General features: G+C 38.7%; 3 protein-coding genes across 11 annotated transcripts; 2 read left to right on the top strand and 1 right to left on the bottom strand.

Moving 5' to 3' along the window:
* Nucleotides 1-42,033: 42,033 nt before the first annotated feature.
* LOC109420874 (peroxisomal targeting signal 2 receptor) lies at nucleotides 42,034-141,052 on the top strand. 8 transcript variants are annotated; one of them, XM_062852273.1, is made up of 6 exons: nucleotides 127,546-127,828; nucleotides 128,294-128,374; nucleotides 138,599-138,804; nucleotides 139,171-139,563; nucleotides 139,628-139,830; nucleotides 140,217-141,052. In XM_062852273.1, exons 3-6 carry the CDS (start codon nucleotides 138,604-138,606, stop codon nucleotides 140,383-140,385), a joined length of 966 nt encoding a protein of 321 aa, XP_062708257.1. In that variant the 5' UTR covers nucleotides 127,546-127,828; nucleotides 128,294-128,374; nucleotides 138,599-138,603; the 3' UTR covers nucleotides 140,386-141,052. The 8 variants fall into 8 exon arrangements, with proteins under 8 accessions (XP_019550917.1, XP_062708258.1, XP_062708259.1 ...); XM_019695372.3 differs by lacking the exons at nucleotides 127,546-127,828; nucleotides 128,294-128,374 and adding an exon at nucleotides 42,034-42,658; XM_062852274.1 differs by lacking the exons at nucleotides 127,546-127,828; nucleotides 128,294-128,374 and adding an exon at nucleotides 76,030-76,183.
* On the bottom strand, nucleotides 48,652-51,664 carry LOC115270414 (arrestin homolog). The gene is made up of 4 exons (XM_029880094.2): nucleotides 51,304-51,664; nucleotides 50,615-51,166; nucleotides 50,202-50,535; nucleotides 48,652-50,133 (listed from the first exon to the last, which is right to left on the bottom strand). The coding sequence occupies exons 1-4, from the start codon at nucleotides 51,466-51,468 to the stop codon at nucleotides 49,988-49,990; spliced, it is 1,197 nt and encodes a 398-aa protein (XP_029735954.1). The 5' UTR covers nucleotides 51,469-51,664; the 3' UTR covers nucleotides 48,652-49,987.
* Nucleotides 107,673-114,352, top strand: LOC134288204 (uncharacterized protein K02A2.6-like). Of its 2 annotated transcripts, none has more exons than XM_062852261.1 (2): nucleotides 107,673-108,229; nucleotides 108,976-114,352. In XM_062852261.1, exon 2 carries the CDS (start codon nucleotides 110,453-110,455, stop codon nucleotides 113,801-113,803), a length of 3,351 nt encoding a protein of 1,116 aa, XP_062708245.1. In that variant the 5' UTR covers nucleotides 107,673-108,229; nucleotides 108,976-110,452; the 3' UTR covers nucleotides 113,804-114,352. The 2 variants fall into 2 exon arrangements, with proteins under 2 accessions (XP_062708245.1, XP_062708246.1); XM_062852262.1 differs by having other exon boundaries at nucleotides 108,976-111,003.
* Nucleotides 141,053-144,179: the final 3,127 nt, after the last annotated feature.

The raw sequence follows: 144,179 nt of genomic DNA, 5'->3' as shown, positions 1-144,179 counted from the left end.
AACAAAACTCTCAAGTTCCAGCTGCAGCACCAAACAAGATTTCCTCTTGCAAAAAAAGTCAAGTTTAACCAAAAGTTTCCACGAAACCCCATTGATTTCGGGAGCGTATGTTATCTACATGATGTTGGCATTGAAAGTGCCACGCGGGAAGTGGGTTTCCCTAGAGAAGGAAATGACTTTGTAAATTTGATTGGAAAACAAATATTTCCGTAGGGCCGACCTGCCACAAAAAACAACAATTTTTACATTTGTTTCTAACATAACCTGTCAGAAGATGCATGTTTGTTTCAAAAATAAAATGAATTTGCTTCAAATGTGACGTTCGATTTGCTCTAAACAGTATTATTTTTGTTGCCAGAACAAATTGACAATTTATTTGAGTTTACCTGAAATTGTAACGGGACTGGGAAAAGCGGAAGATAAGGTTCGGAGAAAAACAACCTTCACTTAAGCGCCAGGTGGCTATCAACCACCGCGAAGGAGCGTGTCCACAACTCTATCGGAAAGTCCCGTACCCGGCCAGGAATCCTCAGGGCGAGTCCTTTCTTCAGTCCTTAACCCAACAATCGAAACTTCAGCGCAACCGAAACCGAACCGAAGGAATAGATTAACTCAAAATATGTACAACTTACAGGGTGGTCCGGTTACCAATAAGGAGTCCCTTTCCAGAGCCTATTCTAATCCAACGAGAAAAAAAACGAACTGTGTTGAAACTTCTCAGACACTAAAACTGCAACAACTAAGAATTGCTTAAACAATGCGTTTGCAGAGCTCTTCGTTTATTTCCCTAATAACTTGTGGAACTAAAATGGCAATTTACGATATTTGTCTTAGCGCTTGCTTATAATATGAACATTGGTATAGGGGGGTTAGTATTTACAAAATTAGGTCGACCTTACTTGGTTTACAGCTACCAGGAACGATGGCGTGGTCCCACGGAGTCCAGCGGAGGATGGTAAGTGCACTTACTGGTCATCAACGTGGTCAAACTTACGCCTTTGACCGGTCACGTGGCGTATACGCAGGTGATGGCGAGGCGTGCAATCTTTCATGCAACAAACCGCCGGGCTTGCATGCGACAGATCGTGTTGGATGGTGACGAGTCGCCCTCTATCGGTTGCCCGTGGAAAACGCTTGCGGTTGGTGGCTTGGACAGACCGCGTGGTGAGTTGAACTGACACACCAGCGAGTGACGTCACGATTTATGCTGCGCGATGTATGCTTCGTCACAGCCTTATCGGTCCAACAGAATGACGCAAACGATCAGTTCTGTGATGTCACGCCGTCCGGGCCCTAGGGGTGCACCCTCGTTTGAAGGGATCTTCAAACGATTTTCAAATTATTTAATTTGCCACAAACAAAACTACTTTTGTGAATTTACCTGTACAATTTCAATCGATTGGTTCGAAAATTCGTTTTTGTTACAGATTATCGCTTGCACACGAGGGTTGCAGCGTTACGGCTTCAGCCTGAATATTAAAAACTCACTTTGTAAGGAGAACAATACATTCTATTGTGACACAAACCTTCCTAGATACACGTGTTTGCTTAATTGCACTTTCTTTGATAGAAACTTTTAGCATAAAAAAGGAAATCTGCAATTGTTGTATAATTTCATAGAATTAATCACAATTTAATTAGATATTCGATTAAACAATACTTTTTGCTTTTAAAAACTCGATTTCCTTCTAACTATTCACAATTTTTCCTATATGTCACTGTATGCCACTATATGTCTTTAACTGTAGACAGTCGGAATGAGAGAGAATCTTCAACCCAGATTTTGATTTCAACAAACCTACGCGCGACCCGATTCTATTCATTCGGCTATTTTCGGGGCCTAATTTGAAAGTGAGCTAATTTTTAAAGACCGAACTCATTTATCAGATTCTCTATGTACGTTCGTTAAGTCAGAGACACGGAACGCCAACTTCGCTTCTGACAGTAAAGGCTCTATTCCAAATACTTTTTAAGGTCAAATATTTTTATAACTTTTATTTCATTGGACTTTGTTTTTTTCGGGTGATGGGATTGCAAAGTAAAATTTAGTTTAAGTTTTTTTTTAATTACTGTAACCATGTTACATTACCCCCTACCAACGGTTAAAAAAATAAATGAAGATTTCTGAATTTATTTTTTTTGTGTTTAAAAAATAAAACAGTTTTTCTTTAATGCTTCTATTAATGTTAGTTGATTTGGTTTTACTCAACTGACCGAAATAGTACTTAAATTATAAAAAAAGAGGAAAAACAAATGAACTCATTTAATTCGACGTATCATCTAATTACTAATATATTTTTTTAATTTTAACTGTAGAAACAAATAAGAAAAAAAAATGAACTACATAAATCTAATTCCGGGATACCACTACAGTTACCAAAATTACACCTCTATAACCCAAAGTCTCATAAGACACGTCCTAGTATTCTAGAACATAAATCTGGCCGCTTCCGCGACCAACATATCTCCACCAGGGAGCCGTCAAGAACCTTCTCGACAAAAACCAAACTAAAACATTTTATGTACTTTCAGACTTATCCGAACAAAATTCTATCGAAATTCTCATTCATAAACATGACATTTTACTCGAGCGCAACCGCGCTCTAAATGACCTTAACTTTCATGGTATCCCTACTTCGACAGCCTCTACTGTAACTGGCCGACGACTACAAACGATAAATTGCGTTTGACGTTTCTCTGAATTATCGGATTTGTTTTGGTTTGATTTTCTTATCTGACAGTGGTGAAATGAAAGTGAAAGCGAACGAAAAGTGAATTTACTGATAGAAGTGCCAAAAAATTGAAGAAGAACCAGGAACTATTGCATGTATGATGGAAATTACTACGGAGAATTGAAAGCTGCTATGTGTGATCTTGTAAGTGTGCAAAACTGATACCCAAAACTGTTTTAATGATGTGTTTAGTGGACTCAAATCTCATTCAACTATTGTAAACATTGTGTGTTCTGATGGGGCTACTGAATGGACTAAATTTGACGAGTATAAAGTGCTAGTTCTAGACTATTTACAACCGATATATACAGTGTTTACTCTTATTATCCTGCGGCAAACTCACAGTGTTTTCTTTTCTTTGTGTACCTACATAGCTTAATATTGTGAACATTGACCCTGTTCGTAGTGTTTTGGTGTTCTTCAACGTTGTGTTATGATGTGTACAAGTATATTTTGAGTTCGAATCTCAGCCTGGTCATCATCTGGCCCTGCAGACTCGCACTTCCTTCCATAGTACTCTCCCTTCACAGTTCACCTCGGTGAACTCCGGGCTTGGGTGGGTAAGCTGGCTGATGATTCTAGGGCGACAAACTATACTTGTACTCCATCCTATACATAGCTGTATCTACATTCTCAGGACTAACGCTTGTTTTTCTTTTAGGTTTCAACCAGCCCTGAGAATGGATCATCGAGAGGCGAAGAGGGAACTGCTTGTAGTATAGAATCGTTTTTGAAGCCAGCCCCTCCCGCTCTGCTCGGAGTAACCAAACCGTAAGTTTGTGTTTTATTGGAACAAAATCTCATAGTAACTGTGCACTTGGCCTCAGACATAGCTTTAAAATACGATTGTTTTTCTAATCTATTTCCAGGTACTCTACCCCGGACTCGACCGTTTGATCGGCGTATTAAGAAGTATGATAGTAATCCTAACTCGAACGAATAACAAAATCAATAAATGTCTCACAAATCTAAACCTATTATAACCAAACCAATTTCAAATCAAATCCGAAAATTCACTTTAACCTACACTTTGAGTTCATAAATATTTCATCAACTAAGCACTAAACCAATTCAACCAATATTCAATTACTAAGTACACTAATTCTAATATTTACAAATTTTACAAACCAAACCGTTGGTTGGGCGCCAAATGTAACGGGACTGGGAAAAGCGGAAGATAAGGTTCGGAGAAAAACAACCTTCACTTAAGCGCCAGGTGGCTATCAACCACCGCGAAGGAGCGTGTCCACAACTCTATCGGAAAGTCCCGTACCCGGCCAGGAATCCTCAGGGCGAGTCCTTTCTTCAGTCCTTAACCCAACAATCGAAACTTCAGCGCAACCGAAACCGAACCGAAGGAATAGATTAACTCAAAATATGTACAACTTACAGGGTGGTCCGGTTACCAATAAGGAGTCCCTTTCCAGAGCCTATTCTAATCCAACGAGAAAAAAAACGAACTGTGTTGAAACTTCTCAGACACTAAAACTGCAACAACTAAGAATTGCTTAAACAATGCGTTTGCAGAGCTCTTCGTTTATTTCCCTAATAACTTGTGGAACTAAAATGGCAATTTACGATATTTGTCTTAGCGCTTGCTTATAATATGAACATTGGTATAGGGGGGTTAGTATTTACAAAATTAGGTCGACCTTACTTGGTTTACAGCTACCAGGAACGATGGCGTGGTCCCACGGAGTCCAGCGGAGGATGGTAAGTGCACTTACTGGTCATCAACGTGGTCAAACTTACGCCTTTGACCGGTCACGTGGCGTATACGCAGGTGATGGCGAGGCGTGCAATCTTTCATGCAACAAACCGCCGGGCTTGCATGCGACAGATCGTGTTGGATGGTGACGAGTCGCCCTCTATCGGTTGCCCGTGGAAAACGCTTGCGGTTGGTGGCTTGGACAGACCGCGTGGTGAGTTGAACTGACACACCAGCGAGTGACGTCACGATTTATGCTGCGCGATGTATGCTTCGTCACAGCCTTATCGGTCCAACAGAATGACGCAAACGATCAGTTCTGTGATGTCACGCCGTCCGGGCCCTAGGGGTGCACCCTCGTTTGAAGGGATCTTCAAACGATTTTCAAATTATTTAATTTGCCACAAACAAAACTACTTTTGTGAATTTACCTGTACAATTTCAATCGATTGGTTCGAAAATTCGTTTTTGTTACAGATTATCGCTTGCACACGAGGGTTGCAGCGTTACGGCTTCAGCCTGAATATTAAAAACTCACTTTGTAAGGAGAACAATACATTCTATTGTGACACAAACCTTCCTAGATACACGTGTTTGCTTAATTGCACTTTCTTTGATAGAAACTTTTAGCATAAAAAAGGAAATCTGCAATTGTTGTATAATTTCATAGAATTAATCACAATTTAATTAGATATTCGATTAAACAATACTTTTTGCTTTTAAAAACTCGATTTCCTTCTAACTATTCACAATTTTTCCTATATGTCACTGTATGCCACTATATGTCTTTAACTGTAGACAGTCGGAATGAGAGAGAATCTTCAACCCAGATTTTGATTTCAACAAACCTACGCGCGACCCGATTCTATTCATTCGGCTATTTTCGGGGCCTAATTTGAAAGTGAGCTAATTTTTAAAGACCGAACTCATTTATCAGATTCTCTATGTACGTTCGTTAAGTCAGAGACACGGAACGCCAACTTCGCTTCTGACAGTAAAGGCTCTATTCCAAATACTTTTTAAGGTCAAATATTTTTATAACTTTTATTTCATTGGACTTTGTTTTTTTCGGGTGATGGGATTGCAAAGTAAAATTTAGTTTAAGTTTTTTTTTAATTACTGTAACCATGTTACAAAATATTTTTGATTTTATCATGCTTTTTTCTGCGTGTACTATCGAATATTTGAATCAACCGTTAAAAAGGTGATCGATGGGAAGCGAGCAGTGTGTGACGTCTGTTTCTCTATGGGGAGCTCATTGCAACGTATATGGACTGGACAGGCTCTTTTGAGAAGGTATGCCTTAAAAAGCAGTTTCACCCTTTTTAAATATTGATGCCAAATCAAGCCTAACTTTACAAAACACCGTATGTAACAATCGCATTGATCAGAGAAAATCGCCTCCAAAACTTTGAATTTTTCAATGAAATTCATCCCTAGATAGTTTGAGACCGATAAAACTCAAATGAGGGATCTTATGTTAATTTTCGGATGATTTTCGTTTCAATAAGTTAAAATGTTAGATAGGGTATTTTCTCTTTCGTTTGGTACATACGGTATTTGTGGATACAGTGTTGACTCTTAAGATGATATTGAAATCTGCATCAGCGTTGTGCTGTCAGCTATTGAATTATACTCACATGCATCCTACATTAGGTAGGAATACTCAGTGGCGGTAAAGCGGTACTTACTGTGGTTCCTTCAAGCTCCAGAAAACGTGGCACCAAAAGACCGTATATCACAGTTTGTTATGATACCATCAAAATGGTAGATAGGGTGTTGTGGTATTACTACCCTATGTAACAAAAATATTGCTCATAGTAATACTGTTACATAAGGTGTTTTTAAGTTTAATTGTTCTGAGCTTTTGGAGTGCTAATTGACGAAAAGAAGAAACTCTACACATAGAATCTGTATCACTGAACGCATACACATCAAAACCTCGATTTGTTTACATTTGCGACATACGGTGTTTTGTAAAGTTAAGCTTGAAATTATGTTTACGCCATATTTTTGATATTATTGTGTTGCTCATCTTTACCCTGTTAAGATTGACCTCCGGATTCGGCTCAAGGTGTTATGTAATCAATTAATTCCACATCAATGGGAACAATCACATTTCATGTTCACCGTCAACCCATAAAACTGCAATCCGCCAAATCAGCTCTTATAAGATTCAAACAGTCGTGACTGTTTGCTTTGAAAGTCAGATTAAAAAAGAAACGTTCACTCCGTTGGGAAGGGGTCAAGTTCATTAAAAAGGCTGCAAATACTCACCTCGCATGCTTGCATTCCCACATCGGTCGTCGTTCATCGGGCAGAAATTCCGTTACGCAAGGACAAAACTAGCCGCACCCGCCCGAGCAGAAGAGAATAACAACAGCATAACAAAATGCGTTATTTTGGCAAAATAACTGCATAATGGAATTAGTAATTTTCATGTTATTAACATAACATATTGAGTTATAAACTTGGCTGTCATAAGCGGCAAAATAACAAGTCACATAACAAAAATTTGTTCCTGAAAAATCAATTTAATAACATGTTTTGTTAGTGGCAATAACAACTTAATAACAGTGAATTTGGGAAATATTTCAATAACAAATTTTGATATTAAAGAGTTATTGATTGAAAGAAAAATTAGGGTAAAAACTAACTTTTTTTACTCATTTTTGGGTAATTATTTTAAGTGTGTTATTCTATTTTTAGAAAATAATAGGTCACATAAAAAAAATTTCGAATTCATTATAAAACTTACAAACATCGACGGGATTTGAACCTCCAATCCTGCTATCGTAAATTTCCAGTCGGCTTTACCAATGAGGCTATCACAGCACTTGCAGTGAGGGACGATAGAAGATTTACTGGTTCTACGTATTGCCAGTTTCCCTATTCCCCCATTTCATGTTTGCCAGTCGCAGGACAAAAATAGACAGAGATTTGAATGCAAGATCAAACAACGAACCTCTCTCTCTTACCAACAGCGCTATCGCGGTGCGCAGACATGTGCACTGTAACACTAATAACAGTGGTGGCGTTCGCAGGGCCCGTCGTCGGCTGTTTCGGAACAAAGAGAACGACGAAAAAGTTGCTAGTCGACTATTTATGATTGAGATTCGTCATGGGGTGCATTTTGGCGGCGACAAAGATCCTTTCCAGACGGAGATGATTTTATTTAATTTTTTGTTTTGTTCGCGTTGTGAGAACGGCGATTATACACGTACCTACGTGAGCGAAGGTAAAAGCTAATTATATCATATGCCGATATGATTACTTCTGCAGATGCTGTTTAGTTTTATTCTGTTTTAGACTATTTTTAGTAATGAAAAAAGATATTTATGACATAATGTCAAACAATATTATGATCGAATAATAATAGACCGAAAGAAAAAAGTTATAATAGACAAATGCAATCATCAATTGAGCAGAATTGTCTGTATAGTTGACATTTTTATTGATTAGAATTATTTAGTAGGTACCATATTTGCTATCTCTACTCTCACTAACATTCATTGCTTCGTAATACATAGTATGTTCGATACTTTTTGACGTTATAATTAGAGGTTAGAATAGCAGTACTGTTAAAATGACATATAAATTCAACTAAGTTTACTCAATTTTGAGATAAAAAAAACTCATTTGCAGATGTATCATTTTTTGAAGCTAAAATTTTACTTAACCTATAAGAATTGGGAATCGTAGAAAAGTGATAGGAATTTGGCACCGTAACGGGACTGGGATATTGAAAGAAGGAAATTAATACAAAGATAAACATATCAATAGCTATGATGCTATATTTACCCAAAACTCAACTTATAGCAATGAGTGTGGTGGTGTTGCTGCCGTATATGACATCAATTTTATAAAAGCTCGTTAAAATTCGCATGTGTTGGCTGATGAAAATCGAAAAAATGCTTCTGGAGTTGTGAATTATTGAGAAAATCAAATGGTGGAACGCGGAATAAACATATAATGGAAGAAAAATGTGTCAGTGATAAGGCATTCTTTTCCTCTTCCATTCGCCTCTGCGGCCCGCCGCGGCGGTGGTGTGGTAGCAAAAATGAGTGTGTTAGAGTATGTGTGTGAAGAACAAACAAGTGTCGACATCGTTGGAAAATGCCGATCGGCAGCCGATTGAGTGGCCAACATGATTCGAACACGTCGGCTTCTACAAATACTAACTGGGTGAGAGAATTCCAATCATTTTTAAAAAATGCAATTAATATGTTATGGGCTTCATTGTAATGGTTGCTATGCGCTGCTAACGTTGAATGATTTTTCAAGCATCGGAAACGGGCACTCTTGCTTAGGTCCATAGTGCGCTCTTGTGTTCGGTGTCATTTTGGACGAACGTGGACGAATCCGAAAACAGTATATGTGAAGGTTCGTCTTCGTGCACTCAGATTGCTGCGGTTATGTATGTGTTAGGCGTGTTTACATCTCGCTTCGTTAGCGGTTTTCAAATTGTCTCTAGTCTTGGCTGAACTGAATAGGTCCGCGGACGGAGGGGCTGGTGGAGGGTACGTTGTGTAGTAGTAGTTTGTGGTGCATTGATTGTAGTAGTTTCAGAACTGTTTTCAGTTTGGGAGATGAAATGGATGAAGCTAGCGGTGAGCGTGGAGATACTTGGAAGTCCTATATTTGCCACCCTTTTTTGATTTATTTATTTATTTATTGATAATTTTATCAGATGAAAAAAAAATGTTCTTTAAAAAAAAATGCGTGCATCTCTTCCAGATTTACTGCGAATTTTTAGGTTCCGGGAATGCATCCACGTTCGATCAATGACTTGTGCATACATTTTATACTGTTCTTTATAACGCATAATGACTCCACAGACAAATAGAAGTAACACATAAAACATTTATATAGCAGTTGAGAGCAAATGACATCGTAATAAATTAAAAAAAAAAATAAGTGTTACTTTAGTTTGTTTGTGATTAAATTTTATTTCCTTGTACTTTCATTTAAACCAGTAGAATAATCTAAATTATTTGAATTCTTTTTTATTTACAAATATATTTTTAACAGTGTACATGGTGATTGGAGAAATGAAGCTACTGCGTCCATTGAGCTGAAATTGAATGACATACGCTTATTTATTCCTAATTATATTTTTCGTCACCTTTTATATTATATATTTTTTTATTTAATTTTTATTGCATTGTTATTAAAAAATTACCTATATAACATATTCATTATTTTTAAAGGTGATTATATAACATATTGATAGTTGGCTGATAGTTGTGAGAAGAGGTTGAATTTTTGTTTCCTCTGGTGCTGTGTTTTGCTAATCAATCTACAAACTATTAGTGTTTTGCGAGAATTATGCCTGTTTGTCTGTGATCTTATACGTTCACTTGTAAAAGACATTATCTTATATTTAATGATATTCATTTTACATAACACATATAATATGTTATTCCATTATTTAATTTTATATCAGCCACCACGTTGACATTCTTCTACTATAAATAGCATTCTACACCACCATCTAGGCCGCGAAATAACGCATCAGCGAAAAAAAAAAACAGTCAGTCAAATTATGTACAAATTGGTACCTTATTTCACTTCGTTAATTTACATTTCATAGGTGTCTAGAATGGTGGCGATCTACATGCATGCATGCATACAATACATTTAATAACATTATCAACCCCGGAGACACTGCATGGAGAATTTTCGTACACTTCATTCAACTAATACTTCTTATTTTTATGTTTTGCTTCTGTGTAGTAACGTTTATTTATTTTTACATTCACTATTATATGTTGTTGCTTATTTATCTAAGTATATATTATTTGAACATTCAAATTATTAACACATTGAGATCTTATTTCATTACGCTACTTGTATATTTGATTACTAATTATACCATATTTAATTGGTTTCACCACATTTCATTGATAATACTATATTTCAATATTACATTTCATCATTATACATTGTAATACAAATTACATAACTATATAGGATTAGGGGTGTATGTCAGATGATTATTGGAATTATTTCCGGACGATGGAGGGGATTTCCAGCCAAAGTAAGGAAAGACATTATTACATCTTTACAGATATATTCTTCAACTCAAACAGCTGTATGAATTTGACGCATTCTAATTATGGCAAAGCATCCCGGAATTTATTTTTTTAAGAGTGCTGTAGATTTCATTATTCGCTCTGCTGGATCATAAATCTGGAAGGAGATTTTATATATTCTGCAGATGTCTCTTTATGGCCTCCATTCAGCAATATGCTGAACATAGAAAGCTAATTGTATTATGTGTATTTTATTACCTGTTATTTTCATATTCCATTGAATTATGTTCCATTATTATTTATTGTATATCAGCTACCGCATTGACATATTATTACTATAATAATTCTCTACCCTACCATCTAGATCTTGAAAGGATTCGCCAGCGAATGATACTTTTTAAAACTTTCTATAAATTGATTACTTATTTCGTTTCACTACATGACATTTCATTACATTATATTTCAAAATTATATTTCATTGCTTATACTATATTTCAATATTTTTATGATTGACTGTATAACTATTTATATTATTGACTATATAACTATTTGGGGTTGGGAGGGTGCATCAGGGCATCATTGAAGTTGTAACTGTACTACGGAGTGGATTGCCAGCCGGAGTGAGGTGAGAAGTAACTATAACATCCTTGTAGATGGGTTCTTCTATCCCAACAGTTGCAATGGATTTGACGCGCCCTTCTTGTAACAAACCATCCCGTAGAAAGCTTAACAAGTGATGTGAATTTCATTATTCACCTTGTTGGATCATACTGTTGGAAGGAGATTCTCTTAAGCCCGCGGATTTCGCGTAAGTGTCTACTTACGGGTCCGCCACACCCCCTTTTGGCCCTTCATACAGCGGTATGTTGAATTCAAAGTGGTAATGAAATTTAATCTTTGCTGTTAGGTGGAACTGCATGCAGAGCAAGACTCAAGCTAGGATGGTGGCTACTTACATACATACATACAAAACTCAACTTATAGCAATGAATAAAATAAAAAAATACGGAAGAGTCTGATGAAATTTCTAGAAGTTACAATGCCTTTATTTTTTACTTCATAATATGAAACAGCAGACAATAAAATAAAGAAGGTAAACTATGTAATGGTTATATCTGCGATAAATTTTCTCCGATTTTGACAATATTGATATCATTTGATCCAGATTTATTTTTTCCATCAAAAACAAATCCGACTGAACCGATCTGGTCATCGTGAGTTAAGAAAAAACCCGAATTGCCATACACGTGGAATTTTCCATAGACCAGCTGCAATTGGCTTCTTTAGTGGTGTTGAGATAATTCCATATTCACAATCTACATGCCAAACTGAGCCGAAATCCAAATTTTCATGAACTTTGGTGCCCGGGAACCTATTTAAAAATCGATTTAAAGTTTGTATGGGATCGATTTGTCGAATCACCCCTCGTCGCATTTCGTACTGGGCGGAGCTGTCAAGCAATTGCCCAGCTGTCAAAAGGTGATTTCAAAAAATCTTTTTGTAATTGAAGCTTAAGGTATCAAAATAAAGTTTAAAAAATCTGAAAAAAATCATACTGGCTTAAAAAAAAGTGCTCTTTCGAATAAAATAAAAAAATCAATATATTATTCTTAATTTAAAAAACCCAATTGGTGATTGGTACAAATTAAGTACCTTACCAAGAAAAAAAATGTTAAATTTAATTTTATTATACGTTCAATATGTAGTCCGTCCAAAGTCTTACACCGTACATCAAACCGTTTTTAATTAGATTTTGTTTTAGATTTTATAGAGATATTTTAAAATCTTCTCCTGTGTGGTAGGGATAGGATTTTTCAAAACACCATCGTTCTTCTTCTTCTTCATGCACCATCAAATCACCAATAGCATATCTGCCCAGCCTAGGCCCAAAGTATTGACTTCAAAGTAATCATTACGAAGCAGAAATGTCAATTTCTTGATTTTGCTTTGGCTGACCAAGCCAAGGTTGACCGTAGCATTTTCATAATTCAAATCTCAATTTGTTCATCGAGCACATGTTCTGTTGTGCTGCACGTAGATGTCAAAGCGTTTTCAACAGTGTAATTACGAAGCATGTTTCACGAGGAACCATATTTTTTTCAATACGCTAACTCCAACAACGCCGATATTAGAATATAGGAGCTTAGGAGCAAAGGGGTGTAAGTTACAAAAACCCACTTTCGAGTAAATGAGCTTTGAAGTTTTTCACCAGTTTTTCATCCCATTCAAAATATATGGAGTTTCAATATCAACCCAATTTTCTCTGATTTACTGTATTTTTTCTAATCATCATAAAAATAATCTTTAAAAAGTTCCTGTGAGCTTGAAATTTGAAGATTTTTTGATATGTTCAGCTCAAACTCGACAAAACGGTCACTTACACCTCTTTGCATCTGGGCCCCTCAATAGCATAAGGATATGTTCCAGAAAATTTGGACTTTTGGGAATACCGCGTAACCCAATCGTTCTATTCGCATAACCAATCAATAACAAAAAAGATTTCTTATTCAAACGAGTCGAAGTTCACTTAAATCAGTTCAAAGTTGAAAAAATATGAGTACTTTTCAGTTTTGAGGGTAGCCGGATACGCTTCCGGCATTCTACGCAATGAAAAACAAGCAAAACTGCAGCCCCACAACAGCAATTGAATGTTTTTTTTTAATTTTTCAATTACATAGAATAAAGCTGTTTCCTTATAAACATTTTCTGATCTTTTACCTGCTATCCATCTACCTTTTGCTCTACAAGCAATGAAAAAAAAAAAAACGAATACTTAATCAAATTTCTCATTTTTTGTAATATAGCTAAAAATTAAAATTATTTCATATTCTGATATAATTATGTTATTTTGCAACTGATTATTTTGTTCAGTTGCAAAAATAACAAAGTTATAACAGAGTTTGTTCTGATTTATTTGTAACAAAACTAGTTACAAAAGATTATAATATATTTTGTTATAATTTAGTTTGAAAAAGTTTGAAACAGTCAATGTCATAACAAAATTATAACATAATTTGTTAGTTATATCACATTGAGATATAATTATGATATATTATTGTTATGTTCATCTAGTCAGGTATGGCCTCCACTTTAGCATCCTATTCTACATCATATATGACTTCGTGATGGCTGAGAATTCTATATATTTAGACCAACATGTGAGAATGCGAACTTCAGTTTCTCTCTTCCCTAATAGGTGTATTTTCAACTATTCATGTACCTATCTTTCAAATAGGTAGATCCGATTTCATCCTCTGGAACGACAGGGAAAACATGTGAAATACAAAATATTTCTGAAAAATCCCATTCAAAACCATCTACAATTTTGGATTCAGCTGTCTGTATTAGCTTCGTTCAAACAAGTTTATTCGATAAGTTTGACATTTTTATCATTGAAATTCACATGTCAAAGGCGGAATCTGGAACGTCCCTTTGAAAACCTTAAAAACCTTCAATATCGTCTGCTATGTTCTCGTTTAGATGTATGCAGGGTACTGCGCCACTTGGGCAGTGGCTGGTATTTTGGGTACTTTTCAGCTACAACTCAGTCAATTTCAGAAATTTAGCAAAACCTCGCGCCGCCCAGCAGGGACTTTGTTTTGTACACATTACAGCACCTCCATGTCACGTAATATACCACACCTCTTATCAAATGTGATACCGTAAGCGTACCATACTTTGCGCACCTAGGGCCTAACTTTGCGCACTTTTCAAAAAATCGTTAAACAGTTTTTCTGGTGCATTATGCAAACTTTTTCCCACGGAATACTAGCTAGTGATATGGGGCATGCACTTTGTCTCAGTTTGGATGTAATGATAAATGGAAGAGGAAGACAAATTGATGAGTGAATATGCAGTTGCTTTCCCTCAAATGCTGTAAATAACGTTGTAGAATGACGTAGGTTTTGTTTCAAAATTTGTTTTAGTTTAGATAGCAATACCATAAAGTATTTGTGCACTCTCAATAATACAATAATAACCAAACTTGTTCCACAACAGAATGTAATATTGAGATGTTATTTAAGGGCTGCATACCAATTGCTTGGTCATAACAAAATAAGATTGTCCAACAAAACATGTTATGGAAACGTAATGCCTTGATAATTCAATAATAACAAAACAAGATATAAAAACAGGTTTTGTGATTTCGTAGTTATTAATTTGATATTCCCCTCTGCTCGGGGCGGTCACGTCACAATCCAGGCAATCGTTAGTCAGTGGGATTTTAAATTCGATATGCAAATAAGCTATCCGGCAATAAAGCACATTACCACGTTCAAGTCGACGATTCCCACGGTTCCGAAATCAGTGTCCTTCCAACGAAGACTTGTCCCGAATGAGAATGAAGCAGCCTTATCCTTCCAGCAAGGAAAAAACTTCTTCGGTCCAAAACTGGCCAGTACGTTGTGTAGTAGTAGTTTGTGGTGCATTGATTGTAGTAGTTTCAGAACTGTTTTCAGTTTGGGAGATGAAATGGATGAAGCTAGCGGTGAGCGTGGAGATACTTGGAAGTCCTATATTTGCCACCCTTTTTTGATTTATTTATTTATTTATTGATAATTTTATCAGATGAAAAAAAAATGTTCTTTAAAAAAAAATGCGTGCATCTCTTCCAGATTTACTGCGAATTTTTAGGTTCCGGGAATGCATCCACGTTCGATCAATGACTTGTGCATACATTTTATACTGTTCTTTATAACGCATAATGACTCCACAGACAAATAGAAGTAACACATAAAACCTAGGGCCTAACTTTGCGCACTTTTCAAAAAATCGTTAAACAGTTTTTCTGGTGCATTATGCAAACTTTTTCCCACGGAATACTAGCTAGTGATATGGGGCATGCACTTTGTCTCAGTTTGGATGTAATGATAAATGGAAGAGGAAGACAAATTGATGAGTGAATATGCAGTTGCTTTCCCTCAAATGCTGTAAATAACGTTGTAGAATGACGTAGGTTTTGTTTCAAAATTTGTTTTAGTTTAGATAGCAATACCATAAAGTATTTGTGCACTCTCAATAATACAATAATAACCAAACTTGTTCCACAACAGAATGTAATATTGAGATGTTATTTAAGGGCTGCATACCAATTGCTTGGTCATAACAAAATAAGATTGTCCAACAAAACATGTTATGGAAACGTAATGCCTTGATAATTCAATAATAACAAAACAAGATATAAAAACAGGTTTTGTGATTTCGTAGTTATTAATTTGATATTCCCCTCTGCTCGGGGCGGTCACGTCACAATCCAGGCAATCGTTAGTCAGTGGGATTTTAAATTCGATATGCAAATAAGCTATCCGGCAATAAAGCACATTACCACGTTCAAGTCGACGATTCCCACGGTTCCGAAATCAGTGTCCTTCCAACGAAGACTTGTCCCGAATGAGAATGAAGCAGCCTTATCCTTCCAGCAAGGAAAAAACTTCTTCGGTCCAAAACTGGCCAGTCCAGTTTTCCACCCTACGGTATTTTTTCTTTCCATATACCACCCAAAAGACCGGTTTGGACATCGTCCTGCAGCATTTCGGTCCCAAAGGATAGCCTCTGGTGCACTGACAAACGAGGACAGACATAGGAAAGGGTTTTCCTGAGAAGCAAAGGGTGAGTGAAAAGGTCATCAACGAATTTGCCGAGGTGCTTGCTGCTAGCTGCTAGCGATGCGCGGCGTCGATGTCAGTCGGACATCCATCGGTTGGTCGGATGTAAGGAATGAGAAGGATTACTTACAGCGCTAAGAAAAGGGGTCGACGCTTTTAACGTTCAACAATTCGTCATTGAAATCATCGTCATCATCAAATATTTAAAAGCAGTTTTTTCGTTCAAAACAAAAGTCTTCGCTATGAAAATATATTCACTGTGCTTCACATGAGGAATAGAATGCAGTGAATATCTTTTCATGGTCGATGTTTTGATTTACAGCGAGAAAACTGCTTTTCATTTTCCGAAAAATGATGACGGATGCTTGAGCCTTAAAAGGTAAAACGTACGCGGTCGGAGGGGTCGGATGAGAACATGTTTTGATTTTATTATCTGTCATGAAGATTTGTCAGATGAGGTTGATTGAATAAACCTTTCGACTATTTAGGTAGGTATATGATGCAATTCAATAACGCAAAAAAAACTTTCTTCTATTTTAGCAATAAATGTATATTTGATCATTTCCAATTTAATGGATTTCGCGATTCAATTTCCGATTTAATTTTACTTAGTTGTAAACATCCTTCTGCTTTGGACCCGTTCCTGGGTCAATCGCTTTCAGTGCCCTAAGCGTGGTGGTGCACAACTACAAGTAGTTGTTTTTCCGGCATTCGTCCGAAGGGGCCAGCCTACTACTGGCTGCCGCGTTTTGTTTACATAATAATATGCATTTCTTTATTTATTTATCAGACATCAGAAGGTCGGGTCCTTAGGCAAATTTGAGCGTCTGTTCTCCAGGAGGAGCAGCTCACAACAGCATCTGATCCCCATGTTAGGGGCGGCTGATCAACGTCCGAGTTCCAGGGGAGGACTCAAAGCTCAATTGTGCACTATGGTGCTCCGGAAAGTAGGGGGTTGTTCGTAAAAAAAAACATTGTAACGGAAAATCAGCAACAGAATAATACGAACCGAGCCCAAAAAAGACTTAAACATGTTTGTTTACAAAAAGCACTTAGGCCCTTGTAATATGTTATGCCAGAAATATTCCAATGTTTTGTACCGGTCCTATAACACAACATTTCTTTATGCTTCTCAATGACCAAGTATCTCGAATACTTTTTTTTCATTTCATCCATTCCATAGAAAAACGATCTCCGATTGTCGTGAAACTTGGTGGGCTTGTAGTTCTTCGGAAATAATTAGACCCGTATTTTTTTGGTTGAAAGCTATTGAATTGTAGTTTTCAGGAAAAATACGTTAAAGGGGCTAAAATGTAAAGAGTACTATAAAATATGCAATTATATTACTTTTTTCACGTTTTCATGGTCTCGGGACCAAAGAGGTACCCTGGTTTTATATTTTTATCAGAAAATTCAGAAAATTTGGCGTAACATATCAAAAAATCAGAAATGTATGTTGTGTTGTTTTTGAGATATGATTTTTTGAACATAGAGGGTCATATATTTTAGTATTAGCTACTCTAAAATTGCTTGAAAATGCAAATTCTCATAAAACTATGCATAGTATTGCTTTTTAAAGTGATTCCTGGTGCTTTTGGTACCCATAATATTATAGAAATCAAAATATAATCAAATTTGCATGGGAAAATTTGACCTTTTATTTTCAAAAAAATCATATCTCAAAAACTAAAAAACATACATCTCTGATTTTTTGATATGTTACGCCAAATTTCCTGAATTTTCTGATTAAAATATAAAACCAGGGTACCTCTTTGGTCCCGAGACCATGAAAACGTGAAAAAACTAATATATTTGCATATTTTATAGTACTCTTTACATATCAGTCCTTTTAACGTATTTTTCCTGAAAACTACAATTCAATAGCTTTCAAACAAAAAAAAAGTTTAAAATCGGTCAACTGGTTCAAAAGTTACGATTTTGTGAAAATTTTTAATTTTGAAAAACCTTAATTTTTTGGACCACCCTATATGAAAATTGGTCACCCTAATGACGAAATAAAAAAAATACGGGTCTAATTATTTCCGAAGAACTACAAGCCCACCAAGTTTCACGACAATCGGAGATGCACTATATCGTTTTTCTCTAGAATGGCTGATTTTTTACTTTTGTCAATGTAACGTATATTTTGTAGAAGCATCGTTCATTGTAGCGGAATGAGAGGATTCCCATGCTAGACCATTCTTATTAATTCACGTCCCAAACTGGGCGCTGTCCAAACCGGTTTCCGTTCTCATCATCGCCTCTCGCGAAAGGGTCGTCGGTCATTGCATCCACAATCCTCGCAACATCCATTCAACCAGGTATGCATAGCTAAACAGTTGCACATATCCTTGTCCCAGAGCAGCAAGGATAAGATAACACATTAAGATTAAACCCTTATACGAATTTGCCAAAGGCCCACATCGTCAACCCTTTTGCCCGTTCTTTTTCCATTCCGATACGGGCCGAGCGCTTCGTCCCATTTGTGGACTGTGTGAAAAATTTCTGGACACAAAATTCTGCGCCCTGTATCATCTTTAATTATAACCGGTTTGACCGGTCCTGTTCTAGGAATGATTGACCAAATCCTTCCTTCCTAGCTTCCTTCCGTCCTTCTTTTCGACCTCGTGCATCCTCTGAACAGGTAGCGGAGACGCGAGCACTGGTGTATCTACAAACACGCTGATTTGAATATCATTCACAATGCTAGGGGTGATGAGGTAGCGGTACCCATAGTCCCTACTGAAGGGATTCAAATCCAGCCAGCAGGAATGCAAGTGGTTAGAATGTGTTCAGATTGTGATACAGTCGGATGTCACTTGGAGAAATGTTGTATTGTGAGTTGGTAACGATCTTGATAGCGGTCGAGTATTGATTTCTGAGGCAACGCTAACACAACAATTAATCTTGATTCTCAATTATGCTATAAAAATTACTTATCATCAGATATTATTTGAAGATTTTTTTTAGGTTATTAGTGTTGTAGTCTCGTGGTAATGCAAGGCTTACATGCTAATACCATGCTGTGGAATTAGGATTCGATTCCCACTCCAGGTGATAAATATTTTTTTCTTCGTCTAGTGTTGAGTTTCGGTCAATTTGTGCAACAACTTCTGGCTGCATGTGACATCCATAGTAATTCATGATGATACCCATAACCAAACATACTACTTACCTGTAGATCCTTGACAATTAAGTATGTCTTGTACTCGAAGCCCATCCATGCAACTTGTCAACAGCAGTCAGTGATCCAAAAAGATATGAAGTTTCTCACAAATGATTTTAACACCATGGTTTATAATCTGGGACTCGATGTGTGATTTTTATTTGCAGATATCTACGATGGTTTAATACACATGCGAATAAGTAGACAACTAGGTTTACGTGCAAACATCAATTGTATTTTTGTTTATTTTAATTTGTACATATGTGTTCGTAAAAAGTTTATTCTTTGAGTTTTGAAAATCGTCCTTTTTCATTGTTTGATTTTTTTTATTCTTATTAATAGGATAAAATGTCTCGTATCATGACTAGATTGACATTTATTCTTACATTACTATTCAATGTCACTGATGCATTATGCTCTGGTCACTACATCTAAAAGTATTTTAAAACTAACACTATGAATTAATATTCCACTTCTTTGTATTATTTGGCTTATAATTCTCTGTCTCGCTCAAACTACTAGCGTGATTCGATACGTCGTTTAATTTTACAAGGAACATTCTGCCGATGCTATGTTTCCTCTTCCTAGCAGCGATCAGTGATTTGTGTAGATCACCAATGCTACTCGGGAAGAGAAGAAAAATCGATGTAACTGAAGGAATTCTGATATTATTATTCTTTTTGGTAATCACTATTTTGTATGTGGATTACATTATATGGAATATTATTTCGAATATGTGGTTATTTCTACATTTCGCTGGAGTTTTGTTCTTAAACTATCTTTGTGTACAATCACAAGAAAATCTATCGGATGTGCAGTTGATTTCCACTAATAGCTATTATTGGTTGTTGCTGGAGGATTCACACAAGGTTCAGGGACACAATAATGGGCCAAAATATCATCTAAAATATAATAGGTGGTATGAAAAGGCGCATTATATGATGACTTGTGGGCTGTAAATCGAATGAAGTTTTGATAGAAGTCAAATTTATCACTTAAGACAACTATTTTTTGCCGGGGCCCGTGACGCAATTGATCACACGTTTGCTTCATAAGCAGATGGACATGGGTTCGATCCCAGCCCAGCACTTTCGTCAGTTGCTCTTTCCCCCTGAGAGCAGCTGACACTGACCCTCTTCTGTGCCAATGGCTCAAATACACCTGGATATTTGGACATCGGTGAACGGCAACTCATAATGGACCCCCAATCGGACTGGAAAAGGGAACAACCAACAGCCACACATCAACATCCTCATGTACATCATTCTACCATGATAGGGTGGAAAGTAAAAGTAGTGCAACGGCAACCAGTTCGATATAGTAGAGTTAGAAAAGAATACATTTAGGCGCTGTACAAAGTGTAAGTACAGCTTCCAATTGGAATCGCTCACGCAATGCCCTAGTGGACAAAAGAGCTGTAAATTAGGTTAAATGATTGAAGAATAAAACAAAAACAACTTTAGCAGATAACATTAGAAGAAATTTAGTTTTAGCGGGATTCGGCGTGTGTTAAGTCGTCATAAAAGTTTTTCCTCCTGCCGCTGGATCCGAGCAATGCGTGCATGACTTCTAGAAAATATGATCTCTAGAGACCATGTACAAGTAAAACAATATACAGGGAATAGACAAAATGATCGTGAAGGCAAAGTTTCCACTATTCAAAGAACGTTCAACTAACTGTAACTTTTCGAAAACTGTATCAAATATCCTCAAATTTCTACTGTAATCTAATCTTTAATATTTTCTTCCGTATTTAGAATTTTAAGTTTAGTCAAAAGTTTTTCGAAGCTCGTTATAAAAGTCATAAATGTTAATAATTTCATTGCATTCAGTTCATTGAATCAGGAGATATAACAGCTCAAAGTTGGATTTTGGGTAATTATACCTTTTTCTAGAATCTTTCTAAGTTAGTGTAGAATAGCCTGGTCTTTTCCAAACTTGGACCACTGATACACAGCTAGTTGAGAAACTCACAGTTTCAAATTGAAGTTACAGCTATTTGACTGTTTCTTGAAAAGTGAAGATTTTGCCGGTCCCGATCATTTTGTCTATCCTCTGTATGTCGTAGAGTAATAGATAAAGGGTTATGGTGTCCTTAACAAAGTTATTCTAAATTGCATTTTGCACATACATATCTATCAAAGATTTTAAACGTCCATCTGCATTTTTTTCAAATATTTTTTTTTATCTTACTTGTTGGTGGATGTCATGTCAACAAATGCACCTTTTTTCTGTTGAAATTTCTCTGAAAATAACACATCACTAAAACCCGAAGGGGCAGGGGGAGGGGGGCCGTGTCCCCCCTGGCCGCCAGATTTTTCTTTCAAATTTGAGCCAATTAAAAGATTATCAATAATTCAGAGTTCCAGAAAAAATATTTCAAGAAATAAACTATTCTGATAATCAAGGTTTTTATCCATAATTATCAATCCATTTTTACTCAAGAACCACAAGAAATTTCACAAGTATTTCTCCAAGAGAATCACTTCAATCTAACATTTATAATTTTACCAAATAACAAGCTTGTTTAAATGGCTAAATTTTGTGAGTCCATCCAAAGATTCCAACAATAATTTGCCCAGAGTTTGTTTCACACATGAATTCCTGCATATTTTTTCTGAATATTGCATGAGCATGAGCATAGATGACCGCACAATTCGTAGTTGCTACTCCGTGATTGACCAGAGCAATCGAAATTGCACAAGGAACCAGGGATGGAAAATGATGAAGATTGCAGCTGAGCAGACACAAACCAAAACAAACAAACTCGTGAACAACAGGGGCCCGAGAATACTCGCACTTCTTTATTCGTGAGTAAACGAAGCTGGCAAGCACTCGCATGTGATTCGCGAAGCTTCGTGAGTTTTTTTTTGCATTTTGACGGAAAACGCATTTTAACGACTGACAGTGCTGCTTTTCAGAAACAATGAAGCATAAAGCATTAGTTTATGTTGGATCATCACTGGATTTACTATTATAACCACAACAAAATGCACTTCCCGCACCTCCACTAGTTCTTCACGAATAAAAGCTCATGAGTGTTTCTGTTTTTGTTTTGCTTCTTACACACGAAGCAGGCGGGTGCGAATAAACTCACACACTGTTTACTCTCGGAATCGTGAGTAAGCCTTGTGTTGGCTTTACACTCGCGAATTGCTTCATGAGGAGAGTAATTCCATCACTGCAAGGAACCAATGAATAGGACTTGGGACTAGCTTACTATTCTCAATGTACACAGTTCGAGAGCTCTCAACTTTATTAAGGTCAATAACGGCGCCGGCCACGTCCTTACGGTCATCGAGGAAGGGAGAGAATGTTAGTAAGACAAACGTTGTTAAAAAGACCGCGAATCGCTGCATCTCCACGTTTGTCTCAGGAAGGATTTTTTTGTTAGTAGAGTAGGGTACATTGTCAGTCTGGGAGTCACCTATGGTTGGTGATATGATTTGACAATGGATCAATAAACACTAACTTTCGCGCATAATCGATCACTTTTCTATAAGAAACATATCTAATAAAAGAAATCCTGTCGCGTCAGGAGATATGACCATAATAAAAATGTCATTACTACGATTTAATTGCAATCAAATCTACTTTGACAGAAAAATTCATGGCTACTATGATGAAATATAAGTTAAAACCACTTTCGTCTAATCTTAGTTAAAGTTAGTTGTGTTGACTTTCTTCATATAAAATTTGAAATTGTTTTCCAGAAGAACTCGTGAGTTGTTTTGCTCTGTGAGAGCGTATGAAACCCCGATATATCTTAATATTTTATTCAATGAATGGGATGTGTACTAAATAGTGGAAATCTTATAAAATGGCAGTTTTTAGAACAAATTTGGTACTTAAAGCAAGCAGGACTGTTGCGCAAATAAGCTTAGAGAAGGATTTATATTATTTGATCATAGTAGCCATAAATTTTTCAGTCAAAGTAGATTTGATTGCAATTAAATCGTAGTAATGACATTTTCAATTATGGTCATATCTCCTCAGCAGACGATCGTGGACGGACAAACTAACCCATATTTGAAAGCTCTTTAGATGTACTTTCTGATAACGGTAACCTCAGTTGCACCTTTTTGCCCCTAAAAAAGATATTTATCCCTAAAAGTAGATGAAAAAACCATAAATTTATCTATAACTCGTCTCATTTAATTCTTACAGCTTTGATGTCTTCGGCAAAGTTGCGTATTTTATTGATACATACAACTTTGCAGAACATTGTATGGGTCTAAAAATTCAACAAATGTGTGTTTTACTTAAAAAACGCGTTTTTGTGGGTAACTTTCAAACACAGGCCTCTATCTCCATTAGTGTGAGAGTTACAACATTGACGTCTGGATGAAAGTTGTTTGGAATCAAATATGCTACAACTTTGCCGTAGACGTCAACCCTCTATCTCAACAATAAAAATAATTTTGTATCTCACTTTTAGGGGTATTGATCCGAAAACTCTAACTGTCAAAAGATGGCGCTGGTCATTCCCGTCAACTTTGCCGAAGACGACATTGCTCTATTTCCTCAACCCTACGAGCTATTAATTAAGAGCGTGAAAATGGGAAAATAAACCATTGTGCATTCATGACTTATGTAATGAACTCTAAAAAACGTTTAACCTTACTTGAAATTTTTAACAAGAGGAAAAGTTATAGCGATTTCATTTATTTCACGATTGTTTAGTAAATTCATCTATTTTTTATACGCATCCCATTACTTTTTCAATTTATTGTCGGCTATGCTGTTACTTTCCTTCAAAACACATTTATATATAAGTCATTTAGAGGGAATTTAAATGAACTATAATTTGCATCTTGAATTTTGAAACGATGTTGAAGTTTTGGATAATTTGGTGTTTTATTAGAAAAATAATCTAACCGTTATAATTTTCTTTCGTGTTAAGAATTTTAAGTTATGTCAAAGGCTTTTCATAGCTCGTTATATAAGTCATGAATGGTCAAAATTTAATTGCATTCGGTTCATTGAATACGGAGATATAGCAGCTCAAAGTTGGCTATTGGATAATTATACCTTTTTCAAGAACCTTTATAACTTTATGGAGAATAGCCCGATATTTTCCAAATTTAGACCACTGATACACAACTAGTTGATGAACTTACAGTAAAAATTTGAGAATATTCGATTCACTTTCCGAAAAGTTAGAGCTAGTTGAACATTTTTTGAAAAGTGAAAATTTTGCCTGTCCCGATCATTTTGTCTATCCCCTGTATATCCTAACGGTATCTCCGGCACCTTTTCGGAGCAATTTTGTGAATTTCTGAGTTAATTTCTGTGAAAACGGCTAAAAAACACAAAATCGATTTGATACACCCTTAAATCTTCATCAATTTGGCTCAATTTTGGAGTTTTTATTCCACACAGATTCTTTTTATTTTAACGCTTGATTTTTTTTATGCAGAAAAAGTTTCATTTTATTGGTTCATAATTTCGTTATTTTTAGAACATTTTAAGTTTTTAAATTGCATTTTATATTTTTTATGTTCGCAAAAACCTCTTCCTAAATTTCGCAGCTTTCATCCCCCTTGTCAAAAAAAAAATCGTTATTGATTGGCTTGGTTTGTAAACGGTTGTAGCTAAGATTCGTTGAAACAATCAGGTTAACTGAGTTACAAATTGGTTTCGCAAGTTTCGACTAACGATGTCATTTGTTTTGATTTTGTTAACAGGTTTTAATTTGGTTTCACTGAATCTGAATCTGAATGAAAACATTTATGAAAACTCAGTTGCAACATGTTTGCAACGATGGTCATTTCTATGTTAGTTGCAGGTGCTACTTGGGAATAAGTCCTCCACTGATTCGGTGTCCGGCCATTTGGCCGAATGTCATTTGGTCGTATGCCGTTTGGCCGAATGCCGTTTGGCCGAACTATGTTCAAAATAATTCAGAGGAAGTTATTGACATTCCAACTACCAATATGATCATCAGAAATATGTCCTTATTTTAATCATAGGCTATTCTTTCTAGTTTTGACATTCAGGGATTTGTTGGCATTAAACCTGACTATATTTTATCAGATTTTTCCTTTTTTGAATCATAGGCTGTTCTTTCGAGTTATACTGATGCGAGGAATAGTGACATGGTCACTTAAGATCATAATTTATTTTCGGCCAAAGAGCATTCGGCCAAACGGCATTCGGCCAAATGGCATTCGGCCAAAGACCCTTTCGGCCAAATGGCGTTCGGCCAAACGGCATTCAGCCAAATGGCGTTCGGCCAAATGACCCGGAACCCACTAATTCTTCTAAGAAACACACATGCCACAAAAGAGTAACAGTAGCGCAGGTTTTGGTTGCGTACATACAAGTCACTGGGACTTTCTTTAAACATATAAGAACTTACATGCTAAAAGTGCTTGCACACATTTCTCCAGGGAATTCTTCAGAAATTCATCGTGTTGCGTTTGTGCTTTTGAAAGCTAGTAGGTACAATTTTGCCATGGGTGCTTGATTGTAAAATAAATTTTGAAGGTTTTAATAATGTATAACATTGATTTGGGCTGCTTTTAAACATTAACCATTAAGTAATTCAAAAAATACTTCAAATAACATTTCGCGTTCTTTGGAAGAAACCAGGGATGGGAACATTCACTTGCAAAGAGTTACATTCACTTGCTATTTTCTCAGCTCTGAAGCGTGCAATCAAGAAACGATGTATGGACGACTTTTGCCTTGTGGTTTTGTCTAAAACTTTGCCGAATAGAGTAGGGGTCACACATGCATACCAAAGTCGTGACAGCGCCGTGAAAACAACTCTCCACGAGGTGAGTGTAATTTACACTCACCTCGTGGAGAGTTGCTTTCGCAGCTCCCTCGCGACTTTGGTATGCGTGTGCGACCCCTACTCTATTCGGCAAAGTTTTAGACAAAACCACAAAGCAAAAGTCGTCCATACATCGTTTCTTGATTGCACGCTTCTGAGCTGAGAAAATAGCAAGTGAGTGTAACTCTTTGCAAGTGAGTGTTCCCATCCTTGGAAGAAACGCGTATTTCATCAGGCAAAACAACTTTGTAAAACATTTCCCAAAAATCTAGGAAGAAATGCTACAAATTAATTAATTTTAAGGGATTTTTCACAAAAATTGGCAAATATATCTAAAACTTGAGATGATAGAACAAAAAAGAATGTTCCGCAAGTTTCCTCATAACGATATTTTCTATGTACAACTTTGCTGAGAAAATAAACACGCTATCTTAACTAGAGGTGTGCGCCGCCGCGCCGCGCCGCGCCGTTGAGAAATCGGCGTGAATCGGCGTGCGGCTCCCCAAGCCAACAAGGATCAAAAATACTATATTTTTTAAACGGGGATAGGTAAAGGGGGTTTATACCAAGGGGGTGCGAATAGAAACGGTTTTATTTTTCAAGCTAGCTAACACACACTTACACACTCCCGGCACACAGCTTGTAAACACGCACGAGCGTTCAATTTTCTTGCAACCACCTCTCTCAGCGCGGTTGTCAAACACGCCGTCGCGACGCTGTTCGGAAATGGTAAACATGATCAATCCACCATTATTCCGATTTTGTTCTCGTGTCCAAAGTTTATTATTTTCCATTCGCGATGGAAATTTTGATGGATAGTTGTTACAAAATTAGCTAAAATGGGCTTAAAACAATGTTTATCATTCTCCTCGCTTTCCAACGGCTTGGCAGCGGCAAATGAAGATATCGTGACAACAGTTTTGATTATATCCGCAGCACCTAGATAACAATACTCTTCAATCAATCACACAGGTTCAAGAAGGCTTAACATAACCTCCATCTTCAATGTTTGGCTCCCGATGTTTGGCTCCCGATGAGAGAGCATATTGAGTCAGTCCGCGACACTCAGGTTTATACCCATGCACTGGTGAAAAAAGTTTATGGTTATGTTGTTTGAAGCCGATCCAGGAAGCATCGGCGTGTCGGCGTGGCAAACGGCGGCGGCGGCGGCGTGAAAACCGCACGCCGATCGGCGTATCCCTTCTCAGAAAGGCTACCATCATCAAAACCAAAACATTTCTGCAGCAGCACATAGCTAGATGTCCATTTGTTGCAATCCAATCATTAGAAAGTAGTTTACTTTGTTCATAATTGTTTGAAAAGCCCCACGCCGATGCACGCCGATTTTACGCCGAATATTCGGCGCACACGTCTAATCTTAACTTACAAGAAAAAAAAATCGAATTTCACTCTCACTTTCATCACATTAGTGATATTTTAAAAAGAAGAGCTCTAACATACCAAACAACTTCTTCGAATACACTAAATCTCTGAAGTGAACTTTTCAGGTCCAAGACTATTATACTCACGAAATTGGGCATTTAGAAACAGTGTCCCACTATCCAATTGGTTCGACAACTTACAGGGGATAGATAAAATTATTGGGACACACAAAATTCCCACTTTTCGGAAAATGGTCAACTGACTGTAACTTATTGTTAAGTGCACTAACAATTCACGAATTTTCACTGTTAGTTCAGCCACCAACTCATTATCTAATATTGTTCCAAATTTGGGAAAGATTGAGCAATAGGGTCCTAAAATGAAAAATATTTCCCCGGTTTTGCTGCATAACACGAAAGAGCATGCTTTTCTGATCTCAATGGTAATTTTTCCGAACTTAAACAATAACAGAATAGTTAATAAACTTTAAAATAAAATAATGATGAGCAGGTCTTGTTTGACATTCGAGGTCAACCTTGACGTAACGAAAGTGAAACGGCGGGTTGCAAAAGACACCACATTGGCTCACTTTTGACAATAAATGTTCCTGTTTGACATACACGGTAAACAAAATTTACCCAAAATTTAGTGCTAAACAAGGAGTGTTGCAAAAATTATTAAAATTTTTGAAAATACATTTTATGGGCTTTACCTAATAGGAATACTTAAAAAATGAGTAAACATGTCGTTTTACTCAATGCTTGGTCGAATTATGCAGAAATTGAGATAGGCCTTTAGGAGCCTATTCTACATGAAATTAGCGATAAAAGGCAACATTATCAGATAGTCTTTGAAAAACGTTGTACTTAATCAAAAACTGTTGACACTGAAAAGAATTAGAGTAATTACGCTATTTTTAGAGTATTTCCAAAAATAAGCCGAAACTTCAACATCGTGTCGAGATTTAAAATGATAAATATGTTTGAACGACAGCAACAAGACATCTGGCGATGAATTAAAAAAAAATAATAGGCTTCATGTGAAAATTGGCCGATTCTCTTTAGATTTTCAAATGCTCAAAAATTCTAACTTCATGTAAAATAACCCTGTCATTCCCAAATTTGACCATTAATAGATAAGTAGTTGATCTACTAAGTGTAAAATTTTGTGACGAACACTTTGGGATTTTTTAGTAGAAACATCGAAATTGATTTCCATTTGCTTTATGATATTATTATAGTTCACTGCAAATTGAGGCCTCAAACAAAATACTTTGCAGAGTCTCGAATATATAAATCTGGAAAATTATTATCTTGTTTGATCTGAATTCTGGAGTAGGTAATAAGTATGTTGCTGGACATTCAAAACACATTTTAGTATACTTTCGACACACGGTATCACAATTCAACCTGGCTTCAATTGATTGAGCGTAAAATAGTGAGCAAATCATCGAGTCTTTGTATTGTTTAGCATTACCTTTCACTGCTCATGATTTCAAAAATCTTTCAATAATCAGCTTATAATTAGACATTGGTCATGATGGACTGAAATAATGTCCAGTTTGTAGTTTTCCCCTGTGAGTCATGTTTTCATTGGTATCAGCTGCACATCCGTAGCACTTCTTTTAACAATTATTCAAGTTTCACAATTTGCTTTTACTTCCACATTTTTTACGAATTACTTCTTTTGATTTCCAATGTTATCTAACAGTTGTATGCTTTACTTAAAAATACATTATTCTTCGTATGTTAAATATATGTAACTGCTATCGCTTCCAGTACACTTTGATTGACACACTTATATCAACGTATAATACAACAATCCTTCCAGCACGATCAAATACTTTGTTGCACATCTTCACCCGTCACTTGCATGGTCCACACTAAATCTACCTCAATAATGGCTCACCCCAATTAGGTTCCGAAACGATTATATCCTCAACTGGACGACAATAATCATCATCATCATCATCATCTCCATCGCAGTCATCGTAGTCGTCGTCGTTGTCTTCTTCGTCACAATCATCAGCAGCAGGACAATCGTCCTTGGCCATCGTTCGGCCGACAGCAGTCAGACTCGGACACTGACCATCCGAGTTCAGAACTGCTGTTTGCAATTGAGAGAAGGTGAAAAACTCACCCCATTCGAGCTCTTGATGGGGAGGACTTGTTGTCGGTTACTTTACAGCGACACGTGCCATGTTTGGTCAGATATGTTTCTATGGTGTGACTACAAGTTAGTTGCAATTGAAGAATCTGGTCTTACACTCTAGTTGTTATTACAGATATTTACTACAGTAATGTGAAGGCACTTACATGGACCGACTGCTATTGATACGAGTCTAACGGTTTTCCAACAGGCGATGGAGGCCATCGTACGACCCAACGGTCAAATTTGACCGTTAGAAAGAACTTTATTACTAGATTTATTTTTTATGACATCTTAAAAAAAATCCCGACTAAATAACGCGACCGTTTACGGTTGGACTCGTTTGCCTAATAACACCCTTCATTGTGCCAAGTCAAAAATTACAGTTCATTCTGCAAACGAATTTTCTCCACATCGACACACATACAAGCCAGGCCTTATCGAGCTCGAAGAAAGAACTCCTCTTCCGTAAGAAGGCGCAAAAGATTTTCCTCCTTCTTGGCATGGAAAAATCGCCCCGAAAAAGTCCCCAACCAACACCGTTACGACGACAGCTCCTTCGAAACCCAGAAAAAACGCACCTCTTCCACGGGTCTTGGTATTGGAGCGCGTCTTACGTCCCAAATTTGGCTACAAACAGTACATAAGCGTAGGACTTCGCACGCGTCTTCTTCGGCAGTGCGGCACACTTTTAAGGTTCGTTTTTTCATGGCATGTGCGAATCCTTCGAATCTTTTCCCCGGCATGAAAAAACGCAGATCCTTTTTTGCGTTCGCTTTCTTTTGCGATTGGGTGTTCTCGCAGTCGACTATACACACCACACATCTATAGAGTGAACCAACACAGTCACATATCATCCTCGCGAGCTGTTTAGCACATTTGCTCTACCAAATAGCGAGAAGCGTGAGAGAGTGTGCGCGTACCTGCATACATGCTGAAGCGAGGATCCTTTTACCCGACGAAGGATGTAAACCTCCTCCTTGCTGGCCAACATCCTTCTCCCGGTACCTACTGTCGTCAGCTCGCAGTTGCGCCTTTTTCTTGCGAAACCGTGGCGACGCGAAACTGGAAAATAAGATGCCGGCGTGCATGCAGAAAAGAATCTCGGCGTCTTGGGAACAGTGTGGCCAGATTGGATGAGTGAGTTAAAAATGTATACATATGACTCGAATGACAAATATAACATGAATGGTATTCGTATGATACGAGAACAGGTTAATGTATTCGCACAACTATTTTACTGATGCCACTGTGAAAAAATAACAATAACAAAATCTAAAACAACATTTCAGGGGGGTTCTCTATGAAACTACATCTAAAAATCTAAGTAAGATGTACAATGTTTGTGGCCATGTACATATAGTCAAGGACACTGGGCCAAAAACTCTGAAACTGTCAGCTGATAGTTTCAAACAGAAACAAGAAGAAGAAGTACAATGTTTTGCGAGGTATGCACTTCAAACGGAATCGCTCAAGTAATTTTCGTTCAGTGCATCATTTTTCCGTGACCGGAATGGTCAAGAAATTTAGCACAGCAGACCCCATTTGATGTGACGTTTCGTTTCAGCTCCGTACTAGGATCCGGAATAAAGCGACACTTTCTTATTTCTTGAGCGATTCCTTGCCTGAATTTCCCACACAACGAAATAGACCAAAAAATGTCTTGCGATCTGCGTACTACCCATTTGTCGGGACAGCTTACAAATAATACTGGTCGTTTGCCGAGTCATGTGCTGCAGCATGACCGCCCTCGCTGCGTTCTTCTTTTCCAAAATCTCTCTACACTCATTGTCGCGCTGCCTTCCGAGCTCCTCCAACTTCCCTGGCCTCGTATCCTTTTTCTACCTCTTCTAGCGCCGACATCGTGTCAGACCGTCATCTCCTAATCGGCGAGATCTCACTGCGCATTGCTCGAATCCATCGACAGGAGGAGAAAATCGGGCGCCGGTTCAACACACCGACTGGAAGACGCTGCGGTGAAAAAGTCGCCGAGAAGCTGGAGAACCGTGCTGCGGATATTCGGGAAGGTGGAAGCGTAGAAGATCAATCATCAAGAACGCCTTCATCGCCACCGGCTAGAATAATTCTGGTGAGCTACACCAAGAGAAAACAGTGGATTACAAATGGCACCTGGAGGAAAATAGAGAAGCGAATCAACGCCAAAGCCAAGATGGAGCGAGTGAAAACCCGTCCGCGCTATTCGGCACTCGAGAAGGAAGAGAAGCGTTCATGTAAGCGGGACAAAAAACGTGGGTAGACTCCCCGAATAAAAAATACAGTAGAAAAACCGAACGTTGTATTGTAACAGTACTATTTAAAACCATATTTTTACAATAGAAACCACTGTAAAAATAAAAATACAAAAACAATAAAATGTAATGTAGAACACCATACAGTAAATTGTAAATAAGATTTTTACAATATACTATACGGGTTGTTAAGTATCGTAACAATATAAAAAAATATTTTTCTCCATATATATTTTTTTGCAAAACCATACATTATATTGTAAATGAATTGTTATAAATACTGATACGTGGGTTTTAATAAACTGTACATTGTATGGTACACGTATGGTTTGAAACAACAAAATGTACCGTAAATATGTTGTTTTTAATTGTAGTTTCACCACTGGTTATACATTTAATTAAATGGTTTTGGAATGGTTCTCTTTTGTTATGTTGTATTGGTTTACATTACATAAACCATGTAATGTTATATTATCTTGTCATTTTCCTCCTGTTAATGGCATCTTAGGCTACTAGCATTATGAGAATGGGCTTTGGGAATTCTCCAGAGCGTTTTGGATAACCCTTCATATATTGGATCGCCCACGTCTAAGTCTGAGTCGAGGTCTGAGTAGTCTCTGATTGCATTAACAGTTGAAGCTTAGGCTCACATGCCCCACCAGCCAGATAACCGGGTTTCGCAAACTAAGCATTATTTGTGGTAACACTTTGAGCGGCATGATGGAACTATGCCAAGCGCGCTAAGCATTATTAGACCACTAATGTAGTTGCATGAAGTGGGTGACGAGGTACATAAGTATCATTACAGCGTGCTTAACCGTTTTTGTAATATTGAGGCTCCAGTTTGACTAAAGTTTGAAATACACGTATGTATTTAACAACTCATTAGAAAACTGTCAAGTTCGATTCAAGTATAAGTTAGGTTAAGAAGCGAACCCACAGACGAACCTATATTAGAATTTCTTTCAGTATTCAGTCCAGTCCATATGTTAAAGATGGCTCTACGTCAAAGATAAAGTTCGTCAATCGTATTCCTCTCATCGCACTCTATATACCTAGCCCACCATATCTCTTGGATCTGCGATTCTTAAGACATCTGGTTTACTACTTATTTAAACATTTTATTGACTTTAAATTGATGTTTCAACTTATTCACTTTTTTTTTCCTTTCCTTTGCATCATAAAAGTCACAAAGACCAACAAAACAAAGCACGGAAAAAATCTAAAACTGAATAAATAATTAAAAATGCACGGAAAAATAATGTTTCGGAAACGTGAATGGTTCAAACGTAAGAAAAACAGTATAATATAGTGTTACATAAAAATCGAATGTAAATGTATAGTAGCTACAATGTGTGAAGCTTTTAGTGAACCATTTCATTACAATATACATTATTGTAGCTGGTACACTGTATGGTGCAGGAATGGTTTTCACCAAACACCCTATGGTTAGTTTTTATCCGGGTCCCTAGCAGAGATGGAATCCTCCTCAGAGCAAAACAAGAGAACAAAAAATCTGCACCACGCTCCCGCATTCAATGCTAGAGCGGCTTCTCTCGGTTTCTTTCACCTTCCTGCTTGCAACTTGTGACACCGAAACATGTGCGGATTTGTTTGCATAAAAAAGTGCGTTTACTCAAAATTGAGGCACTTTGTGCACCGGGAGTTAATATAAATTTGCTTATGCTCAAAAATCAATAATTAACAAGCGTACAATTATTTATGTATGCAATTGTGTCATGCCATGCGAACGGAACGATCATACCGCGTAAAACGCCGGTGAAATTGTCGATCAACTTTGCGGGAGCCTCAAAAATGATGCACAAAAATGTTTCTCTTTGTGCTGATTTTTTGTGGTTCGATGTTTCTCTTTGTTTTCGCATGCTTCCTCCTTGCGCTACGCTCCCGCACAAACAATAGCGGTGGGAGCGGACAAAGATAAAGAGAACAAAAACATGCATTTGAGGCACATTGCGGGAGCAAATGACAAGCCTGGTCCCTAGCCGACGAAGGCGAGAAAGCCGCAAATAACGACAATATTCGTCTCCTCCGCGATGTCTTGCGTGCTACAATGTCCGTGAAAGACAAATCTGGACAGTCGTTGCTAGAGTGAGGCAAGGATGTATACTATCACCGCTACTGTTCCTCATCGTAATCGACGGGATCCTGAGAAGATCGGTTCATCGTGAAACAAATCGTGGATTGCTGTGGCAGCCCAATACCATGGAGCACATAAATGACTTCGAATTGGCTGAAGACGTTGCTCTCCTAGCTCAACGGCGCTCTGATATGCAGACTAAGCTCAATGATCTTGCCGATCGCCGGCGGCAGATCTTACCATCAACGTCACCAAGAACAAATCGTTGGATGTAAACACTGTCAACCATTCCAGCTTACCGATAGCTGGGCAAGCAATAGAGTATGTCGAAAGCTTCCAATATCCTGGTAGTCAAATGGAGGCCGACCGTGGCACCAAGATCGACGTAAGTGCACAAATAAAGAAGGCGAGGGCGCGAGGGCTGTCTTTGCGAATTGAAGATATGTATCGAAAAACAATCAGATTAGTCGACGCATCAACATCCGAATTTTCAACTCGAACGTGAAATCTGTGCTGCTGTATGTCAGTGAATCAGTGGAGAACGCTCAACGGGTGCGACAAGCCGGGCTCAACAGCCGGGGTGCGAATTTCACGAAATCCGGCCAATTTGTCTGTTTTGCGGATAACATGGATATTTTTGCTAGAACATTCGAAACGGTGGCAGAACTGTACACCCACCTGAAACGTGAAGCAATAAAAGGTCGGATTGACGGTGAACGCGTCAAAAACGAAGTAGGTACATGATGGCAGGTGCAATCGTGAACGACAGGGCAGGTCTAGGCAGCAGTGTTACGATAGAAGGGGACATGTTCGAGGTGGTGGTTGATTACGTTGTCTACCTCGGATCCTTATTAAGGCTCAAGCATTCGTCATCATTTTTCGGAAATAGAAAAGCAGTTTTTTCGTTGTGAATCAAAACAATGACCACGAAAATGTATTCACTGTATTGCATTCCTCATGTGGAATGCAGTGAATCCATTTTCGTTGCAAAATTGTTTGATTTGAATGAAAAAACTGCTTTCAAATGTTTGATGATGACGATGATTTCAATGACGAATGCTCCAACGTTAACGGCAGACAACAACGTTAGCCATGAAATACTAACCGTAAAAGACCCTCACACCAAATACGCCATGTATAAAACACTGTTAAGACCGGCCGGTGGTTCTCTACGGGCTCGAGAGGAGGACATGCAAGCACTCAAAGTGTTCGAGCTTAAGACCATCTTTGGCGGTGTGCAGGAGAACGGCGTTTGACGGCGAAGAATGAACCACAAGCTCTACGGCGATCCTAGCATCCGGAGGGTCGCAAAAGCTGGAAGGACACAATGGGCAGGACATGATGTGAGAATGCTGGACCACATTTCTACAGAACAAGTGTTCGCAAGAGATCTGGACGGCACAAGAAGACCTGGACGGCAGTGTGCAAGATGGGCGGGCGGACCAGGTGCAGAACGATCTGGCAATTGTGGGATGCGGCCGAGGATGGAGAACTGCAGCCGCGAACTGAGTGGTGTGGCGAGGAACAGAGCCGTAGCGTGGTCCCATGGCACCCTTGGCAAGCATCCAGGTTGGCGCCCCCACGAAAATTAGACATCATTGTTTGCTAAAGTTTGTAATTAATTATTCATTTTAATTTCTTTATAAGTTGTATTTTGGCTTTTAGAAGAAACAAATTACACAGCGCAATATTTTTTTGTCTCAAGAGCAAACTTCGTGTCTCCGAAGGTTTTTGGGCCGCTGAATCCGAATCCGGGCTCAGATTTGCTCCAACACGTCACAATTTTGAGCTATACCTCAATTTATAGTGCAAAATTTGCGATTTTGGGCTTTTTTGACTGCAAGCCATTAAGCATGGAAATATTTTTTTTGAGCAATCAAAAGGTTAATTGGTCAATTAACATCTAAATTAACGACTCATGCAAAATATTTCGTTTTTCCTATTCAAATTTGATAGATTTAAGCATTTTATTTTAGTATGAAAACTTGCATGCAACTTTTGGAGGGTGACTTGTATGGGAAATATCGTACCTAACATAAATCACTTAAAACTATCAAAATCGATTTGGTAATCGAATCCATGAAGAAATCTAGTAATCCTTTTGCAGGAATCTCTATTGAAGGAAGTCATAGAATAAAATCTTCGTAGAAATATCGGAAGGGGCCCTTTCACTAATTCCCGATTTAATTCCTAGATAACTTTCTTCGAGGAATTTCAAAAAGAATCTCCTTAAAGATTTTTGTTTTGATTTTTTTTAATCTCTGAAGGAGATTCTGAGCTAATAATTACTACTACATTTACAAGAATTTGAGTCCAAACATTGGCGTAGCTAGGGGGGGTTCCAGGGGTGCCTGGCACCCCCTAGAATGAATTTGGCACCCCCTAAAATTTTTCCTTGACATTCGTCTAAAATTGAAAACTTCACATGATAATTTCAATGTATTTGAACAAAACATAAGCTACACACGGAATTACTTCACCTTTTTTATTTTCTAGAGCTTTAAATTGGTAAGAACAAACAACAGACTTACATTCTGGAAATTAAGCTCCAATATGGTGCCTATTTATCTTAGCTGAGTATTTTGTTTAAAACCCTCTAAATAAGATTTTCCTGAGACACTATAAATGATACACACATTGTGGCTGGAGGATTTTAGGCTCAATTCACGGAAGACCCAGAATGATTTTTTGTGACTTCTCTGGGCAGAGTCTCGTGGTATTGGCCATTTGCTTAAAATTTGTTTAGTTGGTTTTATTAGAACGCATTCTTTTTAACTTCAGGAGATTCGTTTGAATAAAGCTTATATGAGGTATGCACACAGCAAAATCTAGCCACCGCATTTTGGATAGCAATTTCATAATTTTCAACGAATCGTGGTAATCTATGGCGCAAATGAAAGCTTATTGTGTAAGGAATCGAAAAATATTTACTTCGGGAAATATTTTAACATTCTGGTTACAATAGAGGCATCCCTTGCCTCGAAGTCCTCGAAAACTTTTTGCACAAACGTGCTGAAAATCTGACAATGTACATTAAAACGACTGTCCCCGCAGACTTTAGTTAGTTTTCAAGTATTCGGTTCTTTTCATCATTGCAGCGTGAAAGACCAATAAATAATCGAAGTTCGGCAAGAAATACATAGTTTGGTCAACAAAATGAAATTGTGGTTTGAAAACCCGAACTTTCCCAAATACATGTACAACAAATCATCTTTGTCACCATGGGAACCCGGGTAGAGGAAAAGAGCTCGATAATAGCATATTATGATATTGAGATCATAATGTGATATTGGTTTGATTGACATAAGAGATAAAAGATCTAAAAATAATATCTAAAAATTACTCCTGGAACATCATCATCAGATCAAATTTAGATCTTGTAAGATCTAACCAATAGCAGCAAGCTATTCATTTGATCTTGAAATATCACATTTTGATATTGTTCAGATGTTCCAGGAACATTTTTCAGATATTATTTTCAGATCTTTTATCTCTTATATCAATCAAACCAATATCATGTTTTGATCGTCAGTACTTCACCTCTACCCGGGAAATGTCGGAAAAAATGACTGGCACCCCTTAATCAAAAGCTTAGATATTGTGTATTGATTTGGATTAATTTTTGTGCCTTTCTTATGACGGAGAATCCTTGCGTTTGTATGCAGAAAACTAAGTGGAAATTGTACCGTATTTTTCATAAAAACGTAAAATATGATACATCTCAAAACTCACATCAATTGAAAAATATTGAGTAACCGTGAAGGCTGCTTTCATCAAAAAATAAGATTGATTTTGACACAAAGATGGTAAACATTTCTTGGCAAGTGATCGAAGGTACTGTGCAAAATTTTACGGAAGGTCTCAAGCGCAAAGCTCGTGATGACGGATATAATAAGGCAAATCAACAATGTCTTGATGTTGATTTAACCCTTTGAGGACGGATGGGTCATATGTGCCCAGCCGAGAAAACCGACCATCACAATCGTGTTCTAAACCAGCGAGGTTGCATCCAGAAAGATGAAAATTCCGTATGCAAAGGGTTAAAGTAAATTAATGCTTTTATGCGATGGATTGCTTTTGGTTTGGAATAAGTTAGAATGCATTATTACTGCTTGATTTTCTTTGGCTAGATTTTGCTGTGCGCATACTTTAGTTACAAAATACTAATTGCGCGACATCTCAAGTAACATATTTCGTACAAATAGACTAGAAGAACTAAGAACCAGATAAAACGTTTTAAGTTTTATGGGTGGGTTTGAAAACTGCTACAAGATTAGTTGCCAATCAAAATATTGCTTGGGATGTGAGCTTCTCAGGGCTGACTTAGTAAACAGAAAATTAGAAGACACTTTCTCAAACGCAATTTCAAGATTTTCAAACTTTTGATAAATTTCCAAAATTAAGGTCCATTTCCATATTAACGAAAGTTGCAAACTTTGGGTTTCTCCGATGCCCACTCCTATCGAATGTTACTCTTATGCATTATGGGCGGTAAATGATGTTAGTATTTTCCGATCCCTCACAACGTTCATAGCGACAACCCTTTTCTTATTGCTTGCACATGTACATGAACATAGTTTGCCAGAACAATGACTGTGAGAACTATGAATCACAGCAATTGGAAAAAATCACAAAATTACGTGTAGTACAGAAATTTTACGTTTTCGGTTTGAACTAGACATTAGTCGTAAAGTACTATTAAATATTTTTGCCTGAAAACAATCACATGAACAATTGAAAGATTTTCAACTGCATTTTTGGAAAACAGTAATTCAACTGTTATATGATATTTTTCAATAACTTTTTTATTCGATTGAAACTTGCGATTAAACACGATTGTTGCAATTGCAGGAGGGGACTGAAGACTCTTTCAGCAGAATAAGAGATAGCATATTTGTCGACTATCAGCACAGAGAACAGACATTTAAGCTCGAACAAAAATACGTCGAAATCGTGTGTAAAAGATTTAAGTGTATCTCAACGCCACCAACGGAGACTGCCCCACATATAAAGTCGATTTGACCCCACGATGGCAGCGATCATCGTTAAAATACACTAGCCCACAAAGCGACACGAGCGCCAAACGGCCAAAAACGGCGAGCACTGGAAGCAAATATGACAACACAACAACGTCAGTGATAGAACGCTAGCGCCGCGCAGCGGGAGCATAACCACATACTCTGAAATGACCGTTACAAAGTTTTACACAAGGCAAAAAGCGAAGATAGACGTCTGTTCTCTGTGCTATCAGTTACAAAGCTGCATAAAAACGTTTATTAGTGTAATACTGATTACTTTAAATACACTATTTACAAATTTAGTGGAAAATTGGCAGGAAATAATTCTTTCCCTTTCCTTCTTTGAAATGCTTATTATCATCTATTCGTATAAATGTCTACTTTTGTATCACTTAAGGCGAAACTGGATCCATTTCCTCACTTTTTGGTTTTTGATTTTTTATTAAATAACGAAGCGATATTTTCAAAATCAGTTTTCATGCACATGTAGAGTATGGATTAGGGTATCTTCTGATTTTTTTACGCGAGGAAAATGTTTTTCGTTTTTGCAGAAACAAAATTTCACTAAAAAATGGTTTCTGCAAAAACGAAAAACATTTTCTGCAGCGTAAAAAATTCAGTAGATACCCTGATCCATACTCTACATATGCACGAAAACCGATTTTAAAAATATTGCATCGTTATTTAATAAAAAATCAAAAACCAAAAAAACGAGGAAATGCTTCCAGTTTCGCCTTAAGGATATATGTTTAAATTAGCAAACGCTATTGTGCGCAACAATGATAACTCTCTAGTTTTACAGCGTGAAATAAATTATAATTATGATAATATTTTTAAAACCATGGAACATGATCATCATTGTGAATTTGTTTAAAAATTCCTTTGGGTATTTCATCGGTATTTACTTCAGTGTACAATTAAAAATTTTGCCTACAAAAATTATATTTGGAAGTTGATTCGGCAATTACTATTAAAATCCTTAATTGCTTCATACATTTCTTAAATTCTCAAAGAGATTGCGGAAGGTGGTCCAAAGAAACTGCCGAAGAAATCTACCGGTTCCAAAGAACTATCTAAATAAATTGCCGGGAATAATCCCTGAGGAATTGCCGAAAGCATACATTTAAAAAATCTTGTAATACTGGCCGGATTCAATTATTCGGATTCGAGCTTCGGAACCTCCCAAAACATATATATTGCAAACGAAATACTGCATGAGCCTGAAATTTAGACTGATTGTAATTGCATTAAAAATTTAACAAAAACTCAAAATTTCATTCAAATTAAATTTGAAAAGAAAACACAAATCTATTCTTTATCACGTTATGTTGTGGATATTTTGTTGTTTTCATGATATACGTTTCTCAAAAATTGCTCTGAAAATGTATACTTGAACATCTGATTGTGTTCAATCAACAAAACAAAATGTGGGAAGGCTAGTTTTTCCCGCAACACAGTAGTACTGGAAGCCATTGGAACTGGCACCTCCTAGGCACCCCCTAGGAAAAAATCCTAGATACGCCAATGAGTCCAAAGAAACATTTATGAGAAATAACAATTCGATTCCGAATCTTTTTGATTTAAAATACTTTTGTTAACAATGAATGCAAACAAAATCACCGGAAGTTACCTCAAGGCATTTCCCAGTAAGAAATTTTAGGAACTAGACAGAAAGAAGAATTAGAAAGAAACTTTCACTAGAATTTAGAAAACTTACTGATTTTGCTTTGCTCATTAATAAAAAATAAAAGAGCTTCTTATAATGAAAAATTATCTGAAATCTCAGGTAAAATTATGATAAATATAAAAAAAAGAAATCAAAATTTTAGAGAAAGAACCTGGAAAACATGATCAGTCTTAGAAATTAGTGAAATCTTGATAACATACAAGAAAACAATCTCATCATCTTGTTTGGCGATTTGGCGCCCCTCTGAGGCCCTTGGCGGGGCCAACCCCGGCTCTGGCGAGGAATCGTTAATTCAGTTTTATTGTAAGAACGATGTAATACTAAATAAATGAAAAATAAAAATGGGTTTTGACCACCCAAAAGACTGAAAGCCGAAAAGAGATTCTCGGTACCAGCCAAGGACAAAAACATCTATGTATTTAAAACGTCTACATTTATTTGAGTTCTGCATTTCATATTGAAATAGGGTATGTGTGCCATCAGTAATCTCATGCTCCCATTTTCATCCTATTCGAAAACAAGCGATTACGGCACCGATTGACTCCGTTCTTTTTGTTTTCATGGTTGCTCACTTCTAACAAAAAATACAAAAATAAGAAACAAAACAAACAGCGCTACAATCCTTTGTTTTTCGTGGGATGAAAATGGGAGCCACATGCTTAATAAGGGAACCAATACCCTATATCTGAGTTTCGTATTGTTTCGTCTCGACCATAAACCATCATTTTCTTCAAGACATGAAAGCGTTTTATGAGTTTGTTTTGCAGTTTCAAGACGAATTGCTCGGTTTGATAGCCATAACGATATCAGTTAAAAGTTGGTCACAAAATCAAATCAGGCACCACTGTTCCGACCAAAGATGCTACTGCTACCCCTGGTCGTCGTCATCTTTAGAAGAATTCATATCGCGTTATTTTTTTATATCGTCACTCACAAACCGTCGAACGGCAACGGTGGAGGCGCGCAAGCGAAAGAAAAATCCTGAGGTGAAAAGAGGCGGAGCCAAGATTTAGCACTCGCGCACGCACACTAGTCAAACAAGGCGAATCTCGCAAGACGATGTCGTTGACGACGGAAACACGGTGCAAGGATATGCGCGAGCTTGTTTTTTTTTAGTACAGGAAGGATCGAGGGGGAAATCTTGGCAAGACTCGTGCTGGTGGTAGAATTGGAAAGGGAAGAGGTTAGGATGAAAGAAATCTTGACGCACTAATACCTACAAGGAGACTGCGTTCCTTTTCGGTTGAATACACCAGCATGTAAGAAAGCGCGAGTAACGGAATTTTTGTGTCTTATCCTTTTCCTTTTTTGAAGTGTTTTTTGTGCGTTTGTTTTGTATATACAGCACGGCGTACACCAGACGGGTGTTTACTGTATGGGTAAGCTTTGCGTCCTTGTACCAAGCTCGGAAGGAGATGTAAGAATTGTAATCACTTTCGGCGGTGGGGTGAACTTCTTCGAGACGGTAGGAACACTAGTTGTACATAGACCACCGCGATGGCAAGATGATGCCACAGGGCGGTCGAGCGAGAGAGTGGTGGAAAGTTTCGGAAAAAGAAGCCTTTTAAATTTTTAAAAGGATATCGCGAGTCGTACGCGATTGCGTCGAAGAACCACGGCACGCGTTCGTGTCTGGGTGCAAAATAGTGTGTGCGTACGTGCGAATGATGCGTGAGTTGACAACGGATGGTACAGAGTAACCGCAAGGAAAAATTTAAATCACCTAGAACGTGAGTGCGGTTGAAACTTGTTTTTCCTGTCATTGACAGTCTCTGATGTGCTGGATCTTGGCCAAGGTGTATTTCCGGATTTGTTGGTGTTTAACGTTTATCCTGTGTGGGAAGTGAATTCGACGTAATATAGAAGAAAACTGCAATTGAAAAGTGTCCATGACAACAGGCTTAGCAGGAAGTTTAAGTTACGACAGTGAAAGTTCATCGGTAAAATAAACAACGATAGAAAGTGCAACTATATTCTAGAGTGAACGTGGACGTCTCTAGTCCCCTTGAGCAGATTACAAAAGTGCCTTGGTCGTTTAGAATATAAGGTAAGAAAAAAGAAACTAAAAACTGACTAGAAACAAGCATTCTGAGCAAAGTGAAATTTGTTTTCATAGGGTATCGGGTGCATGTGATTTCCATTTTCATCCTACAAAAAAAACTGAGGGTTAGAGTAGTGTTTGTTTTATTTCTTATTTTTGTATTTTTTGTTAGAAGTGAGCACGTATAAAACAACAAAATGAGCAGAATCGATCAGTGCCGTAATGGCTTGTTATCGAGTAGGATGAATTTGAGAGCGTAAGATTTCTTATGGCACACATACCCTATGAATTTATATGCTTCTGTGATTTTTTTTTAACTTTAATTACACTTCAAAAAACCAATTCCAATTGCTTTGTTTGTTTGCAAAATTATAACTCAGACATCAAACATGTGACGCTGGGAGGAAATTATTTGTCGCTTGAGGCATGACACGCGAGATTGCCATTTCTGGAGCAACATTTGAAAAGGGCCCAAGAGGTCTTGTGTCTTTTTTGTAAAACGCTCCGTAGGGCATAACAGCAGCCCGCCCACGCAAATGAACACCGTTATCCGAAAGATCGATGTTTGCTCTATTTGATAACGGTCTTAGTTTTTGTGAATAAGCTGAGGGGGGCTCAGGGGCGACGTGTGAAGTCATTGTTTACCAATGCTTGTATGCCCTTTTCAAATGTTGCTCCAGATTTCCTCTTTTCTGAAAGTAGCAAACATCGGGTCAAACGCAAAACGCGTAACCATATAGGTGTTAATTAAAGCATTACCTCTACATAGAAACCCCCTACGAAAGTAAGGTTCTTGGACCAAAGCTGTTCTTTTATGCTGAAGATTGATCTGAGCTGTCATAACCATAGTCACTGAAGAACGCCAGAGACGAAATTACACAGAGTACACTGTGAAGGACGCATAATGCGAAGAGCCATATAGGTCATACTGTAAGCTAATAAACAACCTATCAATAATTCCACCCTTATTGAGCCTCGCAGTTGAGGCTTAAGAAGGATAGCTGATTATCTCGGAGAAACACACGGTCAACTGCACCATTGCTCCGGTTAGCGAAGTAAGGGCAGAATACTGTGGTGGGCGCCCTAGTACTCCACAGGCTCCGTTAAGCGGTTAGGATTTTATTAGACCCCCTAACCATTCATTCTTAGGCACGGTAAGCACATAGCCGCATCACACCATGAATTAGGGATAAACAGGTGGCTCTTACCACAAGAACTGGCGGTCTTAGCCAATTTAGACAACCGCTACCGACACTACACAGCTATCTAGACTGATCGAGAAAAGAAGTTAATATTGATGATCAACTTCATACGAACCCGAACAGCCCCATTTCAAATGTTGATGTAGCCTTATGCTGTAGAATTCCTCCTGGGTTTGCCTCAGAGATTGCGCCGAGGATTTCTTTCAGATATATCTCCAGAGTTTTTTTTTTTCAGAGATCCCACCATAAATTCCTTTTAAGATTCCTCCAAACCCTTTCAGGAATTCGTTTCGGGATTCTACCAGAGATTTTTGCCAGTATTCCGGTATGCCTTTTTCCTTGAATATGTACAGGATCCGTATCCAGATGTATCCAGACATTTATATGTATAGGGATTTCTCCAAACAATTCTTCGAGAATCATTCCATGGATTTATCCAGGCATTTGTCTAAAGATTTTCCTGGGATTAGTATTTCTTCAGAAATTCCTTCTGGAATATTTCCAGAAATTCTACCGGAAATTCATGCAAGGATTTCTCCGGGGACTCCTCTATAAATTTCTTTAAAAATCTCTATAAATGCCTCCAGTTATTTCTACAGAAATTACTCAAACAGCTTATCCAAGAATCATGATCCTTCTCGGGATTTTTTTTCTTGGACGGTCTTATGGATTTCCCTATAGAATCTTCTCTTCTGACTCCTCTAGTATTTTCTCTTGGTAATACTATAAGAATATCACTTGGTATTGCTTTAGGAATAATACTACTTGGAATCCTTCGGAACTGCTCAAGAAATTCAACTTCTCCGAGGATTTCTCTGGGAATTTTATCTAGAATCTTAATAGTGATTTCTCCGGAGATTTCAATAAGAATACCTTCTATGATTTTTCTAGAAATTACTCAAGGGATCTATCCAAGAATTCCTTCAGGGATGTCTGCAGCAGTGCTGAAAAATTCATTTCGTCATATCTAAATTCAATCACCTACAGCTCATTTTAGAAGCTGAACCTGAGAATATGGTATATGAAAAACTTGTGCGGCTAGACCAGTTCTGCAAGAAAGTCACGGAAAAACCGCTATTTTTCGAATACTTAGGGTAAATGTCACGGACTACCTTCAAAAAATGCAAATGATATTCACGGTGAATATCATTTGGCATTTTTCAAAGGTAGTCCGTGACATTTACATTAAATATTCGAAAAATAGCGGTTTTTCCGTGACTTTCTTGCAGAACTGGTCTAGCCGCACAAGTTTTTCGTACACCATATTCTCAGGTTCAGCTTCTAAAATGAGCTGTAGGTGGTTGAATTTAAATATGACGAAATGAAATTTTCAGCACTGGTCTGCAGACATTTCGCTGATAATTGCAAAAGAGATTCCTTCACAAATTGTTCAAGGGATTTATTCGGGAACCCCTCTGAAGGTTCCCACGGAAACTACTTACGGGATTCCTTTAGGAATTCCTATAGGATTTTGTCTTATCATTTTTCGGATCATTTCCCCATGAATGCTTCCCGAAATTTCACCTGCATTTCGGCCGTGATACATCTTAGGATTTTTTAGAGTTTTCTCTAAGGATTCTTCCACAGAGAGTCCTTTAAAGGTTTTTTCACGGGTTTTTCTATGAAAGCGCGCTTTTTCCGTTACTGGCCTAACCGCTCTCAATACTTATTAAGGTGACAAGGACAATGAACAAGCGACAGGGTAGCTTTTCTACTTAGAACACTTTGGAAATTAAAGCGAGAAGATTGTGGGAACGAATATAGCTCGGGCAGTATACGTTATTACAACATACTTGTCGATCAGATGTTGATTCATTTTCATTCGACCGGTTCTGCTTCTCTTGCCGCTTAATGTATCCTATATACTACTGTTACTTTAAGCTGCTAGAAGGCTGTGTCCCAGTCGAGATTTCTTAACAAGCAGAATAAGCAGAAGAAATAAAATATCGAATAATTCTACCGTAAAATGCAAAAAATAGTTATTTATGCAACGAGACGAGTTGCAAAATGATGATTTTTACAGCACGAGTTGTACATTTATCCAACGAGGCTTGCCGAGTTGGATAAATACGACGAGTGCTGTAAAAATCGAGTTTTGCAACGAGTTGCATACAACATTTTTTGCAATGACAAAAAACATTCATTAGTATGATCAATGCCATCAGCATCATCGTGCTTCGCGGTGGTTGAATAGGAACGACCACGTGCTCCGTCATGCTATATACGAAATTTTGATCAAGCAAGCCGGTCTAGAACCGTCACAGTTTGTCAAGCTCCAACCGTGGAAACGGTGGAAACTCAAGTTGTCAATCAAACAATTGCATTATGATTCATAATGCAACCCAAATGAGTTGCATTATGAACCATAATGCAACTGTTTGGTATAGTTCAGAAAAGTAGGCCGTTGTGATACCAAAACGGCAAGTATAAAACACATTTTATAGTGCTGAATTGCAAAAAAAACATTTCTCATACTAAGCTCAAAATATTCACAAAAAAAAAAACATTTTACGCTGCTAAAATCTGGTTGAACATTAGAATGGGTGTAATCTTTGACCACAAAGCACCCCCAACTAGGTTATCCAAAACAAACCGATGTTTGAAAAGTCAAGGTACTCAAGCCTTAAATGAGAGATAATCTCTCAATACATATTATGTATATTTTAAAAGACACTATGACTACACCATCTTCAGCCAGAGGCTGCACAGACTGAACATTACACTAACACGAGACAACGGAGAACACACACAACACATGGCCCAATGGAGAATTTTCCGTTTGACGAAAAGTTTTTCCCGACTGGAGCGGGAATCGAACCCGCACTCCAAGGCTTACGAAACGCCTAGACGACTGACGCCGCTAACCGCGCGGCCACGATGCAGTTTTTGTTTAAAGCTAAGATTTTCTAAAATAAAAAATCATTCAGAATTTTCGCTATGGCGATTTTTTTTTCAATTACCCCTTTTCATAAAAAAATTAAATTTTTTTTTCGGAATAAATTTTCAATTTCTGATTTTTTTAAACAATTTTTTGTATTTTTCTATGGACCCCTAAGCATTCTTGAATGATATTGGTTATTGAAATATAGTGTTAATATTGACAGCAGAACCACAGACAAACAGACGTAACACTTCGAACATTTTTCGAATCAAATCATAGTCACGGAAACATGTTCGCCCAATGCTAAAAGGACTGAGTTTGGCCGACCATCAACTAGGTGGCAGTAGTGGGCAAACTTCAAACTCGAGCAAAAACGATGCGAGCGCCACGGGTGGTCAGTTGGCCAACTATCAAATTTTCAAATAGACCGTTAAATCGGTGTACGATGCAAAATATCAGAGTGTTACGTCTGTTTGTCTATGGCAGAACCTTTTTATTGTTGATATAAAGAGCATTTTAATAAAGCCCCTTCAAATATTGTAGGCTTCGGGGCCGAGCGGTTAGCCGCGTCAGTCGTTTACACGGCGTGTGTATGGGAAAAGTTTATAACAAAAAAATGGGCATCGTCAAATTTTTCGCTATTCAAAAATAGAGGCTTTCAGCTTTCATTTGCAGGGTCCCTCAAAAAAATCCACCGAGGGATTCCGAACAACTTTTTCAGAATACTGTTTTTCCCCATACAAAATGCACGGTTCCAAATTAATCCCTATTTCTACTTAACAAACATACCCAATTTTTGTATGAAAAAGTTCCCCCGATGGAATATTTCGATGTTGGGCTTGAATGAAAGCTGGTAGCGTCAACTTTCACGTAGCGTAAAAATTAGCGATGCCCATTTTTTTGTAATAAATTTGTTCTACCAGACACACCGTGGTTTAGGTGACTCGCAAGCCTCGGAATGTGGGTCCGATTCCTGCTCCAGCCGGGAAAAACTTTTCGTCAATCAGAAATTCTCCATTGGGCCACTGGGTGTGCTTTGTGTTGACCGTTGTCGAATGTTAATAATGTTAAGTCTGTAGAGGCCACAAGGTCGAAGATGGTATAATTGTTTAAAAAAATATCCTCAAACATATTCGGAGACGAAGCAACGAACCGTTTTCGAGTTATAATTTTTAAATAAGAAAATTGGGGGAAATCCTGGAGGATTTTTTGGAGACATTCTTGGAGGAATGAGCTCCTGGAAGAATTTCTGAAAAAAAAAATCCTTAAAAGTATTTCTGAAGGAGTTCCTGAAGGAATTAATGGAGGAACTTCTGGAGTAAGTCCTGGATGGATTTCTGCAAACACACCATGAACAATTCCTTCAGGAATTCTTGAATGTATTTACTTTGGTGGGTGAAATTGCTACTAGCCATGTATTGATATGGGAAAGTAGACCACGAGGAAGGAGGGTGTTGAAAGTTGTCCAAAAAATGCTGCGTCATATGTGGATACTGCCTAGCTGGAAATTATAGAGAAAATCCTGGAAAAGGCCTGGAGGAATTCCTTGAGAAATTCATGGGGAATTTCCTCGAGGAATTCTTGGAGGAGCTCCTCAAGAAATGCTTGAAGGAATTACTGCAACAATTCTTGGAGGAATTTCTTGAGAAAGGATTTTAAGGAAGATTATTATGATTTAGAAAAAAAATCGTGAAGGAATTCTCGGAGAATTTTGTAAAGGAATTCTTGGAGGTCACATCTACGCGATTCGTGCGTTGAACTGGAATGCCACCAGTTACATATTTCATACCATTCAGTTCGTAACAGTTGCTCGTCTACAGTCATGTGGACGTCGAATTTTTGTGTTATGTTAGAATTATGTTAGATAACTGATTTAAATTTGGGTTTCAAAGGGACAGTAAATAAAACTAACATAATAAAGCTGTAATAAAATCAATTCATTATTGCCAATCATTTTTACAAATATTTTTGATAAAATGATAAACAAACAGTGTTTCTTCTTTAAATACGATGTAGTATAATTCTTCTGATAACATGTTTTTTATTTGCATTTCAAACTATTATACATTAAACGAAACAACTAAATCAAAACCTAAAAACTAAAACCATTTGGGAATTGACGATTGTAGGTACCTGTTGCTCTATTTATTTTTTGCTTGATAAATCTACTTGAAATCCCCCTGCCGCTGTCCCGGAATCATCGCGAAGCCTGAGACGCGCACACAGTCCCAAACTGATCGCAGTCATCGATCCGCGTAGCCGGAGGAGGATTGCGCTGCTATTGCTCTGTTCACTTGCCCCCGGAATGTACCTCCCTTCCAGTGGGAATCGCCAGGGAGACAAACTCCACCGAAGGGAGATCCTTTCCTTTTAGGGCTCAAAATCAATTAACTGAAAGGTCGGAAACTTGACACCCGTAAAATTGCAGCTGGTCCAGGCATCAGAAATTCCCGGAATCAAATGGAACCACACGAAACACGCACACCAGATTCGACGGGGCCCAGTTGATCTGCTTATTTCAGTCTGATTCTGGACCAGCCGATTGGGAACTCAAGTTTCCAGTGCGGATTGCAATATAATAAAATGATAATAAATCCTTTTCCTTTAAAGCTTGCAGTCGTTTGTCACTTTACTGTTTTGCATAAACGCCATCTTCCTTAAAATTAACGAACGAGTCCCCCTCTGGGATTCGGTCAGCGCAGAGAGTTTCCTCAGAGAGTCAGAGAGGGAATTCAAAGACCGTCAAAATCCACCAGAGGGACACGTTCAATGAGCTTGTTTCGATTCGTTCACTTCTGGTTACTCGTTATTTGGCTTGCTTGTAGTTTTGTTCGATTGATCGATTAATTTGAATAGTGCCGTTTGAAATTTTCCTTGTCTTTTCTGTGAAGATGGTGGATGGATCAACTGCGCAGTTGTCACGACTTGGTGTCATAAATTAATCGATAAATCGAATCGTTTCGTGTTACTTATGGATTATTTTTTTGGTTAGATTTTTTTGTTATTTTTATGCTTTTAAAACTAAATATTTTGAAAACTAAAATGACTTTCCAAGCAGAGAGGCAAATCAACTATTTGAAATATCACATAGTTTCTCGATTAGCATAGGTAGGTTGTCATTGGCGACTAGTCTTTTTTCAGTTGCATCCATTTTGGTGGGGTTGAGAGAATTAGTGGACAACTTAGGATCGATAATCAAATTTATAGGAAGAAAGGTGCTAGCCTGAGCCTCAGGAAGACTTCAGGTATAGCTTACTCTGGTTCGTTCATTCGCAGCCGAGCGAAGTCCTCGAAGACAATGTTGTCATCATCATCGGCATAGTGGGAGTTCTCGTAGCGGTGACGCTCGATCGACTTCATCTTCTTGAGAGCGTTGACGCGCTCGCGCTCGACGGTTCCTGTGAAAGTTACCAAACATTCAGAATAATCTTGAAGTATCAACAAAAGAAGAACTTCACTATCTTACCGGGAGCAGGGGTCAGCAGTTTGAAGGGAACGTCAGTCTGCAGCTCTCCGCCAAGGGTACCGCAGTTCAGTTTCACTCGAAGCGAGTACGAAATGATGATACCCATGGCATCGGAATGGCTCTTGCCTTCGCTGATCATGGTGGAAGAGGCCAGGTTGACGTCTTCATCCCGCAGATGCCCATCGAGGGCAATTCCGCGGCGATCCTTGTTGCTGGAAGCCAACGGCACCAGGAAGAAGGACTTGGTGAAGCTTGCTCCCGGGGTGATCGGGCAGCCTTCGCGAGTTTCCAGCGATGCGATGTGCTTGCTGAACTGGGCGTTGACCATCGTCACCTGTTGGAAGGAAAGTCGGATTAGATCGTTCGTAAGCAGAGCTGAAGTAGCTGTTTGATAAACTAAAACACATGCTAACCTCGCAGTGTTGCACCACGAAGCACTTGATGCTCTTGACGGTCTTGCGTGAGTTGTTCGTAATAACAATGTTGGCGGAGATCTTCTCGCCATGGTAGTAGATCTCCCGATCGAGGGTGACCTCCAAGTTGATCTTTCCCTGCGAGAAGGTGAAGCCCTTGCTGACCAACGACGAAGGTAGACGGCGGCCACGAGTGTTTGGGGCGTGCTGCAGCTTCTTGATCATCAGTCCAACGCTGCTACGCTTGTGGCCCTTCTCTTCATCGTCTTCACCAACGTAGATCTTGATCGAGTATTCCACACCAAGTGGCTTACCCTGATCATCCTCACCGGCCTGCAGCGTAACCGAGCTTGGGGCCATGTTCGGGAAGTGGAATGTGAATGGGTATGCATTCTCGCCCAGCTTCTTGACCAGGCGCTCCTGCATGGGGGTCATCTCCATCTTGGAGTTCACCATGGGATAGACCTGCTCCTTGCACAGGACCATCTCCTTGGAAAACTTGACCCCCATGACCTCATCCTCTTCGCGACCATAACGGTACACAGTGACGAGCTATAGACGAACGAGACGAGAAAAAACGTTACGTGAGAACACCGTAATCCAATTATCGTAATGAAATTAACTCGTATTCCGATGCACATAATAGATAAATCAAATTATGACCAACGTAGAACTTCTGAATGACGCACCTGGCCGAAGACCTTGCGTCCGCGCAGATATTCCTGGTCGATGACGACCACGCCATCGACGGGTTCGCAGTAGTCTACATGGTCGATGAAGTCACGCTTTCCCAGATAGACGGTTAGCTTGCCATTTGGTGCGGATTTCTTAAAAACTTTCACAGCGACAACCATCACTAGATTTGTAGATTGATTTTCTCGCGACAGCTACTTTAAACTTGAATAGAATAATATATTCCCACTACTGTTCTTTAGAACTTTGATGATTTGTTAAGTATTACTAGTTTCACTAGATTACTTTCACTCGAACTTAAACTTTGCTATGTTATCGGGTTTGAACAACAACCAGAAGTGCAACTGGTCTCCGGCATGGGAATCGTTTTTATACCTTTCGCCTGGACCATGCACCGAAAAGGCTTCCTTCAGGGCTTACCGTTCGCGTGTTATTCTAACCAAATTACCTAACGCATGTTCTTTCCCTGTCATCCTCTCTTCCTTGTTTATTTTATTGTTTCGATTTTATTTCCCCATTTTCATGGCTATGAAAAATAGTACCCTGTGTTACACACGACACGCTGTTACAGGGGTGGCCAATTTGTCGCCATCATCAGGTGTTCGTCGCCTGTTCCTGTGCAGTCCATGCATTATGTCTGCTGTTTACATACACACAAGCATCTGTAATCCTATTTTAACATTGCAAGGTAAAGCGAAGTTGACCGATGATGGATGCGACGTCATCGATTGGAATTCCATCGATGAAGCGTACAGAAACGTTTTCCCCTAATGTTGTTGGAATGTGGTCTACGGAGTGTATGTACCACACCCGTCAAAATAGCTTGTCACATATGAGGTTTTCTGTGTAAATTGCTGCGAAAACATGTGACTTACAAACGTGAACTCTCAGAATAGCAAATGAAGTCGATAAACTGAAGTATGTATTCGGAATCTATGCATTCCTTCACGTGTTGTATCGGAATCAAATGTTTGCTCTCTCTCTCTTCTTGACGTAACGTCCTCATTGGGACAAAGCCTGCTTCTCAGCTTAGTGTTCTATGAGCACTTCCACAGTTATTAACTGAGAGCTTCCTCTGCCAATGACCATTTTGCATGTATATCGTGTGGCAGGCACGAAGATACTCTATGTCCAAGGAAGTCAAGGAAATTTCCTTTACGAAAAGATCCTGGACCGACCGGGAATCTAACCCGTCACCCTCAGCATGGTCATGCTGAATACCCGTGCGTTTACCGCCTCGGCTATATGGGCCCTTTTGTTTGCTATGGATGGCTAATAGATATATTTTCTGATTTAGATCAAACTGTATTGCCATTAATTACTCATATTTAAATTGGGAGTTATATTTATTTTGATAAATGGTGCTATCAAAAATGTATGAAAAGTGTGGTTTAACTATAACTAATTCCATAAACTAAATATCAAAGTATTGTGCTTGACTAATTCATTGCGTTTTGTTTTTCGTGTTATTACCTCCAGGATAGACTGTCCCAAAAAAAAATCGATGTTCGAAAAGTCAAGGTGCTCAACCCTTTAATGAAAGATATACATATTAGAAGCATTTTTATAGAAAGTTCGATTTTCTAAAAAATCGTGTGGAGGCTCCGCCAGGGCTAGTAAAAAGTATATTTTTTGAACATTTTCTCATCAAAATTTACTAAAAAATTACATGTACTATTTTTTTTAGTTTCAACCATGAACATTTTATCTGACAGTATTATTTATATGTACCATTTCTCTAACAAAAAATTATTAATATATTTGATTTTTTTTGAGAATTTTAATGAATAAGGGTCATTTCCAAAAATTGTTCTCTCAGCCCGTGGCTTGCTTCATAAGCAGATGGTCATGGGTTCGATCTCAGCCCCGGCACTTTCGTCAGCTCCTCTTTCCCCCTGAGAGCAGCTGACACTGACCCTCTTGAGCCCATGGCTCAAATGAACCCGGATACTTGGACATCGGCGAACGGCAACCTATAATGGACCCCCAATCTGGAAACAGGAACAACCAACAGCCACACATCAACATCCTCGTGCTCGTCATTCTACCATGATAGGGTAGAAAGTGAAAGCAGCGCAACGGCAACCAGTTCGATGTAGTACAATTAGAATAGAATACATTTTGGCGCTGTACAAAGTTTATGTACAGCTTCCAATTGGAATCGCTCACGCAGTGCCCTAGTGGACAATAGAGCTGTAAATTAGGTTAAGTGGTTGAAGAATAAAAAAAACTTGCACAGAACGGGATGTGGTCAAAAATGATACCATTTCGAATTCCAATGATAATCGTGGCAAAGGACATTCAAATTTTCGATCATAAAGTACCGTCAAACGGGGCTACTTGGACCAGCGGTGTAACTTGCAACACGATGACTTACACTAAATGTGAAGTTTTTTCAATAATAATGAAAACTAGTATGCCCTTCTATTTCGATTATACACACCAAATTTTTTGAAACGCTTCCAGCACAAAAAAAATCAGCAAAATAAATTGCTGAATTTCAGCATTTTTTTTGCTGAATTTTAGCACAACGTTGCTGATCAACTGTCAAAATTGCTGGATGATTCAGCAAGCTGAAAAATAATTGCTGATATTCAGTAAATTCGCATTGCTGAATGAAATCAGCACAAAAAAAATCAGCAAAGTTTGCTGAATACCAGTAAACAAAATTTGGTGTGTAGAGATTATGTATACCAAAGATCGTTTTAGTGGAAAAATTAGTTTTGTTTCTTTATTTATTGTTTAGCTACACTGTTAAAACGGTTTGCTCATTCTATACCAGTCCCCTATTTGGGCAGCAGGGACGGATGTCCTGGGGCCTGACGCACCCCCCCGCTTGCGAGTCAGCCGCGTAGTTGCCGGCTAAGAATAGGACTACTAACCCCAATTCAAGGTGTCAAGCGACCCGTGCCGAGGAATGAGTGATCGAGGGGGTGAAAAAGATGCTCGATCTTTAACGGAGCCTGTGGGGTACCTGGGCACCCCCCACAGTATGCTGTCCCTTACCGCGTTAATGCAGAGCTCTGGCGTGGTGGACATTATTTCTCGTGCAACTCGTGGGAACAATGAGCAAGAATTCTAAATCAAATAACTTAGGTGGAAGTAGCGGTGCGATCAACCCCTTCGCAAGAAGCGGGTTGATGAGGTCTCCGACAAGGAGAAGCGAGGAGTCAGGTGCTGGAAGCTGCTTACGCAGCTCAAGCGTGGGAGCTCCTGTCCACTCCACGGCAAGCCAGCCGGCGGAGGTCATGGACGGAGCATGGTTGCTGAGGGCCATCAGCCAAGTTGCAGAAAAAGGACGGCCCGCATTTGAGGTAGCTGAGCAGCAGCTCGGCAAAATTATCGACTTTGCGACAACTAAGTCGAATATAAGCAAGGACCTGAAAACGGCCTTGCTTCGGCTTAGGGCGTCTGTCGACAATGCCAAGCAGGAGCACGCGGTTGCGTTGCTGGCTGCAGCAGCGGCGGAACCCGCAAAGGAGAAAGCGTCTAAGTTTACACAAACGGAGGCCTTCTCCTTCGCGGGTAGTCCGAAGAGAGTGGAAGCGAATGCTCGCGACAAAAGCGACAAGCATTCGCAGAAGCGGGCGAGGCAGCCGTCAGGTGAGGAGCTGTCTGGCGGCGCCCGCAAGGCCAGGCGTATAATAACCCCGAAAGCCGGTGGTAACGCTGGAAAGTCGGACCCCAGCCAGGGTTCCCGGAAAGCTGGGAAGGGTGGGCCTGAAAAGGCCGGCCCGTCCCGGAATGATGGGAACAAGGGGTTGCGACCAATGGTGGGCCCTCAGCAGCCGCAGAGCAGGGCGATCCAAGGAGAGGACCCTCCTTGGACAAAGGTAGAGCGGAAGAGGAAGAAGAAGGGGAATCCGCAGGTAGAAGTGCAGGTCGCCAAGCCAAGGCGTAGGAAGGCAGGTGCCAGGCGCGAAAAAGGTGACGCTATCGTCATCAAGACCGAACAGTCGAAATACTCGGACGTCTTGAAGGCGATGAGGTGCGACGCCAAGCTCGAGGGTCTTGGAGCCGACGTACGCAGTATCAGACGTACTCGTACGGGCGAAATGATCCTGGAGCTTAAGCGCCAGAAGGATCACAAGGGCGCCGCCTACAAGAGGCTGGCAGAAGAGGTCCTTGGAGATGGAGTGGAGGTGAGGGCTCTTACGCATGAGGCGACTCTGAAGGTTAAAGACCTAGACGAGATCACCGAAGCGGAAGAGCTCGTCACGGCACTGCGGCAACAGTGCGATGTTCAGGTGGCCGCCACAGCCGTCAGGCTGCGGAAGGGGCCAGCAGGGACACAGATAGCTCTGGTTCAGCTACCTGTGGCGGATGTTAAAAAGTCCGTTAAAGTAGGGAGTATTAAGGTGGGCTGGTGTGTTTGTCACCTGACATTCCACGGGCCACCCGAGGTTTGCTTCAGGTGTCTGGAACCAGGACACAAGTCGTGGGACTGCAAAGGCCCCGACAGGCGCAAACTGTGTAGGCGATGCGGCGCTGAAGGTCATAAGGCCCAAAGCTGCACGAGTCCGCCCATCTGCATGATCTGTACCGGGAAAACCTCGAAAAACAGACATGCGATGGGTGGTCCAGGGTGCCCGGCCTTAAAGAAAGCCGCAGTGAGCAACAAATCACAGTGCAGGTAACGCAGCTGAACCTGAACCACTGTGATGCGGCTCAGCAACTGCTTTGTCAGGCGGTTTCTGAGTGGGAGACGGATATCGCCATCATTTCGGACCCATACCGAGTACCCGCCGGCAACGGCAACTGGGCCTCGGATGGGACCAGGAAAATGGCGGCGATATGGACGACGGGTAAATACCCCGTGCAGGAGTTGGTGTCTACTACCTATGAGGGCTTCGTGGTCGCCAAAGTAAACGGGGTCTTCTTCTGTAGCTGTTATGCGCCTCCGCGGTGGCCGATCGAGCGGTTCACGCAAATGCTGGACCGCTTAACGACCGTGCTAACAGGGCGAAGGCCGGTGGTAATAGCGGGTGACTTTAATGCCTGGGCTGTGGAATGGGGAAGCCGTTTCACGAACCAGCGGGGTCAGATCCTGCTAGAAACACTGGCCATCTTAGACGTCGACTTGGCTAACGTCGGTACCAAGAGTACATATAGTCGAAACGGAGCGGAGTCAATTATTGACGTGACCTTTTGTAGTCCTGGCCTAACAAGTAGTTCGAACTGGAGAGTAGATGATGGCTACACTCACAGCGACCACCTGGCGGTTCGCTACAGTATCGACTACAACAACAGCAGACAGCGGATAGAAGAGGCGGCTAGGCCAAGGCCAAGCCCTCGTAGGTGGAAGACATCATACTTCGACGAAGAGGTATTTAGGGAAGCGCTCCGCCGTGAGCGAAACTTACTCGGTTTAGACGGCGACGAGCTGGTAGCGGTGCTCTCACGTGCGTGTGATGCGACCATGCCTAGGAGAGTCCACCCTAGAAATGGGAGGCCACCGGCTTACTGGTGGACCGACGCGATTGCGGACCTGCGCCGCGCCTGCCTACGGGCTAGGCGGCGGATGCAGCGAGCACGATCAGAGGAAGAGCGAAACGAACGGCGGGTGGTGTTCGCCGCTGCAAAAGCCGCGCTCAAGACCGAGATAAGAGCAAGCAAGAAGGCCTGCTTTGAGGGTCTCTGTCAGAGTGCCAATACGAACCCGTGGGGTGATGCCTACAGGATCGTTATGGCCAAGACGAGAGGTGTGATGGCTCCTACAGAGCAATCTCCAGAGATGTTGGAGGGGATCATTGGAGGACTTTTTCCGCGTCATGATCCTAGTCCTTGGCCTCCTTTCGTAGGACAGCCGGGGACTGGGGCTGGCGATGAGGAAAGGGTCACCGATGTGGAACTTGCGGGGATAGCTAAGTCCCTTAGCGTAGGTAAGGCCCCAGGTCCGGACGGAGTTCCGAACCTGGCCTTAAAGGTAGCTATTGCAGAAGCTCCCGAGATGTTCAGGTCTGCTATGCAGAAATGCCTGGACGAGGGAGTTTTCCCAGAAGCTTGGAAGAGGCAGAGCCTGGTACTATTGCCAAAGGCGGGGAAACCACCCGGAGACCCGTCGGCATATAGACCAATATGCTTGATTGACACGGCGGGGAAGGTGCTCGAAAAGATCATCCTCAATAGAATGTTGAAGTTCACTGAGGGCGTAAATGGTCTCTCGAGCAACCAGTATGGCTTCCGGAAGGGGAGGTCCACCGTAGACGCTATCTTGTCGGTTACAAAAACCGCCGAGAAAGCACTCGAGCCTAAGAGGAGGGGAATTCGCTTCTGCGGGGTAGTGACTCTGGATGTAAGGAATGCATTCAATAGCGCCAGTTGGGCTGCTATTGCCGATGCGCTCTTGCGTCTGGGGATACCGGAGTACTTGTACAAGATTCTCGGAAGCTACTTCCAGAATCGCGTACTGGTTTACGACACGGAGGTGGGTCGGAAGTGCTTTCACATAACCTCAGGAGTCCCGCAAGGTTCCATCCTGGGTCCGGTGTTATGGAATGTCATGTACGACGAGGTGTTGAGGTTAGAGTACCCAGTGGGAGTGGTGATATTCGGATTTGCCGACGATATTACGCTCGAAGTCTACGGTGAAACGATCGAGGAGGTGAAGTTGACTACCGACCACTCGATCAAGGTTGTGGAGGCGTGGATGCGGTCCAGAAAACTGGAGCTGGCTCACCACAAGACAGAGGTGACGGTTGTTAACAACATGCAGTCGGCGCAGCAGACGGAGATCAGTGTAGGAGAGTGCACTATCCTGTCGAAGCGCTCTGTCAAGCACTTGGGCGTGATGATCGACGATAAGCTTACCTTCGGTAGCCACGTCGATTATGCCTGTAAAAGAGCCTCCACAGCTATTGCGGCACTGTCCCGGATGATGTCCAATAGCTCAGCGGTGTACGCCAGTAAGCGCAAGCTTCTGGCTAGTGTTGCTACGTCCATACTTAGGTATGGCGGCCCGGCGTGGGGTACCGCGCTAAGTACTGAATGCTACCGACGGAAGCTGGAAAGTACTTACAGGCTTATGTGTCTGAGGGTTGCAAGCGCGTACCGTACCGTGTCACACGACGCTCTCTGTGTCATTACTGGTATGGTGCCCATCAGCATTCTTATCAGTGAGGATATGGAGTGCTTCGAAATGCGCGGCACAAGAGGCATACGCAAGACTGTCAGGATGGCCTCTATGGTCAAATGGCAGCGCGCGTGGGACAGTTCCACCAAAGGAAGGTGGATCCATAGGTTGATACCGAGGGTAGATAGTTGGATTAATAGGCGCCATGGGGAAGTTTCATTCCACCTGACACAGGTCCTTACAGGTCATGATTGCTTCCGACAGTATCTACACCGTTTCGGGCATGCGGATTCTCCCGAATGCCCAGTGTGCAATGGTTTAGAGGAAACGGCGGAACACGTTTTGTTCGTGTGCCCGCGTTTTCGCACAATGCGTGACCGCATGCTTGCCACATGCGGGGAGGACACAACTCCGGACAACTTGGTCCAGAGAATGTGTAGGGATGAGATTAGCTGGAATGCCGTTTCAACGGCTATCACCCATATCGTCTGGGAGCTACAAAGGAGGTGGCGCGTGGACTCGGAGAATGGCTAGTCCAGATGCAGTACAAGAGGTGGTCCAGGGGTTCGAAGTCGGCTTCGTAGGTCATACCGGTGCCCTGCGGTCGAGATCGACCCTTACAGCAATTAAGTGGCCGCGGAGAGGAAGTCCCGGTAGCGGTGCTGTCGTGACGTCGGTCTACTGGGTTGGATCTGAGCCCGCGGTTGGAAAGGGGTCCCCGGCAAGGGTCGGGGTAGGTGAGATCCTGCTGTCTGCAACCTACGGGTGCATCTGATAGGGCCTGAAGGGTAGTGATACCCTTCCTTTGCGGGCAGGTCAGATCGGGTTGCACGTGGGCATCAGTTCTTGATGTCCGCTCAGCAGTAGGGCGCGGGCGGGGTTGACCCTGCCCGCCTTCCGAGGACAAAGGGAGTGGCGAGGACCACTCGGGAAACTGGCTAAGCGCCAGCATGCTATCGTGATGGACTCTCCAGAGCGAGTCATCGATGTTCGTTGCTGCTAGGCTACGGCAGCTAACCTTGAGGGTGCGATATGCACTAGCCCCTCTCTGAAGCAATACCTTCTTGGTGGTTCCGGAGAGACGTAGGGTTTGGCGACCATAGGAATGTGTTTTAGTGGGTCGAGGAAAGAGTAGTCCTGGCTTCTACCGGCACTGTAGAAGACGGCCTCATCCCCACACTACCCTAACCTTCCTGTTAGGGTGTCTGATGAGCAGATTTATCCCCCTATGGTTTAGAAGGAAAAAAAAATACCAGTCCCCTATGGTAAGTACGATAAGTCTGGTGACCTTGGTTGCAGTTAGGGTACCTAACCTAAACGATAAAAGTTGAATAAAATTATCGACTAAGTAGTGTAAAAAATCATTATTATATGTCACTATGGGGTAACTTGCAACAGTTAAATTTGACAAAACCTTCTATTATTTAAGGTAAACCGGGGCAAGTTGAAACGGGTGGCGTAAGATGAAACATGCAGTTTTGAAATAGATTTCAATACAATTTAGATTTTTTTCCTTCGTTAAAAGATTGTTTGAATCAAAAACTATGTGTTATGGCGATCAAACTGTGAAACGGAAAACATGTGCAGCGGACCTGGTGTGATGGTTAGAATACTTGACTATCAGGCTGAGGACCTGGGATCGAATCCCACTCCCGACAAACTCGCAAAAATGTGAGTTCTTCCTTCGGAAGGGAAGTAAAGCGTGGGTCCCGAGATGAACTAGCCAAGGGCTAAAAATCTCGTTAATACAGATAAAAAAAATAGAAAACATCATGTTAACTCGCTGTTTCATCTTGCCCCACCAGTTTTAACTTGCCCCGGTGTACCTTATCTTCATTTCACGATATTTTTGACAGAAATAACCGAAACAGATCATTTCATGATTACGTAACGAGTTCATTTTCAAATGACAACTCATTTTTTACATTTTTTTGAACGTGATTTACAAACATTGTTAGGAAATACCATATTATGGAGTTTTATTCATGTTACATCTTGTTAAAAGTTTGATTTAGTTTATGAGCGCTTTAAAACAATCACCAACATCAATTCTGAACCTAGATGGACTAAATTATTTCAGCTGAGTACCCAAATTAACGACGATATTTACAAAGTTCAATAGATGTGTTTCAATCATGTTATTTTAGCTGAAATTGTCAAACATCACTTCAAACTGAAAACTACTTAAAGATGACTCACTCTACCTTTTCAAGAAATTATTATCATTTGCTATCATTGTTGACATTTTGCTACGAGTACTATGTCACGAAATCCATATATATTTTATATTTGATTTATATTTGATGGACGTGAGACCTGTTGTTAAACGATATACTCTCACTTGCAATAACTATCAACCCTTTTATGAAAAATTATATGTCAATTGGTTAGTGTACATCTTAACAATGCATTTTTCATGCATTGCATCAAATAATTACGATACGACTAAGCACTAGAATGTTCGTGCTGTTTAATGATGGCTAACTTAACATCATGTCCTGTGTTGCAAGTTACCTCACAGATGGGGAAACTTGCAACAAGTATGTATTTCGCACCTCCTGATTAGGTAACAACATATTTTGATAAATAAATTGCTGCATAGTATTCTACTCTGGATAATTAGCGTACACGATGCTTTACAGGATGGTTCAAATGTTTTGATGTTCAATGATATTGCTTCAATTCAAAGTCGAAAAGTGTTGCAAGTTACCCCATTTGACGGTAAGCAGAAACAGCCACAACGACGCCCGAAACAAAAATTAGACATCTGAAGACTAGGTGCGTCCATACTTTCTGGGGCAATCTTCAGATCCGATGACCTATAGTATTCCTATAGTATTTGTAAGTCCTATACTCAATGGAGCTCTTGTCTTGGAAATTCTTAAACACATATTGGACTCATTACGCGATAGCATATAATTGCAAGAGGATATGAAAGCATGCATTTCATTCAAACACACAAGTTCTCCATGTAAATGCGATGTTTCTTCTTATTTTTTCGCAACGTTCTTGTTGGGACAAAGCCTACCTTTTAGTTTGTGGTTTATGAGCATTTCCACTTTTTATTTACTGAGATCGATGGGGTGAGTAAATATTGCAGCATAATCAATCGCGTTCGCGTTCGCTATAGTCTTGCGCGAAAATGAAACAATAGATGCGCGGTGCTTAGTTTTGTGTTGTTTCTTGTTGTGAATGCATATGGTTTGGATCATTGGTTTGTCCTTTGTCGCGTTCAGTTCATTCCTGTGTGGAATGGGCTTAAAGCTTCTGCTCCCTAATGGGGTGGAGACGCGCGACAGGATTTCTTTTATTAGACATGTTTTCATATAGAAAAGTGGTCGGTTGTGCGCGAAAGTTAGTGTTTATTGATCCATGGTCAGATCACATCACCAACCATAGGTGACTCCTAGACCTGACAATGTACCCTAACCTAGACCCTAACCTACTAACAAAAATTCCTTCCCAAGACAATCGTGGAGACACTGTGATTCCCGGTCTCCATAACAACGGTTGTCTTACTAACATTCCCTTCCCTCCTCGATGACCGTAAGAACGTGACCAGCGCCGTTATTGACATTACTTGTGTGTTCTCGAACTGTGCACATTGAGTATAGTAAGCTAGTCCCAAGCCCTATCCTATCAGGTTCCTTGTGCAATTTCGATTGCTCTGGTCAATCACTGAGTAGCAACTCGGTCATCTATGCTCATCACAGATAAAAATTAATGAGATTTACACGTCATGTAAACTTAATTTCAGTCATGTAAACCTAATGTTATGATGGTTTACATGATATATCATGTAAATTTGTGTTATATGTCATGTAAACACTCAGAGTCATGTTGAATTACATGACATATAATGGAAGTTTGCATGATAGTTTATGACTTTTATATGATATGTCATGTAAACTTTTGTGATATCCCACGCTCCAATCATGTGCATTATATGTCACAGAAATTTACACTCTTTTTTCGATCTGTGATGCTCATGCTATGAGCATTTCCACTTTTTATTTACTGAGATCTTTCTGTGCCATTTGGCTATTCGGTAGTCGTATGTCGCATATTGTAGCATACCGTTATTATTTCTCATGGAAGTCAAGGACATTTCCGTTACAAAACAGTTCCTAAGCTGACCAGCAAGTTCCGAGCTAGGAAACAAAAAGACACCCATAGATTGAAGTGCTGCGATAGTTTCGTTGCTTATTACACACTATACCTTCATATGATACAGAATGGCCTTGCTTTGTATTTTCACTAGCACTCAGGCACGACGTAAAAGATTGCAAGCGTTTATTGCTTATAGGATTTCGTTCGTATGAAGAGAGGTATATTAGTTTACCTGTTGGCATTGCTTAACTCGGTAAGCTGATAATGAATTCAATGTAGCACCCACCGTTGGATGAGTCCGAAAACCTCTCTCTTACTGCCTCTTCTATGCACGAAGGCCCTGTAAGGGCCTGCACACTCAATCCTGAATTGCCTGTTCAGCACTTTTTTGACGAAAATAGAACAGCAGAACTATTTCGATAGCTTCGGTAATCGATTTTACTGAGGCTCAGTACACTATCTGTTAAAACCGGGAGTAAAAGGTAAACAATGCACTATAGCTGTATTCAGCTGTTCTATTTTCGTCAAAAAATTGCCGAACACGGTATTCCAAATTAAGTGTGTGTATAACCAAAGCGGCTAACGCGTACCTATTTAGCAAGGCCATGCTAAAGATGCTGAATGCTGAATGCTGAATACACGGTCGGTCCAGGATCTTTTTATAACGGATATTTTCCATTATGCACTTCCTTGAGATTCTAGAGAGTATCATCAGCGGTGTCATAGTAGCGATTTTTTTTCGGCTATCAAGTTCGCAGATTGTGAAAAACCTCGGCACCCAGTTCGTACTTGGTTCATTATTTTTTATTGGTCCTCTATTGTCAGATCGGTATAACACCCTAAAAATAATTTACACAAATGGTAAAACACAAAAAACACGGTAGGTTATGAATATTATTGGATTCTCGATTGGACGCACGAAATTTAATGATATTTCTAGGTACTCCCAGGTCTTGGAATTAGTCTATGGTATCATCGTAAACGCCACATGTTGCATGAATGCCGAAAAATGCTCAGTTAACACTATATAAGTGCTCATAGAACAACTTTTCAGGTTCTGTCTCAATTGGGACGTAACACCAAAAAGAGGAAAGATATAAAAAGCAGACACAAAAAAATGACGCAAAATGACATTAAAATCATATCGCTTATAGCGACCCTTGAAGCCCGGGAAAAAATTCAAAAATACTGTTTGTTTTACTCAGCATTACAGGGCCGGAAAATTGCACATTTAGTCTACAATAAAAATAACAGCAATTTTCAATTAGATACCATCATCTTGTTTTGTGGTTGACGCATATTGGGATTGCATGTCATGTCATGATTTATGACAAGATATCATTTCCTCTAATAATATCTGAAGATCAAATAGATCCAGCATCAGTGCACATCCAACGCATGCCACCAGCTGCAAAAAGACACAATCGATTGCATCGCCGCATTATGAATTCAATTATGCGAGAAATTTTTAAACAACGTACAACGCCACTGATAGCCGGAAGCCCAGTTTCCGCACACGTATCAAAGTCGCTGCCACTCGACCACGCGTCATAAAACCCTTTTAGCCGGTTTAGCTCGGTCTTCTTCCGTCTCCACCGTCGTTGTCACACCTGGTTAACTACAAACTACCTAGCTAGAGTTCATGCAGCTCCATTCCGTTTGTGGGACCAGCAGCAATGCACTCGACGACGTCAGGAAAAATCAATAATGCATATTTTGATCTGATTATATGGGGTTCTCCGAAAAACAGCATGGCCTTCGACGAGGAGTCCCATCAACCCTCATGCACTTTCCTCTGAAGTCCGAGTTTGTGCAGCCTTCAGCATAAGCAGTAACAAAAGCTTCTAAGTAGTGTAGCAAGTGTTAATTTTGAGGGGTTCGTGATTGTTCTTTTTCTACTAAAACAATAATACATAGTAGTAGCCGGTACCCGGTTTAACAGGCAGCGGGACAGTGTGGCAAGAGCAGCAGAGAAACGAATCCACCGCAGTAAAAAAACGGCAGCACAAAGAGGCAGCACAAGTGCCGGAAAGTATGGACAGGACCGATATGCGGAGGTTTTATGCAACTGTCAATGGTGCGCGGCATGAGACTGCGTTAGTGCTCTCTGTGTGCAATAACCGGAAAATCAATGAAGGAAAAGAAAGGAAGGAAATTTGCTGACAGACAAAGTAATAGTAGCAGTGAAGGTTTGTTGAATGGTAGCAGTGAAGGAGCACCCAGGAACAGAATTACCATAATGGACGACGATCAAGCAGTGGAACCACCAACACTGGATGAGGATACGAACGCCCTTAAGGATCTAGTGGTGTTAGTGCTGAGGTAGTGATTGATAAAGATGTGTTTGATGTTGTTTGTTAATTTGTTTATCTTGAAACACTGTGCATGTGAGCATGTGATGGATGGATTGCATAACCAGCTAAGCTGTTCATTAGGCCGTTCCTTTTTTGCAAAATTTGGAAATATTATTGGTTCAATATTGCAAAACGCTCGTTTTAGCTAAAAAACAATCAGGTCCCCCTTGGGGCCTAAAGTTTTCAGAAATCGTATAGGGTCACAAACACATGCAATTTTTTCGACGAAAAATATCCCCCATTCTACTTAAATCGATGGTTTTAGTACCCCAAAAGACCAAAAATGTGCTTAATTATACGATATCTCTTTTCGTTTTTGAGTTATCGAGCAAAATATGGTAAGTAATCTTTAGGATCTCTAAAATTGGTCAAAATGTTGATTTTTTTTTTGAAGTTTTTCGTCAATAACTCAAAAAACGAGAAGAGATATTGCAATTCTGAACTCATTTATGGGTCCTAAAATCATCGATTTTGGTAGAATGGGAAAAGAGTCATGTTTTTTGAGACCCCATACAATTTTTGAAAACTTTAGACCGCGTGGGGAACCTCTTAACCTTGAGATACGGACTCCAAATTTTGACCTGATTGTTTTTAGCTAAAACGATCGTTTTTCAATATAATCAGCTTAGGTGAAGTAACTTGTAAACGCAAATGAAATTCACTCCATATAAGACGCTGATTCTTACGGTTCCCCTTTGAGTTAAAGGAGGAAGGCCGAAAAACTTTCGGAGTTTTTGAGCGCAAAGTGCTACGGACAATTCTCGGTGGGAAACAAGCAAATGAATTGTGGCGCAGATGCATGAATCACGAGTTGTGCCAAGTGTACAAAGATGCGGTATTGTGAAACGTATAACTGCAGACTTCAGTGAGCTGAACACGTAGTGCGAATGTGCGAAGAAAGAATAGTGAAAACAGTATTCAGCTGGGAATCAGGTAGAAGTCAGCAACTTCGTGGACGACCGCGAACGCGCTGGCTGCACGCGGGTGAAGAAGGTCTGCGATCCCTACATTCATTTCATTTATTTAGTATTACATCAAATTCAAGATAAAACTGAATCAACAATATTTCTCCATAATATACGGTTCGTGGCTGCCGCTCTCCATCCTCGGTCGCGCCCGATGCTCGCCAAGCCACGCTCCACCTGGTCCGCCCATCGTGCTCTCTGCGCTCCACGCCTTCTTGTGCCAACCAGATCAGTTGCAAACACCAGCTTTGCAGGGTTGTTGTCCGGCATTCTTGCAACATGCCCTGCCCACCGTATCGCTCCGGCTTTGGCCACCTTCTGGATGCTTGGTTCGCTGTAAAGTGCAGCGAGCTCGTGATTCATTCTTCTCCGCCGCACACCGTTCTCCTGCACACCGCCGAAGATTGTCCTTAGCACGCGTCGCTCGAAAACTCCGAGTGCTTGCAGGTCCTCCTCGAGCATGGTTCATGTCTCGTGCCCGTAGAGGATTACCGGTCTTATTAGCGTTTTGTACATGAGCGATTCCAAGCAACAGCATCAAAATTAAGGAAAATTTTTAATTCATGATTTTCTATTGAACTGAAACTTTGCACAGTTTTTCAGTTCCATCTAAATCGCCATTTTTCGATATCAAATTTTTATTTAGAGCCACGACTAACTTTTCAAAAGGGTGTATGTGAAAATGGTTCAAAAATATTCAAAAATATGCACAGCAAAAACGGATTGTTCGATTGTTATGAATTTTTCAGCAAAGTTAGATAGCTAAATGGTGATTTCTAAGAAAATATACACTGTGAAAAAAATCTATTTTATCATTGAAAAACATCATTTTTGTCACAAAAACTCAAATATCTCAAAACCCTATCTTTTTACCAACTTGAATTTTTTAGGGAAAACGGTCCATTGTATTAGCAATCTACCATAAAAATTTGGTGATGGTAAACTAATAAACAAAAAAGTTATAACATTTCAAAAATTTCACAATTTTTACATTTAGTAAAAAAAATTTTTCTGTGTAAATTATTTCGGCCGGGAATCGCGATTTGATGCTGATTTTATTGTTCAGCAAAGTTAGATAACTAAATGGCGATTCCTAAGAAAATGTACACTGTGAAAAAAATCTTTTTTAACATTAAAAAATATCATTTTTGTCACAAAAACTCAAATATCTCAAAACCCTATCTTTTTACCAACGTAATTTTTTAGAGAAAACGGTCCATTGTATTAGCAATCTACCATGAAAATAAACAAAAAAATTATGACAATTCAAACATTTCACAATTTTCACATTTAGTAATAATTTTTTTTAGTGTAAATTATTTCGGCCGGAAATTGAAGTTTGATGCTGATTTTATTGTTAATGGCCTTGCGTGAGTAAAACAAGTTGTTTTTATTATATATTATATATACATATAATATACTATGTACCGTAATGTTCCGATTTTATCACGCCCTCCGCGCATTAGTCGTTTATTCATTAATTTGCTGTTACATTTGAGGACAAGTGTTTTCCCTCTTCTTCAAGATGAATGTTGAAAGCGTGTTTTGCAACGTTAAAAATATTGAAATGGGTATAGATGTTGAAGAATATTACAGGGCATTTTTGAAAAGGGGCGTAATTAAATTGTTTAAACAGATGTCGCTGATGGCAATTTCTCAGTTGTTGTCGTTTTCGAACTTCCTGCGCCCTGCTTTACCGATGATATACAGATGGCTCGTTTGTCAAATTTTAGACGGCAGGACGTGCAAATGCGTAATTTTGTACACAATGTGGACATTTGGGCATAACCAGTCTCTTTCAGTTTATCTATGGTGCTTTCGGTGAGATTTCGTAACTCTTTTGAACATTTTTTTTCATCAAACGGTCTACAAGAGAGCGTTGAGTTGAAGACCTTTGAGAAAGCGACTGTTCATCTTGTTCGTTAGATTATAATAAACAAAATCACTTATTAATTTTAACTTACTTGGTGGCTGAAGAAAAAAAAAATACTATACAATTTTTAATATTCATAGCGGTAGTATTTTTTTGTTTTTTTCGTGAGCATTGTCAGGTATGTATACAGACAAACAAACGTAACACTGGCGAAATTTTCATTGACCACGCCTTCAACGATCATTTTGAATCTTGGTTGTGGCTTTCATAACAAGAAGAGCGCCCATCGTTTTTCTTTGCGTTTGACGTTTCACACTAGCGCCTTCTGATGACGATATTGCACAACGCAGTGTTTCGTGAAACATTTCCACCAGGTGGTGATAGTGTGAACTGGGCGATGAATTTTCACTAAAATTGTTCTAGGCGTTTCGTCTGTTTGTCTGTGGTATGTACCTCTTATGCATTTGTTGTTGTTGAAGTTACTCGCATTCTTCCGATCATAAAGTCTGTTCTCTACACACTTAATTTTGATTACCGAGTTCGGTAATTTTTTGACGAGATTAAAACTGCTGAGCACCGAACTCGTTCAGCAAAAATGCATTGTTTACCTTTTCCATACGATTTTGACAGTTGTTTTACTGAGCCTCAGTAAAATCGATTACCGAAACTACCGAGATCGTACTGCTGTTATAATCTCGTCAAAAAAGTACCGAACAGGCAATTCAGAAATAAGTGTGTAAGAGGGATTTTTTTTGCGGATAAACTAGACGTATACGCGTATAAAAAACTTTTATTATACAGCTTTTGTCTTAAAAATAAATTCAATTCCATTTTTCTTATAATCAACAGCTTTTCAACACTATCAAGGGATTTTTTCACCAGTCACGTACAATAAAAAGTATGACAATCTCAATATTTTTGATCACAACACTGGATCGCGTCTAAGTTTCAAATAGATACTATAGTAATTACGAATAATCAAACTAAAGTATCATGAAAACAACGTGTTTAATTCAGGCGGTAGCCTTTACAATAAAATCAGCATCAAAATATAATTCTCGAAATAATTTACACAGAAAAAAAATTTTTTTTGTTACTAAATGTAAAAATTGTGAAATGTTTGAAATGTCATAACTTTTTTGTTTATCAGTTTACCATCACCAAAATTTTATGGTAGATAGCTGATATAATGGGCCATTTCCCCTAAAAAATTGAAGTTGGTAAAAAGATAGGGTTTTGAGATATTTGAGTTTTTGTGACAAATATCATATTTTTTCAAAGTAGAAAAAGAAATTTTTTACAGTGTATATTTTCTAAGGAATCATCATTTAGTTATCTAACTTTGCTGAAAAATTTATAACAATCGAACAATCCGTTTTTGCTGTATAGCTTTTAGAATATTTTAGAACTATTTTCGCATACACCCTTTTGAAAAGTTAGTCGTGAGTGAATATGAAGGTTTAATATCAAAAAATGGCGATTTATATGAAATTGAAAAACTGTGCAAAGTTTCAGATATTTTTGAAATGGTCGCTCAGGATCGACTGACATGACTCCGTGGAATTCCTCACATGGTGCATTTGGTGCGTGGGTGAATCTGCGATTCAAGACACCCTCAAAACCCCTGAAACCATCTGGAACCCTTTGGAATACCCCTGAAAACTTCTTGAGTGCTTTCTTAAATCACCTGAAACCACATTTCATCAATACGCAACGAAACGTCGGAGTAAAAATAAAACGGTTTGTTTTTCTTTCTCGTAACCAGTCTGAACACCCAAAAAAAAACGCCAAAGATTGGTTTTGATTGAAATTTAAGCTCTCTTCCTGCAAGGCCCCAAAATCGTTACCCTGCTCCAATGGTAATCTGTAGATCGAACGGCCATTTGAAAGCACTCCTCAATGTTGAAAGCGATCTATTAGAAGGATTGGAATTATGATAACAGCGCCGCTGTTCATGAGAGATCAAGAGGGATGATCACGACCCGCGCTGTGCATTTCCAGCATGATTAATCCCTAACCACACTCACTGTGACCCTCAATTTCAAATGACAAACGCCGATTATGACAGAAGAAATGAATCACGCCAACGCAATTCAAACAAATCTTCATTCTAGTCAGACAGTATCAACAACAACCAACAGCACCGCCCAAGTAACATTTTAAGTTTTGTTCGGCTCTACAAGAGATCTTCATGACTAATTTTATAAAACTTGCAATAAAACTGAATCATACATCAAAACCTCTTGATAACCTCTTTAAGAGTATCTTCCGGCTAAGTGGACCACTCTGGGAGAGGTTTTGCAAACCGCATTAAGAGTAGCAATAAACCCGTTTCAAAACCTAGTTGAAATATTTCCAATTCTCGATTGTTGTTGTTTTTTTTTTTCAACAAAAACTATGACAGCTCAAGATGAAAAAAAGCTTCTTCGATGGCACGTAAAGTTCAGGAGGATACATCATTCGTAAGTAGAAAGCGGTTATTTCAAATTAGTATTTTAGGAAGGCTTATGCGCATTCGAATTTATCGTGAATATTGGGGTTGCAGAATCATAAAATTATTGCGCTTCGAAAATAGTGAATATTATCATCTTGGAATGAAATAAATCAATTTGTGAATTTAGTAAAACTATCCCGAATCACAAGAAAACTCAGCAGAGAGAGTTTATTTATGTGAGCATGTTATGAAAATGGTTGCAAACTACCAATTCATTGCTAATTTAAGCAAAATTAACTATTTTTCATTCACGTAAGCTAATTCTTCAATATGGCGACGACCATAATCAGCAAAAATAAAACGAAAGCAAGTTTACTTTTATGATGACCGCAATAAACCTAGCAGAGTCGTAGTTTCTGCTTTTCCACCAACAGATGTCGTTACTAATCGAACGGACCGCCATCTGTTGAGAGTTTCAACAGTTTTATTGCGGTAATAATGATTGCCAGAAGGTTTACATATCGGAAAGTTTTGTTTACTCTTAAAATCTGTCCTTATGGATATCTTCAAGTATACTATAAAACATTTTATAAATGGTTTTCATAAAAGCAGTCATAAAACTGTGAGTTTTAATTATTGCTGTAATAAAACATTAATAAAAATCAAACAAAACCAATCAGCGATGGAATTGTTACTTGGGCGATCACTCTTCTTCTTGATACACACGGCGAAACACTAAGCTCTGACTGCATGATTTTTTGTTCTATGCTTTGCATACATATTAATATGGTGTGCGATATTTGTGTGTGTAGTACCTTACATTAATACCAAACAAATTAGTCCTCATTCGGGACAGTGAGTGCCATAATTTTTGCGTCCGAGCAACGGTAACGTGCGTCAGGCTGCTACAGAGATTTGCAAAGTATAAGCATGGTGGGAGTTTCCGTCGTATCAATGCGCTGTACATACCGCCCACAACTCTAGATACGAGTAAAAATTATTTAAATTTATATTTGATGGTATCCTCTGCAGTCATGGAGTAATTTTAATATACAGTTTATTTTAATATACAGTTATTGTACAGATTCTCACATTATCAAACGTAAAGTAAACACTAAATAATTTTCATCGTACATTGTTGGAAATTAGTGGAGCTTTCCTAACTCAATGCATTTTTCTTCCATTTTCAGGTATCTAACTAAACAAGGATTCTCTAAGCAAATTTCGGTAAGACTAGACACTGCACATTTTACCTAATTGAAATTTTATAAATTATTGTTATTTCAATTTAGAATCATTACAAAAAATAGTTATCTATATTTTTTTTGCTATGACAAAAAAACGGTAGAATACAATTTATTTGAACAGTATCATCGTGCTTCCCCATGGCTGAATGAGAGCTCCTATATGTTCCATTCTACGAAATTAGAATCAAGCAAGCCTTGCTATAACCGTCACCAGTGCTGAAAAAATTTTTTTTTTTATTCTTTTAACCACTTAACCTATTTTACAGCTCTTTTGTCCACTAGGGCACTACGTGAGCGATTCCAATTGGCGGATGCACTTACACTTTGTACAGCGCCCAAATGTATTCTATTATATTCATATTCTACTACAGTGGTGCTCATCCTGCGGCTCGCGGGCCGCATGCGGCCCTCCATGCCTTAAGATGCGGCCCACGGAGCACTTTAAGACGAATCGAAATTTTTGAACGATTATTTGAAATAACTCGTTAAATTTATTAAGAAATCAAACAAAAAAAATGCTGATCAATTTTCACAGTGTTGAACACAAATTAAATGAAAAATAAACAAAACGAACAATCCGTTCTGTACAGTTGGAAAAAAAATCGCCGACTTCGGTAATGTTTCACCGAAATCTCAACCGTTAAGTTAGTTTTACATGACTAATTCGGTAAAGTTAGCAACCTTTACCGAAGTTCGTTAGAGTTTGACAGATAAACGATAACATTTTACCGAAATTTGTTCATTTTTTACAGAATTTTGTTAAAAATCCATTACCGAACGCTCAGCGGTTGAGGTTTCGGTGAGAAGTTACTGAACGAGATTAGCTGTGGGGTAAGATTCGAAATCGCAACTCCGAAATATTTTGGGATTTCAGCTAAGTCACGAAGCCTGCTTATAATTATTTAAAAGTAGTACGAATCAAATGAAAGATTGTTAAATATGTAATCTTGAATCATTTAAAAATTAGTTGCAGTAAGCAAATATTTCACATTTCGCCTTTCCGAAGAACATAAAAACACAAAGTACGAAGTTTTTGACAAAATTCTCAACAAATCTCAACTTAGTTGCCAATATTGTTTAATTTTCACTGTTTGTTTTAATTTTTATTATAAGACTAACACATTTTTCGAAACAAAACTTACGAATCCAATTTGAATTGTCCAAGCGAAACTCCTGAACGAACTTAAAGATAAAATCTCAGGAGAGACTCATAAAGCGTCTCCTTTGCCCTTTTGGAGAAACTTTTGGATGCATTTTTGGAGAAACTCCAGGAAACATTATTGGAGAAAAATTTTAGGCAACTCTAAGCGAAATATATGGAGTAACTTAAATCATCTTGGAGAAAATAATCCTGAAGAATGAGAAAGTTGTGGCGATACTGCATGGAAATTATAGGAGCATCTCCTAGAAAAATGTTCTGGTGCCACTCTAACAGAAATTTCTTTAACAACTTTGGAATAAATTCCTCGAGCAGCAAAAAGAGAATTTTCAGGAGTAACTACAAACAAGATTCCAGGACCAACTGCATCAAGACACAAAAGATGCCTAGAACGCCTGAGGAAAATTTGAAGCAACTTATGCAGCAACTTTAGAAGATTATGTTGAAGAAAAAATGTTGAAACAATTGTTAAAAATCTAATTTTTGAAGAAATTTAATGATGAAGTATTTTATCAACTTTAGAAGAGACTTATGGAAAGAATGTAAAATCAAAGTCTTCGATAAACTTCTGGAAAATTTTCGGAAAAATCCGGAAGCTATTCTAGGAGAAATTCTTGGAAACGATTAATGAGGAATTCCTGAAGTAACTTCAGGGCAGTTCCAAAGGCAAATCTAAGAGGAGTTCTTGGAGGTGTTCCAAGAGAATTCTAGAAAAACTAAAGGAAACTTCAAGAAATTTCTCGAAAACCTTCTGGAGCAACTCCACAAGAAATTTCAGGAAAAAATCCAGCAAACCTTTTTGGAGCGATTCAAAAGAAATTCTTGTAAAAGCTACTTGACAAGTTCTTGAAGTGGCTTCAAGGCAATTCTAGGGACAACTACTAAATTGTTTGTTTGAATTTCAATTTGAAGCTCAAACGTTTTTCTCAACCAAACTTATGAATTGAACTCCACGAAGGGCAATAGATTATAAAGTTTGACCCATACACAAGTTCTGAACAGTTCAGATTTTCAATAAATATGCTTTAGAATTGTTCTTTTTGTTGTTTTTGTGCATCGATGTTTTATGCGGCCCGCAGATCGATCCCGAATTGCACATTTGGCCCGCGGTATCCTCCAGCCTGAGCACCACTGTTCTACTATATAGAACTGGTTTTCCTTTGTGCTGCTTTCACTTTTCTACCCTGTCCTTGGTAGAATGATGAGCACGATGATGAATGATGTGTGGCTGTTGTTCCTTTTCCAGTCCGATTGGGGGTCGTCCATTATGGGTTGCCGTTCGCCGATATCCAATTATCGGGGTCCGTTTGAGCTATGAGAGCTCAGAAGAGGGTCAAGTGCCAGCCGCTCTCGGGGGGAAGGGCAACTGACGAAGTGCCAGGGCTGGGATCGAACCCATGACCATCCGCTTATGAAGCGAACGTATAGCCACTGCGCCACGGGCCCCGGCAAAATATTTCATTTTGTCATATCTGAAATCAATCACCTACAACTTATTTTAGGAGCTGAACCTGGGAATATGGTATATGAAAAACTTGTGCGGCTAGACTAGTTCTGCAAGAAAGTCACGGAAAAACTGCTATTTTTCAAATATTTAAGGTAAATGTCACGGACTACTTTTGAAAATGCCAAATGATATTCACCGTGAATATCATTGGCATTTTTTGAAGGTAGTTCGTGACATTCACCTTAAATATACGACAAATATCGTTTTTTTCCATGACTTTCTTGCAGAACTGGTCTAGCCGCTCAAGTTTTTCATATACCATATTCTCAGGTTCAGCTTCTAAAATGAGCTGTAGGTGATTGAATTTAGATATGACGAAATGACGGTCCGTCACAATATTTCAAGCTCTTACCGTGGAAACTTTGGTTTTCAATCAAACAATCGCATTATGATTTATAATGGAACCGAAATTAGTTGCATTATGAATCATAATGCAACTATTTGATTTAGTGAAGAAAAGTAGGCCGTTACGATACCAGAAAAGCAAGTATAAAAATAGATATTATAGTGCAGAGTTGCAAAAAAGGTTTTTATGCAATCCAGTATCATAATTTCAACTTTATGTTACTCGTTTCAGTATCATAATGACCTTCTTTTCCGTACTGGTTTATTATGCAACTGAAATGAGTTACATAATGAAAAATAGTTGCATAATGTTCATAATGGGTAATTCTCGCTGAGACCTGCCCACAATTTACACCTTGTTTTTAAAAATGTTTTTAGTGGCGATTTTCTGAAAGTCCTCGGCCAGTGAATCAAAATTCAACCATCGCGCAACAATAATGAACATGTCGCAACCTGTATTTGTTGCGACAATCGACATTGTCCCAACTTGAAAATAATAGGACAAACATCGTACACCCCGACTTTAGAGATTTTTCAGCCTTGCATTGCGATTTTCGAACGATAACTTCGAGTAGGTAAACACTGCAACTCTGCTGAAGATCTATCATCGAACAGTTTCGACTTTGGGTTCGTAATAATTGATTATTCACGAGTTGAAAAGTACGCAACAAATTCAGCTTCCGTTTTGTCTGCAACAAAAATGTTCGAGATCATGTTATTATCTGTTACCAGTAGGAATAAAGAGTAATCGTCGCGCCTTCTTTGTTGCTTGTTTTGTGCTTCTTTTGTCTGACAATTTTCTTCACTGTCCTCGGCAAAAAAGTAAGGAAAGTGCATTTGGTTACTCAAATCGATTTTGGTCAAATGGTGGCTCATTTAAACCGTAAAAATTCGAAAATTACTCCAAAAACCACCTCAAAACGAAACGTTGTTAAAAAGAGCAAAGACAGAGCTACTATTATTGAGCTACTATGCATTGAGAGTTACTCAAGGCATCCGATTTCAGTAGCATTATGAACATTATGCAACTCAAATACGTTGTACAATGAAAAACATCATTGTATAAAATTTTGTATTCAACTTGTTTCAAAACACGATTATTTCAGCACTTTTTGTTTTTATCCAACGAGGCTTGCCGAGATGTACAACTCATGCTTAAAAAGTCATCTTTTTGCAACTCGTTGCATAAATAACTATTTAAGCATAGATGGTAAATATCTGTTCGAACTTTACATTCTATGGAGGAAGACGATTTCTGTGTCCTTCAAAACTCAATTCCTAAAATCAGACCTCAATCTTGTTACGCCTCTGTTGTGATAATTCTAAATTTTGCTCGCACCGTTGACTATGGTAAACTCATCCCACCCAAGTCCTGATTATGCGTAAAGCGAGCCTGCCTTCCTGCACTTGGAGTGGGTAGTTTCTTTACTTCGGTGGTGGTCATAGTAAACTTTTCGTTCAGCAATACATCTGAGGGGTAGAATTATTCAGCGAGCCACCCTACCGCACCACCCAGCATCCTGGTGGGTGGTGGGAGATTGTTCAGCCTGCATCCCATCCGAAGACAATGCGAGGGTGGCAGCCATTAAGAAATTCACTCAATTGTATGCGATAATGCCTCGCACTTTTGGCTGCTGAGACATGTCCAGCGACCATCGCTAAGACCAGTGGACGTCTGGAAGGCGTCCGTGGTGGTTACTTTTAGCAGTTTCTTCCTCCGGACATGCAATTGTGAACCCGAAAATCAAGAGTGTTGAAGTGTGATTGATTGCTGTGCTATAACTACCTTGCTGATTGATTGCTGCTGGTTGTACGATCGAGTTCAATTTTAGATGTGATATTTCTTAACAAATTCATTTACACAAATCCACTATTTAGCGATAATCACCATGGTAAGCACCAGTATCGAAAATATCCTTGTTTTAGAAAATTTCACCGCCCAAAACCGAGCTCTGATTCCGGGCGCCATTTTGGAATTTTCCTCCGTTTTCGTTCGACTTTTTCCTTCTTATTAACTTGATCATATAAATCCATCCGTCAGTCGCATCTTCAGCCGTGATTTCTTTCCTTTCATGATCTAAATCACGAGTAAATGCAAAAAACAGCCCAAAAATAGACCACTCACTTTTCGTCTAATTTCATTCCAAAAATATGCAACTGACTGGTGGGAAGGGGATCACATCTTATGCCGTCGACAACGTCGCCGCCGTCGAGCCAAGGCACTTTCCTTCGCGACCTTTCCCAACCGGGCTTGGCTTGGGGTGCGGACTTTCCACGGCATCTTCTTCGCGCAAACTGTCACTCTTTTATTTTGTTCCATTTCCCGACCACGCGCGACATCTTTGACTTTAATTAGAAAATTAGAAATTCGTTGTCTGCTATGCTCCGTTCGTCATATGGGGCCCCACTCGGTACGGCACACATGCACAAACTGCAACTGCAGTCGTCATATCATTCAGGATTTTCACCGCTTTCCCTTTGGCGTGGACAACCAAAAAAAACCGCTACATCCCGCGTCATTCCGGTCATTCACTGTCGAAAATCGCGCAACGGTCACCACGGGCACTGACTGCTGGCGATTCTTCGTCTCTTGTGGACGGTATTGGAAAAAGGGTTGTTCCTCTCTATGCTTGGATTAGATCCGTTTTACTTTTGTATGGTTGTATGTGTAGATTTTTCATGTGTGGTTCTATAGAGAGGAAAATGCTGTTTCGGTAGCCATCTGGTTGATAGATGCTCAAATGCGGGCAAATGTATCAGAAATGGAAGATGCGCAGTTGTGTTGCTACACGTGCACACTGCACAGAGCGACGGCAGTATTCTCTCTGTTTTGATGACGGAAAGTTAATGATTGTTAAAATGACTGTTTCTAGATATGACGGAAACTTTTATAATAAATCTATGTATATAGGGTAAAAGCTCCTTTAGTGGAGGTAGTTCCAATAGTGGTGTTAGTGGCAATTTAGCACTATTTCGATCAAAATGCTTGCAAATGACATTTTTAATAGATGCATCAACAAAAACATTAATTCATTTTTGTGTTCAGGATTTGCCGAAAAACCTATTTTAAACAATTATTTTCCTTAATATTTTTGCTCCTTTGCACCTATAGTGGTGGTAGTGTTCCTATAGTGGTGGGTCCCATAAGAATTCAATGGGATGCGCCACTATAGGAACCAATGTTCAATTTTACCTCCATAATAGGAACCGTGTACCAATAGTTGGTGCAAGTGATTTATTAGCAAAAACTGATATGAACAGTGGTTTTTACATTTTTCCTAGCAAATTTAAGTGGAACCGATAAACCGATAAACGGTTTCATACATTTTATTTTGTGGTATTATCAATTTTATTTAATTATTTTACTACAAGGAGCTACTAATAGCACCACTATTGGTACATTTACCCTATACAGTATCGGACAGTAAAACTGCACACAAACCGTTTTCCCATAGAAAATAGTCAACTTTAGATTGTCATTTCTCAGTTATTTATCAAACGATTGTTGACATTTTTCTATGACGAATTACAAAACATTACAATTTTTAAAAGCTATTGAAAAAGTTTAATAATGACTACCGTCGATGGGGGTGACATTGGGTCTGAGGGGTGAGATTGGATCAAAACGGAGAAACATAAAATTTGAAATAGCTCATCAACTATCGCTAGTTTATATTGAACACTTTATATTATATCAAAGAGAAGATGTTTTTACACATCATGATGCAGAATAAGATGTTTAGCAATAATCGTTTTTTTGTTAAATTTGTGGCTAAACTTATATGATGAAACTACTAGTAAATCACCCTGAAAAAAATTCTCCTTCGTAATGTTTCACACAAGCACCAAACCATAAATTTTCTTATAAGTGGTTAGCTGTAGGTATTACCTGTTTGATGCAACGAAAAAAGCGGACTTTCAATGCACTTTTTATTTAAAAATTCAATATTTTCGACCCTATGTCTAAATATTAAGAATGGGGGTGAGATTGGGTCAAGCAAGTTATCGAGTGCACATAACCTTAACTAAAATTTCAACTTGTTATCCAGTCCCCATTTGACGTTAGAGTTGTGCCATGTTTACCGTGTCTTCATAAAAGCACGCTTTTTTTTCGAAAATATGCTGAAGAAGTGTCAAGCGAGTGTGTTCATACGTTTAGTGCCTAAAATCATTTATAACAATAAATCCATGCGTTTGGACAGCTCCTCTGATCATCATCTAATTTTTAGTGTACTGCAATACCGTAAGCTCACAAAATATACTTGATAGCGTTTTTCTTCTCCACTCATTTTTTTAATTTTAAGAAAATATCGTGAAACTACCAGACGGTAACGGCATCCAGGAAATACCGGGTCATAAAACCGGTAACATGACAAAATTTCGGAAGACAAACGAACGTCGAAAAATATCATGTTTTTTTTTTTCAATAAATCTTTTAATGCGCCTCTCCCTCATTGTCATCCCCCCTTCTCTCATGGAGGTTGAAACTCTAAATGAGGATGATTATGGTGGCTAAAAATGGCGATACAACATGCAAACTTTATTTTATCAAGTTTCAACCATTTTTTCGATTGTATTAGCCCTTTTAGGTGGATTAATCATCTTTAAAAATTACCTAAGCTTTTATTCGTCATGGTTACATTGTATTTTAAGTAGGTTTACTAGATATGATCAATAAAATTAACTTGTATTCTTAGATAGGTGACTTCGAATACTTTGACCGGTTCTCACCCCCTCTAAGGGGTGAGATTGGGTCAATTTTCAATCATTTGTAGTTTAGTAGACAATTCATATAATGTGATACTTTCTTGCTAAACTATCATTACCATATAGAAGAGTATACATACCAAATAAAAAGTTATTCTGCCTTCAACTGGATTTGTTATTTAACAAACAATCTTTGAGTATCCTTTTTTGACCCATTCTCACCCCCAACGACGGTATTGTTACAAAAGTTACAGATAAGTTGAATTTCGACGCACAAGACAAAAATTGTTATAGCAAAACATTGCTACGTCATATCACTATGGTGTCTTCGTAAAATATGTTTCTTGTGTAATGACTAACGAATTTGCTGAAGAGACCAACATTTTTTGCTATCCATTTTTTTTTTGTCTTGGTGCATTGTTATTATCAAAATTCAACCTGTATTGTTTCTTATTTATAGTATTTTTTTGTTCTTGTTTTTGGTAGAAGTGAGCACGTATGAAAACAAGAAGAATCGAATCAACACAGACGAATTCATATCTTAGTATTATCTTTGTTTATGGAATCAATCGGTTCTGTAATCTATTGTTTTCGAATAGGATGAATTTGGGAGAGTAAGATAACTGATAGCATTCAGACCCCAGCATAATTTTATAGAGCTGCTGAAAACACAGCTCAGTAAGGCTCGAGCTAAGCATACGTTACCTTATGTTGCACATTTTTTCCAGATGTAAAATACATGGTAATCGTAACACACAGCGTTAGCGCGTCTGAGTTTCATCGTGGTCCAATTTCAGCAGTCTAGGTTCAATTCCCGAAATACAAAAAAAAAACATCAGAGTGAGAGTATTGGGCAGGTATGGGAAGATAAAAAATGATAAAATAATGGAAAACATTTTTTTTTCTTTTTTGACATGATGCCTTAAGTATGCATTCCTTACTATTTGATTGCATTAGCTATATGGAACAAGCATTTTGTATGCTTTAGCAATCACCACAGTAAAGCTTGCTTTAAATCAACAATAGTAGTGCCATTTTCAACTTTAAACTTACTTTAATGGTTTGTTTGTTTGTTTGTTTATTTTCGACACCTACATGACAAAACAACTTTATATCGCATGTCATATAATACACTATAAAGCGAAATTAATGCTATATATCCAGCGTCATGGTTACTTGGGCTATCTCCAAACATTTTTGATAGTTTTTTTTTTTTAATTTTGATATTTTGTAGATTGTCACAGAAAAATGAAAACAATCGCTTAAGAAATAACTAATGCCGGGACCCGTGGCGTTGTGGCTACACGTTTGCTTCATAAGCAGATGGTCATGGGTTCGATCCCAGCCCCGGCACTTTCGTCAGTTGTTCTTTCCCCCTGAGAGCAGCTGACACTGACCCTCTTATGAGCCCATGGCTCAAATGAACCCGGATACTTGGACATCGGCGAACGGCAACCCATAATGGAACCCCAATCGGATTGGAAACAGGAACAACCAACAGCCACACATCAAAATCCTCGTGCTCATCATTCTACCATGATAGTGTAGAAATTGAAAGCAGCGCAACTGCAACCAGTTCGATGTAGTACAATTAGAATAAAATACATTTAGGCGCTGTACAGCTTCCAATTAGAATCACTCACGCAGTGCCCTAGTGGACAATAGAGCGGTAAATTAGGTTAAGTGATTAAAGAATAAAAAAAAGAAATAACTGAGATATGGCAATCTAAAATTGACAAGTTTGTAAGGGAAAACGGCTTTGGTGCATTTTTATTGACCGATATTGTAACTATCGGATTTAATATTTTCCTTCTCGTACTTACATCATTATATTCATGAGAATATATAAAAAACAAAAATAAAAAAAATGAAAAAAAAAACACGAAGCTGTCCAAATTAAACGCCACACATGAAATGTATATGTCAAAGTAAAATTGCGTTTGAGCGCTAGCATAAGCATAAGCAAGGCATGTTGTTAGTACCGTTTGAGATTTATTTTTTTATTTGAAAAATATGGTAATATTCCCCCACGAAACACTGTTGATCAACATGGATATTGAGCGCATATGATCGTTTTTTTCGTGATTTGCTACTCCGAGATTAATCACAACAATCGAAGTTGCCAAAACGACCAACGAATGAATCTTGCACGGCATACAATATTACAAGGCAGGCTAGTTACCTATGTAAATATCAATTTTGGGGTAAAAAAACATGTGACGTCGTTCTTATCGTCCTTTCGTGTTGATCAAAATGGTGTAGAGTACTAGATATTTTGGTTCATGTCATGAAAGATTTGAATTACGTTATCATAAAAATGTAAGATTTCCAGAATGCATCACCTTCTAAATATACACTGTCTCTACATCTCCACAGATGCCTACGAAAGGATTTTGGAAGTGATGTTGTTATTTATCTCTGTTCGGAACATAAACCCCTGCGACCAATACTGGATCTATTGTGTTATTATTATTGTAAAGTGAATGTCGTTTTGAGTAATGCAGAAAACATCTTCAGAAATTTAAATTCAGAAAGATGTCATAGCATAATACCTACTATATGAACGAAACTGTAAACATCTTCATTTAAAATGTTTTAGCAATTTGTAGCAATAAGACTCAGGATTTTTTTATTATGAAACGAAAGTTTTAGCGATATGAAGATTTTTTTACTATTATATTATAAGCATACGACGCTTCTGTGTACATTCATAAGCAGGGTTGTGCAGTTTCAGGATGGTCAATGTCGAATGACACTCGCTCTAACCATCACTTCATACGACAAACGCAGTCCATCAAAACATAATCGATTCACGCAAAAGCCTCTCACGCCAACCCTCGTTCAATGCAGAGTCAACCACATCCAACAGCAGCGATCGTCTCTTGTTTTCGAACCACACGATGAAACACCGAAGCGAGTTTTTGTTCTACGCTTTGCATTCTATTCATAGGGCGTGCTATGTTTGTGTTTGCTGCGCCATGCAATACTACTTAACAAATTGACCTTCATCCTGGCATTTTCAGACGAGAGTCACCCAGCAGTGAGTGACATAGCTCTGCGTCGGAACGACTCTTAAGAAGCGTTCGGCTACTCAAGAGATTTGCAGAGAAAGAGCGTGGCGGCGACAGCCACCGTATCAATGCGTTCGTCTCGAATGTGTTCGTTAGCAACATAGAGACGGTCGGCTGTAGCGTTGATGGAGGAAGAAGGGCAATGTTGATGTTGTGGCTTTTTTGTGTTATGATGGTGATAATGCACAAGACTGTTCATAAGTAAATCATTATTTGTCAAAAGTATTGACAATCGGCAAATAAAATACATCACTGTTATTCTCGGTAATTCGAAAACAATAATCATTGTATTGTCATACATTGTTTTCCCTGTCATCTAGTAAAGTGGGAGGGGTGGTGATGGCTTTAGTGATAAATAATTTATGAATTTGGTGGAGAACACCCGAACAACTGGGCAAAATCATGAAATTTTCTGAACAACTTCGATGTTACCAAACAAAATATAAAATTCATCAATAAATTATTTTTGTCCTCCTCAAAATGCTGAAATCCGTCCAAAATTTTCCGAGGGGAATGAGAATTAGAGAAATTTAAAATACAGGGGGTGGCCAAAATGTTTGGGATAGGCAACTTTTTTTTTCTCTAACAAAAAAGTTCACCATGCTATAACTTTTCATAGAGTGCATCAAAAAATCTCAAATTTTGACCTATTATTATTATATGACAAATTTTGTCAACCTACTATAGGTGCATCAGTGGTACAAATTTGGCCTCGATTGATTAATGTTGCGCAAAGTTAGAACCGTTCGGGTAAAACACTATTTTCAAGACAACTCATTTTTGAGCTGTCATATCTCGGAAACCAGTGAACCGAATTGAATGAAATTTTAAACGTACACTAACAATATGTAAACTATTAAAACATAAGTACTTTTTAAACGTTGAAAAAGGTTATCATGGATTGACACTTTTTGGATTTTTCTCGAAAAAATGTAATTTTTTTTACATCAATGTCTAGGGGTCGCAGTACCGACCACTTTTGGCGAGTACCGGTATTTCTGTACTGGGGTTTTCAGTACCGGTAGTACCGGTAAACTACCGGTACTGGGAAATTTTTCACTAAAATGAAGAGTAATCTACTTTGCACAGAAAATAAACATTTTACCAGGCATTTGTGAATTACGGTTTTCAGGAATGTCATAAAAGCTATCCAGAAAACAATAAATTAAACAAAAAATATAGATAAATAAAACAGATAGAAAGAAATTAGTTTTATGAAACTTATTTTGGAGCTATTGTTTAGCTTCTGTGCAATTTAACAAGCAGTATTTTGGTCAGTTTAAAATGAAACAGTAACAACCTTATATGTACAAAAAACAAATAGGTGCAAGGTGAAGACAGAAGAAGATATAAATATTTTTTCTTGATGATGCTGTCAACGGATTATAAAAACTGAAGAAATAACAAGAAACCCTGATCTAACAAATTTTATTCTAAGCAAGTAAATCCAATTCCAACATTCAACGTTTATCAAACCAATCATTGCATTGCTATGATACCCTGGATTTGCAGAACTGTTGCATGTATAGAATGTTTGTTTGTCTTGTACTTGGTTTTAAATGTTTTCATTGAATATTTCCATTGTATATTGGCTATACTAATGATCGGATTTCAGTACTTCGGGAGAGATTTCGCGGTACCGAAAGTACCGGTACCAATGCTCAGTCAGTACCGGTATTTCGGTACCAAAAATTGGTCGGTAATACCGGTATTTTCGGTATCGGTACTACCGGTACTACATCCCTATTAATGTCAATAAATTTTAGTGTTGATATCCAAAGATTTTCTGTTCTCAAGTTATCTCTAATCAGTTATATTTGAGCGTATTAAGATTGAAGAAAGAATACATTTAGTAAGTTTTGTGTGGTATTGTAAATTTGACTTACTTTTCTCTATATGAGTAAAAATTTTAACCCGGTATAACTTAATTCGCCGTGAGCAAATATTACATTTTATAACGTCGTATTAGGTATCAATATTAGATGAGTAATCAAAATTTGAATCAAATTGCGGCTTTCTGAAGCAGTGCAAATATTAAGTGATTTTTTCTCCCACATGGAAATAATTTACTACGGCAAAATCATATGTACTTGAAAGCCACGGGTATAAGCTTTCTGTTAAATGGTAAAAAGTTTGTATTTGCACTGGATTTTATTGAAATATTCGATTTTTCATCAACAATGATTTTAAACTTAATTTGAACCAATTTTAATCATAACTTAATCATAACTTAATTTGAACCAATTTTAATCATAATTTTAACTACTGGCGGCAGCAGCTCGAGCAACTCACAAAACAGCCAATTCCATGCTAAACAATTAAAAATCACATGAATCTACTGATTCTCATGCCTATGTTTCATTAGGCAGTGGAATCTTAAATCAGAATGTCAGGAATTCTTTAGGAATTTTTCATCCCCCAAGAGTAAATAGAGCAACCACTAGCGCAATCTGCAAGCCAACACTGGAAGCTCGCCCCCGTTTACTAGTTCAAATTCAGATTACAAATGGTTCAACTTAAGATAACATTTTCCAAGTAAGAATCACTTAAATTTGATAATTTTATGACAAATAATGCGGAATATTATTCGGTTGGGTGATTCTACGATAAATAAGCTTTCATTTGACGTATTCACTTATTGCGTGTGATGCTATGCATGAGCTGTATGGGTGCACCGAAAATGTGCTTTCTCTGGGGGAAATAGGTGAAATCATAGTGATTTTTCAATTGCTTATTTTCGATGGCAAAAACATTTTTTTCAATGCATTTAAAGTTTATGTCATCAGATTACACTACGGAAAGCTGTTTAACATCTTTTGCGGGACAATATTTGCCTAAAAAGTACAGTATTTCAATGAATTTCAAAATAGTTCAAATTAAGATTACATTTTAGCGAATTTTAAGCGAATACGGAGTCGTGGGTTCGAATCCCACCAGAACGCGATTTTTTTCACAAATTTCATCCCTCAATCTGCCAATTAGCAACATTTCGTGCCTTCTAATTACAAGTTTTTCCAGTATGTTTCAGACATACCAGCTAATCTGGTAAAATGCCAGTAAAATGGGCAATATGTATCATTGTACTCTTGCTTGCGTCACTTGGCGCAGTTCGGTCGTCCGAGCGTCCGACCGTGCCGAGTTCTCGACGCATACTAATTAGACACCAGCAAAACAAGCTGCCTGGTAGCTAGGTATGCGGAGTGCGAGAGTAAGTCTCTTCTTCATATAAATAATTCGCTCGCACTTGTAGTTAGTGGGCACAAATAGGAGTGTGTTGTGGATTGGCATCTAAGCCGAATAGAGAGATGAGTTTGTGAAATAGGAGTGTTCACGGTGCGGCTTCGGAGTCAGTTTGGCTTTCTATTCCGCAGAACCATTACCTGTTCTGTGGCTTAGTTGGTTAAAGCGCCGGTCTAGCGAATACGGAGTCGTGGGTTCGAATCCCACCAGAACGCGATTTTTTTCACAAATTTCATCCCTCAATTTGCCAATTAGCAACATTTCGTGCCTTCTAATTACAAGTTTTTCCAGTATGTTACATTTTGACTTGTTCAAATTTTGATTTTTACCCTATTGTTGATAAACGTTGAAAAAATTATTCAATTCGATTCACTGGTTTCCGAGATATAACAGTTCAAAAAATAGTTGTCATTATAATAGTGTTTTACCCGAACGTTTCTTACTTCACGAAAAATGAATCAATCGAGCTCAAATTTGTACCAATGATGCACATATAATAGGTTGACAAACAGTCAAAATTTGAGATTTTTTGATGCACTCAATCATCCTTAGACTCGGAAGCTTCAAAGAGAATTTATTATAGAATGTTGCAAAAAAAAACTCCCAAGAAACTCTTCATTAACTATGCCCACAATTCTTTTCAACGAGTCACCGATAACTCAAAAAAGTTTCAAGCATTTTTTTCGAACCAAATGATCTTCTGAACTTGACTTGACTTGAACTTTCTATTTTTTTGAGGATCGTGAAATGCTAATTTTTACATGCACGCACACTAAGTGCCACATAGCGGCAGATTGCAAACAAACTGCTTACCTGTATGTAGCCACGGTGTCTAGGTTGTCCATTTATTACGTAATTTTCACGATTTTTCGACGTAAACCACCATGACCCTCCCCCACCACTTTAAAACATGGTTGTATGGAAACCCAAATATGTTTAAGATTTTTCAGAATGTCCAGAGAATTTCCAAAGAAAACAAAGAAAGGTAGGAAGGAATATTGAAGACCAAGGATTGAGTCCAATACCTACCTTTGACAAACAGAAACGGAAGACTACCAACCAACCCCATCAATCATGTTTACCGGCTCTGTAAGCGATTATCCAAAAAATAAAACTCAAATGAATTGTTTTATTTTTGTGTTCCATTACAATCAGAAAAGAAATTATGACGATCATATCTTAAATTGCGGGTAACACTAGTTTACAGCATTTTTGAACTCGGTAAACTGATGATCATTTTTGGTGTAGAATCATGCCCTGAGTTCAAAAACGCGAAGGAAAAAAAATACAGTAGAGCGGAAATTTTTTCGACTTTCCATACAAGGTTGATGATTTGAAATCGATTTTTGTTCTATTTTTAAGCTAAGTCGCTCACTTCAAACATCTCATTCTCCGTAATCAATGCTCCGATTGAGCTGAAATTTTTACTGTAACTTGCCTACATATGATATGTCAAATAAACGTCGAGTAAGAATTTTTAAGTTGTTTTTTTCTTATTGAAAAAAAAAATACATTTCTTCAAAAAATTTTGGGAATTTTGCTAAAATTTAAGAAGATCGTCCCTAAAACTCGTCAATATCTTGAATTTCATCAATCTGACGCAAAACCTATATTCAGATGATCGAATGGTATTATATTCAGCTTTTAATTTATGGAAAAAGATTTAAAATTGGTTGAACAAAAAGCAATATATTTGAATTTTAGTAAATTAAATATTTTGAAAAGTTACAAAACTCGATATTGAGCTAAAACTCAAAAACTATTCTACTTTAAATTTTTTGAAGGTCGGTTTCGAAATCAGCACTAAATTGTGCTTCAAAAATTTTGGTCGTTGACAGAAGTTCACGATTTTCGTTTTATTTTGTAAACTTGTGTAATTAGGGCCAGTGTGGCTGGGCCCACTTCAAAAAATAACTACCTCCATTTATCGGCAATTATCATTATCAATTTAGAGGGTTGAGTTGTACGATCTGCTTCAGTTTCGGTATATAACAATCACAATGAAAACTCGTCTGAAGTAGGAAATTATGTCTCCATTTTGTCGAATCACAATTAATTCGTTAAGCGATCGGTCAAGAGAAACAAATGTAATTGTTTCACGACAAGGAAATGAGTCGTCGCCCGCCCATACATTATCGTTACCAGCAATTGCTGTGTGCAATTGAGAAAAGGCGTCAATTAGTGAACAAGTGGGAAAAAACCACCCATACAGTGAACGGACGGTGTGTCATCATCATGTCCGAATTCGCGAACATGAATGCCACTCAACTAGCTTTATCTAACATATGGTGGTGGATTGCGTACTGATCTAGGAATGCTCATTTTCTCGTCTATTTGCAACAACAACAAATCTACTCATAGACCCAGGCCGCCGCATGGCCTTCGAAATTTTCAAAACCGATTGCGTCGACCATAAAGTCGTGGATTTTATTTTCCGTTTGCATGCATCTCGCGCAGAAACAAATCGCGCGTGCACTCTGCAGGCCACCGCCGCGCCGTTTAGATTTCTTTCTCACAGGTTTGTTTTAACACGGCGCGCAAAGTATCATTTATTTGTTTTTCGGTCTTTTCCCATCCGATCACCGCTATACCCTAGGGCCTAAGCCTAGTGGGTTCGATGCAGCAAATGTGCATCAAGTGTGAGAAGAGTTGCAGATCTATGCTGCCGTGCTATTTTTTCCCAGGTCAACTGGGAGGTTTTGAAACCTTCGTTTGAATATTGCGTGGGGCATGGGTACTTGGAAATATCCGGAAAAAATAGTTATTTTGTGCTTTTACGATCAAACACGTGGAATGAGATATTACCCTCCTGGCGGATCGACTGAGTCGTTCAGCCTTGTAAAAATATCATGGATATCAGTGGACAATAAGCACAATCGAAGATTGAATGGCAAATTATGTTGATTCAGAAAACCTTGTCAATCCTGAACTCCAGAATATTTTACAATAAACACAATAGTAGACTGAGTAGTGGGTGAGGTAGATTCTGTTGACCTTGCCAATAGTGAACTCCAGGACATTTTGAAACCCTTACAATGTCGTACGACTTCAAAAGGGACTTCTCGTTGCATTACGGAGCACCATGGATATCAGCGAGTAGCCGCAATCGTATATTGAATGGCAATTGAGGTAGATTCTGTAGCACTTCAAAGTCCTGAGCTCATGAACATTTTGAAAACCTTACAATGTCAAACGACCTCAAAAAGTACAACTCGCTTAAATACGGATCACCATGGATATCAGCGAACAGTAACCGCAACTGTAGATTGAATGGCAATTGAGGTGGATTTTGTAGAACTTGAAAGTTCTGAACTCCAGAACATGTTCAAAATCTTGCAATATCGGACGAACTCACAAGGGACTTCTCGTTGCATTACGGAACACCATGGATACCAGCGGTCAGTAACCGCAAACGTAGATTAAATGTCAATTGAGGTAGATTATGCAGAACTTCAAAGTCCTGAATTCCAGGGTGTTTTGAAAACCTTACAATGTCATACGAACTCAGAAAGGACTTCTCGTTGCATTTCGGAGCACCATGGATATCAGCGGACAATAACCGCAAACGTAGATTGACTGGTGGCTGTGATAGATCTTATTGTGCATGAAGTCGTAACTCCAGGATAGTTTGGATATCTTAGTACATCCAAACAGTAAGAAGACAGTTGCCAGCTTATGTCTGGCGACTCTAGGAGTATTCTCACACTCTTTTTCCATGAAATAATTGCAGAGATAACATTGAGGAGCTTACAGAGTAATATGACTGTGATTCCATAGTATAATGGAGGCCTTAAGATGATCTAGGTTAATTAGACGCGTTCAACAAAGCAAACAGGACTAGGGGGCATCCATTTAGTACGTCACGCTAAAAATGGGAATTTTTAACACCGCCCCACCTCTCACCTCTCCTTATTACGGGTTTTTCCTATACACCCGATTCTTTTTTTTTTTTGCACGGGTCTGGTTTTTGCTATAACTCAGTCAATTTTCAACCGATTCTCATGAAATTTTGTACATGTAGGCTGTAAATTGATTGAGTTATAGCGAAAACCAGACCCGTGCAAAAAAAAAAGAATCGGGTGTACTTAATACTTTGCTTGTCACACTTTACAGAACCCCCCTCCCCCCTCTAAGCGTGACGTACTTTATGGATGCCCCCTAGGATCTGTGAAACATATTTATGGCTCAAGTCATGACTATAAACAGTTTCATGGAGCGTTTCAATAAAATACAAATAAAAGCCATCTATTTCGGCTCACCAAAAGAAATGGGGGGGGGGGGGGAGGTAGGTGCGGTGGGTTGTCCATTGGTGCATTTTAAAGTACAACTATTCCCCTTAATTAAACTTAAATTTCTACACTGAAAAATTATTTTTTTTGTAAAATCTGTACATCTCGATTCCGTAGAAATGCGTTTCATGAACATGGCTATATACTATATGTATCTCACCGTATACAAGAAATCAAGACAATTGATTAACAATTGACTGAGTATAGGGTAATTGATCCGATCATGGAGGAGTTAAGGACTGGGTTCATCCTTAAACCACAATTATATCCGCCCCAAGCAAACTTTTTACATGAATTGAATTGAAAATAATAAAAACCATCCTTAATCTACGGGAAAATAACGAAATATTGCCACTTTGATGTTGTTATGAGCATTTTATTCGTTTTTATCTGAAAGGACATTGTGTTCCTAATGTTGCGGTATTTGTTCCTAATAACACAGCAGCAAACAAATTAAGAAAAATATACTTTTTAAAATAGGTTTTTGGGCAAATCTTAAGCAAACAAATGGTGCAATCTCATAATTTAAGCACAATACATCAATTAAAAATACCTTTTGGTAACATTTCAGTCGAAAAAGTGCAAAATTGCCAATGACCACGTGGTTTATGGACAGCCCCTACATAGTTTTCCAACAATTATCACGCTCCACTTGTACACCGTGGTTGGCGCCGGGTCAACAAACCCATTCCAGCACATTCGTAGGACCCTTTGTAGAATCAGTATCAAATTTATAATCTACCGTCGTTGGGGGTGAGAATGGGTCAAAAAACGATACTCAAAGATTGTTTGTTAAATAACAAATGCAATTGAAGTCGGAGTAACTTTTTATTTGGTATGTATTCTCTCCTATGTGGTAATGATAGTTTAGTGAGAAAGTATCACGTTATATGAATTGCTTAGTAAACTACAAATGATTGAAAATTGACCCAATCTCACCCCTTAGAGGGGGTGAGAATGGGTCAAAGTATTCGAAATCACCTATCTAAGAATATAAATTAATTTTATTGATCATATATAGTAAACCTACTTAAAACACAATGTTATCATGACAAATAAAAGCTTAGGTAATTTTAAAAGATGATTAATCCACCTAGAATTAATCCACCTTCTAATACGGTGAAATACCCAAGTTGTGCGAAATATGCCTCGCAATCGGCAGTTCAGTGTACGAATCCCTGTCAATATTTTGATTTGTCTATGTATCTATTGATTCACGACGTGACTGATGTGCAGCTAAAATGATGCGATATCACAAGATATTTTTTTCTGTATGTACTGTAGAGTCTAGTTCATTATGACAGTTATCACTGAATCCTTTTTTTTGGATCTGGATCGAAACGTTGGCGATGAGATAAGAAAATCTACGCTTTTCATGGACTGAAAGCCAAAAACCCACGAGAAAAAAGTTATTACTGATGATTGATTGAAACGAAGAGAAAACAGAGAAGGTTGTTCGCATGCTTTTCACATGCTCTCTAGGGCACTTCAGGGGGTCTCAGGGGTGTTTCAGGGGGTCTATGGAGAGATCCAGGAGGTCTCAGGGACGGTTCGGAAGATCTCAGGGGCGTTTCATGGTATCTCAGTGGAGTTCCAGGGATGTTTATGATGTCTCAGAGGCGTTACAGGAAGGGGTTTCAGAAGAGTACCTAGAGGTCTCAGAGGCGTTTCTGGAGGGATTCAGGGACGTTTCAGGAGCTCCTAGAAGGTTTTCGGGGATCTCAGGAGCGCTATAGACAATCTCAGTGGCATTTCAGAGCGTCCCAAGAGGTTTCAGAGGAGTGCCTGGAGATCTCAGGGGTCTGTCCATAAACTACCTAGACTCTTAGTGGGGACGGCGGGTTCTGGCTAAAGTCTACGCTCCATACAAATTTCAAAAAACTGTATGAACAAAAGTCTACGGAGGGGGAGGGGGGTCTGAAATGGCCCAAAATGAGTCTACGTAGTTTATGGACAGCGCCCAGGGGGAGTTAGTGGATTTTCAGTGGCTCTCAGATTGTACATGGAGGAGTGGACTACTACGAGGTTTCAAGGGCTCTATGGGAATTCCAGGGGGCTTCAGAGCAGGCCTCAGGGGGTTGACTTGGGTCTCAGTGGCGTTTCAAAGGGCCATGGGGTTTCCTGAGCGTCTTGTGGGAGTTTGAGGAGGTCTCGTTAGAGTTTTAGGGGGTCTGAGGGACCATTTCAGAGGGTTTCAGGGGGTAGTACGAGATCTCAGGGAATTCCGAGGGGTTCCAAGTTTCAAGGACATTCCAAGAGTTCTCAAGGGTGTTTCAGGGATTCTCAGGGGAATCCAAAAGGTTTCGGGAGGGTTTTAGAAGATCTCAGGGGCCATTTCAGTGGGTCCCAGAGGATCTCAGGGGAAATGTCCATAAAGGCTCCAGAATCCCTCTGAAACTTCAGGAAGAATTTATAGCACGAATTTTTGAAAAATTTCTAGTGCAATGACTAGGTTTTGTCGAAAGTTCATTAAGAAACGAAAATTTGTTTGTGATATTTCTAGCGAGAATTGTAATGTAAAATGTATATGAAATTTTAGCGAAAGCCTAGCAGAATTTCTGATTTCATTTCTTGACGAATACCGTTGAGTTTCCTAGTATTTTTTTTAACAGAAATTCCGAACGAATTCAAATTTGATTTTAATAAAAATTTCATTTCAGCAAAACTTTTTAAGTTCCCTTAAAACCTAAATTTCTTCTGAAATTTTTCTCAAAAAAAATTAATTTCCAGGAATTCTATCATAAATTCATGCTCAAATCAGGATGTAAATTATTCTAGAACTCAACCTTATTAGTGCTTCAACCATTTCAGGATTCAATTTCAATAGGTCAAGTCAAACACCTGCCGGGGCCCGTGGCGCAGTGGGCACCCATTCACTTCAGTGGATGGTCATGGGTTCGATCCCAGCCCCGGCACCTGCAATTTTTCGTCAGCTTCTCTTCCCCTCGATAGTGGCTGGCACTTGACTCTCTTCTGAGCTTACAACTCTTATGGACCCGGATAATTGGATATCAACGAACGGCAATTCATAATGGACACTCAATCGGACTGTCAAAGGAACAAGAGTCACACACCAACATCATCGTGGTCATCCTTCTAACATGAACAAAGTAGCAGCACATAGGCAACCAGTTCGAATTAGAATAGAATATATTCAGACGCTATAGAAAAATTAACTTCAGCTGTCAAATTTTTATCGGTCACGTAGTGCCCAAGTGGACGTACAACTAGCTGTAAATCAGGTTAAGCGGATAAGAATAAAAAAGTAAATCCTCATATTTGCCGTACGGTGAAGATCTGGTTCGTGAATCTTTAACGAACGACTTTTTAAAATTCTTCTTCATCTCCTTGGCGAAACATCCTCACTGGGATATATCAGAGTATATACTGCCACAGTTTTTAACCTTTGTCAATTGAACTCTTTGGAGCTTCTTGTATGCACGAAGATATTCTAAAACCATGGAAGGCAAGGAAAATCACTATTACGAAAGGCTCCTGGTCTCACAATCAGCACGGTCTTACTGAATTGAATATCCATGCGTGTCCCGAATCAGATAAATCGGTCTCTCAATACCTCATTTTTTTTGATTATATTTAATTGGATATGATCGGTCTGCCTTTTTTGACTGATACTGCAAAACTTATAGAACAAACAAAAGCACATAACCCAATTTGCTATTTGCTTTAAAAATAATCCATTCCAATTCCAACAATTCGACGCAATTTACTTCCGTACAATCTCAGTTGTCGACGAATAAAAGCTGGAGCCAGTCATTTTTTACGTTTTTCCAAGTAGGTAGGTCTTCCCAGTTCAGGGAAAACCATATTCCCACATTCCGGACCAAGCATGCATGCATTCGTTTATAGTTCACTAGTTCAATATATTTTTTCGTACCTCCACAACCTTCTGGCACCTCCCCCTCCTTGGCCATCCTCCTCCTGGAACCACCCAACTAATTTGTATTATTTTTAATGCACCCGGGTTTGTGCGCGTGGCAGCGGCGGCATTGCGTTTTGCCTATAAAACTAGAAGCTATAAGCAAGATGCCACGACGGTTGTCGATTTTTTCTGCTTTCTATTTTCTAAGCCCGGGCTCACTCGACGGTCTTGCCTGCGCCATCTATTCATATAATATTAACGATGCTAGTTTTTCTGCCATACTAATACACTGCTTTTCCGAATGATATGGCCCTTCAAACTATTTTGAATAAAGTCGACTTATCATGACTAACAGTTACTGATGTTGTAGATTCCCATTTTGGTTACCTATAGGCCACACGATGTACGAATAACAATATTCCAGGAGGTCCATAAAAGGAGTTTGTTCTTTAAAATTTTATCTTGGAACAAACTTTCAATTATTCAATGTGGAAGTGCTTATAAAGCACTAAGCTTTTAAGAAGGCAGTGCCTGTGGATTCAAGCTAACAAGGAGAAGTGTTGCCAGTAATTAATAGTTCAAATGTTCATGTTTCTAGAGAACAAGTAGATAAAACACATAAGATCCTTAATCAGAAAAAAGAAATTAAACTAGTTTATCTATTATCTGTTTTTGAAAGATGGTCATATCATTCCAAAAACTATTATACAAACAAGAACCATAACCCAAATGGAGAAGCGTGAAGTGAGCTGCAACAGCAGCAGTAGCAGCACCAGCCAATGAAATCAACAAAACGATCACAACAAACAAGAATAGAGCGCGCAAGTAAAAAGAATAACGCGCGTGTTGGAAAATCTTTTTCCCTCGGAGATGCGCGGCTGGCTTCGGGCGGCGCAAACACACCACCCAGTGCACCGCGGGGTAAGGCAAGCAGGCAGGCAGGCAGGCAGAACTTGCAACAACTTTGGAAGATGATTTTTCCGCCCGAATCAGTTTTTCTAGACACGTGGCGGCGCGATGAAGTGAAAGTGGTGCAATCGGATTTGATCGCGCGGGATTTTCTTTTTCTAGTGGTGTGATTTTTAAGTTGGTCGATAGAGATCGATTCCAGTATTAAGGTTAGTTCGGATAGATGATAGAGTGATAACTTTTTTTTTCTTTTTATTGGGGAATTATAACTTATGCTAATTCTTCTCTCAGATATAAAACAATTGTTTGATTGGTGGTTGAACATTCATTATATTCTTGTTGTTAGGAATAGACATTGTGACTTGATATATACTTTTTGGTTTGCTTTTTGGTTATTATAGTTATCACACCAAAAAACCTTTATTTCACTGTTGAAAGCTTATGCTAATTAGATTTAGGCTTCTACAGCTTAATTTTGAGTTATTTAATATAAGGAAATTGTACTAAGGTCCTGGACATCCCAATTTTTAAGGGTTGACTCCACAAAATTTCATTTCACGAATAATCATGTGAAGCAAGAACAAACTAGTTAAAAAAACCTAACTGACTGTCTACTGGCATGCTGTACCCAAAATGTTTTCATTTAAATTTCTTCTACATTTAATCCTGGAGAAACTCTTAAATGAACTCACTTCAGAATTCAGAACTTTTCAGAACTCTATAACATGAAAGGCCTGAAAGTGTTAATTGAATATTCTTGTTAATTTATTCCAGGAATTCTCGAAGATATTTTTAAGTATTTTAAGGCGATTTTTCGAAATTTTTGGATATTATTTGACATAATAAAAATGAACCCCAGATTTTCTTTTTAATTTAGTAATGACACTTTATACTATAAAGTGTATTCGTGCCAGCCCCTAGAATTGATGAACAATATGCTTGAGTTCCAAAAGATTTTCTGTTTGAATTATGGATGCAATAGTAAGAAGTAATCTTTGAAAATTCTGACAGATAGATTTTAAGGCAATTTGAGGAGTTTATAAAAAAATAAGTAAAAGCGACATTGAATACTTTCCTCCATGGATTTTTACCAAAAGTTGTTTTCAATTTATGGAATTTGTCAAACATTCTTTGTGGAGGTTGCTCGAAACTCCCATGCAGCTGTGTGAGATGTTTTTGTGCTTCAATTATGCAAAAAAGGCTTCCACAAGAAATTCTCTATGAAGCTCGAATACCTCAAGATTTCTGCTCTCGTTTTTAATTCTCTATAAAAAGTCCACCATGAATTTCTACTGAATCTAAAGGTTTTATCCCATTAGCACACTTTAAGCTGTTTTCACCTGAAATATTTTTATCATCGTTTTCGCATTCCAGCTTTTATTCTGGATTTCCGTTATGGATAAATTATTGTATTTTTTTTTATCGATTCCTCTAGAAAGAAAATTTCCACAATATTGTAGCCCCGGGCCCTTCAAAATTGTAAATCCGGCCTTGATCAAGTACATAACAGCTCTTGGTGCCCAAGTATCACGGGAAAACCCGCGTTTGCGAAAACATGAGGAAAAAATCATTGAAGTCATAAATATGCCCCTTTATGACATGATTACGAGTTATTATTTCATGACCATAACGACAATTATCATAAACAAGGTCAAGATTGTCAAAAACGACAAACCTTTACTTGTTTAAATATAATATCAAACATTAGCTGTCGCGGCAAACGTCATACTGCCTGCCTAAAGGGTGATACGGTCAAAATTTGGTCACACAATTTTTTTCATAACTTTAGACTGCGTACACCAAAACACTTAATTTTTGACCAGTAATGCTACATTATATGTAGCTTTTACCACAAAATTTTCATCAAAATCGCTTAAGTATTGGTTGATATACAGATAAAACCATCGACCTACCTTTTTAAAATTTTGTACAAAGGCGCGCCATAGTAAATTTTCGGAAATTTAAGGTCAGTAAAGTACAATTTTGATTATAGAACTACCAATACTGCTCTGATTTTTATCAAAATTTTACAGTATAACACTATTATGAAAATAAAAATGGCTATGAATACTTTCAAAGTTGTAGCAGTTTGAATATGAAAAAAAACTGACCGTGTGCCACTTAAGCAAATATAACTTTGTAACGGCTGGATCAAATTGAATGAAATTTTTACACAACATGTTGATATGCATACTTCACAAACTTCACATACATTTTCATTGAAATCCTTTAAGTATCTCTGGCTCTATAAATAAAACAGTAAAAATTTGTGAATCCTCTTTGCACAGAATTTTAAAATTGCAGATCTCAGGGTTCAACAATATCTCCGCAAATACTAGACCGATTTTGATGAAAAATGTATGATACAAGCTACATATAATGTACCATTACTGATCCAGAAATCAGCTGTTTTGGTGTACGCAGTCTTTAATAGTTATGAAAAAAAATTGTGTGACCAAAATTTGACTTGACTAGACAAAATTCGACAAAATTTGACCACCTAAACAAATATAACTTTGTAACGGCTGGATCAAATTGAATGAAATTCTTACACAACATTTTGATATGTATACTTTACATACAGAAAAATTTTCATTGAAATTGGTTCAGTATTTCTGGCTCTATAAATAAAAGAGTAAAAATGTGTTCTTATTTTTTAATCCTCTTTGCACAAAATTTTAAAATAGCAGATCTCAGGGTTCAACAATATCTCCGCAAATACTAGACCGATTTTGATGAAAATTGTATGGTACAAGCTACATATAATGTACCATTACTGATTCAAAAATCAGCTGTTTTGGTGTACGCAGTCTCAAGTTATGAAACAAATTGTGTGACCAAATTTTGACCTATCACCCTTTACTGTGTTTCTACGCACAGCCCCATAGGGACGACCCTAACAAATTCGTGTGTATGGGTTGGGAGCCCTCCTTTCCAGAGATGAGAGGGGTCTCACACCGAGCTAAGAACCTTCCCCGGCTCCAAAAGTATCCACTTACCAAATTCCACGCCGATCGGTTCAGTAGTTTCCGAATCCGAAACAGTGCCATGCAACCATGCAACACAATAATCGGGTGCAAACTTTATATTTTTACACAAACCTGTAAAGCCATTTGTTTTTTCATGCCCATTCCGATTGGCTGTGTTTCGTGGTATGATAAAGCATTCTTTAAATTAAAAAAAAATGTAATTATCTTATAGTTCAAACGTAAATTAATTTTTCAGAACAATATTGTGAAGTGAGCAGCATAAAAAAGGGTCCACAAACTGAATTCATTTAAATGATAAACCCGATCAATGGCTGTGCGATGGATAACATAATTTGTTATAATTTCGTTATTTTAAACAAGTCCAAAAACTTTGAAAGAATGTAGTTGTTATTATATCGTAAATTGTTATATTGGAGGGTTGTCTGAATCTTGTTACTATTAACCGGGGTCAAATTGATCAGCGGGGTGAAATTGATCATTTGGGTACTATGTATATTGTAATTGCATACCAGGAACTTCTAAGCGTCGCTATGATCTCAAATTTTTTACCTAATCTAGTTCATAGATGTCTAGAGATAAGTTTGGACTTTTAGTTTTATAGAAAAAAGTTAGTTTAGCCTTATTTTCTTTTAAATAATTGCAGAGTATTTTTCACTTAGCTGAAATCATTACTTCTAAACAATCGATTGCCACTAGGACTTCCCGTTTTTTTTTTTTTTTTTTGTTTTAACATTCTTGTGGAGAACTTTGGTTGGAAAGTTATGAAGCTATTCTGAATATGAATAAGTTGATAAATGTTCTTTTTTTGACGAAAAAGTGATTTATTGTAACAGAAATCAATTATTTCAAAAGAAATTGCCTACCTTTAGGCGTTCAGAGGGAAATTTCAAAATTTAATTTTGCATTTTAAGTGTCAAATTCACTAGTTGTAAGAGTTTTGACACGCTATTCTGGTTTAGAAGAGCAAAATTAAGTGGTTAAGGAATTTTTTTAATCGATGCTTAATTGTATACTAATCAATTTCGCCCCAAAGTGGCATCTTAAATTTTTTGATTTTTGAAGTAATTTAACTAAAAATTTAAATTTGTTGAACAAAATTATGTCACATTGTTTCATGGAGATCCACTGGGTACTGATTTTCCAGAAATTTTTTTGGCAATTTTTGAAATGCCACTAATGTTATCCGCGAAAGTTGTTGTAAAGTGATCAATTTGACCCCGAATTACGGTACATATTTTATAACAATCGTTGGAACAAACATTACCAAACACCGTATCTAACAAAATCCACGAACGGAGAAAATCGAAGGGGAAGTTCGCTGTTCCCATAGCAACTCATACATTGAGCATTTCGAAAACGAGAAAAATCCGGGTATTTTTTCACAAATCTTCGGGGATGATACAAGTAGTCATCAACGAAATTCAGCGCCTCATGAGAAAATCTCTTTTTTGTTTATATACATATGTTACATACGGTGTTTGGTAAATTTAAGCTTGTATTGTAACAAAATGACAAAATATGTAATAGTTTTGTTAGTCCCAGGTGGTCAGGGATAGTTTAGACCGAAATTTATCATTTCTCTTTACGTAACGATTCTATGACATTTCCCGGAAAACCATTTTCCGGAAAGACATTTTCCGGAATGACCCATTTCCCGGAAACCCATTTTCTGGAATGGAACATTCCCCGGAAAACTGTTATCGCTATTCCCAGACTCATTTAATTTCAACCTTTTTATGAAATGCACAATAATTGACATATTTTGGTTGGTATTCGTTGATAAATTTAAGCAAAAACAAAACATTAAAAAATATTAGCATTTATAATGCTAACAGTTTTATCACTACATCTTGAATGAACAGTCTTTTTTTAATGAAGGAAAATTTTCAATGACAATTCTGGCAGCTGTAATTCCAAAAGATAACATTAGAATGAAAACAAATGAAAGGAATAATATCTTATAAAATAGTAGCGGTTGCATTTTGCGCATAGTTTGGTCTAAAAATTCTTACTATTTACGAGCTCTATAGGTGGGTTGCAAATTAGTCAATATTAGCTCAAGAAATGAAAAAGTCGGCTCATCTTTCGACAACGCTTCCGAAACCTACTCATCAGACGTGAACAAAAAAAAACTAAAATAAAACGTTAAAATGAAAAAATAAATGAGAGACGAAATTTCAAATGGGGAAGTCAATGAATGACTATATCAAAGAAGAGTATACTGTATTAAACTTATGTGTAGTACTCACCCTCTTATATCCTCTTATTGTTTCTCACATATATTCTTTGCCTTTTTGATACTAAACCTTTAAATTACAGTACAAGTGGCCAACTTCAAGTTTTTGTCTAACGACTGGGTGTGGCTTATTGAGAGGAAAATACATTTGGCCACATTATTACTAAGCCAAATTGTCATCAGGCTAGATTGAAACGAAAGCGATCGAAAGAACAGCCCAATGCTAGAAGAAGGGAAAATCTCTAAAGGTGCAATTGACAGTTTGGCAATTGAACAACTCTGTAACAGTCTAACTTGACAGAACAACACATTTGTAAGAAAATGAAAAATATCAGATAGAGTTAGTAGTTTGGCCGCCAATCAAATACGCAACGTTGTAACTAGAAAGAACAGCCTATTAAATACGGAAGGGCAAAATCCCTATATAGAAAGCAGCAAGTAACAATAAAACACATGCTGGTAACCATGTGTTTTATTGGCACTTGCTGCTTTCTATATAGGAGATTTGTCCATCTTTATTTAATAGGCTGTTCCAACTATTAACTTTATCCGGTATTTTTTGTTCTCTTCAAAATGTGGGGTTCTTTCAGGTCGAAGAAAAAACACCAGATAGAATTAATAAATTGGGTGCGAATCAATTCTGTAACGTTACATCGTTGGAAAGAACAGACTGTAAATTAAAGAAGGGCAAATCTCCTATGCAGTTAGCAGTTCAACTATATAAATGCACCTAGAACAGCCTTTGACGAAAAGGAAGAATAATTTGCTATTGAAAAGCCAGTCAAAATATATCCATTTGGCTCAACGATGCTGGCTCTACTTTGTTAAGTGAACTGAAACGAGATTCTGAGTTCCATTCATTTATTGAGTTCTACAATTTTAAGGCTCGAGTTTCTGCAAATTGATAATCAACTGATAAAATTATCTTTAATAAGAATCAAAAAACCAGATGATGCTTAACGATTCTAAAATATCTTCTCCGGTTTTCCTAGAATTGCCTTTCCGGGAAATTGGGCATTCCCGGACATGAGGTATTCCGGGAAATGGAACAATCAGGAAAACGGTTTTCTAGGAAATAGGCTATTCCAAAACGAAAAATTCTCCACTGGTCCACTGGGGGTTCCGTGTTGTCCGTGCGTAATGTTAGTGATTATTCAGTCTGTGCAACCTGAAGACGGTGTAGTGTCTTTATTATATCGATTTTTCTATGGAATTCGGTGCAAATACAAACTTTTTAACATTTTACAAAAAGCTAATAGAGTCTGGGACCGTTTGGGCAGGAGTACCTATTTTGGGCACTTGCTGCTATAACTCAGTCAAATCTGAACCGATTGACTTGATTTTTGAGACACGATTAGATGCACAGTATCTAGCCATGTACAAAAATTCAAGTAAATCGGTTTGAAATTAACTGAGTAATAGCAGCAAGTGCCCAGAATAGGTGCTCCTGCCCAAATGGTCCCAGACCCTACCCGTAGCTTTCATGTGCATGAGATTTTATCGTAGTAAATTATTCCCATGAGGGAGAAAAAAAGAGGTCAGAATATCTGCGGCTTCAGAAAGCCGCACTTAAGTTCAACTCATGATTACCTACCCTAATGCAACTGAAGTTTGATTACACTGCGAAACAAAAATTAACTATTGGTATGTCTCAAGAGCAAACTTATGTGTCTCTGACAGATTCTGGGCCGCTAAATCCGAATCCGGGCTCAGATTTGCTCCAGCACGTCACAATTTTGAGCAATACCTCAATTTATAGGGCAAAAAATGCGATTTTGGCCTTTTTTGATTGCAAGCATGGAAATATTTTTTAAACAATCAAAGGGTAAATTGGTCAATTAACATCAGAATTAACGACTTATGTAAATGTTTCGTTTTACCAAATCAAATTTCATAGCTTTAAGCATTTTATGTTAGTAAGTAAACTTGCATGCAACTTTTGGAGGGAGACTTGTATGGGAAATATCGTTCCTAACATAAATCACTTAAAACTATCAAATTTGATTTTGTAAAACGAAATATTTTGCATGAGTCATTAATTTAGATGTTAATTGACAAATTTATCCTTTGAGTGCATAAAAAATATGTCCATGCTTAACGGCTTGCATTCAAAAAAGGCCAAAATCGCATGTTTTGCCCTATAAATTGAGGTATAGCACAAAAGTGTGACGTGCTGGAGCAAATCTGAGCCCGGATTCGGATCCAGCGGCCCAAAATCTGTCAGAGACACATAAGTTTGCTCTTGAGACAAAAAAATGTTGCGCTGTGTTATTAAAGCAAGTTGTATAATGTTCACTTGTTCGCCAAGAACAAGGTTCACTCGCAACTTATTTCAGTCGCATGGTTGTGAGACAAAAGTTCGAATGTCATAACATAAAGATGGAAGGACAAAATATCGAAGGGTTGGAAGGTCGAATAAAAAAAATCACGAGGACAAGAGGTCGAAGGGATAAAAAGTCGTTAGAACATGATTTTTTTTAGTAATTGCTGGCGTTTTATCTGTGATATGTACTATTTTATTTATTTATTTCCAACAATTGGGTTCTTTAGGGGTGTACAGATTATTGCATAATCAGAATCTCCGTCCAAAAATTAGTTGAAATCCTAAATTTCATCGTTTTTGGTGCCCGGGAACTATTTTTAAAATGCATTTAAAGTTTGTATGGGGAAAATACATCCTATATACATTTTGCGTGATTTTCAAGAACTTTCTATAAAAAATCAATACATATTTTATTATATTTTAGTATTTTTCATTATTAATACTCGAAAACGGGCATTAAATTTGTTTACAAACGTAATTTAATGAAAAAAAAATCGATTTTAGGTAGGTATTTTATAAAACGACTAATATCTCAAGAACAGTAGGCTTTGGAAATTTGACATCTTCGGCAAACTTTTTTAGCATAAATTGCCGAACAACTTTGCCGAAGACACTATATCGCTAAAATGAAAGATGGCCAAAATGACTTATAGGACTTTTATGCGAATAACGTGAGAAAAATATGCTACCGTTCAGAATATCGACCTTGTTCATAGAAATATTTTCTCTGAAGACACCAAGTGTGGATCTCGACATCTCTACGAGCTAGAGGTTTTTCCGTGAATTTTCAATCCTGCCCCAGTATGCGTTGCATGAATTTGTACATTGTGGGGCAAGCACAATGATACACTATGTCCAGGGAACTTGAAATTCTGTATACGACTACATTCTATACGTATTTTATCGCATTCAAAAAATTGTGTCAATTGATTCAGAATTGGCTGAGTTATAGCAGAAATAGGACCCCTGCCGAGATGGTTCCACTTCCCTATGTGAACAACGATTTAATTACAAGCTTAACAAACGTAAGCAATTTTTGTTTGTTCGATTTGCTCTTACTAGCTTTGGTGTAAGCTGAAGAACTTTTTTCTACACGTTAAAAAACTTATGTTCCACAGTTTTCGAAAGCTGATTATTGTAGTTTATATAAGTCGAACAAATGTTTCTGATTTTTAGTACTTCAGCAATTGTAGATACGTTCAATAATGGTTTAACAGTAAGCTATGTAAACGGATTTATGATTAATTTGTTTGATTAACACTCTTCCATTGTTAATTGTTGAACACCAACACTAAATATTTGAAACATATACTTATTTTCGAAGCAATTTCAGAGGTTCAGTCATCTTCACAACTTTCTTTTGGTAATATTTCTAACCTTCTATAAGGAAGATTCGGAGCATTTATTGTGTAACTGTGATGCACTTTTCCATAAAAGGTGTATATATTTTGATAAGAGTGTAATACAACCATCAGACGTATGGATGACTTCTCCTAGCAAGGTTATACATTTTATTCGATCTGTAATACCGTACTGGGATAATGCCTACAGTCAGCAAGTGGAATCACTTAACTCATAGTGATATGACACACTGGCATATGGCATATATATTAAATAGGGGCCCACCCCAGGCAACCAGTCATCGTATAAGATGCTGTATAAGGTGATAAAGTGGAGGCCATATGCGTGCATGTCTCCATTTAGGCGCATGTAAAATGTACGCATATCGCCTCCACTTTATCATCTTATACAACATCTTATACGATACAATTGATCGCAGTGGAAATGTACCCAACAGGAAAAAAACCTTCTATAAATCCGAATATTAATCTTTCACAGCTTTGTGCAGATGTTTCGCTCTCAGCGACCGACTACCCAGTTCCAGGATGGTGTAAACGGCAAGGCATGCGACGGGTGATTGGGAGATCATGAGATCAAATTCCAAGTTAAAATTTTTTTTAGAAGAGCGGGTGTGTTACAAATGTGTTTAGATGAAACAAAAAAAATACGATTGAACTATAATTGCATCTCGCACGTCTATTTGTTCTTGCTTTCAGCAGGTTATCATAACTGAATACATGTTTAATATGAGGCTGATATACCTAACACAGGCTACTTCCGACTTTAAAGCCTGTATTACGCTAGGACAGAATAATGCTGATTGTTTGAACAACGCCTGATTACAAATTGTGATGAAATTCTGTTAAACTGCAATTCAATCAAAGAGGAATAAAAATATCATTGCAATGTTGGTTATATAAGTGATTGTACCTTTGGAGTACCTAATTCAAATCTTCATTCCTTTTTCTCTATCTATCAGCCAAAATCAGGCGACAATAGATCACATAGACTTTGAATGGTCGATTTATGTGGATTTTCCATCATCTAATTCGTCAATGAGATAATTATGCCACTCGTATGAGATAACAGATAGAAAAGCAATGATTGCGAAATTAAAGAGCCTAATTATTTCACACAATCAACCCACAAAAGCCGCCACATTTCACCCTATTCACACATTCACAAATATGTAGGCCCCCAATCCAACAAAACAAAGCTGGACAAACAACACGGCACAAAACTTCATCATTACGATATGTACATCTAAAGTTGTAGCACACCACGCCATCACCACCACCAGAGCGCTGAATCCAAAAAGCTTCAGCTTCCATATGCGCCATGCCGGCGCGGGTTGTGTGTACGAAAGTTACGAGAACACTGTTTCACACCATCGCATCGCATTGCCTATACCTACGAAAACGCACGTGGAGCTTTGAGCTGGTTCAATCGGTACTGTTGCTACCTCACCAATCGTCAAGTGCACAGTTCGAATGGGCTGTGCATCTCTTCCAAAGTCATCTGTAACCCAAGAGACATTCGCTGAAAATTGCATTAATGAACCATAACAAGGAAGGAAGTAAGTGCGGTATCCACTTCAATCGGGAGTCCGCACACTGCCATCATGTCCGTCCATAATTGTGTAGTAGCCCTACGCAGCAGCACTTCGTCGTAAAGCCTTAGGGTGGGCACAGTTTGTATCTTGGATAATCATAAACCTTCAATTCCAAAGCAATTGGTAATTTAACAAACTAAAATTGAAAAATACGAAAACGAAACCATTTTGTTTAGAAAATCAAATCTACGACTTTCCAAATCTCTTGACTGGATGTGTTTAATTCTAGGAAGAACAATTAGTGTTGTGACATGATTTGACATTAATTGTTTGTTTGTTTGTTTATTAGTCATTAGTGCTATAGTATACTAATAATCAAATGCATTGATACTTAATTTAACGTAAAAACCAACAGCTAATTATTAGAAATGTTTATACAGGGATTTATCGATTTGAAACCCTTGAGGAGTTCGTGGTGAGATTCCTCCAAAAATTAAAGCTGCGATTTCTTCAAGAATTTCTGCTTCATTCCTTCTAGATATTTTTGCTGCTATTTCTCCAAGAAATTCGCTGGAAATCCCTCCAGAAATTCTTCCGGGGATTCTATAACGATCCATTCAGATGCTTCGCTATAAAAAATTTTTCCAGACATTTCTCCTGTAATTCCTCCAGAAGCTTTTCTTGGGATTCTCTCAGGAACTCCTGCTGTGATTTCTCGAGGAATTCTTGCTGGTATTCCTGCAGGACTCCTTTTCAAAAAAAAATCCAAAGGTTTCTTTAAGAATTTCTCCAATAATTCCTCCTACATTTACTTCCTGGATTTATCCAGGAATTTCTCTCGGGATTTTCCTTTTAAAAGATTCAAGAAATACTGCTGGGATTTCTCCATATCTACAGTCTAGACTCCTACTACAAAATTGGTTTGGGGATGCAGTGGGAATCCGTGTTGTGGGAATCACATAGCTTATGGGATATCACCTAATTGGGGGTGTGAGCGAATATCTCAGGCGTATTACAATATAGCACCATACTTTCTTTGGCAAAGTTGTAGTACTAGCAAGGATGGGAACACTCACTTGCAAAAAGTTACACTCACTTGAAATTCTCTCAGCTCAGAAGCGTGCAATCAAGAAATGATGTATGGACGACTTTTGCATTGTGGTTTTGTCTAAAACTTTGCCGAATAGAGTAGGGGTCGCACACGCATACCAAAGTCGTGAGGGGGCTGTGAAGGCAACTCTCCACGAGGTGAATGTATTGTGCATCCCAGCTTAATCACTCAGATGCTGATGATCTCAACCAGCCGTCGTTTATCGCGAAAAGATTGCACCCCGTTTGATTTGTATACGGCGGCTGATTATCCATGACAGCTCCCACCCGGCGGCTGCAAAAACAGTTTTAGCCAAGGTGCACACCGTGTGTAAATCATACGTGCGCGGTCTGGCGCGATCTGATGCTGCGCGTTTCGAACGCAACTTGTTGAGAATCTAAGATAAGCGCGACAATAATTTACACTCACCTCGTGAAGAGTCGCATTTACAACTCTGTCATGACTTTGGTATGCGTGTGCGACCCCTACTCTATTCGGTAAAGTTTTAGACAAAACCACAATGCAAAAGTCGTCCATACATCGTTTCTTGATTGCAAGCTTCTGAGCTGAGAAAAAAGCAAGTGAGTGTAACTCTTTGAAAGTGAGTGTTCCCATCCCTGAGTATTAGAATAGATCTACCACACAATGCCAACTATCATCCACTTAGTTGGCCATTCGGCCGATAGAGGCGCTATGTAAAAGTGGTTACTATGTACACTCGCCAGTAGAAGCACTCATAAGTTATCACATGCGATATCTCAAGATCTACTTTATTTGGAACAACGCTGTCTTCGGCAAATCTGTTCACTACACACTAAGATTCAGATGTTCCAGCTCAGTAATTTTTTCACTGAACTCAGTATTTTTCCCATCTTTTTACTGAGTTTGCAACAGCAGATTTATCTCGGTACACTCGGTAATCGTATTTATCGTTCACCAGTAACGATATTTACAGTGCATCAGCAACTTTTGACAGTTTGTTAGCTGAGCTCGGTAACACATTTACAGAATATCTGCAAAAGAAACAACCGAGCGTTCCGAGTTAAATCTGCTGTTGAGAACTCAGTAAAGACATTGGAAAAATACCGAGCTGATCTTAGTGTGTAGGTCAAAAACAATCTGGTGATTCAACAATTAGTTTGTGATTTCGCCGCTAGGTGGCGCTAGTTGTCAACTAAAATTTCAAACTCCGCTATCTCGAGATCCAGAGCAGATAGAAAACTGTCGCCTTCGGCAAAGTTCTTCAGGATGTCAAGAGCAATCTGGTGATTCAATAATTAGTTGGTGGTTTCGCCGCTAGGTGGTATCAGGTATCAGGTATCAGTAGGTCGGCTCCTCCATTTGGGAAATTTGTGCCATCGCCATGAATACGAGCCTATTCATCATTTACCTGAGGGAGAGCGAAGGGAGGAATAAGGGATGGGATAGGGAAAGGGAAGGTAAGGGAATAGGGTCGATATAATCGCATAAGCGTACCACAACGGGTTCAAACAGCGCCCTGAAAAGGGCACTGTAGAAAACGCATAAAGCGTAAAGTAAGCCTATAGCTACTTGCCACAACGGGTTCAGAACAACAGAACATCCTGAAGATTCAGGCTTCTTAGGTCAGTTTCACTTAATCAAGTGTTTACCGAGTACTCGGAAACGCAGTTGCGTAAAAACTGGGTGTAGAGATAAAGGAAATGAGCAATAAACCTAAGTAAAATTAAATGAAAATTGATTGTTAAAAAGATGAATGAAAGAAATTCCTAATACAACAAATCAACCATAAGGGCGACTATTAGCAATCCGCTTTGCTTGGTCGAACTGTCGAACCACACACCTATCCGAAACAGCTTGTCCATCATTGGTCGATTCCGTCCACCAATCAGATTGCTTTTGAAAAAAAACAGGGGTACCTCTACGCAAATATAAATACAGGTGCCCGTCTCTGAGAGGATCATTCTTGCAACGGATTTCAAAGGCGCAACAGCTCCAGCAACAGCAGCAGACCGAGCGGCAGCAGCAGAACGAGCGGCAGCAGCAGAACGAGAGGCAGCAGCAGAGCGAGCGGCACTTGGAAGTCGGCTGATCTCGACGACGGCCACCGCTCTCGTGCAGCACTAGAGAAGCCCAGCTACTTTCGGCCGGCACTCTAGCGGCAGCAGCCGAACAAGCGGCACCCGACGCGAAGCGATGGAAAACGTGGAGCGGGACGACGACAATGGCGCAGTCATCCACGTTGTGAGGTGAGTATGAAGTGAGTGAAATGATACCACGACAAATATTTCGGCGGAAATGGACGAAATGTTTTGCAATTGCCTTGGTGTTCGGTGGAGATAGACGATCACGATGCAAGCAAGGAGAGCCAAATACGAAATAAATTTATTGCCTCTTCGGTGGAGATGGACGGAGAGTGCAACTGTTACCGTTTTCGATATTCCGATGGAAATAGGCGGAATATTTGGACAGAGCTTGGTGTTCGACGGAGATGGGCGATCACGATGCAAGCTTATAATACAAATTGATTTTTTCGTGAAGGCCTCGCCGGTGGAAGTAGACGGGGAGAGCTTAATGATTTCCTGATTGAAATGAATTTTTCGGTGGAAATAGACGAACGCAGAGCAAGCTTAAAAAAAACAAAACGGCCATACGACTGCGAACAAAGAACGATCAATTACAAAGTTAGTACATACTGGCAAACATTCTAAAAAAAAAAAAATAATAATTGAAATGAGAATCATGATAACAGTTTTGGAAAATAGGATGAAATGTTTGATTAGAATCGAATTTGATCAGTGCTCAGTTGTTACTTTCAAACAACGATCGAGTTACGACGTTTAGAAAAGAAAATATAGCCCAAGCCAAGTTTTGTTAGTGAAATATTTTTTTTATTTGGTCTAGATTTTATTTGACATCGATACAGAAAATATTGATAATCAGAATTTGAAACCCGAACAAACCTTAATTTTTATTTTCAATTGTTGATTTTCAGAGAATCGAAATCGACTATGAAAAAGCGATTGCGAGCTGCCCTTGATGAAAATGAATCATTGCGGGCTCGCATTGCTCGGCTCGAAGAATCAGTTTTAGACAAGCAAACTGATTGCGAGGAGGATTTCTCTGAGGACGATACCGATGTGATGACTGTTGATAAGATGTCTGAAAATCGCGATGAACCGGCGGTCCCGAGAAACGACGTGAGTTTGCTGACGACCATGAGCAGCTGGACATTGAGTACGATCAATATACCTGAATGCACTCCATCGGAGGGAGAGAGTGAAATCGATAAACGCGCATACGAGTATTGGAAGGACACATTCATTTCCTCCATCAGACTAATTAACGCTACCGATGAGCTCACTTTGTTCGGGCTTTTCAAAGTAAAAGCGGGACCGAAGCTGCGTGAAATTTATCAAACAACGGTGTCCGTTCCAGAGATGTCTAGTGAGATCACGAACCCTTTCTCCAATGCCATGGAGCGTCTTGACGAATATTTTGGCTCACGAACATACATCCTAGCACAGAGGGGCAAACTGATGAACATGGCACAAGCCCCTTCAGAACAAAGCATCCAGTTCGTCAGGCGTGTGGGAACTGCTGCCAAGTTGTGTAATTACACCGACGAAGAGGAAATGGAGGCCGTTGTGCGCGTCATCACGAAAGGTGCTTTGGATGCCAGGGTCCGAGTTCTTGCCCATCGGAATTGGGTAAGACAGGGATCGATGAAGGACCTGATTGATCTGGTGAGAGATAGAGAGCTTGAGAAAGCAAATGAGGAAGAATTTCAGCGTAGCCACAGCCAACAGGAGTGTAAAACGATCGCAGCTTTCTCGCAGCAACCCCGGCAAACTCAGAACAACTACAGATCTAACTTTTCCGAAAACTGGCGGTTCGGACTCAGGGGACGACATGGATCATACCGAGGACGAGGTCGTGGATTGCCCAATCGCGGATTTCAACATAACCGAGTGCATGGAAGTGGTAATAACTGTTGGCGTTGCGGCAGCATTTACCATCATCCCAATCAATGTCCAGTGATCCAAAAAGTTTGCCGTAATTGCGGTAAAGTGGGCCATATCGCACGGGTATGTTCGGAAGCGGTAGGTCAAGCGGGACCATCTGGATCTCGCAAGCGTCGAAATGAACTCCGCGAGGAAGCGGTTAACTCCAAGATTGCAGCTATCGAGGATGCAGGAGACATGAAAGATGAGGTACGAGAAGTTGAAGACGTTTCGTCATAATTTGAGTTTTTTTTTTGAGCATTCTTTTATTATTTGATGCAAATAAATGAATTCGTTAAGCAAATAACTATTTCAAATATGAGAACAGTTTCTTCATGCTATATTTTTTTCTTTTCAAAATCTATGCAAGAACTCTTAAAAAATGAATGAATTTACTGCTTCCAGACTACACAAAGGATTGTAAATAAAACGTCAGATACATCCGACGGCAACAGCACTTTAAAGCAAATGAGGTCGTCACGTGTTATTCAGAGAATCGTTACCGAAAGCACGGCTTACATCGACGCCCTTGTGGCGAAAACACCTGTGAAATTTTTCATTGATTCAGGGGCCCAAGTTAACACTGTCACGAAGCAGGATTTTGAGCGAATTCTGTCCAATTCAGACAGTAAGGACAGCATACTCGCGTTGGAGTATTCTTCGGACAAGAGGCTCAAGGCTTATGCTTCTGATGGTGAAGTAAAGGTAGTTGCGAACTTTTCGGCCGAATTGATTGTTTCTGAAGACAGACCAGTTTCAATCGAAAAATTTTATGTTATTGACGAGGTTCGATCTCTATTGGGATTTAATACGGCCATACGATACAGCGTTCTGGATGTGGGTTTAAATGTTCCAGTTAATGATCTCCATATGAACTACCCATGGAAATGCGAACTCAACGCGTTTTGCTACCAAGTACAGAACCACACCGAAGAGTTTCCAAAATTCGGAATACCTCCAGTTTCATTATGCTACGACAAGACCATGCCTCCTTCCCGTAATGTCTACACCCACATACCGGCTGTATACAAAGACCTCACTAAGAAAAAGCTACAGGACCTCTTATCTGCTGGTATAATCGAAGCAGTTACAACCGATATGGACCGATCATTTTGCTCGTCGTTATTGGTCGTTCCTAAAGGAAAAAACGATATCCGCCTAGTAACAGACCTCAGAGGACCTAATCGGTGTATTTACAGAACGCCCTTTAAAATGCCGACGTTTGAGTCCATTCTTCTAGAGCTTCACGGAGCGCAGTGGTTTTCAACCATCGATCTGTCAAGCGCATTTTTCCACGTGGAGTTGAATGAAGATTCACGCCATCTTACGAACTTCTTTGCTGGTGATCAAATGTACCGATATCGGCGACTCCCATTCGGTCTATGTAATGCGCCGGACATCTTCCAGGAGGCGCTGCAGACCGTTGTATTGGCCGGATGTAAAGGGACCGTAAACTATCTGGACGATATTATGGTATCGGGACGGACAAAGGAGGAACACGATGAAAATCTAGCGAAGGTCATGGCATGCCTAAAAAACCATAACGTCAAGATAAACGAAGAAAAATGTGTTTTTGGCAAGCAGTCCGTCAATTTCATAGGAAACACGATCTCTTCTGAAGGATGGATGGTTTCAGACGACAAAATTGCAGCCATAAAAGGGTTTAGAAATCCTGAAACTATTGGCGAGGTTAAAAGTTTTTTGGGATTAATTAACTTTGTGGATCGTTTTATTCACAATCGTGCGGATAAAACTCAAAGGCTCCGAGAACTGGCCAAAGCAGTACATTTTTATTGGAACCAGGAACTTCAAAATGAGTTCGAGTACCTGAAAAACGATGCCCTGAACGTTATCACCAAATTGGGATATTTCAACAAGGACGATAGAACGGAAATATACGTGGATGCATCGCCCTACGGCTTGGGAGCAGTGCTGGTGCAATTTGACGCCAAATCGGTACCGAGAGTGATTGGATGCGCGTCCAAGACGCTATCGGAGACGGAACAAAGGTATCCGCAGACACAACGAGAAGCTTTGGCAATGGTGTGGGGAATAGAGCGTTTTTCTATGTATTTGTTGAGCCTCAATTTCACAGTAAGAACGGATGCCGAGTCTAATGAGTACATTTTCGGAGGTTTGCATCGTATCGGCAAAAGAGCTGTCTCGAGGGCAGAGGCTTGGGCGCTGAGACTACAGCCATATCGATTCGATGTTAAACGAGTACCGGGCGAAACAAATGTAGCGGATGCGCTTTCTAGACTTGTTGAAAGATCCCAAACAGCGAAATCTTTTGACGATGCGGACGAGAAACATTTGCTGTACTTCCTGGACACGGGCAAGCTCGAAATATCGCTGAACGATATTGAGTCTCACGCACAAGATAACGAAGAGATACGTCGAGTGAAAACTGCGATCAAAACCGGATTTTGGGAAACTGATTTGCGACGTTTCGAATGCCAAGCGAAAGAGCTACACGTTTTTGGATCCTTGCTGTATCGAAACGATCAGATTGTACTCCCCAGTACTCTGCGGCAAAAGGCAATTGATTCTGCTCATCAAGGGCACCTTGGAGTAGGTTCCACAAAAAGAATTTTGAGGGACTTCTTCTGGTGGCCAGGACTCAGTAAAGATGTGGAAGATCGCTTAAAGCAATGTGAAACGTGTCTGCGATTGTCTAAAAGAAATCGACCGATACCACTGAGCAGCAGAGATCTCCCAAGCGGCCCCTGGGAAGTCCTTCAAATTGACTTCTTCACCGATAAATGCTTTGGGACTGGAGAATTTCTGGTGATAGTGGATACGTATTCACGTTACCTCCACGTCATTGAAATGAAATCTATGGACGCAGAAACTACGAACACAGCCTTGAACAAAGTTTTCCTGAATTGGGGTTATCCGTTGATTTTGCAAAGTGACAATGGTCCCCCTTTTCAAAGCTCCAAATTCGTCAAAACCTGGGAAGAAAAAGGCATCAAAATTCGAAAATCGATCCCACTGAGTCCACAGACCAACGGTGCTGTGGAAAGACAAAATGAAGGCATCAAAAAGGCGTTAGCAGCGGCCAAACTGGATAATGTGGACTGGAAGCAAGCTCTTGATAACTACGTACATGTGCATAACAAGATAAGGCCTCTTTCGAGATTGGGCGTCACCCCGTTCGAGCTTTTAGTAGGAAGAAAGTTCAGAGGCACATTTCCTTGCATGTGGCCAGGCACATCAGATACCATCGACCGGCAGGACATTAGCGAAAAGGATGCCATGTCCAAGTTGGTAAGCAAGCAATATGCAGATGCGAAACGCGGTGCCAGGCCATCTGATTTGAACGTGGGGGACAGAGTGTTTTTGACTCAGATGAGACGTTTCAAATCCGACCCAAACTTTGGCAGCGAAAAGTTTACAATTGTAGCAAGAGACGGGGCAAAAATAGTAGTTCGCAGCGATCGAGGTGTCCTTTTCTCTAGAAACGTAGCAGATGCCAAACGAATTGAAGATTTGCTCGAAGAAACAAACGTTGAAAATAATTCAAGTATGGATTGGGACTCTTCATTGGGTAAGAAATCAATAATATTTGTTTTCCTTCACGTTTTCAAAATTTCTGTTCTATTTTCTGCAGAGTTGCCCGCAGCAGATAATCAGGATATGATCACAACTTCTATGTATCAACATCCTGGTGGCAAATCAATATCAGAGACGCGTGACGAAGGAAGTTTCGGACAAAGCAATGGACAGCCAATTATTGCTTGTAACGAGCGACCAAAGCGCCAACTACGAAAACCTAAGAGATTCGATGAGATGTTGCTGTATACAATTTTTGAATAAGTGTGGAGGTGAGATGACATGTAGAGATAAAGGAAATGAGCAATAAACCTAAGTAAAATTAAATGAAAATTGATTGTTAAAAAGATGAATGAAAGAAATTCCTAATACAACAAATCAACCATAAGGGCGACTATTAGCAATCCGCTTTGCTTGGTCGAACTGTCGAACCACACACCTATCCGAAACAGCTTGTCCATCATTGGTCGATTCCGTCCACCAATCAGATTGCTTTTGAAAAAAAACAGGGGTACCTCTACGCAAATATAAATACAGGTGCCCGTCTCTGAGAGGATCATTCTTGCAACGGATTTCAAAGGCGCAACAGCTCCAGCAACAGCAGCAGACCGAGCGGCAGCAGCAGAACGAGCGGCAGCAGCAGAACGAGAGGCAGCAGCAGAGCGAGCGGCACTTGGAAGTCGGCTGATCTCGACGACGGCCACCGCTCTCGTGCAGCACTAGAGAAGCCCAGCTACTTTCGGCCGGCACTCTAGCGGCAGCAGCCGAACAAGCGGCACCCGACGCGAAGCGATGGAAAACGTGGAGCGGGACGACGACACTGGGTAGTTACATATCAAATGATTCAAAGTTCCACAGTCGGATTCTCAGCTAAGATATACAAATGAAGCAGCCTATTGAGGCTTGTGATGGACAAAATCATAAGTAGGAAACCCACATTGAGTTATCTCAATTGCGTTTCTGCTACGAGATACTTCAAAAGTCATGGCAAGACTCCCGCATGGGGGCATCCACAAACACTCAATTTCCTAATCGCTGCTTGACGTAATGCCGAGATGAGATGTTGGTTTTTGAGCATTTGGTAAATCCAATTGGAAATCATTGAAAGATAAATAGGACAATCCATGCGGCTTCCAATATGGAATCGAAAGGTTCGTGTTCAAAAGTATCCTGGAAATCCGAGAAAACACCCAAACAAAATTATTTTTGAATGAATGCGTTTCCGATATCGTAAACAACATTGTGTAAACAAATCACAGTGGACTTTCCATTTTGGTAAGCATGTTGGTTCCCATGGAGAGGCATGTTTGCTAGAAAAACATCACGGGTGTGATGCTCGACAAAGCGTGCAATGAAAGAGGTCAAATTGATAAATTTGATCTTCATACGAAGACATTATCCACTTACGGAATAAACTTGACAGTATAATCCCACCAAGATTTGGGAATGGCAAGGCTGCAAACAAGTAGTATTATCAAAACATTTTGGGGCTCGAGGCATGACACGCAAGACTGTCATTTCAATTTTACTGAAAGTAGCAAACATCGGGTCAAACGCAAAATGCGAAACCATATTGGTGTTAATTAAAACATTACATCTACATAGAAATCCTCCCTACGAAAGTAAGGTTCTTGGACCAAAGCTGTTCTTTTATGCTGAAGATTGATCTGAGCTGTCATAACCATAGCCACTACCCAAACTAGGCACGATCAAACTCTTACAATCACAACACAAGAAAAAAGAGCAGCGATAAAAACCAATTCGGTATCGATTGAAGAGCGCCAGAGACGAACATACACAGAGGACACTGTGAAGAACGCATAATGCGAAGAGCCATATAGGTTATAATTAAAACTAATAAACAACATACTAATAATCCCACCCTTATTGAGCCTCGCAGTTGAGGCTTAAGAAGGATAGCAGATTATCTCGGAGAAACACAAGGTCAACTGCACCATTGCTCCGGTTAGCGCAGTAAGGGAAGAATACTGTGGAGGGCGCCCTAGTACTCCACAGGCTCCGTTTGTAGTTAGGTTTTTATTAGACCCCCCTAACCATTCATTCTTTGGCACGGTAAGCATAAAGCCGCATAACACCATGAATTAGGGGTCACCTGTTTAGTGGACTCTTACCACTGGATCAGGCGATCCGTAGTGTTATTCTTAGCCAATTGAGACAACCGCTACGCGCTACCGACACTACACAGCTATCTAGGCTGATCGGGAAAAGAAGTTTGATGGTCAACTTCCAAACGAGCCCGAACAGCCCACCTAGGTGGCTCTAGTTGTCAAGTAAAGCTTCAAACTCCGCAATCTCGAGATCAAGAGCAGATAGAAAAGTGTCGTCTTCGGCAAAGTTTTTCAGGAAGTCAAGGGCAATCTGGTGAAACAACAATTAAGGACTGTTCAATTTATTAAACGGACAACTTGCTTGTGCGATATCTTTCTTTATTTTTCAATAAAATCATTATCAGTTTTTTGCATAACTTTCTATAGCTATTCTCAAATGTAGGACAAATAAAACATTAAGCAAAATGTTCTTTATTGTGTAACTGAAGCGGTTTTCGTAAAAGATCAATAAAAACCCATTCTCAAAATTCGACATAACTTTCAACATACTTGATATGCACATTTTCATGAAGTTTCCAATATTGGAATCTTATACTATTCTACTAAAGGTAAGGCTTAAATAATAGTTGGTCAGTAATAATGCACCAAGCAGTCTCCGGCTTGATATAGTGAGTTGCCTTGTTTTCATAGAAATTATGAAAAAATGTTCATTTAAGTCCTGTGCTGCAATAACATCACGGATTCGGCTAAAAATTTGTCCAGAGTAGTAGAATATTGCTCTTTGAATGATACAGAAGAATAAAATACTTATAATTGCATTTTTCATCAAAAATTCAATCCATAAGGATGGCCATATTAAAAAAAAAACATTCTTTTTGCTCCATTGATGCAGATTTTCGACTCTAGCGAATCTTGTTATTATTATTTTCAGCAAAGTTGGTCCTACGTTATTGTACACCTTATTTAATAATAATCGGATGCAAAGATTTCATTTCCAACATTATTTTTATGCAAAATTTGCATTAGGTTGCATTGTTATTTGTAAGAACCTTTAAAAAACGAAACCGTTTTGATTACTGTGTCTGCAATAGCGCACAATAACCAAACCAGCAATGCTATTAAGAATCAGTTTTCTGCATTTAAAACCACATTATTCCCACTTTCGACTGGATGCATAAAAATTGATTATTTAATATTTTCATGCCCTTTTTTGCTTTACAATTGAATTTTATTGAAAAAATCGAATCTTACTTCAGACTTTAATATCTCAACACTTAATTTTCCGATTGAGTTTAAATTTTGCCAGAATGATTATTACTCATGCTGCTGCAGCATGGCACATACTTTTCTGGTATTAAAAACGATATACCATATGTGAACAGTAATTTTATATATATTTTCAATTTTCAACAATCGAAAAATTCACATTATTTAACACCTGGCCGATTTTCTATAAAACAAAACTATTTTTATTCGATTCAAAAATGTTCACTATAATGATAGATGATGTACTGAACATCGAAGCAAGGGTGATTAAATTTGAACTACGTGTCTTCTTTTTATAGCCTTGTAAAGTTGTCCGTTTTGTAAATTGAACAGTCCTTAGTTGGTGATCTCGCCGCTAAGTGGTGCTAGTTGTCAAGTAAAGCTTCAAACTCCGCTATCTCGAAATCCAGAGAAGATTGAAAAGAGCCGTCTTCAGCAAAGTTCTTCAGGAAGTCAAGAGCAATCTGGTGATTCAACAATAAATTGGTGATTTCGCCACTAGGTGGCGCTAGTTGCCAAGTAAAGCTTCAACTGTAACTGCCTTGTCACGTTGTTGTTGGTACATGACTGATTTGGTTTGTCTAGTTTTGCAACGAATTATACGCATTAGTATAGGACACGCTTGTATGGAAAAAATAAATCCTCGCTCCAGTCGACTTTTTAGATCCCATTTAGGTCCCATATGAACTCTACAAAATTTCAGCGCAATCGGTGAAACTATAATTTAGAGCAAGCGGTTCAAAGTTTACATAGGATTTACTATGGGAAAAGTTGCACTTTCAAACAAAAAATCCCAGAGGTCGCCCCTTGTCTCCTTAATTCAAATCGATCAACGCTTCTTGTAGAAAAATCATTTATGAAACTTTCTTCCGAAGAACGAAAAACAATTGGATGCTTGCGGAAAAAGTTATTGATTTATTACCGATTAGTAATCCGACGAACGGCTTTTTGTTTTGTTTTATCAGCAGCACTGTATCTGCTGCCTTGGCTGCTGCTGTTTCTGGGGGTGGTGATGCCACCCGCCACCCCATGCAGCAACGGCAGCAGCAGTGCTGCTGATAAAACAAAACAAAAAAGCCGTTCGTTGGATCACTAATCGGTAATAAATCAATAACTTTTTCCACAAGCATCTAATTGTTTTGCGGTCTTCGGAGGAAAGTTTCATTAATGATTTTTCTACAAGTAGCGTTGATCGATTTAAATTAAGGAGACAAGGGGCGACCTCCGGGAATTTTTATCTGAAAGTGTAACTTTTCCCATAGTAAATCCTATGTAAACTTTGAACCACTTGCGCTTAATTATACTTTCACCGATTGCGCTGAAATTTTGTACAGTTCATATGAGACCTAAATGGAATCGAAAAAGTCAACTGGAGCGAGAGTTTGATGTTTGTCCCATACTAATACGCATTTGGTTTAAGTCTACTATCTACGCGCATTACGACGTCAGCTGAACATCCTAGAAGGGTTAAACGAAATCATCTCACTTGTATCGTCTAAACCCGCGATTCATGTGAGTTGCATTCAAGTCATAAGTAAAGCGGGATAAAATCAATTCGGTTTTCTTACACACCGTACGAGTTGAACAATGTAAGCATTTGCTTCAAATGAGATGCATTCAAAAGCATTCAAGTGGACACTCAAGTCATTTGCTGAGTGTAAACAAATCTTCAATTTCATTGAACTAAACATGTCTGAGGCGTTTGCAAGTGAAATGCTCGTTTCAATTGAACAGTCTAAACCCGGATAATCGAGTCTAAAATTCCGGATAATCGAATCCTGGATAATCGAGTTCAACCTGTATACATTTTTACTAGCCCTTTTCAAAAGGCAGTCTAGATAAAAAGAAGAAATTATGTATGCAAAGTTGCTTATCTAGGCAATGTTTACACACCAAGAAAGTTTCAATGTAAACTTCTCAGAATGTTTCCAACATTTATTTGAGTTGGTGTGCAATCCTGTCTATTTCTATTTTTTTCTCAGCACTACTTGAAATTGGAAATTATAGTTAGGCTTCAACTCTTTCAAAAAACCAAAAGTTTCAAACAGTTCACAAGGTTTTATTTTTAAATTTACTACAACTTGAAAATGGTAATTTAATACATCAAAAACCTTTCTACCTTTTGCTTGTTTTGTCAATATGTTAAAGAAAAGTCTTTGACCATCCAGCCAAATTTTAGGGCTGGAAGGTGGACTCCGAGCTGTCATATTTTGAAGTGGGTATTGCGAATATGTCCAGAAGAATTCTTCGAGTGAATCCCAAGAGGAATCATTAAGCAAATCCATAGTGAAATTCCATTTGAGATCGCTTGAACAATTCCTGGAAAAAATTGCTGAGGAATCACAGGACAAAACCTTACTGGAATTCCTGAAGGAATCCCGTAGAAAGCTCTAGAGGAGGTCCTGGATAAATCACTTCGGTGCAGGGAAAATAATAAACGTGTTTGATGAAAAATTTCCCAAACAATTAGGCAAAATCATGAAACTCATCGGTTTTGTTAAGACATTTTTGGCTTTTGGCGACTCTAGTTTAAATTTTTTGAATTTCTTGAATTATTTATTGCCCCCGCACCCCCCCCCCCCCCCCCCCCCCCGGAGATATAGAGAATATTTATAACTTCATGTAGAATGGCCCGATCTTTTCCTAATTTGAACCACTAATACACAACTAGTTGATGAACTTACAGTAAAACTTTGAGAATATTTGATGCCCTTTTCGAAAAGGTACAGCGAGTTGAACATTTTTTGAAAAGTGAAAATTTTACCTGTCCCAGTTATTTTGAGTATCCCCTGTATGTCGATTCGGCAAAAGTTTCCTCATGAGCATAAGCTCTTGAAAGCAGAATTAATTAAATATTATTTTCTTACTAAATTTATATATGCCATCAAATTCTCGATAGTAAAAATAAATATTTGTAATATGTTTATTATCGACTAGCTGTCCCGGCAGACGTTGTACTGCCATTTTGGTTGTGTTTGTTTGACAACTGTTGTGGGCTCATTTAGGCACCGCACTCTAGATTGGTTTTATTGCGATCGTTTTGAATTTCTTCCCCGTTAATAAGATTTTCAGTAATTTTACAATTGCTCTTCTTATAAGTTGATTTTTCGTAACGTTTTGTACATATAAACACAGCCATCATGAATACTGATCAAACCGTGCAAGATTCATGCTGGTCGGTTCATCCGTTCTTGAGTTTTGTTGCCTCAAAGGAACTTCAAACTCATTTTTATATATTTATTTATATAGATATATATTTTTATATATTTATTTATATAGATTGCAATACCGTTTAAACAACGCCTTCATACAACACGGTGTACCAAAAACCGTTATTAACAAATAAAAATGTCCACCCAAATGGAGCCGACATTCGAATGATACATTATTCTAGTATCTCCTCTGAAAATTTGAAAATGTTTCATCGAGGGAAACGAAAGTATTTACAGTTTGAAGAATTTCCTCTTTTCATAGAATTAGCTCATGTTTCATTGGCTTTTCAAACCATAAACAAATATTAATAAGTTCAATGATGCAAATTATCACCTCACTAGTGCTCATCACAACTCATCAACTGTATATTTATCGCGTGCGATTGAACTGTGCACTGATCAGCGATGACCAGCAGCAAAGAGGTGGCAAAACGAACATGATGTAAATCACAAACGATTTTGCACACATCTGACTGTGCCGCCACACGCTCGCCCGAACAGCCGAACCATACTGAATAGGTTGGTTTGCGAAGCTACGGCACGAACGCTCGACACGCACACAGAAGCAACATTCGCATGTACCGATACCATACTAATAAAGCTTCCAGCCAACGATGCTTCGCGATAAGCTGTCGAAAAGCATCGGAAGCGATAAAAAGAGATGCTTGGCTAGAACGCAACGGCTCAACGGCGAAAAGGAAGAGTCAACTATGCTGATCAGTGTTGAGTCCGGTCGTGTGCTACTCGTATGGGAGGTTGATTGAATAAAGCGAGGATGGGTGAAAACGTATTCGTTGTCGAAAGCAAATCGCATCATTTCGCGAATGTTTTCATCAAATAGCAAGCTTGAATAAGTTTCACAAACACTATTCCAAAGATACACCATTCAAACAACTTCTCTGAAAATTTGACAACATTCATCGAAACGATCGCAAAATACAGTGGTTTAAAAATATAAGATATGATAAAGTGCATTGAAAATGTAGTAACTTCATAGAATATTATTTCAATTTCTCATATTATGGCTCAATCATCCGTCATCATTTTTTTTCGGAAATTGAAAAGCAAATTTTCCATTGTAAATCAAAACAATGACTATGAAAATGTATTCATTGTTTTCCTTTCCTCATGAGGAATACAGTGAATACATTTTTGTTGTAAAAACTTTAGTTTTCAATGTAAAAACTGCTTTCATATGTTTGATGATGACGATGATTTCAATGACGAATCGTTCCACGTTAATCATTGCTCGCAATGAATATATATTTTGTAACTCACCTCAAACTTTGATTATATAACACATTTTTTGCGATACTGTTATAAAACTCATTAAGTGTTTTTATCGTGTTTATAGACAAAGCGATAGTATGCATAATCTCCAACGAAATTGAAATCAAAGCTTAAAATTGTTGTTACTGATCATCATTCAAATGAAATATTTCTATATTCACGGAAAACACGTTAGTAACTGGCTAGTAAAACGATTAGCATTTAGGTTCACTTCGAACTTAAACATTACACAGCGTAACAAAAATTAACTTTTGGTCTGTCTCAAGAGCAAACTTATGTGTCTCTGACAGATTTTGGGCCGCTGAATCCGAATCCGCACTCAGATTTGCTCCAACACGTCACAGTTTTGAGTAATACCTCAATTTATATGGCAAAATATGCGATTTTGAGCTTTTTTGACTGCAAGCCATTAAGCATGGAAATATTTTTTTAAGCAATCAAAAGGTTATTTGGTCAAATAACATCTAAATTAAAGACTCATGCAAAATATTCCGTTTTACCAAATCGAATTTGATAGTTTTAAGCGATTTATGTTAGATACGGTATTTCCCATACAAGGCACCCTCCAAAAGTTGCATGCAAGTTTTCATACTAACATAAAATGCTTAAATCTATCAAATTTGATTAGGTAAAACTAAATATTTTACATGAGTCGTTAATTTAGATGTTAATTGACCAATTAACCTTTTGATTGCTTAAAAAAAATATTTCCATGCCTCAAGGCTTGCAGTCAAAAAAGCCAAAATCGCATATTTTGCCCTATAAATTGAGGTATAGCTCAAAATTGTGACGTGTTGGAGCAAATTTGAGCCTTGATTCGGATTCAGCGGCCCAAAATCCTTCGGAGACACATAAGTCTGCTCTTGAGACAAAAAAATGTTGCGCTGTGTTATATCAACAAAGCTTCCTAAATAGGAATACCAAGATCTTTGGCTGTTAATTTACTTTAACTCTCATTTAACCATAAACGTTTTCAAATTCCCCGACAAGATACCAACATATAACGTGCTTAAAAACAATAAAAAACCGGTTTCAAACTCTTAGAAAGTTTATGTAATCAACGCTCACGGCGTGCCACATTTTTATTTGTATTCGCGTAGCAGGTAGAACTATGGAATATTAATTAGATTCTCAAACCACGGTAATTGACATTCCTCTCAATGAAATGTTGTCAAATTTTCAGAGAAGTTGCTTGAATATTGTACTTTTGGAATTTATGATTCTCATTACACCGTTCAACAATAGTTCGCGTTATGAGATGAGAAAAAAAAATAATAGTGGTTTGTGACCCTAGAAACCCTAATGCGTATATCAATTGAACACCCTAAGTTCTCTATTCAAACTTCGATTTTGAACTGTGAAGTCCCGTTCCAATATTTTTCGAAAATTCTTTCACTATGACACTTCTAGGGTTCCAAAACCCAGTCCTTTTTTTCTCATCTCATAATACGAACTTTTTTTAAATTTTGTTGAGCAGTGTTATTATTTGTTTATGATATAAAGAGCACCGTATGACAATATTGCCATATATGAGCTAATTCTATGAAAATAGAAAAAAATCTTCAAACAGTAAAAACTTTCGTTTCCCTCGATAAAACATTTTCAAAATTTCGGAGGAGGTACTATAATAGTATATCTAAGGGGCCGTTCATAAACCCCGTAGACTTTTTGGGGGGTGGGGGGGGGTGGTTGACCAAAGTCTACGCTCCATACAAATTTCAAAATTCAAAAGGGGGGAGGGGGGGGGGGTCTGAGATGGCTGAATTTTGGTCTACGTGGTTTATGAACAGCCCCTATCGTATGCCGGGTTTGGAGTACATTTTTATTTGTTAATAGCGGAAATCCTAAAGAAAAGGCTCAAAATCTTCAAATCACAAAAACATTAGTTTCCCTCGATGAAAAATTTTCAAATTTTCAGAGGAGATACTAGAATAGTATATCATTCGAATGCCGGGTGCCATCTGGGTGGACATTTTTATTTGTTAATAACGGTTTTTGACACACCGTGACAAACGATAAACATGTACATTTGGCTCACACTTTGACAGTTCTCTCTGCTCGATTGGCTCACAATGGCCGCATCCGCACATCTCTATAATGTAGGATTACTAACTCGTTTGCATCCTTCAGCAACGTGTACACTTGAAAACGTCAAAGCAATCGAATACTAGCGCCTCTGGTGGAACGATCACGCAAATCAAATGGAATTCAAATTAATCGTTAAATGCATGTGCCAAGTCGTTTTGAAGAGTGTTACGTCTGTTTGTCTGTGCCAATACCCTACACAAAGAAATCAAGGATGTTTCTATTTCTATTGATTAACGGCTACGCAGTCTTGGGATTTAAAAAACGAGTTGTTTTATTCATCCGACGTTTCGACACGGGGATAGTGTCTTCCTCAGGGGGAAAATAATTACAATCGTTTTTGTCAATTATTTTGTCTAACTGTAACTGTCCCTTTTTGTGTCGTTTTTGGTACATGCTGTAAAGTGGGTGTGCAGTTTATCAATTGATTATGTCCTTCAAAACTATAACATAAAAATATCTTACACTTCGGAATCACTTTCAGTTACGGTTACAGTTACAGTTAGACAAAACAATTGACAAAAAACGATAGTCAATCAAAAACGAAATAAAACTTAGTACGATTTTATTTGATACCATTTTTGTTTTCTCTGCATTTACACTTTGCTCAGTTTAAAAAGTATACTTGCGAATATTAAAAAGTTATACTGCGGAAAAATAACATGCGATTATTTTATGCAGTGTATTCAATAAATCAGCAAAATTTAAACGTGTTGGATCACCAACGGCCAGGAGGAATTTCATAACAATAAACAGTCCTGGAGGTTCTTTACGCCGGTTCCATAACCGGCAATCCTGCTTTCACTATCGTCTACCTTGCAGTCCGTTGTAAAAACAGGTTTTTTTTTTTTTTTTCCTCCCCTGTTGGGGAAATTAAGCCACTGCGTCCAATAGGCTGAACTTTTGTGGCATGTCCCGTTTTGATATTCGCATCTAGCCAGCTAATTACCATGTGTCAAGTAATCAGCTACTGCCACGACGCGTCGTCTCCCAGTCAGGTGCAATGGAATTAATAAACTCCAAGACCTTCCCAGGTTTTGCAGACCAGATCTCACTGGGTTGCAAGCAACCACTATTTAGAAATCTTTGCCTGCGCGTGTATAAAGCACCACAACTGCAAAGCAGATGTTCCGAGGTTTCACGTTCCGTATTACAGAAACGACAGATATCACTCTGAATATGGCCAATATTTTTCAAGTGATACCTGCTCGGGCAGTGTCCAGTTACTAGGCCAGTGTATGTACATAGAGCTCTCTTGTTGAGCTCTAAGAGCTTTTTGGTTTTAGAAGCATTTGGTGTTATAAATCGTTTTGACTGATTGCAATTTTTGACGTCCATCCAATTGGATATCACCCTCTGCTCAGCCCAGCGTTTCAGGTCAATTTTAATTGTACAGTTTGATATACCACAGAATGGTTCTGGACCAGCAAACTGTAAATTGGAACCACTTTTAGCAAGCTCGTCTGCCATTTCATTTCCTTCAATGCCACAGTGACCTGGAACCCAGTATAAGTTTACTGAATTCCCTTGGCACAGCCTGCGCAGTGAAAGAATGCATTCCCAGACAAGCTTTGAAGTACATTTGTAAGCGCACAATGCTTTTAGTGCAGCTTGACTATCTGAGAAAATACAAATATTTGCGTATCTGTATTTTCTCTCAAGGCAGATATTTGCGCATTTCAAAATAGCAAGAATCTCTGCTTGAAACACCGTAGGATAGTGTCCCATCGCCACTGAAATTTGTATTCCAGGGCCGTAGATTCCCGCTCCCGTTTTTATTCCAACTTTTGAGCCATCTGTGAAGAATTTGATTGACCCTTGACGAACAGTGGGACCTCCGACTTCCCAATCTGCACGAGTTGTTTCGTGCAACTTGTAAGGAACATCATGGTTCTCCACAGGTTTCATCCAGTCTTTAATCATTTTCATTACTGGCCTATTTTGGAAGTATTGTGAAATGCTCAGGTGACCTACAAGATCACCTGGCATAAACATTTCAACTCGTTCAAGTCTCAGCAATTCCTTTTCTGCTTCTAATTGCACGTACTCGTGCAAAGGTAGCAGATTGAGAATCGCATCTAAAGCTTTTGATGGAGTGCTTCGCATCGCTCCTGTAACAGCAATGGACGCAAGACGTTGAATTTTCGCAAGCTTTGATTGCGTGGTAGCCTCTTTTGTTTTGGGCCACCATACAAACGAAGCATACGTCACTTTTGGGCGGATTATGGCAGTATAAATCCACATTATCATTTTTGGTTTCAAGCCCCACTTCCTGCCAATAGTTTTGGAGCATAACCAGAACGCACTTGTTGCCTTACCGATCACGGACTCAATTTGAGCATTCCAGTTCAGTTTAGCATCCAGTATCAAACCTAAGTATTTGACTCGATCACTAGGATGAATTTGTATCCCTCCAAGCCGAAAAGCTTTTAGGTTGATCTTCCTTCTCCTAGTGAAAGGGACAATTACGGCTTTTGACGGGTTGATGCTAAGGCCCTCCTTAATACACCATGAATGTGTATAGTTTAGGGCCCTTTGCATTCTCTCCGAAACAGTTTCGTCATACTTTCCTCTCACTATTATGACTATATCGTCTGCAAAGCCCACAACTTCGAAACCTTTTTCCTTCAAGCTTCTTAGAAGATCGTCTACAACTAAGGACCACAATAGTGGTGAGAGGACTCCTCCTTGAGGGCAACCTTTCGTTGCCCTTACTGTTATAAAAGAACTTCCCAGCTCAGAGGTGATTTCTCTTTTTGCAAGCACAGTATAAATCCAATGTATGATACATTGGTCGAAGTTTTTGTTCTCCATGGCACGCTTCATAGATGAATAGGAGGCATTATCAAATGCTCCTTCTATGTCTAAAAAGGCGCATAGAGCTATTTCTTTTGCTGAAAACGTTTTTTCCACTTTTGTTACTAGCGAATGAAGTGCTGTAACCGTTGACTTACCAGATTGATAAGCAAACTGGAAGTCAGATAGGGTAGACAGGTAAATAGTTCCCCAAAATATTATCGCCAAGCAGTGTTAGCTAAGAAACCCGTTTTTAGACACTTCCGTGAGTACCCGGACCGGACAGCACAGCGATTCCCCATAAGACACCCCAGTCCCGAATATCGGCGGAAATGCTCTAATGAAAGATCAGTACGACCACAGATAAAGTGAGCAAATGGAAACCTGTATGATGGCACCGGCATAGAGATACTGGTTCTCGCAGGGACTTCATGTACGTGGCCACGGTTTCCGTGCTGCCGAAACTTGACGCATTGTACCGGGCACGGAAGCCACCGAACCGGTGGATACATCGATTACAATCTTCCGCTTCCGGCAGCAAAGTGGTCATTCACGGCGGTGGAAGTGACCTGAAGAACACAAAACTGGCTCTGCTTATCCTGGGAGACCTGAAGCCGCTGTTCCTGACGATTTCTGGTAACAATTAGAGAGTGCTAATTTTGTATTATTTAGAAAGTTATTTAGTTAATAAATTTATTTCGTAGTTCGCAATATTTATATTTCTTTTCCAAATATGAAAGCAAAACAAAACAAATTCTAGAGAAAATTTACTAAATCTCGGTTACACTAGCTTCGGTAAACCGAAGTTATACTAGCACATGTGTATATTAAAGTTATACTTTAGGAGTATAGCTTGCATATATACGAAGCCAGGGGTCAACCAGGCGAAATTGATTTAGTGTGGGATTTATACTATTTAGTTTAGATTTTTTTCTGAGTGTAATTATTTCCCCCTGAGGAAGACACTATCCCCGTGTCGAAACGTCGGATGAATAAAATATTTCGTTTTTTAAATCCCAAGACTGCGTAGCCGTTAATCAAGAGAGTCAACCATACAGTCGTATTTCAATAGCAAGGATATTTCTATTACAAAAAAGTTACCACCAGCATCGTCTTTACTGAACACCCTCCCGTTTACCACCTCGGCTTTTTATGCCTCTCGCGATGTGCAGAATATTCTATCAACTTTATTGTACCCACCCTAATCTCGCATCCGCGAACGAACCGCTACTATCAGCTTTTGGCTTTCACATTGATACCTTTTTACTTCCACACCAGGAAGACAACGACGACGACGGCGGCCGCTATGATGACGATGTGGTGTTGTTTAATAAATAATGAGAACCATACCTTACAACAGTTGCCTGCACGCAGTGCTTCTGCTCACTTTCGGTCCGGAATCTAATCTCCCGTGTCATTCAACACAAGAAGATACGGGGCCCTCCACCGCCGCCGGCGCGCAATTCATATCGCCATCATCACAGTCAGTCAAGTCACGGTGAACCTGGACGTGAAATCGCAATGTCCACATCATCATCAGCAGCAACAACTGCCGCCAGTTATTGACCTTGGTGGGTATAGTCTCGCTCGCGGTTGGTCCAACAGATCTTCGCCTTCAGAGACGACGGCCGTCGTCGAGTGCGGAGTTAACTGTATTTGGTGGATAACGAAAACGTGCATCTTTCATCTCGCCAAAACGAGAAGTGCCTCATCGAATGCAGGGCTGTTGACTAACTGTATAGTGCTTGGTGGCTCTCGATACTGTTTTGCTACGCTTGGTGTTGTTGTTGTTGCTGTTTGACCATCTCCCAAGGTCCAAAGTAAAAAGTTTAGTCCGGCTCTATGGACTTTCCCGCTCGTCGAATGTGTTCGTTCATCGAGAGCCGAAAGTGCCTTTCCGAACAGTATTTTTTTACTACAACAACCGTTAATCCGTGAATGTCGCGAGTGCCAATGAATGAGGAAGCGTAAGTTAGGTAGAAGTGGATCATCAATCGTTGCATTGTTTTGTTTTCGTTGATTCTGGTTATTATTAGTGCACCGCATTTGATATCGTTCGGGCGTACGTGTGTGGAATTGCCGACCGACCGACCGACGACGAGCGACTCGTAATCGAAGTAAGTTTACGGTATGATGGGGTGCACGAAGTATTGGCTGTAAGCGACGAAGCTTGTAAATCTTAATTTCATTTATTGTTTTTTATTGTTAAGCCGTTACAAATATTCAATTCACTTTTGCCCCACCACTCTTTGGCTGGTCAAGGGGAGGGGGTAATGTGCTAAGCAATGTAAATGCCCAATAATAAAAACTCATCGGTTTTGTTGAAGAATTTTTAGCAAAACGCGATATTTTGATAAATATTTTTCATCTGCCCCCTCGTAATTTAAAATCCAGCCAAAAAAATTGTGGTGGGGGGGGGGGCCTCGGGGGTTTTGATGGGGAAGGTCAAAAAGTCAAAGTGAAATTTTTATTTTTATTTTATTTTAAAGACACGGACAACGTCTTCAGCTTTCGGATGTACACACTGTTTTAAACTTAACATTAGACAACGGACAACGGAGCATGCACCAGTGGAAACGGGGAAGAAACTATTCTTACGAAAAGTTTCATCGCCCGAAGCGGGAATCGAACCCTCACCCTGGTGCGATTATAAGCTTGGTGACCCTAACCGCACGGCTACGAGGCTCCACAGCCATATTGCTTATCAGCCATATTGGAAAATAATTCGAAATAGTTTTTGTTTTATTTGAGAAACATATTTGCTAAAGGGATTTCTTTGAATTCTCGGAAAAGTTGTTGGACAATCTTAATTTTGGCTGATTTGATTACTTAAACAAGAAATGGTGGAAATATGGAAAATTTCTGAAGCAAATCCGAACAAGAATTCATGAAAGTTCAGCTGTAGTGTATTCATAATTTCTGAAACAGTACAGTGTCTCAGATTCTTATTTACACAATGGGGGAATTCGTATGTTGAATGTTCTGCTATAGTTTCGGGAGGTTACTTTTGGTGTATAAATTAAATACCTTCTAAAAAAGACGAAAGATTTTTAGCCGAATTTTTGAAAAAAATAGTGCAAGGATTCTGAGAAGAGAATCTAAAGTATTTGCTGCTCTTAACTCAACGTTCGTTGAGTTGATTTTTAGAAAATAAAAGGTCAATTTTTTCCATACAAAACATTTTTTTAATTTGATTATATTTTGATTCTTTATACATGTATGGATATTAAAAAGGCTAGGAATCCTTAAAGAAGCAATACAAGGCATAGTTTTATGGAGATTTACAATATCAGGCAATTTTAGTGCAGCTAGTGTTAAAATATATGACTCTCGATACTTAAAACATCATATCTCATAAAACTAAAAAAACATGCATCTCTGAATTTTTGATATGTTACGCCAAATTTTCTGAATTCTTTTATAAAAATATAATACTAGGGTACCTCTTTGGTCCCGAGACCATGAAAACGTGAAAAAAACTAATATATTTGTATATTTTTTGCAACAAAACCAAATTTGGCCCATTCTACGTATTTTTCCTAAAAACTTGAATTCAATAGCTTTCAAACAAAACAAATGAAATTTAAAATCAGTTAACTGGTTCAAAAGTTATGATTTTTTTAATTTTTTTAGTTTTTAAAAACCTTGATTTTTAGGACCACCCTATCTAATCTAATCTAATCGAAATAAAAAAAATACGAGTCTAATTATTTTCGAAGCACTACGAACCTTCCAAGTTTGACGACAATCGGAGTTGCACTATATCGTTTTTCTATAGAATGTTGACCGAGGGTCAAGTCACATATACCAATCAACTCTGTTCGACGAATTGAGACTGATATCTGTATGTATATGTGTATGTATAACGAAGGTCACTCACTTTTAAGACACTTCCTGAGCACTGACGAATTTTTGGATTTTAGCACAAATCGAACCGGAAATCTACCTCATTGTGTGCTATTAGAAATGGTTCGCATCGGTTAAGGCGTTCCGGAGTTATGGTCATGCGACACATCAAACTGCGCCGTTTTTTGTAACCTTTAACATGGTTGACGAGTGTGAAAATTAACACTAGACCAGAAATTCCACAATGTCGACCCAAAATTCAAAATGGCGACCAAAATATCCAAGATGGCGGCCTATCATACAAGATGGCAGCCCGAAAGTCAAGTTGGCTGCTGTTTAATGAAGTTAAAGGCTCTATAACCATGCAATAAGGGTATATTTGGAATGGTGAACATGTCTAGAAAGCCTAAAAAATGGTGACCATAATAACCAAGATGGCGGTCTTAAATCCAAAATGTAGGCTAAAAGTTCAAGATGGCATCTGTTTATTGAAGTTTAGGCTCTAAAACCAAGCAATGTGGGTATATCTTGTTTGTAAAACATGTCTGGAGTTCAATGAAGGCAACAAATATATCCAATATGGCAGTCTGGAATCCAAGATGGTGACTCGAAATTCAAGAAAAAGGCTGTTTAATGGAGTTTTAGGCCTTGCAATTCGGTTATATTTGGTATGGGGAACATGTTCTGACTCCAAAAACGGCGACCATGATATCCAATATGGCGGCCAAAAATTCAATATGGTGGCTGTTTAATTTAAGGTTTAGACTACAAGTCATGCCATATGGGTATATTTGGTATAAAAAAGATGTCTAGAGTCCAAAAATGGCAACCAGATTATCCAAGATGGCGGTCTAAATCCAAGATGGCAACTTTAGATTCAAGATGGTGTGCGGCTCCATGATCGTGCGGCTATTGTCACCAAACTCATAGTCGCATCGTGCTGAAGAGCGCGGGTTCGATTCCCGCCGCAGCTGCCAGGAAAAGTTTTCGGCTGTGCCACTGGGCGTTGCATGCTAGTCCTTTGTCTAGTGTCGTGCTTCCTTTGAAGAGCGAATAGCTCATTGGAAGCATTGACCGTGTCCGTGGCTTTTAAAAAAAGATGGCAACTGTTTAATGGAGATTTAAGCTCTGGAACCATGCATTATGGGTATACTTGGTATCCCAAGTAACAATCCGGCAACCAATTAGATTTTGTGATATCTTATAATGGTTTTATTGTTACAACCAGCATGCTATTTTGATTACAGGGAGCATTAAAATATGCTAAATGATCTCGATTTGACACTATACTTATAAGTGTTCTAAAAGTCGCCTCTAGTCAAATTATAAAGTCAGATATTATGTGGCATTAAATATAGGTTTATTGCAGCATCCTATTCCTCCAGATAACCATTTGAATGAATACGCAAACATTGGTTTAAGAATGCCGTAATAAAATATGCCTTAAACTCATTTTGTTGTCATAAAAGCCTTAACAAAGCCATTCGGTTTCACCTGAGAGTGAAAAACATTGCGTCCAACGCAGCGACTGCTGCTTGTGCTGCTATCCACTGCCACGACGCCATCATTGTTCTTTATCATTCACCTATCATTTTATTTGCTACGGAAACATTTCCCAAGAACCTTACTTTCACAAACGGAGTTATCTCGAGGCAGACCTCGAGGGTATCGAACGCCCGTTTGACCGTCTTCCAATTACACAGAACATAATATAAATGCATAATGCATCGCGATCTGCTAGAGCCATATCAGCTAGAAGATCCAAGTATAACATCGTCAGTAATGCATCTGTGTTATTGAAGAAATGTAGATTAATACGGTTCCCGGTGGTCAGGCCAAGTGAAGTGTGAAACGGTTGGCATTGTGGATCCATATTGTGGGTAGTCTCGTTGATTTAGTAGCACTTTAATGCTCGATTTAGGTGATTTCAATTTCAAAACAAACTGCAGCTGTCAAAATCGCACCAAGAAGCTGTTTGGTTACCATATAGAGTGAAAAATAACCAAACGACTTTGAAAAGGCTTTTAATGTAACTGTTTGGCAATCAAATTATCTCCACAAATGCGTTCTCTAACCGTTCTGCACTAATGGTTGCTTTTATGATATCAGAGTGGCAACGATAATAAAAATTGATATTTTGACTCCGACATGTTGATTTTCTGAGTTTTACTGATTTCATTCTATTTGTCAAAGTGACTTTTCATGACAATTATTCCATATAACTACTGTATTTTAAAAATACTACTCCTGTATTAACATGTAGATGACCATACCAGCATAACATGAGCAAAGTTTTACAATTTGGCTACTTCAATGAAAAAATATATTTTTGTTTTAGCGTAAGTTGCCTGGTAAATATGATGATTTTGGAAAGGGCGCTCGTTTTTTCGGTTTACATTAGCAAATTTCACGATAAATTTTGATGGGCGCCTACATTTGGAGCACCATATAGTGGAAAATTACGCGAATGATTCGGGTACAGAGAATAGAATATTTCCATATTATTATCGAATTGGTTGGTTATGTTTTCACAATGAATTTATCGAGGCTGAATGTAATATATAAATTCCACAATGTTACGATAAAAGTCATCATTAGTGGAGATGGCAGCCTCTGTGACAGAGTGTGCTGGAAGATATAACAACAAATGTCAAATTACTTTTATTCAAACAAGCAAATGGTTTTCAAATCGGTTTCGGTGCAACAATCTTGTTGCTAGTTGATTTTGAATCAGTCTTGAAACAGCTCTTTAATACGCTCTTGCAAACCTTCACTAGGATGGGCCAACTAGCAAAATTCTACTCTTCGGAAGGTTTTGATAGAAGCAATGCGGATAATATTGCCATGACTACGGTTTTATCAGCATTGGTTTATAACAGCCATCAAGTCTTTCATAAAACTTAAAATGTTACTTGGGATGGATATGATGTCCTGTGTTAAAAAATGGAAACCAGAATATCCAAGATGACGATATAAAATCACAGATGTCTGTTCCGGAGGAGTTTTAGGCTCTAAAAACATGCAATATGGATATATTTTATGTGAGGAAGATGTCTGGAGTCCTAAACTGGGGACCAGAATATTCAAGACGGCGGTCTAAAACACAAGATGGCATCTCAAAATTAAAGATGTGTTTGAGGCTTAAAAATCAAATGATATGATTTCTGGTGCCATGAAATGGATTTTTGTTAAACGGATGAAAAAGCGAATAATCAACATGTCACTTGAGATTTGTTGAAATGGATTTTCGAAGGTACGAGAAAGGCGCCACACAGTTGTTCAGATTTGAAAATACCTGGCAAAAGTTGCCAAATCATAGTAGCTGCTGGTTTTAGCCTAAACGAATGTATTGGAACATTATTTAGCTCTCAATTTCATATTTATAACATTTGCATTATTTGTAGATTGTTTCGAACGAAATCTGAACAAAATGGCTGTTAAAATGTATACAATTTGGCTCTATACTTATCACCATGGCGCTAACGTTTTGGCAGCTCTTAGCAACTGCATTCTTCCTTAATCAATTCTGCATACTGAAACGATTATTTGAATGGAATATCGCCTCAGGGAGCAGCGTCGAGCGATTTGTAAGACACTTTGTAGTTGAAATGTAAGAATTTCTCATACCGTAAACTGGGGTATAGTTGATCAGTGGGGTGAACCTGATCACTCAATTACCGCGGATATCGACTTTCAAGGAAGCAACAATTCTATTTCAACCATTCGCAATCCAATGACATAACAATAAAATGGAATGGTAATTTTTCTGAAAGTCGATATTCGTGGGTAATTGAGTGATCAGGTTCACCCCACTGATCAACTACACCCCAGTTTACGGTACGGTAATCAGATATAATGCACGGTCAAAAAATTAAAGCTAAAGTGGGACCACTCAAAAAGGAGTAAATTTTTTTTTCAACGATAGCGCTGGTTCAAGTGTATAAATCTCATCAGTTTAAGTCGTATAATATTCTTGCTGATGATTTCCTATTATACGGCCTAAATTGGTTGAATTTTTGCACTTGGGCCAGCGCTATCGCTGGAAATGCAATTCACTCATTTTTTGAGCTGTTCCAGTAGTTTAGCTCAGTTTTGTGTGAATACCTACTCATTTTAGAGTAACATTTTCTTAGCGTGTGTCAATTTTGAAGCCAAAAATGTTACCTTGTTCTCTTGCTACATTGCAGAGGCCTGATATACACAAAAACTTATGAATCAACTTTTGGAGGCAATCAAATTACTCATAATAACAGACTTTTGTGGTAGTTGAAGTCGTTGGTATTCTCTATCATAAATTCCGCAATTTTTCCATCTGAGGCTATTCAGTGCTGTAACAAGATACAAAATCAATATTTTTAAATTCTTTAAAAGATTTCAACGCTCCTGATATTATAGATGAATGCTAAAAACACTGTAACCCATTAAATACATGTTCAAAAATTGAGTTTCTGCCAGTTTTTCTCGAAATTGGACCTCTGTGCGCCATCACCGCTAGGTGGATTAATAAGGGTGTGTTTTTGAATTTTTACCTTTGTGATGAATTCACCTAAAACTTCATAGAGACGAACCAGCCGAGGGCTGAAAGTCTCTTTAATAAAGATAAAAAAAAAAACCTAAAACTTCAACAGAAATTTACTTTTTTTATAAATGGAAATAGAGTATTGGTGTCTTCAGCAAAATTGCAGAAAAATCATTTCGCCGTTATATTTCTGCACCTCCTTCTGCTTTTTCTTATCAGAATAATACTCCAAGTGCAACAGAGCCTGCTTTTCAACTTTAGATATCCTGAAAAGATTTCTTGGTGAAGTCCTTGGTGTACTTCTTGGTAGTATTACAGGAGGAACTTTGGAGAATTTTTTGGAGGGAACCCAGGATCCTGGCAGAAATTACTACTAGAATGTCTCATGCAATTACGGCCGCTAGCCTATTATTTGTTTTCTCACTCATTCTTTTTGATAAACAGGAGAAAAAGCGGGATGATAGAGGGGGCAACTTCCCCTTCCACTCTTCTCGATCTCGTGTTTGTTTAGAAGAGTGAGAAGCTGAAAACGCTAGTATTTCCAGCAGGTCTTATTTCAAAATTCTTGCTGTGATTCCTTCAGGGATTTCTATGAGGTTTAATACAGCAATGTTCCCAATAATTCCTGTTAAAAATCACGTTGGGATTCCTTCACGAATTCCTGTTGGTATCACTCCAGAAATACTGCTGGGATTTATTTAGACATTTATGCAGGAAATACCTGCTGGGGATCTTCCAGGGTTTCTTAGAAGACTTCTAAGAGCAATTACTGGAGAATACCCAGCTGAAAACGTTTGAGAAACTCCAGCAACAATTTCTGGAGAAATCATAGTATCTGCTGATATTGTAATTCTAAGAGAAATTCCTAAAGAAATCCGTGAAGAAATGTCTGGTGGAATTTCACGTGGAATGTCTATAGAAATTCTTAGAGAAATCTACGGAGGAATGCTTCGAATAATTTGTAAGGAATTCTTGCAGAAACCTTTGAAGCAATTTTAACAACGATATTTAGAGGAATCCCATCAGGAATTTGTGGAGATTTTCCAAGAGAATGTCTCCAAGGATTTTTCTTGGGTTGCCTCGATTAATGCCTGATGGGTTTCTCTAGAAATCCCTGCTGCAATTGCTGAAGGAATATCTTAAATGATTCCTCCAATCATTAGCAACAGTTTTTCCAATGATTTCTCTAAGGATACTTTCAGATATTTCTGTCGAAAGTCCTCCAGAAGTTCCTTCTGTGGTTCCTTCATAGATTTTTCCAATGATTCTTCCAGGAATTCCTGCTGGGATTCCTCCAGAAATGTTTGCAATGATTCTTCCAAGAACTTCCATTGGCAGAAGAAATTCTACCTGGCATTTCTCCAGTGATTGCCAGAAATGTATTACTCCTACTAGGAATCCTACTGGGAAGATTATTTTAAGAAGTATTGCTGGGATTGTCCAGGACTGCTACTGGGACCTCTCTGGCAGGAATCCTTCTTTGTTTTCCACCTGCCGCGAATCCCCCAGGAATTCCTAGAAGACACTCAAGCAAGACTAATAGTTAGAAATGTTCCCGCTGAAAATGCTTGAGAAACCTCATCTAGAATTCCGAAGAAATTCTAGAAGGAGTTCCTGAAGGCATCCCAGCAGTAATTCCTGATATTCATAGATCAATTTTTAGAGGAATTCTTAAAAAAAAACAACACCGAAGGAATTATAGCAGGAATTCCTGGAAGAACTTCAAGAGCATTCCCTTGAGGAATTCCAGGAGGAGTCCTAGGAGGAATTTTTAAAGCAACCACAGCAGGCATCCCTAGAGGAATTCCGAGTGGAATTGTTAGAGAAGGATTTCTAGCAGGTATTACTTGAAGAATCCCAGCAAGATTTTTTAGAGGATTTAAACCACGAATACGTGGAGAAATCACAGTAACATACCAGGAATAATTTCAACAGAAACACTCAAAGGAATCTGAAGAGGATTTCCAGTACGAAGAAAAATTCCTAGAAGAATCCCTGGAGGAACTCTGAAAGAATCTCTGAAAATAAAATCTCTGGGTGAATTTCAGGAAAAATTCTTGGATAAATTCCAAAAGGAACTTCTGTAGGAATCACATGAAGAATTCTTGCAGAAAACCCAGCAAGCATTCTTTGGGAATTTCCAAGATGAAGTTGGGGAGGAATCTTTCGAAAATCCCTGTGAAAATCACAGAAAAAACTTCTTCAGGAATCCCAGTGGATACCCGAGCAGGAGAACATAGCTGAAGAATACCTCAGGTATGGAAAATCGAATACCCACAACCTGAATGAGGTATTAAGAAGCCCTGCATAAGAAGTAAAATACCTAAAAGAATAACTGGTGTGTATTCTGTGCATAACGCGTGAATAATGATATCAATACCTCGATAATAATGGGCATTTTTTTTCTATACAAATAGCGATTTTTCCATAATTGAAGAATACCTCAAGCAGTCCTCAAACCAAACCAATAACACCAAAATAAGTTAGTTTCAATACCTGGGTAACCAACCAATACATTGTCTTGGTATAATATCTGGCTTTGGTATGCTGCAATTATAATTGCACACACAATTGTGTATCAGTTATTCAATCCTGCTCGGGTATCCTAGAGAAATGCCTGACGGAATTCTTAAAAATATCCGCATATAAATGCCAAGAAGAACTCTTGGAGGAGTCTTTGGAAACGTTCTCTTGGAATTCCTCCACAAATGCCTGTTGGGAAATTTTGCTGAGAGGAGTCCTCCAAGTACTATGAATGTGTGTATTCTCTGAAGGAACTGCCTGATGAATCCCAACAGGACTTCTTAGTGGATTTCACTAGAAATTCATGAATGAATCCCAGCAGCATTCCTGGAGCAACCCCAGCAAGAATTCTTGAAGGAATCTCAAGTGGACTTCTAGCAAGAATTACTGGGTTAATTCTTAGAAAAAAAATCTGGAGGAATCCTAGTAACACTCCAGGAATTTCTCCAAATTTCCTCCTGTGATTCCACCAGGAAGTTCTCCAGGAAATCTTTTTGGGATTTCTCTAATTGAGATGCAGACTCTTTTACACTTGGAGCATTTTTTTGGAATTTTTTTTTACAAACACTAGCTAATTTGTTATAGGTTTAAACTTGACTATTTGCTCAATTTTTCAGCGAAAATTTTGAATGTGATTCTGGAGATGTTGCAAAGATGAAGATGAAACAAAAAATAGAACGTACTGAAGAATTGCTGGCAAAGTTTGAAATCTATGAAATTTCTTGAGGTATACATGGATGGTTTTAGGAGTTCCTGCTGGAAACAATGCTCCTAATTTTTAATATTTCCGCGTGAGATGCCGTGAGCAATAAACACAATGATCTCTGTTTAGATAACTACAAGTGGTAGTCGAAATACGCGTATCTGTCAAAGGATCAACATAAAAGGACGGTCTTACAAGATACAAAACTGATTATACTCATTCGAAGATCTTTGTTTAGTTTTTTTAATTAGCCATATTTTTAATTTTTTAGAAATTTCCAATGGAAAGCTTTTTTGACACAATCGTTAATAAAGAAACATTGTTTTGAGCATTTTTTTTGATAAATTTATTGTTCAAATTCATATTCAAATCTTAAAAAAAGTAATGTAACAAATTTGTTGAAGTGGGATTTGATAAAAATGTCTGAAGAATACACTTTTTTTTCTCGCAATGCAAATACGAATTATTCTTGCTAAGTTTATTTACACGATTTAATCCAGCAAACGTATGATTATCAACGGAGTAATTCTACATAAGCTCTTTAGATTATGTAGAATTAGGTTCTAAGTTCTATCGGACTTCACTTATATGTATATCTTGTGTAGCTACCGTTATTATACAATATAAGTAAAAAATAAATAAATGTTAACTGATCAACTAACTCTTTATTCAGAAAACATATTTCGAAAAATAATTCACTGACTTCGATCGCTAACATTCGACTAACATTTCTTTCTCTTTCGTTTTCAGTTACGATGTCAACATTTTTCACCACTAACCGCCATGGTTACAGTGTCCGCTTCTCCCCCTTCAATCCGGACCAGTTCGTGGTGGCATCTAGTCAGTTCTACGGCCTGGCCGGCGGTGGAACCCTCTACTTTCTGGAGCTCGGTCCGGACGGCAACTCGATCGTCGAGAAGCGCACCCACCACTGGACGGACGGGCTGTTTGATGTGGTAGGTTTTGGTAGATGGATTTTAAAGTGCTGAACAGTAATAACTGTGTAATGTGCTAAGGTCAATATGTGTCTATCCTATGATAGGTAATACATTATTGGTGAGCTCATTCCATTTTATTTTCTTCAAGCGACTTCTTTTTTTTATGTAAACAAAATTATGTTTGGCGTATTTCTAGTTGATTCATTCTATTATAATAATTTCGAGATGCAAGAAAATTACTCATCCATAGACCAAGAACAAGTTTCTGTATAAACTGAAGGCTTATAATTCACGTTGAACAAGTCTTCTAGGTATATAGAAAATGTCTGGCATGGTGAATTTCTGACAACGCTGAACGTAAAATTCCTGCATTTTCTCTTTTAGACATGGTCCGAATCGAACCAGGAGATTGTGGTATCCGGTTCCGGCGACGGAAGCGTCCAGCTGTGGAACACCAGCTTGAGTGCCAACAACGGGCCACCGCAAATGGTCTACCGAGAGCATAAGAAGGAAATCTACAGCGTTGACTGGAGCAAGGTGCCATACGAACAGTTGTTCATCAGTGCCAGCTGGGACAGCACGGTGAAGATTTGGGATCCTATCAGGAACCATTCGCTCAGTACCTACATTGGGCACACGCAGCTAGTCTACAATGCAGTGTTTGCGTCGCATATCCCGAACACATTTGCCAGCGTCAGCGGCGACGGGATGCTGAAGATCTGGGACATTTTGTGCTATGATTTGCCGATCGCTAGCATCAAGGCTCATGAGGGGGAGGTAAACGAGCTAAAAAATAAGGAACACATTGAAGTTTGTTACCAACTGGAATTGTTCGTTACAGGTCCTAACCGTGGATTGGTGCAAGCACGACTCTAACGTTCTGGCGACCGGTGCTTCGGATGGTCTCATTCGGATATGGGATCTGCGCAACTTCGGCATCCCTATTGCCGAACTGAAGGGTAACGAGTTTGCCGTAAGGAAAGTACAATTTTCACCGCATAATCTGTCGGTGTTGGCCAGCGTGGGCTATGATTTCACTACCAGGTAAGATAATACTGAGAAACTGTTCTAAGAAAGTGTTTGTTTAGTCGGTAAAGCCTCTGGTTGAGGACGACGCACCTTCTGCTTGGTTGTATTTGAGCTGGTAGATGGCATCTTTAACTTCTCTCAGCGTCATACTTAGTCATTCATGTCCTCTGTTTCACTGATGTAGTAGTTTTCTCAGTTGCCTTGATCTTCAGTATTCATTGAGATGCTGCTTCCATCTTTCAATCACCTCACGTTCATCTGTCAAGAGGCTCTCGTCCTCATTCCTGCACAGTTCACAGAGGTCGCATTACCGAACTCTTCTAGGGACTCCATCTATCCTCCAAACCTTATTTACATATTGTTTCTCTAGGCAATTTCAATAATCCTTGTTTCCCTTACAGAATCTGGGACTTCAAGAAAACCAACGAGGCTATCGAAACGATCAAGCACCACTCGGAGTTTACCTACGGGCTGGATTGGAACCGAAGGCGACCGAACCAGCTGGCGGACTGCGGTTGGGATTCTTTGGTGCACGTTTTCAAACCGGACTGTTTGGCTGATAAAATCTAAAAAAAAAAAAAGGAAAACAAAAACACAAAAGAGAAGCGAAATTCACTCAGCCACCCACGCGAGCAACGGTTTAAACAAAATTCGAAAAAAATCGGGAAAGCGACAAAACAGTAAACCAAATTGTGATTTAGGATGTAAGTAGTCTAAAAGGAACAACAATTGGACAAATTTTAGGCGGAAAAGGTCAAAAATTAATTTTCGGGCCAGAAGTACATAATTGTATTATACACTCAAAACAGAAGATAAAAAAAGAAAACTATCGGCTATCGTTAAGTGGGAAAAAATATAGATGTTTCGGTCACTTGGTGTAATGTAAAAATGGAATAGATTTGTGGGAAAATGGGTTAGTGATGGAAATGGAAAACGAATATATATGCCAAAAAATAGTCATATAGGAGATCATTCGAGTCATTTTAAGTTAAGGGCGATGGTTTATATTAAACTGTAAGATTGTTTTCTATTATATTTATTTGTATGTACGATACAGAGTACTAAATAGTTTTGTACAGAAAAAAGTGTCAAAATTAGAGAAAATTAGATATTTTTTGGCTAAAAATAAAATAAATTGTTTCAGACCATAACCCAAAATAGCTTCTGTTGTTCAGTGTCTTGTAAAATCTTAAAAGTATAGTTTGAATAAAGCACAATATTTCACATGTTTCGGGAAGTTTTTGTTTATTTTTCTACCTTCGACTGATGACAATAATCCAGAGGCACCTCCAAAATAGAATTTCTATATTTTGTAGAGCTAAAACCTATGACAGTAACTGAAGGAGGAAAGTATGAAAAGTTCTTAACGCAAAGGAAAAGAAGACAAATATATATATTTTTTTAATATTCAAGGCCACGGTTATTGGAATCCAAAGATAGCAGCCAAAATGCCTTGCAAGTCATTTCAACTTTTAAGAGCACAAATCTGGTTGTACAGCAGGCCAACAAATCAGAAAATACCTACTACTTGTTGCTTACTCACTCGCAACGAATGTTGATTTACATTATTTATCCAGCTTTGTTCGATGGATGCTCACAAAAACGTAAGGCTAAATCAAGGGTGCTTTCACTCACCTGGCAATTGTTGAACTCATTTGTAAAGCTGAAATAACATTTAATAACAACCCGTTGATCACGCTTGTAGATCTTAAGGTCTATATTCACAAGAGTTCTTGAGCACCTTGTACATTTTTTTAGTAATCAGCATTCTACAGGAATATTTTCCATGAACATGTAGGTACAGAGAACAGACATCGAAGTCCTGGTCCAAAACTGTGTAAAGAATTTAACCACAGACAAACAGACGTAACACTTGCGGAATTTCCATCGACCACGCTTTTAACGATCATTTTAAATTTTCATAGTTGTGGCCTTCACAACCAGAGGCGCGCGCATCGTTTTTCTATGCGTTTGACGTTTCACACTAGCACCTTCTGTTGACGATATTGCACAACGCAGTGATTCGTGCAACTTTCCCACCAGGTGATGGTAGTGTGAACTGGGCGATGGATTTCCATGAAAATCGTTCAAGGTGTTACGTCTGTTTGTCTGTGATGTTAGTTTTGAACTTTAAGTCATGTCAAGGAAAACAATTTTTAAAAATTTTAATAAAATTTTATTTTTTACATAATTGTATGTTCTCGTTGTTTCTTGTTTTTAAGTCTTCAAAATCTAAATTCAAGAGAAGTTTCTATAAAAATGAAAACAGAGTGAAATTTACCCTTTTTCCTATACGTTTCGATTTGGAAAAAAGGGTAAAATTTATCCGCTGGTTTGACGTGCGAGGCCTGTACTCTTTAAAGAGTACAGGCCTTTTACTCTTTTTATGAGTTCACCTAGTTACTCTCAAAGAGAGTACATTTCTACCCTTTAAAGAGTAGTTTGGTTTCTCAGTGTATATTCTTTGGAGTTCTTGGGCACAGGGATGGGAACACTCACTTGCGAAGAGTCACACTCACTTGCTGTTTTCTCAGCTCAGAAGCGGGCTATCAAGAAACGATGTATGGACGACTTGTGCCTTTTGGTTTTGTCTAAAAGTTTGCCGAACAAAGTATGGGTCGCACACGCATATCGAAGGCGTGAGGGAGCTGCGAAGGCAACTCTCCACGAGGTGAATGTAAGTTACACTCACCTCGTGGAGAGTCGTTTTCGCTGCTCTGTCACGACTTAGGTATGGGTTTGCGACCCGTACTCTATTCGACAAACTTTTAGACAAAACCACAAGCTACAAGTCGTCCATACATCGTTTCTTGATAGCACGCTTCTGAGCTGAGAAAACAGCAAGTGAGTGTAACTCTTCGCAAGTGAGTGTTCCCATCCCTGCTTGGGCACATTGATCATTTTTTTAGTGATCAGCTTCTACAGGAATATTTTCCATGAACATGTAGGGTGTTCTATCGTATTAGTAATAAAAATACGAACCCATTAGGTAATCACGCTCTACTATGCACCTGTAGGATGATGTTACACCGCATTACTAATGTAACAACAATCCATTGATCAATCTTTGCTTACGGATGCTCTTGGATGACCTAAGGCATGTTTGGAGATTTTTGCGTGACATAATAAAATTTTGTGTATCACCCCTAACCCATTGATTACACTTATAGATCCTACACACTTAATTTAATTTGCCGAGGCCGGCAAAATAAATCGCCGAGAATCCAACAGCTGAGCGCTCGGTAAAAATCTCGGTAAAAGTTCAAATTGCCGACTAACCTGCAAACATGACAAACATCAACTGTCAAACTTTGACGAGTGGTTCGGTAATACATTGCCGAAAACTTCGGCATACATTATTACCGAAATTCAGTAAATGTTTATTTTCTTTCATGCTTATTGATATATCAATTGATATTGATATCTTATAAGAGGAAGTAAAATAAAACGAAAATGATAAATACGCTAACAATTTTATTCATGCATGCAAATAACCAACAAATAACGCAAAAAAATGCCTACTCCGGAATACAATTTTACACTTCTCCCGGGGTCACTTTCTCCTATTCCTCGCACGCTCGCCACGGATGTTCCGGACCAGATGGATGTCCTTCGGCTGACGCTCTCGGCGTGGATCGTGCACAGATGGCGTCCTCGAACAATCCGATACGCTTCGCAGGCTTCCTGCAGGGCAGCAACAGTGGCACATTCGAAGAGCAGATCCGCCTTAGAAATCACGTACCCAGCGCCTTGCCCAACACTGGAACGACAGCGGACTGTTGGTAGCGACGGATTTTTCGCAGAGCTACCATTCCCGGCCGGTGAAGATGCGGCTTCTTTACTCTGCCGGTCGAGGGAGCACTTTTTCGGGCGGCCTTTGTGGGCAGCTACCATTTTCCGGTGAATTTACGGGCACTTTGTTTGGTATAGTCCGCACTGCTAGCTTTGCTGGTTTTCTAGCTTCTGCTGGCAGCAAACAAACTGGTACCTTTTTGGAGCGAGAATCCGGCACTGTTTCAGCAGCGCTCCATCCAAAACAACGAACTGAAAAGAAAATTAAGAGAGGCATTAGTAAATTAATGAATGTTAATAGCAGAATCATACACATCGTTAGCAAAAAGCGAGTTCAATTGCTTTACTTACGAAAATCATTCCAGCTTCAAAAAATCCTTCTTCCTTTTTTTTCGAAGATGGCACCCGGTAACATGTTTCGTTTTGACTTTTGACAGATGCGCTTTACCGAAATTCAGCAATATGATTAGATTACCGATTGCTGTGGCAAAAAAGTTTGCCGATAATCAGTAATGAACGTAAATTACCGAATTTCGTTACTTTTGACAAGTTATTTTTTATGAACTGTCAAA

The sequence above is a fragment of the Aedes albopictus genome, chromosome 2 (assembly GCF_035046485.1).
Source record: "Aedes albopictus strain Foshan chromosome 2, AalbF5, whole genome shotgun sequence".
NCBI classification, from domain to species: Eukaryota; Metazoa; Arthropoda; class Insecta; order Diptera; family Culicidae; genus Aedes; species Aedes albopictus.
The sequence above is the reverse complement of the archived record's forward strand: the minus strand, read 5'-3'. Positions and strand labels throughout refer to the sequence as shown.

Excerpts from the sequence above, each read along its gene's own strand:
- LOC115270414 (XM_029880094.2), bottom strand. The coding sequence starts at position 51,468 with ATGGTTGTCGCTGTGAAAGTTTTTAAGAAATCCGCACCAAATGGCAAG. Across the intron at positions 51,167-51,303 it reads GACGCAAGGTCTTCGGCCAG|CTCGTCACTGTGTACCGTTA; the intron begins GTGCGTCATTCA and ends GTTCGTCTATAG. Across the intron at positions 50,536-50,614 it reads TCGTGGTGCAACACTGCGAG|GTGACGATGGTCAACGCCCA; the intron begins GTTAGCATGTGT and ends TCCTTCCAACAG.
- LOC134288204 (XM_062852261.1), top strand. The coding sequence starts at position 110,453 with ATGAGGTCGTCACGTGTTATTCAGAGAATCGTTACCGAAAGCACGGCT.
- LOC109420874 (XM_019695372.3), top strand. The coding sequence starts at position 138,604 with ATGTCAACATTTTTCACCACTAACCGCCATGGTTACAGTGTCCGCTTC. Across the intron at positions 139,564-139,627 it reads TCAAGGCTCATGAGGGGGAG|GTCCTAACCGTGGATTGGTG; the intron begins GTAAACGAGCTA and ends TGTTCGTTACAG. Across the intron at positions 139,831-140,216 it reads GGCTATGATTTCACTACCAG|AATCTGGGACTTCAAGAAAA; the intron begins GTAAGATAATAC and ends TTTCCCTTACAG.